The sequence below is a fragment of the Osmerus mordax genome, chromosome 14 (assembly GCF_038355195.1).
Source record: "Osmerus mordax isolate fOsmMor3 chromosome 14, fOsmMor3.pri, whole genome shotgun sequence".
Taxonomy (NCBI): domain Eukaryota; kingdom Metazoa; phylum Chordata; class Actinopteri; order Osmeriformes; family Osmeridae; genus Osmerus; species Osmerus mordax.
The window spans coordinates 3,904,150-4,012,981 of record NC_090063.1 but is presented as its reverse complement, the minus strand read 5'-3'; the positions used below and the strand labels follow the sequence as shown (position 1 = coordinate 4,012,981).

At 46.3% G+C, this 108,832-nt stretch overlaps 4 protein-coding genes across 7 annotated transcripts; 2 read left to right on the top strand and 2 right to left on the bottom strand.

Moving 5' to 3' along the window:
• Nucleotides 1-39,091: 39,091 nt before the first annotated feature.
• Nucleotides 39,092-82,940, bottom strand: arhgef28a (Rho guanine nucleotide exchange factor (GEF) 28a). Its single transcript, XM_067251011.1, has 37 exons — nucleotides 82,865-82,940; nucleotides 80,086-80,140; nucleotides 72,647-72,794; nucleotides 72,052-72,447; nucleotides 68,742-68,928; nucleotides 68,258-68,447; nucleotides 67,509-67,605; nucleotides 65,892-65,935; nucleotides 65,612-65,675; nucleotides 63,079-63,158; nucleotides 60,972-61,270; nucleotides 60,551-60,746; nucleotides 60,275-60,410; nucleotides 59,432-59,518; nucleotides 58,604-58,646; nucleotides 57,255-57,356; nucleotides 56,278-56,401; nucleotides 55,232-55,373; nucleotides 54,983-55,038; nucleotides 54,717-54,777; nucleotides 54,467-54,602; nucleotides 54,184-54,296; nucleotides 53,915-54,055; nucleotides 53,534-53,784; nucleotides 53,084-53,209; nucleotides 52,721-52,838; nucleotides 52,142-52,396; nucleotides 51,632-51,708; nucleotides 51,099-51,277; nucleotides 50,624-50,715; nucleotides 50,259-50,444; nucleotides 49,737-49,981; nucleotides 48,468-48,515; nucleotides 46,716-47,228; nucleotides 44,686-44,980; nucleotides 40,748-41,207; nucleotides 39,092-40,717 (listed from the first exon to the last, which is right to left on the bottom strand). Exons 2-36 carry the CDS (start codon nucleotides 80,116-80,118, stop codon nucleotides 41,032-41,034), a joined length of 5,436 nt encoding a protein of 1,811 aa, XP_067107112.1. The 5' UTR covers nucleotides 80,119-80,140; nucleotides 82,865-82,940; the 3' UTR covers nucleotides 39,092-40,717; nucleotides 40,748-41,031.
• Nucleotides 82,941-87,832: 4,892 nt separating this feature from the next.
• On the top strand, nucleotides 87,833-93,683 carry ankra2 (ankyrin repeat, family A (RFXANK-like), 2). 4 transcript variants are annotated; one of them, XM_067250150.1, is made up of 10 exons: nucleotides 87,847-87,920; nucleotides 88,247-88,324; nucleotides 88,399-88,668; nucleotides 89,076-89,234; nucleotides 89,675-89,740; nucleotides 89,879-89,976; nucleotides 90,836-90,961; nucleotides 91,164-91,230; nucleotides 91,336-91,416; nucleotides 93,100-93,683. In XM_067250150.1, the coding sequence occupies exons 3-10, from the start codon at nucleotides 88,434-88,436 to the stop codon at nucleotides 93,153-93,155; spliced, it is 888 nt and encodes a 295-aa protein (XP_067106251.1). In that variant the 5' UTR covers nucleotides 87,847-87,920; nucleotides 88,247-88,324; nucleotides 88,399-88,433; the 3' UTR covers nucleotides 93,156-93,683. The 4 variants fall into 4 exon arrangements, with proteins under 4 accessions (XP_067106249.1, XP_067106251.1, XP_067106250.1 ...); XM_067250148.1 differs by having other exon boundaries at nucleotides 87,833-87,920; nucleotides 88,247-88,668; XM_067250149.1 differs by lacking the exon at nucleotides 88,247-88,324 and having other exon boundaries at nucleotides 87,857-87,920.
• Nucleotides 93,684-93,903: 220 nt separating this feature from the next.
• Nucleotides 93,904-98,610, bottom strand: btf3 (basic transcription factor 3). The gene is made up of 6 exons (XM_067250040.1): nucleotides 98,491-98,610; nucleotides 97,435-97,503; nucleotides 97,086-97,199; nucleotides 96,789-96,990; nucleotides 95,265-95,321; nucleotides 93,904-94,331 (listed from the first exon to the last, which is right to left on the bottom strand). The coding sequence occupies exons 2-6, from the start codon at nucleotides 97,501-97,503 to the stop codon at nucleotides 94,285-94,287; spliced, it is 489 nt and encodes a 162-aa protein (XP_067106141.1). The 5' UTR covers nucleotides 98,491-98,610; the 3' UTR covers nucleotides 93,904-94,284.
• A 3,798-nt stretch (nucleotides 98,611-102,408) lies between these two features.
• Nucleotides 102,409-104,069, top strand: foxd1 (forkhead box D1). Its single transcript, XM_067250728.1, has one exon. It carries the CDS (start codon nucleotides 102,520-102,522, stop codon nucleotides 103,543-103,545), a length of 1,026 nt encoding a protein of 341 aa, XP_067106829.1. The 5' UTR covers nucleotides 102,409-102,519; the 3' UTR covers nucleotides 103,546-104,069.
• The last annotated feature ends 4,763 nt before the right edge of the window (nucleotides 104,070-108,832 follow it).

The window sequence follows — 108,832 nt, the reverse complement described above, 5'->3', positions numbered from 1 at the left end:
CCTTTGAGTATGTGTTTATATGTGTATGCATGTGTACAGTGTGTCTATGTATGAATGTCAAAGTGTACATGTACAATATGAGTATGTGTGTGTATGTGTATGCATTTCTACCACTGTTGGTAGAAACGTGTCACTATGTCGCTATCCCATGACATGCATATCTTTCCAGATTGCAAAACTATCTTGCACATCCATCATTCAAGTATTTGCCTCCTCACTTGTCCCTTCATGAATCTAGGTCAGTGCGGCCATTGAAAAGCCAAAGCTTGTAAACCAGTGCCTGACAGCCAGGTAGATAGTGACATTTGCTTGTGAATTTCCATACTGGGCGCTGGATGAAAATATGTGGGTAACCTTTGGTTTTAACCCTGAGGTGAATCGTTTGCATTCCCAATTTACACTGTAGAGATCCTGGTATGTGAGTTGGTGAAAATAATACATTGAAAAGAGAGATAGAGGGGGGTAGGGGGGGAGCAGAGAGACTAGAAGCTCCAAACTTTCAAAATAAACAAATACACCCACAGCAATTTCCTTGGAAATCTAATCGTTTCCGTTCGATGACTCATCGGCAGCTGGATGCAAATGATACACAGGTCAAGAAAGCCTTGACCTGGAAGGGTTTCACATCCTGGTGTGTATTCCTGTCAGTTCAAGCTAGCTTGAAATCAATGAGCCTCTAACACGTCCTCAGAATGTCCTGTGGTGTTTAACACAGAAGAGAGGAGAGAACACAAGAGTAGAGTGGAGGAGAGGTGAGGATACACAGGTGGATAATGTCTGTCTGGACATGGTAGTGTAGAGAATTGAGCCGGCCTGAGAGAATTGAACAAGCTGGACCACCCAGTTCACACACACGCAAATAACCCACTCAGTAAGCATCATTACACTCACTGTGCTCAAAGTAACCAAAATTGACAAACATGTTCCTACGTGCATGAAAAATGCAGGACCTCTGGGAGGGATTAGCATTTAACAAACATGAAAGCACATTCTGGATCCAGCTGATACACATCCACATGGGCTACTCCATGTTTTCATCCCACATTTACTCATATACATACTAATGGGGTGACCTACTGAGAAGATTTCCTATCTACATATACATCTCTGGAAAAAAATTAAGAGACCGCTGCACCTTTTTCTTTCATTATTAAAAAAGTTGAGAAGGACAGTTTTGAGTGAGGAACAGACGGGTAAAATTTGCAATGGCCCTCAAAGTTGTCTAACCTTTTTTTTATGAAAGAAAAAGGGTTTTTCCAGAGCTGTATGTAGATAGGTGTGATGAGGCCTAGTAGAGAGAGAGAGAGAGAGAGAGAGAGAGAGAGAGGAGAGAGAGAGAGAGAGAGATGAGAGAGAGACGAGAGAGAGAGAGAGAGAGAGAGAGAGAGAGAGAGAGAGAGAGAGAGAAGAATGGAGAAAGAGAGAGGGTCAGAGAGATCGAGAAAAAGGGAAATAGAGGGAGAGAGAGTGGCAGAAAGCAAGACATGTTCATTCAAGGTCACGGCTCATGAATATTAAACAGTGTCCTTTGTGGCCCATAGCAGGAGAGACAGCGGAAAATGCAAATGGTTGCCTGACAGAGATCTTGACTCTTATCCGCCTATTCCTCCACCCCTATCACCTGAGTGGGTTTGAGAAAAGCATGGTTCTACTTTGGCCAAAGAACACTCTCCGTCTGTGAGAGGAGAGAGATTTTCTATCTATCGATCTATCGGCAGACAGATAGATCGTTCCGAAACGGTCCACGGAGGTTTTCAGGATTCATTTCTGTACACACTGCCATGATCTTGTATTTATATTTTCCCCTTCCCACCCCTCTCAATGTTGAAAGGTAGGTGACCTCTCATCGGACCTTTGACCCCTTGCGCCCCTATAGCCTGCTGGTGCATAGCGGTTGATCTGCAGCAGTTCACTTGGAGCATTTAGCTTGTAGCAGCTAGCTGGGCATGTCGGTGTTCCCCTGCCTGCTCCTCTTCATCTCCAACTCCTCGGCTTAGAGCACGATAACGAACTAGATGGAATTCCTCAACTGCTCTCTCCGTGTCGTAATGTTTCCTGCTACAAGTTCAACCATGCCTTGGGTACGTGTCCCTCCCTAACCCCCCCCCCCCCCCCCCCCCCTCCACACACACATAAACATACAGATAGCATTCCTGACAGTAAGGGCTTAGATGCCATCTCCCTGCTCAACAAACGCTACCTCAAACACAGCCGGCTCCCCTTGAGAAGATTCTCCTGGAGGAGAGAGAGAGGACCTGAGGTGATTAGATTCCTCTGCACAGTACACCAGTAGAATTGAGTGAGATGCAATGGGATGAATATGTTCCCCTCACAGATAGCAGTTAGCAGTGGGATCCAATTTCATCCAAACTGGAGGAAACATAGCCTTGCACAGCCTCTATGGGTTCTTGTGATGATAAAGGATGCGCTGAGCAATGGGAGACTAGGGTTTGCGAGGGGCTGAATTGAACTTGTCCTGTGATGTTTGGCAATGCAACAATGTGGATGAGATATTTACTTCATCTGTCTCCCTCTCTGCCTCTCTTGCTATTGCCTACAGCAAGGTTCATCACCTGCCAAGGCTCCCACAGAGGAGCAGAGACAAATGGAAAACTAAAACATACTAGAGGCGTAAATGTGTGAGAGAGAGAGAGAGAGAGAGAGAGAGAGAGAAAGAGAAGAGAGAGAGAGAGAGAGAGAGAGAGAGAGAGAGAGAGAGAGAGAGAGAGAGAGAGAGAGAGAGAGAGAGAGAGAGAGAGGAAGGGGCAGAAGAAAGAGGAGTCGAGAGGCCTCTCTCTGACGCAGAGGCAGGGCAGGTTCCTGGGTTGAGACATTCAGTAGTGGTGGACTTCACACAAGGCTCTAGTGTTGGGGGGCAGGCCCAGGGTACAGCCCAGCTGTCTGTCCAGGCACTGTGAGATAAGCTTGAACCTCCTCCCTCCACCATGACCCCCCCCCCAGCTGTCAAGGCCTGGAGAAACGGCCAATTCACACACAGGACATTGGGCCAGTGTTCAAGGCCTGGGGGCAAGATTGATGGGAGACAAACACTCATACATAAATACACACAGGCACATGTGTGCAAGGGGACATACACTCACAGGCGCGCGCACACACACACACACCAAAAAAAATAAACCATTAGGTGCCCTAACATCATTTCTTACCAATAGGCCTCTGTGTACACTATGGTGTAATCTAGCAAGATAAGCTCCAATGCAAAACCACACACTTCTTATCATAACAGTCATCACCCAATACCTCATTGTATAATTGTGCTGGGCTGTTTTCCTCTCAGATTTGAAGATTTGAACATTGACTCTTTTACAAAGTCTGTCCACTGATTTAAGAATGAAAAAAACGAAGCTTTAAGATAAAGGGATTAATTTTATCAGCCATCTGAACATCCGCATTGAAAATCTGCCATGTGCTTTATCTGAGTTGTACAGGAAGCAGATCCAAAATCACACACACTCGCAGTCATGCCTGTACCACGCACATGCCTATACTACACACACACACACCATCATGCTTTCTCACACACACACACACTCACAAACCTGTCCACCTACTTTCAATACTGTCAAGTTGGGAAAATCGAACCCACAGGCATGTGCGGGTAATGTTGTCTCTCCGACCCCAACGCCATACATTTACATGCAGCCCTCTCTCCAAATACACTGACTTTTGAGGTATTCCACTCAATGCAAGAGCACCCATTTTCATGCACTCCACGTCCTTAGCTTTCCACATCAGCTCATCTCGCACCGCTGCATGACTCTCCCTGCATTTTGAGAACACTATTTGCATGTTTTTGCTGACGGTCTCCAAAGACACGTATGTTCTCCCCTCGTGAAATGACTTTGGTGTCACGCGGTTGGATGAATGACATGGTAATCACCACGTACAGATGACGGAGTGTCGTCCAATCTCACACCTTCCGGAACACGGGTGGGTGTGTAAATGCAGTGATTTTTGTGTGACAATCGAAGCCTGGAGATACTTGCTTAAACCATGACAAAATGCATTCTTCTTTCCGAGAGAATGCGGGCTTCCTGGCCTATCAGTATGCTGGAGGCAAACTGTGCATATAAACCAGGTGTGTGCGCGCGCTTATGCGCGGGTGTTTTTTTGTTGTTGGTGTGTGTGTTCTTCGACTGAAACATGTGTAAGCCCCTAACGTTATGGCCCAAGAATTCAACAGATGTTTCTGGAGTGCAAGCGCGGACAAGACGAGAGAATGCACAAAAGCTTATCGGCAGAAATGGTGGAAACTCCCCCTCACCCCTTAGGCGAGGCCATGGGCACAGCAGGGCAGGGAGGGTACCAGTAAACAAACACAAACACAATCTGTTCTGATTGTGCGTGGAAATGTTGGTGCCATGTCTGCGTTCATCTCTCTCCCCATTGCGCAGGGTTCCTTATCTCTCATCGGCACAAGGGAGAAGCCCGGGAGAGCAGACGGCCCTTTGAAATCCACCCAGCGTGTTTGTTTATGTCGAGCACTTTTGTGTTTCAGGGATTACATCGTTCCTTTTCTAGTTTCCACTCCCCCCCCCCCCGCCCCTCCTTCCGTCTCCCATCGCTCCATCCCTCCCTCCACCCATTCCTCCCCTCTCTCCCAATCCTCCCCTCCAGAAAGTGGAGGATGATTCTGTTTCGAATGCTAATCATTCAGTCCATTCTAAAACGCTCTTTCTCTGCCTTGTGGTTGGGGATAAGGGGAAGTTAACACAACAATTACTTGGCTTGCAAGGAAAACGTGTGGAAAGTGTGGAGAGAACGCCTGGTGTATCTGACTGGGGCTTGATATATATACGTTACAGATGTTCCTGTAGGACTGCCTACTGAAGCTAAGGCATAACAATACCATACAATACAACGCATGTGCATTTTGACAGCAAGAGGGTGAAGCGGATGACTCAAACTCAAGTAAAAATGACTCTAAAGAGGCATTAACAGGTCTCAGTGATTCTATGGTATCTAATTAGAGGCATTGTAGGGGTTTCTTATGTCAACGCTAAGAACGTTCAAAGATTGTCAAGTGGTTTGTATTAATCCTTTGATTTCCTCCCAGTTCAGCGGCCTAACGACTGCGGTCCTGAGCTGACAGTGATAACTGCTGTTCCCTGATCGACCGGAGGGGTCACTAGTGGGCAGCCCAAAGCCAGAGGTCATTAAAAGCTTACTGGATACGGTCCACAGAAATACAGTCTAGATTGGCCACTTCAACCTATAACGACCCCCATGACTGTAATTCCCCATGTACATCCAGGGTCATAAATATACCCTCCTCCATCTCAGTTCATCTCCCTTCCCATCATTACTCCCAACTAGCATGGGGTATATGCTATCGCAGCCCAGTGGAGAGGAAGAGAGATAATGATAAGTCTCAGTTAGCGTCTACAGCCTGGGTCTGTTGGCGTCTTACAGGACTCACTGAGTTAGGCTATTTGGGATAACGAGGATTAACTCCATGTGAGCTGTGTGGGTGGGTGTGTTTGTGAGGGGTGGGTGGGTGGGCGATGGGTCACGACCAAGCCAGACGACCAGCTCTCATTAATGCGTAGCGTGGCAGCTAACTGACCAGCGACCACCGCAAGGCTAATGGGTTAGCAGCATTTGGAGTTAGCATGGCTAACTGACGAGTTAACACACCCAGGGCTAATGGACCATTTAGACTCAATGCTGGCTGCGAGGCAATTGTGCCTCGAATCAGAAACGCATTAACAGACATTAATTTAAGAACCTGGAGAAAGGATATTGCTTATTGGCCTGATAAGGATGGGCAGTTGGATGCATACGTGCTTATAAAGTATAAGCCGTTAACATTTCATAACATTCAGGTGGGGACATCACAATGAATCTATGCTCCACTCGACTGACCAGACTCATCTTCCTGCTAATTGATCTGTGAAATGATTAGCGTTCAGGCACAACCTTGAGCTGGGGATCAGAGCATTCCCTTGAACATCATTAATGTGGAGGGGGCCTATGAATATGTATTAATTCATGCATATACAGAACACCTTAGAATACACATACTCACAAGTGAGATTCAAGGTAATGTGGTCCAAGATAGAAGACAGTGATGGAAGATAATTAAGAGCCTGTCTTAGAATATACATTTTACTGTGTCATACAAAAAGAGAGAGAGATACTACATGCTATCAATAGCATGTGCAATAGGCTGTACTACTGACAGTTGAATTGAAACTGGCAACTCGTATCTCATGATCTAATATTTATATTTTGAGTCATTCCGTAGTCTGTTTTTCCATCTTGAAAAATAAACATTTCCTTGCTTGTAAAATTCCCCCCTTTTGCAGTATGTTGATGTCACAAAACAAGAATGTCATTGTGAAGTCATGTCATTCCGAATCATTCCGATCTGGAATCTCCCCGGAAAAAAAAAGTTGTGAAAGTTGTCCTGGGATACCATCATAACTTGGTCAATCAATCAATTTTGTTCGGAGAGTGTGTCGTTGAGTCACACTATATTTAGAATTATTCATTTACAATGTTTGGAAACAATCTCAAATCTGATGGTTCCATTGCAGCTCTGTGAGTCTTTGTCTTCTGTCTTTACTTTGGGATTTCCTTCATCTGCTTCTGCTCTTCAATGACTCAGTGTTTATGGAGACAAACATTTCTGCCAGTTCCCAGTGGTGTTTTCACCGAGACAGAACTTCCTCATCCATCTTGTGCTGTTTTGTCTAAACTAACTCCCAGCCAAGACACATATGGTAGCTGCTCCAGGCTGTAACACAGGCAGGAAGCCTGACAGTATACTGTCTCAATATTGCACAACTCCACAACTTGTTCTCCTTGTTACAATATTCTCAAGTCAACACAACAATAAAACACATCTTGCCTTTACTGCTGTACCTTGATGTTACTACTGGACGTTGTAATAAAGACTAGAGGTTTGTGAAGCGTATCTTGGCAATGGATCTGTGCATCAAACTAGGCAAATGTACATAAGAGCCCATTGCATTAACCCTCTGAGCTAAAGCTCAGTCCCCAAGTCTTGGGAACAACCCCATTCATCACCAAATCCCCTCTTCTACTCTGCTCTGCCATGTGTTTTGGATGTTTCTGGTTCTATCCTTGTGGCGCAGGTGTATGAGGACATGCCCTTGAGGAGGGAGACAGGAGCAGTGCATTTCTCTTTGCTGTGGGCAGACAGACCCTCAGATAGCTGGAGCTCTGCAAATGTCACAGGGCTGCAAGAGCCAAGATAGGAAATGGACTGGCCCAAACATCTCACACGCTCTTTGTTATGTAGAAACAACGAAAAACATTCTCATCAATGTGACCAGATCTATATGATCTAATGCAGACCCAGTGAGGATGACTTTACGTTTTATTTATTTATTTTATCTTTGGAATGTCTTTCCCAAACACAGATTGTTCTGAAGCTCAAAAATGTCAAGATCATCGCTTTGTTTGTTTTTTTATCATCTGCACACTTTGATCTCTCTCAACTGCTGGAAACTTAATGAAAAACGTACGAATCCTTGAAAATGCCATTCTCCATATGAACTTGTTTTATAGTCAGTGTTGCATATGCAATTCTCAAAACAAGCCATAACTTTTCCAAACTAAGTTGCAACAAAGACGGCGCTTTCTGAAAACAAATTACCATCCTCCCTTGTGTAATCAAAAGCAAACATTCCACTTCTTCAATCCCCTTGATATTTCACTATTGAGCTGTTGGCAGATTTTTCCAATTCTTTTTTTCCCTTCCTTTCTTTAATTCTGCCGAATTAGATGTCAAGGCTTCTATAATGGCCCCCTGGAGGCAAGGAATTATGAGAGTCAGAGAGAGAGAGAGAGAGAGAGAGACAGAGTCAGAGAGAGAGAGAGAGAGAGAGAGAGAGAGACAGAGACAGAGAGAGAGAGAGAGAGAGAGACAGAGTCAGAGAGAGAGAGAGTGAGGTAATTACCATCCCGGCCCTGGGCCACCACCAAAAGCACATTACCGACTTCAAAACCCAGAGCAGGGAAAGGCAAACACAGGGGGCACAAATACCCAGCGTGGTGGGAGTGACCCCAGCTCCCTCCACGCACACCTCCCCACTCAACCCCCCCGTGAGCTGCTGGGTTTACCCAGGAACAGCGTTCAAGCAGAGTGCTTTTTTAAAAGCTGCTTCTTGTTTCTGCTCCCTTGATCACTGTTGCTGATGGATGCAAATGGCTCATGTTGACTGCACTGCGGTTTAGAAGGAGATGGGTCGGGGACGTTTTCATTTGACCCCAGATCCCACTAGCTAGCCGTGATGTAGTCCTTCTATGGAACCTACAGATGTTTCACACATGAGTGCCGTTCGCGACACGGTGTAGTAAGCTACAGTACAGTAGTGATTTTTTTTACTGTCTTTTCCCAGCGACTTGGCCATTGGCGTTGTAACAGCCAGGGGTTAACTGTGAGCAGGTTTAATAGTGGAGGGTTAGGGTTAGGGAGGAAGTCGTTAGCGGCGTGCAGTGTTAGCTACAATACGGAAACGCCTTTTAGTCTGGAACCTTTCAGTATCCAAGGGACATTATCAGCTGACGCAGACTGAATTGCCTTTGGATGTAATTGGGTAGAATTGGATAGATACAACCAACTAACTAAACCTTGACTTAATTATTAACGAGACATTTACACTAATAGCCAGGGCCCCAGAGAAGAGGACCTTTTTGACCTGCGTCACATACACTGCTCGTCTATAGGCTATTATTGTAACAAGGCTGCACACGTGAATGCCAACTGTCAGTCATTAAATCACGTATAGTTCCCAGTTATGGTAACAACAACTCATAGTCGCTAACATCATCAATTAACTAAGCTCATAAAAGGAACCACAACACTCAACTGAAACATGCACACAACATTAATAAAACATGAATATCTAGCACCCACAATCCCTTGCGCCAACAGCGTCAATGGAACAAACTACGCCCCCTTGGGTCGCTACAGTATTATACCTGCACAATATCTGATCAACATTTGTGATTGGCCTGACAACATTCTAGTCTGAGGGGAAGTCGATTTGAATGGAAGGGTGGCCAGACCTATCTTCGCAAATAAAACATGGGCTCGCAGACTCATCAGGTTCCCAGACTAGTGTTTTCTAGCATGATGCTATAAGATCAGGCAGCAGCACAACTGTAATAGAAAACTCCCGCAGTCCAAAACAACCACATGAAGCGTGGAACTGAACTTGGAAAGCATTGTTTCAGACAGTTAGCTACTGACATATAACTTTGATTACTTCTGAATAGTGTATGTTCTCCCTCGTAAAAACTTAGACACAGGAGGAATACTGGGATATATAATACAGGAAGCTTTAATAGTTGAACTTGGCAAGATACTGCCGACTATATGCAAGGCTCAGCTATTTCTACAGTTGAAAAATTCTTCAATAAACCAAAGGTGCTCTCGTCTTTTTGACAAATTCAGTTGAATTTGTATTTGACGTCAAGAAAGTTTTCCAAAAGTATCTCAATGCCTCATCTGTATTGTTTAGTCTTGCATCAATCCAGCTATGCAACCATTAAGACGTGATTAGGATGGATAGCTCACAGAAAGGCATTCATCAGAATGAGATGAGATGATCTCAGAGAGTTCTCCGCTGGATCTACCTCTCACTCTATCTCTGTCTCGCTAGGGTTGAAGGATCTATAAACAATGCAAACGTGACCATTACTGATAATCCGATGATGAATCCATCATATTCTTACCCGGTGATTAACTGGAGATTAATATGTCAAACCCACCAAGTTGCACATGAAAAATGAAGGTGATTGATTAAGAACCCCAGTTTGAACACCCCACCTCTTCTCCCCACCCCTCTCAAACACTCTCTCTCACCTCTATCAGTGTCTCTCTATCTCTATCTCTCCAACTCGTTTCACCCCCCTCCCTTTCTTTCTTTCTTTCTTTCTTTCTCTCCCTCTCTCTCTCTCTTAGTGAGATTGGGAGCTGTTCCAGTTCCACCTCGCTGATTTCGTTTTCATTAGCCTGAAATTGGAGCAGGAACTGTGGGTGGCAGAATCTGTCAGGCCCTTGTCAACCCCACCTGACCCAGCTTACCCACCAAGCCCGTAAAAGCCCCACCGCAGTTGGGGAGACCACCACACCAACCCCCCACCCAAGCCCACCACAGACTGGTGCATTGCTCTCTCTCGCTGGTTGAAAGCGTTATAATCCACTGGTAGAACTCCAGGAAATACTGGGAGCCCATGCAGTAAGTATCCCCCCTACTCCTCCTCCTCCCCCTCCTCTCTCTCCTCCTCCTTCCTCTCATCCTGCCACTGTTTGTTCAGCTCCTACTCAACTTCTCATTTCATTTCATTTCCCGGCTCTACCTCTTCCTCCTGCTGCTCCTCCACCTTCTTCACCTCGTCATCTTCCTCCTCCTTCTCCTCCTCCTCATATGCCAGACTTGACAGGAGCTGGGCTCTCCATGTCTACCCTTATCAGAGACCTCCACTGGAGGTTAAACAAACTGGAACCAATGCATTTTAGGGGGAGAAAATAGAGAGGCAGGCAAAGAGGAGGTAGAAATAGAGCAGATGTATGATAACAGAAGTTGGGTAAGGAAAACAAGTCGGGAGGTGGAGTATTTATTTTATTTACACCATATTAAAAGAGACGAAGGGGGAAGTAGTTTGACAGGAAGCGATATGGCCTCATTTTCATGGTGGACATGTACAGATTAAAAAGGTGAGACAGTCAGATTGCCAATGTTGACACTTCAAGAACGCCAGCAAAACTCAATATGCACCGGATGACATTCATTATACGCTACGGAAGATTTGCCAAATGGTATTTTAATGAAAAACTGCCAATCAAATTGAGTCCTTCCAGTCTTTTCTGTACTATTATCCATGTCACATATGTATAGTAATACGGTCTTTAATTAGCTGGAATACATCTGGAGTTGGCAAACGTCGACGCTGGAAAACACAGACAAGGATTCTCTTGTTTCAAAAGCAGCAGAACACATGTGGGATATTCTGGATGCTTCTAAATTAAACATTCAGGAAGAATAGGCTCAGGTCCCCCCGTCTGTGTGATCTCACATCAATAAACTGCTTTTAAGCATGACCTCTCTCTACTGGAGGGGGTCAGAGACCAGGGCGACCAGTTTGTTGTCTTTCCCACATCGCGTTCCCACCCATTAACGTGTGAACGCTGTCCTCATTGTTTATGTTGGAAAGATTCTTATTGGCCAATGGACAGGAAGTAGACATGTGTGGGGATGTTTTGACTTATTATTTACTTATTATTAAGTCAATAATTGCAATAGAAATAGAAAAGACTGTAAGTGTGTGGTGCACGTGAATGACGATAGGAGTCCATTCTATTTGGGGATTTCATCATGGTGTGACCTAAAGTCCTAACAAAGACCGAAATATAATAGCGTTGAACATCAATTCTCAAATCCTTACATTGGTTCCCAGTGAAGAGAATTGATTTTAAAGTACTGCTGCGCACCTGTAAATCATTTGTTTGGGGCCAAAATACATCACTGAAACACTTTTCAAATATGAACCCTCCAGACCCCTCAGGTCATGTGTTAACTGTAAATCAAAACATGGACAAGCAGGATTTAGCTACTATGCAACAAATTGCTGGAATAAACTTCCAGAAGATTTGAGACTTGCTCCAACATTGACTACCTTTAAAATCTGGATTAAAAACGTTCATGTTCACCATTGCTTTTGGCTATATTCCAAACTTTGCACTTTAAATTTAAATATCTTAATTATAGGGTATTTTATATAGATTTTTTTTGTTTTTGTGTGAAGTACATTGAGTCTGCCTCGTGTATGAAATGTGCTATATAAATAAAGTGCCTTGACTTGATTTCTTTTGTCTTCGATTTTTGCCAACCGCTGAAGGACATATGGCCAAAGACACAAACACCCAGCAGCCAGCACACAAACATCAGGCCCACACCACAAACACCAGGCCCAACCCACAGACACCAGGCCCACACCACAAACACCAGGCCCAACCCACAAACACCAGGCCCAACCCACAGATACCAGAGCCAGCCCACAGACACCAGAGCCAGCCCAGAGACACAGGCCCAGCCCACAGACACCAGAGCCAGCCCAGAGACACAGGCCCAGCCCACAGACACCAGAGCCAGCCCAGAGACACAGGCCCAGCCCACAGACACCAGAGCCAGCCCAGAGACACAGGCCCAGCCCACAGACACCAGAGCCAGCCCAGAGACACAGGCCCAGCCCACAGACACCAGAGCCAGCCCACAGACACCAGAGCCAGACCACAGACACCAGCCCAAGACCAAAGACACCAGTCTTAGAACAGATTATAGTTTAGTGACAGAACTTCAGAAACAAATTCAATACTGTGAACAAGACCCCAAACACAGACGCAACCCAGGGCCAAGACCCCAACAACAGGCCGAGTCCCAGGCCACAGCTCAGGCTGTGATCCCCACGCCTCCTGTTGGTTTATCAACTGACTAAGTGCCAAACAACACCTCATTTAAATGCAGTGAGTTTATGTTCCCTCGCTGGCACTCAGTAATTCAATGTCTCATTAGAAATCACATTCCACCTTCTGCTGGTGCCAGTCAGCTAAATCATCCGCTGAGTGGCGGGAGGTGGGAGGGGGAGGGGGAGGGGGAGGGGGAGGGGGGGTGATAGGTTTGAATTGAGATCTCATCACTACGTTGCATATTGAGTCGTAAAGCGTTTCATTGCTTTGGCGTTTGCAATTCATAAACAATGATGCTTCCTCTTTCAGCGTCGTTTTTGCTGACACTGTCAGAAGGCTGATGGGACCCAACATCGAACGTCTCCTTAGAATGATAAATATGATCACTGTGTGTGTGCGTGCGCTTGTGTGTGTGCTCACACAACCTCTTCCTCCACGGACAGTCTCTGTACACGCAAACATGGACTGGCCCAAGCGCAAACTAAACTCCCTGTGTACTTCCCCCCCCTTCCCAACACCAGCCCCCCCAGCCCACTCCATTACACCCCGGCCCCAAACAACACCACGTTGCCATAGCAACCGAGTAAACACCAGGGGCCCTGGGCTAGTGTTGTGTCCAGCTGACCAAGGCTTTTCATCGCCCCAGAGGGGGAAACACCCATGTTGACGTATTGGGGCCGTCAGGTCACACTCATCCTCTAATGACAGAGTAAACCCTCTCTGAACCGCCCAGTCACATGACATCGGCCCTCGTTGTAGATCCAGACCCTGTCTTGAACTATCTTGTTTACCAGAAGTGTGTGTGTGTGTGTGTGTGTGTGTGTGAAAGGTGTCAAACCTCCCAGAGCGTTGACACTACGCAGCTGTGCAGGCCAAACACAAACAGTCCATGAAGGAAACGCTGAGAACGCTGACTTACAACCATGAGAGAAGGAGAAGTGGACACCAAGACCCCAGTAAAACACTTTCCAGAGCATTCCACTTCTCCTGCCAAGGAGAGGAGGTCTTGCGAGAACCTTCTTGGTTTCACACTGTGAAACCTGTTGGCTTTGTGTTCCCTTCACACTCGTTTGTGTGTGTGTGTGTGTGTGTGTGTAAACATACAGCAGTTGTGTGTGTCTACGAGTGGTACAAGGCCATTATCATCTTCCTGTCACTCGCTTTGGGAAGGAGCTCAGGAATGGAGAACCCTGGTGTGGTATTTCTCCAGGTGACGTTGGACCAACACGAGATGTTCACCACAGAGGAAAGAGAAGAGGTGTTGTGTTCTGTGAGGACACAGGGTCAGGGGTGTGCGTGTGTGTGTGTGTCTGGTCTGTGGGAGTGTGTGTTTCTTCAGTGGTTACCTGGGGCATAGAAGTTCAGTCTCTTCATTTCAACACTGTACGGTTTTCCATTCTGTCCAAATACACAATCACCACTCCCCTACACACCAGCAGTGTGTCGACACTGTGGGCTACATTACTGAATGCAATCTAAGTGTTATTGAGTATACAGTTTCATATTTGTGACGGATCGCGTTGTTGAGAGGCCTATTTTGTGTTGCGGCGGAGGGATATTAATCATGATTAAAGGCAGTTTAAATGCTTTCCCTATGCGGCGGAGAGATTTAGCCTCCCTGGTGGACATACTGTATATTACTGGAGGGAGCTGCTGTTGCTGTTCTACATAATGACGCACTTACTCAATGCGCAGTGTGGGGACACTGTATCACTGCAAGCTGTTAGGTTGAAAATGTTGCAAACCCTGCTCAAAGGCACACACACACACACACACACACCACACACACACAGACACACACACACAGGTTCACATACTCACACAAATACTTGTACACTTCAGTACACATACACACACACACACCAGTAGAATTAACAGTATCACACACATACATCTGGGACACAATTCAAATTCCCGTTAAATTCTCTCCTGTGTGAAATAGCAGATTGATGGTACACACTCTTTCTGCTACTGAACTGAAGGCTCACACAGAGAATTTTTAACCACGAGAGCACACACAGAAGCACGGTTTAATGAGGTTATCCCAAAACACACACATACACAGCACACATATGCACACACACACAGGCAAACACAAAGTCGTTTTAATGAGAAGATGGCAAGGGAACAGCTTCAAAGTGACAGATCAATGGAGTTCAGCGCAAATTCGTAAGGGGTGTTTGCATATGTCAGTACATTGGCTCCAGTTAAGTCAATAAGGCACAAGAGATTTCACATAGACACACATCCCCACACAGACCATACACACACACATACAAACACACACACACACAAACACACACGGAAACATGAAAGCAAAATTTGATTCAAACCCCATCAGCAGATGCAACAGCAATTCCATCACTTATGGTTAGGGGAAGAACGGCTTGTTTGTGCAGAAATGTAATTACATCAACTTGAAAGGCCTCATCAATCTGTCTCATCTAACCCAAGCAGCACTCGGAGGTTAAGGTTTACCAAGTCGTTATTCAGCGTTTTTGAAACCGAGCCACTTTCATGACTGTAAAAGTTGAGACGTGTGTGAGCGATGCACACGTGCCGAGACCCTCGGAGGAGGGGCCACGCTGCGCTGCTCATCGCCGCTCCATCTGCCAGGAGAAGCCAAACACTGGAGTGATGGAGGGAGGAGAGGAGGAAGAGAAGCAAAAAGAGCGATGACACGTGAGCTCAGCACCGACAAAGCGGTAGAGAGAGAGAGACAGAGAGACACAGAGATAGACAGACTGAGAGAGAGAGAGAGAGAGAGAGAGAGAGAGAGAGAGAGAGAGAGAGAGAGAGAGAGAGAGAGAGAGAGAGAGAGAGAGACAGAAAGAGACCGAGAGAGACCAAGAGAGACAGAGAGAGAGACAGAGAGAGAGATAGAGAGACACAGAGAGAGACAGAGAGAGAGAGACAGAGAGAGAGAGACACAGAGAGACACAGAGAGACACAGAGAGAAAGATATAAGAAGAGGGCCTTCTCAGCTGTGACATTGGTGAAGGTCAGTATTTAATGAGCTCAGAACTGTTGAACTGAGAAGAAACCTTTCCCAGCTGTGAGACACTGTTATGAACCACAACAACAACCAACATAGCTGACCTTCTCATACTGCAGACTGGAGGTCACACACCAGGGTTGACAGGCTGGGGGTCAGGGGTTAGGGAACAAGGGTCAAAAACACTCCCGTGGAATATTCGGGGCTGATATAAATAGACCCCATGACACCTGACACCATGGAAAATCCTGACGTTTCCCAACCAAAACGCTTTCACGTCTGAATGTAAGATGCACTACTTGCAGGACTTGCAAACGCTGACGTACGAGGTTCTTGTGAACTGTGTTTGTGGGTGCGGGAGCAGCTCAGGACAGGGAGCGCGATGTGTTTGGGATGAAACCCTGTCATGAACGCATTAGACAAATGCGTTTCAGTGAGACCACATGTTCACCACAATCTCCATGACATTACTCCACTCTGACTGGGTCGTCGATGTAGTCGCCGTCTGGGGGAAATAACACCAGGCCTAATTTGTCTGAAGTGCTCAATTCAGTCTAACAGTGGAACTGTGTTTTTCCTTAATTGATATTCCAGGCCAGTCCTCTCTGTTTCTCTCTGTGCTCTGTGTGTGTGTGTGTGTATGTCCGTGAGCCACGTTTGATCTGCCTAGTGCAGGGTAATTGCCGACCAGAGAGTGGGTTGGTTCGTGACACAAACCCATAACCTAGCGGCCAGTTATTTCCGCATTAACCCATGTCTCCAAGCCCCGCCTACCCCATCACCCGCACGCCGGCCCCGCAATCCATCATGCTCTACAGGATCATGCTACCCCCCCCATCCCCCCAATCCAGTCATCCAACTCACCTTACTTTACCCTCCTTACTCCTGTGAATCCATCACCAACTGACAACTGAAATTAGTCAAATTTTTCCATAAATAGCCATTCACATTAAGGGGTTGCTGGATGGCAGTGGACCCCTTGCGAGAGTGTGTGTGTGGGTGGGTGGGAGGGGGGGGGGGTGGGGTGGAAGGAGGGACTGGGTGATGAATGGGTGTTGTGTGCCCACCCCCCTCCCTGCCCTCCTTTAGGGGCTCCCCCAGGTCACAGGGATCCAAAGACCCTGTTTAACATTGCCTGCTTCCAGAAATGCTAAGCTGCGGTGTGCTTCCTACTCTGGGTTGGGACTGAAAAAGGAGGAGGGGGGAGGAGGAAAGGAAGGGAAGGGGGGAGGAGAGGATGACACACAGGGTCACGCAGCCCTCTGAGTCAGGCAGAAGTTTGGACTCATCCCGCTCGAAACATTCATCACGCCGTTTGATTCGTGAATTCTGTTTAATCTCCGTATGTAATAAGCGTGGGGAATGATAACAAAAAAAAGTTTGCCATTGGGTTGAGAGACAACACATGGGGTGCTGATAACAACAGTGATGGAGATGATGGGAAATGTAGTTTAATGAGACCCAGAAATGAAGAGATGCCCTTGCAGGTACTGTATCAACCTTACCTGTCAGACTGAGGCAGGCTGGCCAATGTGACCGAGCCCTCTCTTCTTCTCTCTTTTGAAGGTCGGGTGGCGGGAGCGGGGGGGGGGGGGGGGGGGCATTATACTACAGACCATAATAGTTAAGGAGGACTGTGTTGTATAAAGGACAATATGTCTCCAAGGTCAGCCTTCAGATGGAGAGAACTCTTCCTCCTCTCCTCCTTCTCTTATCATCTCTTCCTTTTATAGCTATCCTTGGCAGCATCTTTGTAGGGCACAACATTATCTATCTATCTATCCATCCATCCATCCATCCATCCATCCATCCATCCCACTCTCCTCTCCCTCAGCCTGAAATGTTCCATCCCACCGTCCTCTCTCTCCTTTTGTCTGCCTCACACAGCCCCCTCTCTAACTTTACACCCCCCCACCGCCCTCCCCAGTTTGACTGATAATCTGTCACAATCTTTAGTGGAGCCTTATCAAAATCAAATGAAGCCTGCCTCTCACACACCTTCCCCAGCCCAGTCATTCCCTGCGGGGGCAGAGAGAGGGCCTCCGAGCTCTCGATCCATCTTCAAGTTTAGAAGCGAAGTGAATAGTTATGACATCAACTTTGAGCTTGATTCATCTGCTGTAAGGAAGAAATGCGATGATGTCACTCCATATCCCCACGGTTGACATCAGAGGCTAGGCAAACACGGATGATATCATAAGTCAGTCTCTGTGTGTCCATCTGGCCTCTGATTGTTTATAGATATATTGGGTCATGGATATACTGTATATAAAATATATGCCTTGATGTTGTGTTATGATGTTGAATTCATGAGAAATCTTTTACTGCTGTGAATCATCTGCTTCTGATACGCCCATGTTTACTGGAACAATGATTATGGACGCACAGGCGAAATGTATTCTAAAAGGTCTTACTGTAAAAACAACATGACATCATAAAATGTGGTTTAAATTATTCACATTTTTCATAACAACTGCGTTGACTGGCCATGGGCCGTAAGCAAACACAACAAACGTTATGCTTCACTTCAAAGCCCAGACGTTGCAATATAATTGCAAGCAAAATATCTAATAAGGCCTATAAGCGTCCTTACTGGATTTTTTTTTTACGAGCTGACTAGCCTGCAAAGCTGTTAAGACAGCGCTGGGGAGAGAATTTATATTGTTATTACAGTGGAAACTTAAATTCAAGGCGTTTCATAACCTTCATTTAGAAATCCCATTCCCTGTTGGAAATATCCTGCCAGTTTTATTAGCTGCCACCAGTGGCACTCATGATAAATATAGAGACCCAGAGTTCAGCCTATTAGGGCAGGTTATACAAAAAACAAGATGGACACTCGTTCTAGAGCTGTGGTCAGCGGAGACGAAACCGCCAGCAGAATGAAGGTGTCAGAAGTTAATATAGCAGGAGAATTACTAAGATAAATCTCTCATCCGCATTAGAGAAGCGAAGCAGAGAGGATAATAGGTTGGGAGGCCATGAAGAGGTGGGGGAGGTTTGAATGGCTGGAAGACTGGGAGTTCGAATCCTATAGGCTGGAAGATACTGTAGAATCTTATCGGCTGGGAGGTTGGGGGGGGTTAGAATGATGTAGGCTGGGAGGTTGGGGGGGGTTAGAATGATGTAGGCTGGGAGGTTGGGGGCTGACGTCTTCTAGGTCTCGAGGCCGGGAGTCAGAATCTTCTTTTCATGGGGAGCAGAAGAGGACCCAAACACGGGCGAAAGCAGACGGACAGGATCCAAAAACGACCATGTGGGAGTCAGGTGGCTGAGCGGTGAGGGAATCGGGCTAGTAATCCGAAGGTTGCCAGTTCGATTCCCGGTCATGCCAACTGACGTTGTGTCCTTGGGCAAGGCACTTCACCCTGATTGCCTCGGGGAATGTCCCTGTATTCACTGTAAGTCGCTCTGGATAAGAGCGTCTGCTAAATGACTAAATGTAAAATGTATCCAGCGGGAAGACCGGGCATCTGGGGGACGGAACGAGTCTGGAGGACAACCCAGGAGGCGGGGCCAACGGTGCAGAGGAGCGGAGGCTGGGAGGCTGGGAGGCTGGGAGTTTGACAGTCTCACCTCTATCCCTGAGCATCGAGAGCGGCTGAAGGTGGGTGAGATGCAGGTCTCTCAGATGGACATGGAGGACACAGGAGATGGTTGGGACTGAGAGACTGAGGTTGGGAGGATAGCTTTCTGATGACTGTGTGTGGTACAGAGGTGCTTGGCTATAAACAGCTCTAACAATGGCTTCAGCTCAGCGAGTTAACACGGTGATCCCAAATCACCCCATCAGGCAATATTCCATGCAATTTTCCATGTGACCATGTTTCTGGGAGTTTCCATGCTGTATGGTTTTCTCACTCCAAGTCTAATCTAGCATATTTGCAAATAATTTGCCTCAAATTTCTACAGGAGCTGAGCCCTCTAGGAACACGATTGGATAGCCCTGCTATCGGATGATGATCTCTATAGGCTCCAAGCAATTCCCCATAAACTGTACAGTCGACAGTCACAACCTTTTCCATATAAAACACCATCTCCAAATCTGTATGTGGTCTGTGTATAACAGGACCAAAACTGGGGTGGCTGGATATAAAGCGAGGGTCTATTCTTAACCTGGCTGGTGGTTTGGGAACAGTGTTGCTGTGTATCTGTCCACCCACACATCATGAGAGGCAGATTCACAGATCCTGATGTGTGTATGGAACTGGAGGATGGACACAGTCTGCATACTGCCACAGGTCATGTAGATAAGGTCAACACAACAAGGCGAGGGATCTGTTTAACGCTCTTTCGTGGCCACGGTTCCCTGAAATAAGGATACTTCAAAAATTCCATATCATTCTCAATAAGAGAACGTTTCAAATCCCATCACACACAAGTTGTGATTGCAGTGTACGATAGGTTTGCTGACAGTGTATGTGTGTTATTGTTTGCGTCTTCTGAATCCTCATACCTTCCTCCTCTAAGAAGGCAAACTCGTACGTGTGCAACGCACAGTATTTTTCTTTGTTCCTCCCACATCTAGGCTCTCTCAGTCACACACCCTAGTATACATAGGCCCAAACAGAACACACACACACACAGGCAGAGTGTGTTCTGTCCCTGTACCGACTCAGACATGTGTGGGTGGTTATTGTTGTTTGAAGTAGCTCATTTGAATAGACAGCTCCTGGCTGTGTTTTCGGGCACATGCCTTTTCACTCGCATCATCGAGTGATACAATAACAGCTTCTTTTTTTTATAGAGCTAGTCTGACTGGGAAAGAGATGATGTTAAAAGCAAACCGCTCCTCCTTGCTTAATAGTTAATGAGAATACTTATCTCCAACAGAAGACAACAACAATCAAACCAAATGAACGTTCACTAATTACCCTTGCATGTGACCTCTCCTCTTACCGTGGTGCTGTTTCCGATCTGCTGTGTGTTGTCCTTGAACTAAGAGGATCTTGAATGGTCACAGAGGGAATTGCACAATTGAACAACAAAGTGCACCGGAAGAAGCACTTACAGTCAATTGTCTTCAGTAATACCTGCAGATTGATCTTTTTGTATTTTAGATCCTGCCGTACCACTGTCTTGTAAGAGACGACACCAACGAATGTTTTATTGTTGCACTGCAGTTGAGATTGTTGTTGTGCTGTGCCTGGTGGCTGAGTTGTGGGTACTTCGCTCAATGCCTGGTAAACACAGCGATCCTTGACTCTGACCACCGAAATACTGTTATCTGTTCTCTTTTAGCTATGCACTTCTGCTCCTTTATTTTCTACTGTGCATTCTACATGCACTATTTATACTTCGCTTTGGGTAAATGAGTCAAATGTTAATGTACTGTTAATGTACTGTTAATGTACTGTTAATGTACTGTTAATGTGAATCGAAACATCCCAACATGTGAGATTCCATTTCTGAGACTAGGTGCTGATACATTTTCTTTTTTGACACGATTCCTAGAAAATCTTGCAAAGTCTCTTATCTTCTTTCAGTAAAACCAGTTTCAAGCCGCAAATGATGATAGCCTGCGGGAAACCTTCATCCCGGTGGTAGCTTTGCGATGGGGTCATGAGAATGAGAGTGGCGGCCTGTCAGTTGGCTTCACAGAACCGTGTGTCCCGGGGCAAATCTCGAGCGTTCCTTGGAACATTCAAGAACGCTGGAAGCACGAGAGAGTTTCAGGTTCACCTAGTTGGTACACAGCATATCAGGTCACGGTACAGAGAGCAGGATACAAACCTTGGAGAGGGGGGCGACGGGGGATGAGGAGAAGGAGAGGAGGAGCAGGAGAGAGGAAGAGGAGAGGGAGAAGGAGAAAGGGTCAAGAACGGGAAGAGGGGAAGGAGGAGGAGGAGGAGGAAGGAAGCAGTGATGAGGAAGATGGAGGCGAAGAGGATGAAGGGGAATAGGAGGAGGAGGAGACATATCAAAGCTTTGAATCGCTTATCAACAGGATCCCATGACCTGACACTGCGGCACTGATCCTCGGCTTCATCTAAGGACAGCGGTTCATCACATGAGAATTCTGGGAGTTGCTGTTGGGTTACATCAGGGCAAAAGTCGCATACCTGCTCATTTCTCACGGGCGCACATCCAAGGGGGCTGCGTTCCATTTCAGAAACACTGACACCTCGTCTGTGCCCTTGTTCCCTCTGAGTTCTGGAACGGAACTCATCCCAGGTGTACAGCCCAGCCAGCCAGTCAGGTTGCTCTTCTTCTTCTTCTGTGCCCCCAGGTTTGGAACAAGCCGGCACCCTCACAGGAAAACGGCTCTGATTGGCTGTGATTGGGTCATGCGGGAGAACTGTTTGTGATCTTTTATGCAGCGCCTCTCGGATTGTAATGATGAGGGGGGATGAGGAGAGAAAGAAAAGAAGAGAGGGTTGAAAGAACAGCAGAAGGGTTTTGTCCTATTATTTCATCTGGGGCCCTGACGGCATACAGGCTCTCTGGAGGTTCGCTTCTGTCTGATCGGGGGAGGAGATCAGAGAGATTCTGCCGTGTTTTACTGGGCCGCCGGGGTAATGCTACTGAGCCGCACAGATCAGCGCAGAGCAGAGCACTGCTCTAGCTGAAACACACACACATATGTAATCACACATCTCTGCCTGCTTGATTGTGAGCCTGTGTGTGTGTGTGTGTGTGTGTGTGTGTGTGTGTGTGTGTGTGTAGGCCTAGCGGGAGCAGCTCTGAAGCACCCATGATGGTGTGCCAGACCCCTGACCTGAAGCAGCCTGCAGTGTGCGGAGTTGTTCATTTGCCACTGTTAGATTACAGGGCTGGGCGGAGCCTCCCTGAAGCGAGCTGCTCTAATATTCGCAGAGGGAACGCTAATGACAGGCATGGGAATACATGACCTTTCTCCCTGTCAAAGGTGCTATATGGAGCCAAACTAGTCACTTGGTTGAAATTCTTTCGAAACGAGGACGGACAGATGTAGACACGCATGCGCTCACTCGCACACACACACACACACACACACACACAGACTAGCTTACTGGATTGACATAGTGACTTTGACAAGATGGACAAAAGCATATATGTAAACACACACTCCCTCTGTTTCACACACACACACACACACACACACACACACACAGACAGACAATCAAGGTTAGCCAAGGACTGACTGCTATCTGATTGTGCCGTGCTATTTCTCCATCCCCTCCCTTGATTTAAAGCTTGTGAAATGGGCATGCAGTCCCCCGCGAGAGGAGGCACGCTAATAAAGTTACCCTCATATCTCATCTCAACGCCAGCCTCGGAAAATGGAATGGATTTATCTATAAATTAGTGACTTATGGATCCTACGTGAGTCATCACCTGGACTTGGGACTCGAGCATCTCCATCTCCACGCCTCCGGAGAACGCCACGGTAACCAAGTGAACACGCGCGCTCCGATCAATCTCGTTAGAACCATTTTCATTTTCAAATGTCAAATTGAAGTCGTTGGTATTCATGAATAATCGGAGAATCCCAAATTATAAGGAGACAATTTGATTTCACTCATAGATAGCAGACTGTTTGGTAAGGAAGGTCGAGTGAGTTTGTATTGAAACAAAGCAGAGTTGTAACCTAAAAAGTTGTGGTGAGCTGTCAGACATTTCAATAATAATATTTCAAGGGGCTGACACTTACTTATTTCTCGGTGGGAAACTTGCATTCCTTAACTATTGGCCTGGGCTATATCAGGATCTGATTGACAGAGTTTAAGACCTTCTTTCTCCCAGTCAGTCCTCCCCCAGTTCCACCATCGTAAAGTACAGCGAGACTATCCTGTCCATCTCGACAGCCTCGTTAAAATGGAGGAAAAGGCCAAAAGATAACTATAAATTTGAAACGATCAACCTGTTTGTCTCTGTCCGCAGTGATAGGCCTGGAGATGCTTCATCTGGCGTGTTTCAGACAGAAAACCATCTTCAAAGGAGAAAAGAAAAAAAAACACCAGTCAGAAGTCAGTTTACACACTTTTTATGTAAACTCGATCAACAGCGCAGGGTTTTGTTTTTCAAAATGTTCTCTTCCTTCAGAGTACATGTTCTGCGAGCAACAGTGTGAGTGAGTTATTCTTGCCGTAATGAAGACAAGATGACAGGGAGAGGAAGGGAGAGGAGGGATAGAATGGGGGGGGGGGGTGATCCCTGCTTCCGATTACTTAGGTGACACTCTTTACCTCTGGAACGAGAGAAGGAAGAGGGTAAGAGAAAGAGAGAGAGTCCTGTCCAATCTCTGGAGCTGAGGAAGGTATGGGGGGGAAGAAAGAGAGAGAGAGAGAGAGATAGAGAAAAGATAAAGACAGAGAGGGAGGGAGAAAGAGAGAGATGTGAGTCTGGCAGGTCTAACCTCATACTGCCGGAGGGGGGAAAGTCTGTCTCTGCACGGCTAAATTGGCTGTCACTGCATTCACTACCACCCCCCCCACCCCCCCCTCAAAACCCAGGCGACAGGCCCGATCATATTTCACCCGTAATATGAACCAGGGGAAGGAGAGAGAGAGAAAAAAAATGCAATTACTGCTCCCTTTTCATATGTCATGTCTGTCATGTATGAAAGTGAAAACAAAGAGCAGCTCTTGTTATAATGTCCCCGTCCCCCCCCCCCCCTTACCTCAAACTCATTTTCCAGCTCCACTATAAGAGACTTGCAGTCTCACATTACAAGCCGCCACAGTGGATGATCTGAGGCGCTCTATATTATCGGCTATTACCTGCTGCTCTCTGAGCCGCAATAAAAAGGAGCTCCGCACCCCACCCCCCCCACCCCCCCCCCCACCCCCAAGACCCGCGGGGGGGGGGGGGGGGGGGGGTCACAGTGGCCCAAAGCTCCATGCGCTTCTTCCACTCTGGTCTCTATATCTCTCTTTCCCTTACCTTGGTTCTCGGTTATTATTGCAGCTATGCACTGCGACACTTCCTCATCCTCCTCTTCCTCGTCCTTCTCCTCTTCTCCTCCTCCACCTTCTCCCCTCGCTCCTTCCCCACCTCCTCCTCCATCTTCTCCTTCTCCTCCTCGTCCTCTCCTCACCCAGTGACCGCTAGCGTCCCACCAGCCGTTACACTCAACACTCCCCACAACACTCTGCAGGCATTATCACGTCAGGTGGCGAACGACAAAACAGCTCAGTCCAGTCGCCGGGTAATTTACGTGCAATCAGCCAATCATCCAGCTGTATGACACGGCAAAACAGATCAATCATGGAGGCACCCTCAGCCCCTGTGACCTGTGTGGTGATAACAACCTCCTCTTATCCCGAAATGTGTGTCTTGTGTTTGATGCGGGCAGCCCGATTGATTGACAGGCGGCAGGGATAACGGGGAGGGAGTCTTGGCCCCTTGTCTGCCCTGCTCTCCTCGTTAGCCACGTCGCTATGACACCGCGGCGGTGATCAATTGCTTTTCATTCTGGCAGGCCCTGCTATGATTTACACACCCACAGCGCACGGCGCACATCCACACACAAACACACAGAGGAGAACCGGACAGCTGCGGCGATTTGGAATGTTATCAACAGGGGTGTGAAGGATGTTTGCTTGTGTGTGTGTGGGTGTGTGTGTGTGTGTGTGTGTGGGGGAGGGGGTCAAGACTAGATTGCAGAGCATACAGCTTGAAGAACATCTCCCCTTTCAAGGACTCAGGTACTGACGGTCTCTCCCTTCAGACCTGAGAAACCCAGATGTCATTCCTCCAATGTGACTTTTATTGGTGTGAGACAAAGAGAGAGAGAGAGAGAGAGAGAGAGAGAGAGAGAGAGAGGGGAGAGAGAGAACAAGAGTGAGAGAGAAAACGTCTCCCTCTGTTACAGGCATGATGTATGACAGACAACCGCACTTACTGCATGCCCTCATTACCCATGATGCCACATCATTAGCATATGACCCTGCCCCTCCATGCTGGCCCCCCAGCATGGAGTCATGAGTAACCAGGTGACAAGTTGTAATTAAAAAAAAGCTCCCCTCCTTCCTTTTCATTCGCCTGGCAGCCCGGCACTATCGCTGAGGTCATCAGCACAATACGCCTGTGTGTTAATGAAGAGGAGAGAGACAGAAACTGTCAGTCAGCCATTCCAGAATAATTATTGTGTGTGTGTGTGTGTGTGTGTGTGTGTGTGTGTGTGTGTGTATGTGTCTTTCCATTTGCCTGCACTTCTACCCGCCTGACGGCCTGACTACCTGGCTCTTTGTCCGTTGTATGTCCGGTCCTCCCTCCATCTATCCCTCCGTCCAGCCATCCATCTTCAAGCATCGGAGTGCATTACTCCATCATCCAGACAGATCTACTCAACAGTGGACACGCCAAGGACACGGCGCAGCCAATCGGGACGGAGGACCCCGGACCCCATCCGGCCGTCATTCTGTCGTGGACGTGATTGAGATGTGATTCACGACTGCCTGCACCTGTCAACACACACACACACACACACACTTTGTATGTGTGAGAACGTGCTTGGGTGTTGTGACAAGGCAGCGGAGACCGGGCCTGTGAAGGCGTTTATTCAATCGCCTATAAGGCCCAAACCATACACCTCCCCTGTGCTGCCCCTCTCCGTCCTCTTAACCCTCGTGCTGCCTTCGGGTCACATGACCCAAAGGTTCATAACGAACCATCGTTGTGTTTACCCAATTTTACCCAATACAAAAACAAATAAAAATAATTTTCTTTTAACCATTCCAATGTGGGGGGTCTGAGACAGCCCGACAGTTAAAAGAAAATGCTTCACTTTGTTTTTGTATGAGGTCAATTTGTCGCAATACGACGGTGGGTCACAATGACTGATGGGTCAGAATGACCCGAAGATAACACAAGGGTTAAGCACCCCTGATAAGGAATCCCTGTCAGGTGTGCTCCCTCCAGCTGCTGCTCGTCTGCCAGTCTCCCCACAGTGCATGCTTGTTTGTATACTTGTGTGCTTAGTTTACCGAACGCAAAAGCGTGTTCGCCACACGAACACGCGCGGCGCAGCTCTCCAAAAGGCTCACCTTCGAGTGACAATCGCCAAGAGACGTGCCGTTCGTCTGGGAAACCCACCTCACCGTGTCTACAGGACAGCCTGCATCTACATGTGGCTCGTCAATACGAGATAGGACTCCACAAGTCAATCGCTGAGGATTACATTTACGTTTACATTTAGTCATTTAGCAGACGCTCTTATCCAGAGCGACTTACAGTAAGTACAGAGACATTCCACCGAGGCAAGTAGGGTGAAGTGCCTTGCCCAAGGACACAACGTCATTTGGCACGGCCAGGAATCGAACCAGTGACCTTGTGATTACTAGCCCGATTCCCTAACCGCTCAGCCACCTGACTCCCCATTATGCACGAGCCTGGCAGTTGCAAAAGTATTCCAGTCGATGTTTACCGTTTTAGAAACTTGACGAGAGCAGTCGAACAGCCACACGATAAAACCAACCGCTCGGCTCTCCCTTAACCAACAGGGAGCCCTCGGGTTATGAACATTTAATCCTCTCATGAAACGATTTCAGCAGCTTGCAAGCAGCTCATCAAAGTTTGTGTTTAAATGTTATTGTGTGCGGGATTCCAGAGAGTGTTAAATGTTTGAGTTTTTTTTCCCCTTGTTAAATATCACAGAGTGAACACTGCTGGTTGAGTCATGCTGTGGGCTTACACTGGGAAGGAGCCTGTAGACTGTCGACCTCTACCGCAGAAACGCACACACACACACACACACTCACTCACAAACATGCAGATACACGTGCACACGTAGGCCCACCACACACAAGCACACCCACACAAACTCCTGACAGCTACTGTACTCTGAGTCATTCGCTATCGCACCTCCTGACAGCTTACACAAACCTTTTGCTGTCAGGCCTGCATCACCCTCTGTAGCCTTTACAATAGCCCAAACATCCACAAACTGAACACAACATTTGAATAGAATAGAACAGGCCAGGTCAACGGTGAATGTAACTTAAAAAGATATCCTCCCCTTCACTTACGGTGCAAGTTCTTATGTAAATGTCGGAACAGGCAATTAGGAGGACTCCTGTTCTCTTCCCAAGGACCCGAGCACAGAACAGGCAGCTCCATGGCAGGCCTGTAATTGCCACATCGTGTCTGAATTTGCACTTCACTGCCTTAGCGGAGTCTATAATTAAAATTCATCAGGGCGCAGTGGTTGATGGTGTGTCGTGTGTCAGAGGAAAATGTTTGTGTGTGGATGAGACTCTGGGATACCCCTCACCGCAAACACACACATACAGGGGGGGGAGGGGGGGGGTGATGACTCTGTCGACCCATTCTAATGAGATCACAGAGAAGTGAGAATCAAGATGCCTGAGACACAGTTCAAATCCTTTAATCATCTGTTTCATTGTTTTTGACACACCACCACCACCACACACTCTGGTCACACACACACGCGCGCGTGCGCACACACACACACACACACCCTGTTTAACAATAATGAGTGGAGCACATGCCTCCAGGTCTGTTCTCCAACTAAATGTGAGAACATCTTGCTCCTTGAGTTAGCCCTAACCTCAGTTTCTACACAACTGTTGTCCGTCACACACACCCTCAATGATAAAACTGTTTTCGAACTGACTTTAAATCCAAATGACAGTCGCGAGGTATGGGTTGCGTCTCACAAAGCGAGGAACACGGCTTTAGGGAAAGCTTCATTGCAACCCCAAAAAACTATTCTAATTTTGTCCTTGAGTTTCAGCCTACTAGGATCGCATTGTTCCCTGTGTTCCCTGTGTACAGTACTTGCATGCCAGTTCAGGGATTCAACATACAGAAACACACGAGGCCACGAGACAAACACACCCCTACTCGCACACACAACACCCCCACACCTCCCCTAGCAGTAGCAACACCAGCCTCAACCCTCTCTCTGGCCAGAGGGGCTGTTTTGACTCCAATGACTCCACGTTGATTCAAAGTCGTGAACAAACTGCTTGTTGGCAGACGATGATTGCTCTCTTTGTTTCCGCGTGCGGGCGGGGAGGTCCACCGCTGGCTCCGCTGTCCTCAGGCCCGGGCAGATGGCCCACGCCAAGAACCCTGAACCAGCCTCCACTCACAATGCCCGAGTCACCGAGTTGTGAAGCTGACAGACTTTCATCTTCTCCATTCGCCGAGCAACTTTTTTTTCTTTCTTTGTTTTCTTTTTTGGGGGGCCCAATGTTTATTTTGGCAACCCACCTGTTAGGACACAAAGCTACTCATTATAAATTCAGACACTTATCTTGTTCTCTCTTTCTCTGTCTCTTTGTCTCTCTCTTTCTCTGCCTGTCTTCGTGTCTCTGTTTTAGTACCTCCAGATCTCTCAACAGAAGCTGTGTTTTGTTTTGATTCGAGGATGCAGGCTGCAGTCAACGTCTGTTGGGAGTCCACAGAAACCTTCAAACAGCAGGATGGGATCCATTGTGTATTAATAGAAGCTACAGTACATTTTGTCATTTTTTACATTTAGTCACAGTAGCAAACAAACATGGAAGACGATCAAATCTCGTTCCAAACCCAGGAGGAGCAGAGGAGCAGAATGTGAAGCAGAAGATGGAGTGGATGGAGATAAGTGGGATTATGGATTATGTGTAAATGATTCTCTAGTCAGGGTAAATACATTGGCATTCCATGTATTATCCCTGTGGCGCTTTCACGCCAATCAATAACGTCTCCCTCCTTCTCTCGCTCTCTTTCTCTCTCTCTTTCTGTCTGATGCCGTCTCTGTCTCTCTCTCTTTATCTGTCTCTCTCTCTCCCTCACTATCTAGAGCAGAAGCCAGTATGTGTCACCAGTATCGATCACTACGAATGGCTAATGAAGCACTGTGAGTTGCTTATTCATGACCCAAGGCCTGTACAAGAGTCCACTGTGATGGATGGCCCACAGTGCTTCACTCTCAAATTCATCAAAACACCCCTGTCCCACTGCATGCAAATCCACTGTGGCAGTTAGATACTATTGTTAGATAGCCAACGCGAAGTAGCTCAGAGTGACATCACGATGTGAGGTGTTTTTTTGCAGGTTGCGGTGCTCCTGTCTTTGTCTCCCGGGCAATCACATAATATCATATCTTTTCCTTTTTTATATCCTCCTTCAATCTTTTTAATGGGAGCAAATCCTTTCAACTTGTGCCCTGGCTTGCTGGCTGACAGGAGTTATGAATACATCTGCTGTGAGTGCGGGTGAGTGCGTGTGTGTGCGTGTGTGTGTCAGGGCAGGGCACATTCTTCTGAGGTTGGTAGCAATGGGAGCAGCATGTAGTAACTTCCCAGGAGAAGACAACTTCAAAGACTTCAAAGATTTGAAACGGCGGCATCGATATCAAACCTCGCGAGGATCTTTCACCAATCCTAGGATCAAAATCGGACTGTCCAATACTCCAGAAGAACCCTTGTACTTCCTTGTGCTTTGCAGCAAAGTGATGCTGTTTCTCCTCCAGAGTACTACAACCACAGACACGATTTAATTTCAGCATAATGCTGTTTAACCCTTGTGCTGCCTTCGGGTCACATGACCCGAAGGTTCACAACGAACCATCGTCGTGTTGCGACAACTTTACCCAATACAAAAACAAATAAAAAGCATTTTCTTTTAACCATCGCGATGTGGGGGGTCTGAGACAGCCCAACGGTTAATAGAAAATGCTTCACTTTGTTTTTGTATTACATTTACATTTAGTCATTTAGCAGACGCTCTTATCCAGAGCGACTTACAGTAAGTACAGGGACATTCTCCCCGAGGCAAGCAGGGTGAAGTGCCTTGCCCAAGGACACAACGTCATTTTGCACGGGCGGGGAATCGAACTGGCAACCTTCAGATTAATAGCCCGCTTCCCTAACCGCTCAGCCACCTGACTCCAGCAGTAAAGTTGTCGCAATACGACGGTGGGTCACAATGACTGATGGGTCAGAATGACCCGAAGATAACACAATGGTTAAGCTCCATGCTGTGGGTCTACAACCATAGAAGAAGTAGAACTACAGTATAAATCAGTTTAATATCCATAGAACTAAACACAGAGATCAGTTGAACCACAGAAGAATGCTGTTTCTTCTTCATGAAACTAACAGCAGAAGAAGACGTGGTAACACGCATGGAATTCCTGGAGGAGTCGTTTGAATTACAAATGAGAATTACCAAAGTGTTAGCAATACAAAAAGAGATATGATAGGAAAACAGCCATTAACACAGCTCATTTGGGCTAATTCAATGCCTACAGTATAATCCTCATTAGAGGAGCCCGCTTAATGAGGCATGAAGATCATTTACTGCTTGCTGTTTGATTAAGTGTCAATGAAGAGAAGATGTGAAGAATATTGAGTGGGGGATAAGAGATTTAGCTGGAGATGAATGGCAGGGTCAGCTTTAGATGAGCCATGATGTCTGCATGTTTGAATAGCTCAGAGGTGGAGGTATGTACTGTTGCTATGTACAGGTGGGGCAGACTGAAGGAGTTTGTGTGTGTGAGGACATGGGGGGAGAATGGAAAGAGAGGGAATATTCTGGTGTGAAAACCAACAATTTCCTGTACCAAATTATGGCTTGAGGCAAGAAATCCAGACACACACAGGTAGAGCTGTCCTAGTTGCATAACAGTGCTGGTCTATGAATAAGAGACAGGGTGTCACTCGTAGCACCAGTACTGGAAATAAGGACCAGGTTCTTACAAGAACACAATGGAACCCGGTTCTCCATGTTTGTGTGTGATAAACACTGATATACTCTCATGAAAGATGCCAGGATTGATAATACACAAGGAACACAGACTGTCAGACTCAATGTCATTATTCTTACTTCTACTCCACATCTTTCCGTTTGGTACGTGTTGTTCTCATCGAGGTTCAAAACTGACGAAGATGCATTTGTCACTGCAGCTCTACATCCCATAAAGTTCACACAGGTCGCATGGCAACCTGGCGCGAGCACATCCTTCAGCGGTATACACAACTTTGAAAGAGGGGGACTGCTTTCATCCTAAGTGTTGTCGATTTGTTTGAAAAAGTGCTTGCACATGAAAGCCAGTGTGCAAAACGAACAAAGGAGATGGGAGAAACGCATGACTGGGAGTACGAAATGCAAAACAAAACAACATTGTTCAGACTCTCTCAGGGAGAATACAATGTGTGTGGGAGTGCTTTTAAGTCACTGTGCAGGGTGCTGCAGCTGAAACGTTACCTCCATACGAGGAGGAAAGCTATCCTGGGAGTCAGGTGGCTGAGCTGTGAGGGAGTCGGGCTAGTAATCTGAAGGTTGCCAGTTCGATTCCCGGTCATGCCAACTGACGTTGTGTCCTTGGGCAAGGCACTTCACCCTACTTGCCTCGGGGGAATGTCCCTGTACTTACTGTAAGTCGCTCTGGATAAGAGCGTCTGCTAAATGACTAAATGTAAATGTAAATCCTAGCAACGGGGTGGTTACCAGGTGGCGTGTACGTTCTCGTGCGTTCATGCGTGTGTGTGTGTGTGCGTGTGGGTGTGAGTGCGGGCGTGTGGTTAGGGCTGACCTTTAGGATTGAGGATATTAAACTTGAGTAGCCTTTCGTTTCCAAGGAAGGGTCATTCAGACACGGACACCGAATGCACCGTGCAGAGCCGTCTTTTGACTGTCTGGTAGTTGTCCACCACCAGCCTGTCATTAAAGCAGTTAGAGTATTGAGTACGAGGGCTGAGAGCTGTAATCATCTCTTCTCTTTTGTACGCAGGAGGATGGAAGTGTGTACTCCAAACGGCTTCGGCTCACGGGGTTAACACACAGTTCCTGTTGATAGGACCCACTTGTGAGATTGCGAGGGCAGGGCCCGTGATCGGCCCAAAGAACACCCTTGAGGACACCTACGGTCCCAAAGGAAACCTCACACACACACGAGACACACGTTTGGTTGTGACGCAGATCCCATTACAGGAACGTGTCAATGCACACCCAGACAACTCCCTTTAAACTACCTGGAAAACACTCACATTCTTAGAATCATCCCTGGATAACACATGCTGGCGCAGACTCATGTCATACTGTATTTGTCCCTAAGCCCCACCTCATCCAACACACACAATCACACACACACACACACACACCTGCACATTCCTCCTTTACCTCCATCCAACACGAACACACACAACACGCACACTTATATATTCAGCTGTTAATCAAACTTCACCAAACACGCCGGGACACACACACAAGAGCGCACACACACACACTGATTGGGAAGGACAAAGTGTTCAAATGAGGGCTTATTAGATGGGCTGGTAAGTGAGTCAGGGTAACGTGTGTTTACTGGTGACTATTAGCTTGCTGTCACACTGTAGGATCATAGGAACAGCATCCACCCTACTCTCTCTCTGTTACACACACACTGTTGTGGAAATGGAGCCACATCGTGCCTTTTCTATAAACGGATCCATGAGGTAAGTGCTAAGGCTCAAACGGCAAATTCAACATTGTCAGGTATTCTTTTGTTTGTACACAGTACACGGAGGTGACGTTTTTCCTGTTTTTGTCCTGAAGTCTCTTTGTCACAAGTTATCATTTACATTTAGTCATTTAGCAGACGCTCTTATCCAGAGCGACTTACAGTAAGTACAGGGACATTCCCCCGAGGCAAGTAGGGTGAAGTGCCTTGCCCAAGGACACAACGTCATTTTGCACGGCCGGGAATCGAACTGGCAACCTTCTGATTAATAGCCCGATTCCCTCACCGCTTAGCCATCTGACTCCCTATACTCCTTATCACAAACACATCAGTCGTAACAGCGGTCTGCTTTTCATCATCAGACTGCACAACAGGGGTCAACAAAGTTCAGCCCCACGAGGAGAGAGTCAAAGTAGTAAGTAACTGCAAGTAGTTGTAACAACATCAATCTGTCATCAGAGCAACATTTTTCACCCGTCAAAATGATACTTTGGACTTATACAGCAATATATCAAATAGCCATTACAACACACACACACATTCACTCACACACACACAAAAACACGAGCACACTTGCGCACACACACAAAAACAAAGGCATACACATTCACACACAGAGTACACAGATGTACGTTGTTTTTATATAGGACAAACTAAATTATTCCCCTAGGTTTAAGGGCAAACTGAACAGTGTGTTAATATTAACCAAATATGCTGGAATTGCAGTTATTTGAGTCTATGATAAGTCTAAGAGTCGAATATATTGAATTGCTAGTTAATTAAATCAATTACAAGGCAAACATCTTACAAAATTAAAGGTTTGAATCTTAATGACTAGCGATGCGATGGTAGGTTACAAAACGAGGTGTGAGACCCATAAAACAGAGACTCTGTCCAGCAGCTCCAGTCTGTAGCATGTGAGAGGTGGGGGCAGGAGGGCACACACACACACACACAGGCACATTTTTTGTCACACACACAATCACAAAGTCAAACACACACACACACAAAACTGAGACACGCTAACACCATCACATGGATGTCACATCCCACATGTGCTAACAGGTCTACTTGCAGCCCATCTCCACACAGGCTAAAGAGCCATCTCATCTCCATTCACAGCCACCAATCCGCCAATTAAAAGAGCTATCTAAAGAGTAGCCCTCTGTGCTGACACAAGCACACCCACACACATGTGCTCAGATCTCATTTCTTTTGCTTTTGTGAGCGGATTTAAAGTGCCTTGACCTTGCAGCAGCCGGCGGTCTCATGTTAATTCATATCGCTCTCACACGCACGCACGCACGCACACACACAACAATGAATATCCCTTCAATTCCTTTCTATGCATTTAGAATATAAAATGACCTAAGGTATTTCTCCAGCTGGCCTTTTAGCTTTATTTTTCTAAATTGTCCATTCTTTACACACACAGACACACACACATATTATATATACATACATGCACAAATGCACATACACACACAAAGAAGGTAGCCTACTCTATTTACTGGGAAGAGCCCAGGTCAACACAGACAATACATTGTATTAAAAATATATATACTATGTATATTTGTCTAAATTTTTTAATGGTATTTGACATTTTCTATTAATCATGACAAAGTTATCTTTAAGTTAACTTTCTTAAAAATATATTTGACAGATTATACAGATTAAAATCAAAGTAAGGAGCCTGGCTTGAAAATTAAAGAAGTAGAAACTATATTTGTGTAAAAAGATGTAAGCAGTGAAAGTAAAAAGTTATTAGAAAAAAATAGTGAAGTACTGATACCAGAAAAACCTACTTAAGTACAGTAACAAAGTATTTGTACTTTGTTACTTGTTAAAGTAGAGGGACAGGCAGTAACAAAGTATTTGTACTTTGTTACTTTCCATCTCTGGGAAAAAGTGAGGCGAGGGGAGGTGGAGAGAAAGAGCGGAGATTGAGAGGGAGAAGAAGAAGAAATAGAGAGAGAGAGAGGAAGGAGAGAAATAAAGAAGGGCGAGAGAGAGAGATACGGAAATGGAGACAGAGAATGAGCAGGATAGGGAGAGAGGGCAGAGGAAAGGAAGTGAACGGCTATCCTCTTTGAGGCTTCACAGCATGTCAGACTAATTGACAAGGTGACGGGACGGGCTCTGGAGGATCAGAGGCACTCAGGGCCCAATGATCTTTTAGGGGGAGGGTGGTGGAGGGTATGAAGGGGGGGGGGAGGCGAGGGGGTGGGATTGACAATGGGGAAGGAAAGGTGACGGAGAGAGAGATTTAAGGGGAAGGAGGAGGCTGAACTAGGGAGGGGCGGCTGGAACAACGGGCAGGGGAGGGAGGAGGGCGAGAGAGGGGGAAGGAGGGGGAGGGAGGGGAACGAGGAGAGGTTTAAGAAGAATGGGCAGGGGAGGGAGAGATGAGGAGAGCACCGAGGCTTGAAGGACAGGAGGAGAGGGTTGGAAGGGCAGGGGAGCACACTGTTGGTGGATAGAGAAGCCGAGTAGATAGAGCAAAGCGAAGGTAGGGCGGGGAGGTAGGAGAGAGATGTACGGGTGTTAACTCAGAAATGAACCCGACAGGTATAACCAACCAGCTGTCCTTGGGGCTTGTTTGGGGCCTTGAAAGCCAAGGTGACATGCTGTCAACCATTTCACACACATCTTTTCAAATGGGAATGAAAAGAAGAACATACCGGTAATTGTTTTTGAAGGTTAATCTTTCGTAGCAAAAACGACGCATGGGAACACGCTATGACGCATCAGCACGCGAATGCGCACGCAAATCCTCTCAGATCCTCGAAGATCCTCTCGTCCATCTCTCTGTCTCTCGAAATGTAACTGTTTAACTCCTTCTGTTTATCTCTGGCTCTCTCTCTTTCTCCTCTGTGTACGACAATAATTCAGTTGAACCATGGATTTACTGATTGCATTTAACATTTGACAACTTAAAATAGTTTGTAGAGTCAACGTAGCGAGCCTGTCCATTCACGTGATTCTGTGATGCGGGCCTCTTTCTCTCTCTTTCTCTCTCTCTCTCTCTCTCGCTCTTTCTCCTTCCCTAATCTGTGTGTCAGGCCTGTCACCTGTCATCCAGTCAGAGAGAGGGCGAAGTGCCTTGCCCAAGGACACAACGTCATTTGGCAGAGCCAGGAATCGAACCGGTAACCTTCAGATTACTAGCCCGACTCCCTAACCGCTCAGCCACCTGACTCCCTATCAAGTCAACTTCTCTCTGACGCACAACACAGGACTTCCCTGCGGCAGGGCTAAGAGGGGATACTGACATAAAAGAGACTTTAAGAAGCAGTAGGGAGAGCGAGATAGAAGGGTGAGAGAGAGAGGGAGAGCGGGGGCGAGAGAAGGAGAGAAATATTGGGGAGAAAGAGTATGCGAGATGGAGGAAAAAAGAGGGGGGGGGGCGGGAAGAGGGAGAGAAAGAGGGCGGGATGTCTCCAAGAGATGCTGATAGTTACATAATAAGTCTGTGACATGACATGCCTTTGCTCTGAGACGTTTGTACTTTGTGACATCAAAGCGAGCTAATGTGTGTATCATTAGGGTCTGTTTATAGATCAACAGGCATCCTTCACACAGATGTGGGTGTGTGTCCCTTTCAAGGGTCAGGATCAGAGAGGTGGGTGTTGCCCACTTGTCAGAAGTAACAAGATTCTGATAAAGGTATAAACTCATTTTAGAAAAGATCTGTACTCTTTTCAATCCGTCAGCAGAAATGTACTATTAATCATTTTTATAGATATATTATGTCATGTATTTTGTAATATATGTATTTCTAATATCACGTGGGTTCTAATTTGGGGTTGGACCATCCAGTTACCATCCCGCCCTACAGGACCACTCCAGGACCAGAAGAGGTCTTGATGATGGCTTCAGGATCTCCAGAAGTTTCTCTCAACACAACAACTGAGAAGACATAGTATATAGAGGAAATTTCCGCAACAGCAACATCTTGTGTTCTCAATAGCTGCCATTTTAAAGTACAATGGATTCATCATGACAGGGTCAAAGACCTTTGGAGAGCTTCTCCATTAGAAAGTTGAGGTAAAGTTTGTTGGTTCTGTAAAGCTCAGTGTCCCTGACCCCCAAACCCAGCCTCAACATTCTTCATCCAAACAGCCCAATCCCCAAAGAAAAAAAGAGTTTGTGAAAGTAATAAAAGTGAAAGATAAACTCGAGGAGGCAAAAAGTAGTTACAGTACACCGAAAGTAGCTCTTTCCGTTCCACAGAGCTAGTGTTTGTGGCGATACACATTTCAGATATACTGGGGTGAGTCTGTCATCATATTTCAGCAGGATGGAAATCCAATAACTTGTATATATGCGGTATATTGTTGAGGTTTCTCATAAAAGAACTGCGTTTTAATGGCTGTTATTTATATTTGGGTCGGACAGGTTTATTTTGCACCCCCACAGAAATCATTACCGTTCCTCCTGGGGACGGAAGGACGAAGGGTGGAGAGAGGACGAGAAGGGGTGTAAGGAGGACGAGAGGTACGAGGAGTGGAGGGAGAGAGGGGCGGTGGTGGAAGGAAGAGTTGAGATGGGAGGAGGGAGGGGGGGGTAGGGCGGGTGGGGCAGGATGGAGGGTGAGAGGGATGGGGAGTAGAGGGAGGGAGGGAGGGGCGAGAATAGAGCATCCCTCTAGTGTATGAGTCAGCGCTATTATTTCTTCTCTTTATGGTTATCCCTCTGTGTCTCTCTGTAACCTTCCGAGAGGTCATTAAAGCTGAAAGAGAAAGAGTCGTATGAGACAGAAAGAGAGAAAAAGAGAGAGAGAGAGAGAAAAGGAGAGAAGTTAACCAGGAGAACATTGCCCTTGTGCTTTCTTTTTTACAAGATTCAACAACCATGAAGTTGAAGTTGTCAGCCATTGCACAGGGGTGGGTGAGGAGAGATCAAAAACAAGCAGTAGCTACAGTATTTTTTCTCCCATTGGGTAACAGCACAGACATTTCTAGAAAGCTTACTCATCGTCCGAGACGATCAATATCCACACCTACTGTACAGTGTACCTCCAACGAGAACCTAGAAAACAATAACCCTTTCACCCTTTTCATCAATGAGGTAATATCTGTCTGTGTAGACAGTGATTCAGATGTTGTATACTGTACAGCTCAGTACATTGGGTCTCACCAGTAATTAAGTCACATAGTGTTCCTGTGCTTTGTATGAAGTGGTGTGTGTGGGGTGTGTGTCAGTGCCTCATGGAAAACCAATCTGTATTAACACCCTAATGCTAATACAGTGAGACACCAACACATACACACACCCACATCTGTTCCCCTTTTCACCGCTGTTGCCAGACCCACAGCACCACGGCAGGTTGCATTGGTAATGCCCAAAAGCCGGTCCCTTTGTGAGTCGCAATAAAAACACTGCAACGTTTGAACTTCATGCAACCATTCGGTCAAAAAACATTCTACAAAAGCTACAGACACACACACACACAACCGTGCACCCACGTGGACGGACACACACACACACACAGAGGAAGCAGAGGCTAATCTCTGTGTGAACGTTGGAGGACGGTTCAGGGAACGGAGGGAATTAGACGTTAATGGGCTACCTGGAGTACAGAGGCAGATCAAAGAACAGACTGAACAAGCTCATCAAGGTCAGACCAGACATGTCCTCCTCTCTACCTCCTCTCTCTCTCGGGAGATGAAACTGAGGGAGGGAGAGGGAAAAGAGAGGCCGAGAGAGGGAAAGAAAGAGATTGGCGACAAAAGAGATATATATAGTACATCCAGTATATATACACTGTCGCTTGTTGGATGGAGCGTAAAGGAAAAGAGAGCGAGAGAGACGAGAAGAGGAGATCATCTTCAGGAGGCCAGCTCTGCTAGACAGCTGCCATGGAGTATGTTACCCACCCGCCGCCCTCAACAGAATGTCTCCCAAACATCCATTAAGAGGGAGAGAAAGAGAGGGAGAGAAAGAGAGGGAGAGAAAGAGAGGGAGAGAAAGGGAGGGAGAGAAAGAGAGGGGAAAAAATACAGCAAGCTAGAGAAAGGGAGAAGGAGAGACAAAGAAAAAAAGAGACGTCTGTGCTGCTCTAGGCTGACACTGCTCACTAACGGTTCAACAGATTGTGCGATGCCTTTTCTCCCCAAAGAGGAAGCATGAGACAAAGTGCTGAGGCAGCACAGAACGTGCCGGTAGACATCAACGGCAGAAGGTTCAAACCCGGAGCGAGAACCTTGGAATGAGATGAATACCATTTTAGTGTTTACAATCATGTTTTAATGCATGATATATTGACGCAAAGATACAGGTGATCCATGTACAACACAGCCCAAGAGAACACGGTGAAACAATAACATTAAAAAACACTCACAATAAATAGAAACATGACAAAAGGCACTGAAATATACGCATGAATTCACTTGACTATCACATCAACTAAACTGACATTCACATCTAAATAAACACACTTGTATTTCTAAGCTTGTTAACCAAGGACAGCAAATTAACCAATCCTACACAAATGTACAGTTTCTACCAATTGAGAAATTTGGTTATCTACCATGGTGGTTGGTGACAGTGTAGAACTATCTAGTTACACCTTAACCTGACTAAAGCAAAGCAAACTTTACAGGCAATGCTCACAAGGGAACATAACACCACAGTTATATTTTATCCGACATGAATATTTAAGTGCAATATTTTAGATACAACCTTAATTAGGCGCAGTGCTGGGGGACGGGTAGCACTGTTACAGTTATCCATCTCCCGCTAACAACCTGCCACCTAGCAACAGTATCCACTCTCATCAACATCCCATAATAAATGCAGCCGAAGTATGTGCTCGGAAATATATGTGCCCAAATAAAAGTGAATGAGAACATCCGCCGGACAGTCTGTGTCAGAAGGAGCTCATTTTGTCGTATTTGGTACGCTCGTTTAAAACGAACTCTTTAAATATTCATAAATTACAACCTTTTTACTTTCCAAAGGGCAGTGCCATAGATTCTAAACTCCAAAAGTACACGTACTGTACAGTATGCGACGTAGAGAAGTTTGTCCGGTCATCCTGCAGTCTCCTCTTCACCATGGTTCACTATGTGGTTTATTCTAGAACATCAGTGATCCTGGAGAGTAGCGATACAGATAACACTGACAGATTGCTGCGGTCTCAGAATCCCCCCCCCCCAAAAAAAAATAAAATAATTATCTCCCTCCAACGAAACAAAGTCCTTCAGATGGAAACAAATGATGGTGTGAGCTGGGCCGAGTTGGGGCGGGGTAGCGGTGGGGTGGGGGGGCGGAGGAGGACGCGCCCTCCTGACCGGAGCCCCTCACCTCATCCCTCATCGCTAATGTGTTTGCCGCGTCCCTCTCGCCTTGTAAATAGAGCTTGTCTGATGAATGGGCGGCCAGGGGTTTATTCTCCCGCCAGACCATCAGCCAGGGGCGGAGGGGGGAGCGGGAAGAGAGACCGGAGGGCCAGACCAGGCAGAGAGACCACAGAGAGATCGTAGCACGCCAGGCAGGGAGGGAGACCCGGGAGAGAGCAGAGAGAGTTGGGGGGGGGGGGAGTCTGGAGAAAGACAAACAGGGAAAGTGACCAGAGAGAGGCAGGCAGGGACAGAAGCTGGAGAGACCGGCAAGGAGAGAGACTGGAGATGGGGGAGAGAGGGAGAGAGAGAGTGGAGAGACAGGAGGAGGACGGGGTAATGAGAGGCATATCGGAGAAAGGAGTGAGAGCGAGAGAGAGAGGGAAGGAAGGAAAGGAAATGAATGGGAAACAATAAGAGGCTGGGGAGAATGGAGCAACCTGATTCTGTCACCAGAGGCCTCGGGCACCCAGCCACCCTGTCAGTCCTGAGGTGAGCCTCTCCATCTCTCTCTCCCTCCACCTCTCTTCCCTTCCCTCGCTCTCCCCAAACACACACACACACACACACACACACACACACACACACACACACAACCGCACTCAAACCCACGTACATAATGACAGCCTGTCTGGTCTAGAGGTATCACACTGGGAGAGGAGAGAGTCTGTTGAATGCCTGCAGATGACGTGATCAGAGATAACCGCAGGGGTCTAGCCCCTGTCCTCCATCAACCTGGGTGATGCATGGTCTCACGTCAAATAACGTTTTTGTAAATTGAATCGATTCTTAGCCTCCAGGCCTCACTTCCTGGTTTTTGGGACTAAGTTAAACCCCCCAGTCACTGCCTACACAATCAGAGGTAAACAATGTTTTCCTCAGCGCCGTCCTCTTCCCCACTCTCCGTCTCCATGGAGACTAGAGAGGTAAGGTCTAGCTGGGGGTTGCCGTCAGTCGGTGGTCCTGGAAAGTGGCCCACTCCTGTTGCCGTGGACGACCAGGCCTCCCTGACACATCTGTGTGTGTTTGCGTCTGTTTGAGAAACACAAAGGGGGAAAAAAGCACGCGTTGGGGACCGTTCAAGATCAAGCAGTCGAGAGTCACTAGCAGCAGTAATGGTTACCAATAACAGAGACATGATACTGTAACATAACTCAAAAGGAGGAAGGAGGTTAGCGACAGGGGAGGAGAAACACTAGACATATGGTCACCTACGATTGCCCACAGGTAGATAAACTGCAGTAATCTCATCTTTACAGCTTTCCCCGTTAACCTCAAAACGGACTAGTAATATTAACCACCTAAACTGCAGGCCACACACACACACACACACACACACACGCACGCACGCACACACACACACACACACACACACACACACACAAAGGGGAACAGTTCCTGGAGATCCATCATCTCTGCTCCATTTGAAAATGTCACTTTTGTCATCATTAGGACACAAGGAGGGGGAGAGGAGGGGTCTTAGAACAGGTGCATGGTCATAGCCTTGAAACGCAAGAGGAGTTGGCCTGGGAAACAGTGTGTGTACGTGTGTGTGTGAGTGTGTGTGTGTGTGTGTATGTATGTATGTGTGTGAGCATGCATGTGTGTGTGTGTGTGAGCGTGCGTGCGTGCGCGTGCGTGTTAGCGAGCGCGCGTGTTAGCGGAGAGCCCTGGGGTGGGCGGCGTCCAGCGTTAGGGCAGGTGTGCTGTCGCGGCCGGTGGTAATAGATGGCCGGCTTTATAAATCGGCCCATTGTGTGGCAGCAGGAATGTGTCTGTGTGTGATGCATTAGGCTGGCTTTGTTAGCTCGGCCCCGTTAGCCACACGCTAGCCTATTAGCTTTCAGTCAGGCCCCACACCGGGACTGTGATAGATGGGGTAGCGGTATCCTATCTCCCCTCTGGACAAAGACTCACTCACTCCCTGGCCTCCAACCAGGGGCTCACATAAACTTTAACGCTGAAGGTCATTCTATTGAGGACAAATAATAATAATAATGGAAAACTGTTTCAGCGAATATAAACAGATACTTAGCGAATGTAACATGAGGTGAATTATTATTTGGACCCAGGACTATTGCAGCGGAAGGGCTTAGTGTTTGTGCTGCGTTCCATTAATCTATTTAGAGTCTGAACTTCTAAACTGATCAGGATCTCTCCGTTCATCATTTTTCTTTCTACCGGGTAGTCTTCTTTGGTAGTCATCTCTTTAAGCCGCAATCCCCCCATTGCTACAGAGGGAATATGTGATTGCTTTCATCTGATCAAAAGTCGTCTCAGGAAAAGTTATTCAAACTTTTTTCTTTATTATCACTGCGCGGAAACACATTATGGAAATCCAATGAAAGAAGAGTGTGTGAGTGTGTGCATGTCCCCGTTAGAGTGCGTGCGTGCGAAAACGTGCGCTCCCCACATCTGCAAGCGGGAACCAGAAAGGCGCTTTGTTACCTGTGACTGTTGAAGATTAGCATTTCAAAGAGACTGTTCATACTTTCAGCCTTCCCTTCATTTCTCATGGTGATGCATTGGCTTCCTAGATGAACAGTTAGCACCACTGGAGTCACCTGATCCGGCAAGTGCAACGGTGAAAACACGGACTACCCCTCCGCCGGGAAACGGGAAGGCAACTCACAGAGGACTGTAAGGTACAGCAGGCCGCTAATACACAGGAGGACGGGGACTTCACGGAGGGGGGGATAATGTTCGGATGACATCGAGATGACGTCGACAGGAGGGGGGAACAGAACGGACGCATGGATGGATTGAAGGGGGAGGCGTATAGGTGACGGATGGAGGGATGAGTAGACGGATGGAGGGATGAGTAGACGGATGGACGCATGAGTAGACGGATGGAGGGATAGGGGAGACGTATAGACATTCAGCGGATGGGGCGTGGGGAAGGTGTCTCCTAAATGGATGGAGAGATGGAGAGACGGATGGATGGACAGACAGCTGGGAGCATAGGGGAGTCCTGTGAGTTTGGGAAGGTGTGTACAGGAGGGTGTGAGTCTGAATTGGAAGGCGACTGAAAGCCACGAAGAGACCTTTGGACCAAAATAGACGAGATACAGGCAGCTCCCTAGGAGCAGTGCATTGTGAGACGGATTTCAAGCGACCGGAGACAGGTGCGTTATGGGTAAATGTCCGGTTGAAGGCGACCCTAGCCTTGTGTCCGCCTTGTCTCGTTAAGCCTTGTGTAGACTTTAGTTTCGCCAGGGCTCAGGACAGGTCAATACCTTCAGAAAGGTTAACATCCTGATCGATGGCGAGCGATGGTCCAGCCTGCTGCATGCGGTACACAGCACAGCTTCAAAGTCCATGTATTGTACATGAATATAGTTTCCATAGTTACCATAGCATGCTGGATACAGCGGATTCCAGAGCATATCCCCGAGCGGACCTGGTTGATCCGAGGGTTTTAGAAGAGGGTCGACTCCGGATCAACCAGGTCCTGAGGCCTGGGCATTCGAAACGTGTGACGTGCCCAAACCAGAGCGACACCCGGGCAGACGCACGCAGATGAACATCTGAATGAACGTCGCTCATTCCGCGTCCCCTCTTCTCCCTCCCTCCCCCCTCGTCCATCCGTTTCTCCCTCCCGCGATGACAAGTCGTGCTGTAATGAGTTTTGTAATGATTTTCCCGATCAATGCTCCAATCAGTCAGCCGTCGGCGGCGAGATGTGATTCACGCGCTCTGGTCCTCCCCGCCGGTCGATAGATAGAGACCCCATTGATTTTGCTTTGCCTTGGCGTTAGGAGAGGGTAGGGGTGGGGATCACAGTGGCTTCTGGCATGGAGAGGCTGTGGTTGGGGTGGGGGGGTGGGGGGGGGGTGGTATTTGTCAGGAGACACTGATTAACTAGGAAAGAAAGACAGTCAAGGTTTCACATCGGAAATGGGGACAGCCTTGAGACAGATGGGCAGCGAGAGAGAGAGAGAGAGAGAGAGAGAGAGAGAGAGAGAGGAGCGAGAGAGGTAGTAAAGGGCACAGGTCATGTTTACATTCCTTCCCTGAGAGCATAACATATGAGATCATGCTGTGTGTGAGAGAGACAGAAGGAGAGAGATAGAGAGAGAGAGAGAGATAGAGAGAGACAGAAGGAGAGAGAGAGAGAGAGAGAGACAGAAGGAGAGAGAGAGAGAGAGACAGAAGGAGAGAGAGAGACAGAAGGAGAGAGAGAGAGAGAGAGACAGAAGGAGAGAGAGAGAGAGACAGAAGGAAAAGAAGATAAGGGTCTTTGAAATAAGTCGACAAAAGGTGTACAGTCTGTAAGGTGTACAGTATAGTACAGTACAGTACTGCCTGCCTTATGTTCAGAGTGGTTTCCCCTTTGAACTCCATGTCACACATCAGACTAGCCAGCGCCACTTACAGTAGGGTACAATATTATACATAACACCACCTGTTGGTGACAACATAAACCCCAAAAAGGGCGTAAATAAGGATATGGTGCAGCATAGTGATACGGATGGTTCAATTACACTAGATACACTGTGTGTCCTCTTACCATTGGGTGTCGACTCAGTCCCTGGTCCCGCTAGTGGGCTGTAGAGGTGTCCCGTGCCCCGTGCCCAGCCTGGGGGGTCTGTGTGGGGCTGCAGTGGCTTGGCCAAGGAGGGCTGCCTGTGGCCCGAGCGCGCCAGCAAGCTGTTGAGGCTGTTGTGGGCGCTGGCATCGTCAGCGTAGCCCCTGGCAACATGGCGGTGGCGGTTGTTGAGCGTGGCGCTGGCGAACGCAGCCTCGTTTACGAACACCGAGCCGTCGTCTAGGTTGCCGCCTGGCTGACCGGGAGGGGGGCAGTCCTGGGGGAGCAAAAAGAGATGCCATGACGACGTAAACAAAGCCGGAAACGGGACCACATGCACATCCGTGGTGAAATCCTTTCGGTGTTTTCGTTAACCTCGATGTTGGTTTCGCTGTGACGCGAAGTCGCTCACAAACCTCATTCCTTATCCACATAACACACAAAGGATCCTAATCTCAAAGTAGCTCAAGTGCCTTTTCATCACGACACAATACCATCATAACCTACCGGCCATCTTTTAACGATCTGTGTCACTCGGGCTGGGAGCTATGTCATGAGGGTCCCTGACCACCTCATCCATACATAATGTCCTAAGAGCGCTGCCACACGCAGTGCAGGTCTATGCAGGAAGGAAAAAGGATGTCTAGACCAGAGCAGCCGAAGAGGATGTTGGTGGAACAGATGAGCACAATGAAGAGTAATAGTATCGTCGAGTCTGGTCTCGCCTAGCCTAGCCTAGCCTGCTCTGACCAAGCTTGCTCTGGCCTGACTCATGGACTAAATGGGCGTATTAGCAACCAATTAGCCACAATGAACACCTCTTGAGCACATTGTAGACAATCAAGATAACACTGGTAATTAGAGAGAGAGAGAGACGGAGGAGATGGAGATAGATAGAGACAGATATTTACGAGAGGCGAGAGAAAAAGCGTCCGTCTCTGCTCACTCTATACCTGACTCACTCTTTGAAATGTCGTCTCTGGTTTAACCATGGCAGGGGAACACAACGAGCACGCACGCACACACACACACTCCCACACAAACTATCACCGCCATCGCTGAGGCACTGCCTCGTCTACACTGGTCACGACTGAAAAGCAAAAATTGTCATACCTGCCTCTGCATTGCGAAGCTACGTACATACAGCAGGGCAAGAAGCAAGAGGAGGGACCGTCAAATTCTAGACCTCGTATTCGTCAACCCTACCAACCGGCTGAACACACACACACACACTCTCCTGCTCTACACCCCCCCCTCCCCACTGCCTAGTACACGGCAAGGTAAAAGCTGGATTCATTTCACTATTGACGTTTCTGCCTTAGCGTCTCTCTCCCTCTGCCCGAAAGAGGCAAAGGGCAGGAGGAACACTGTTCTCTTTATCCTCCTCGCTCCCTCCCTCCCTCCCTGCCGCGGGGGACATTTCACCGTGCCGCTTTTCAAACAAAGTGTCGATTTGAATAATTAAAGTCCTTTTTGGAGACGATTGATTGGTTTTCCGCGGTGTGCGCGCCCCTGGTTTTAATTATTTTGTCGGTGCTTTTTATTCGCTGCAGTTTAATTATCATCAATCATTAAGTTGTTTATTAGCGAAGGGGAGCCGCCGAGCACGAAGACGAATGACGCTGAAATTGCTCTCATTATCGCGGGTCATATATCAAGGACTGGACTGCGCTGCTCTGTGTGACTGAGAAGGCCACCATAGCTCAGGCTTCTGGCGCTGGGTATGAGAGAAGGCGGCCTTCTCATTAGCGGGTGTACAGTACATCCAGGTCTGCTGTGCCCTTGGTCCACACATTCTCTCTCACACACACACACACACACAGCTTTAGGCAGGGAGGGTGTTCCGTTGGATATTCTGCTTTATGGGGTCCCTGTGGACATTACAGCAGCACACAATCACACGCACGTAGGCACACGCTCCACACTCTCTTAACCAACCCTCCACCTCCCCACAGACCAAAACACGGCCATGACCTTTTCTCCCCCCCACACACACACACACACACACACACCTGCAGGCCATCCAAGGGGATGACCATGACGGGCAGGCTCCTCTGCCGGCTGTGCCTCCAGCTCTGCAGCAGCTTCTGCTGGGTCTCCAGCCTCTCCCTCTCCCTCTCCACACTCCGTTGGCCTTCCCTCAGCCTCTCCAGGCTCTGCTGGTACTCCTCCAGCTGCTCCCGCAGCTCCTCCCTCTCCCGGCGCAGCCTCGCCGCCTCCAGGAGGCAGTGGCTCTCGCGCTCCTCCAGCCTGCTCTCCAGCTCCCCCTGCTGGCTGTGGCGCGCCTGGCACTCCCTCTCCCAGCGGAGGCGCTCCTGGCGGAGGCGGCCGTGGAGGCGGGCGGCGGCCGCCACCTCCTCGCGGCGCTTCTCCAGGTTGCGCTGCTTCTCCTGCTCCTGCAGGGCGCCGGCGCGGAGGCAGGGCGGGTGCGGCGCGGAGGCGGAGCTCCGGGGGGGCGAGCGTTGGGCCTCGCGGAGGAGGAGCCGCTGGACCTCGTAGCAGCTGTCCTGGATGGTCACGGCCGCCTGGGTGGAAGGGGTTTGAGGGCGCTTTTTTTAGCTCAAATTAACTTGTTGTAAAATTACAACGTCACCTTTAGCTCTTTAATCGCTATGAAAGACCAAATGTATCCAATAGCATTGCAAGGCAAGACAATAGGACCCATTGTACATAATGTATGTAAATGTGGTCTTATCGGCAAATGTGTTTTTTGGAGAGCTGAAGGTGATGTTGAAATTTTTTAATCGGGTCTTACAGGGTTAAAAAGGTGTGTTCCACTGGCTTTGTGGTGTTGGTGTGACTGACATCAAGGGCACCGAATGTATTGCATATTAGATGTATTTCATATTAGCTGCTACATTGAATTGAAGTTAGGACCGGGTAGGATTCAAACTGAGAGGACAGAGACCATACGGTTCAACCGTCTGTGGTTGCATGTGGTCCCAACAAGCGGCAGTTTTTAGTAAGGGGCATGTGAGTATTTGACTACAAAATGTGAGGGCAACATTGTGTTTTACTGCACAGGCACTAGACTTCAGAAAAGTGTGTTCAGAAAAACAAAACTACACCTACACACACATCTATCATAGAACGCTTTGCATGTGTGACTAGGTAGAGGAAGGAGGTATATTTTTATATGAAAATGGGTCACTGAACATGTGGTGAACGCGCACACACACACACACACATGTGCACAACCACACACACACACACACATCCAGGATATTAACCCAATCTCTATGAAACAACATCCTAGGCACAGTGAGATAAAAGCAAGCCCTTGGTCTCCCACTAAGAATAGGATAATTGGGTTCCTTCTCCGGCAACCTGCATCCTACAGCTTCAGACAATGGCGCTGATTGTTGGAAGCCTGTTTACAGAAGCTGCAGGCAGGCAGGCAGGCAGGCAGGCAGGCAGGCAGGCAGGCAGGCAGGCAGGCAGGCGCGCACACACTAAGCCTTCATCTGCGGAAACCTGAGCACGCCTCGAAAATAGGAAGTGTTTGTGCCTGCCAGGGGCTGAGAGGGGTTTGCGTGGAATTTAAATGAGAACTTGAGTGGTGGGTGACAATGGGAGCTGAGGATGTCTGGAGGGTTAGTGCATGCATGTGTGTGTGTGCATCCGTTTGTTGCTTGCCAGGTGTGTGTGTATACAATGTGTGGCCGTGTGTGTGTGTGTGTGTGTGTGTTGGTGCATGAAGCTTGAATTAGACTGAGGTAATTGTGATCTGTGGTGAGTCACCAAATATGGTGTGCTGGGCTTACCTGTAGACTGTACAGCAACTGAGTCAGGCTTTGAACACTTTGAGCAACCTGTTATTGAAGGACACACACATACACACCACCCATACACAAACACACACACACCAGGTAAACAGAATGAATCATCAACTTCCGTTTATCAAGAGCTCAGTTTCTGGTTTCACATAACTCCATTTAATACCACAGCAACCATCCCAGAATATCCTAGATATTCTGGCTCCTTCTTCAATCTACTTGACTATCAGAACATATAAAGTTAATTCCTTCTTGAGGCTGTGCCTCAAGAAGTCTCGGTGATAGAAACGTGTGTGTTCAGTGCTCTCTCCCCTCAAACAGAGCCTACTTCAGTCTATCGTGAATCTATTGGGGAGTCAGGTGGCTGAGTGGTTAGGAAATCGGGCTAGTAATCAGAAGGTTTCCGGTTCGATTCCTGGCCGTGCAAATTGACGTTGTGTCCTTGGGCAAGGCACTTCACCCTACTTGCCTCGGGGGAATGTCCCTGTACTTAATGTAAGTCGCTCTGGATAAGAGCGTCTGCTAAATGACTAAATGTAAATGTAATGTATTGTTCTGGTGAATATAAGCAATTGCGGAACTATAGCTCCCCCTACAGGCCATATGGTGTCACTACACACAACACACGGCAGACAGTCAAAACTACCTCGCTCACTCGCTCTCTCTCTCTCTTTCCTATCATGCTTCTTCACCTAACACGCGGCACCGAAAGCTGCGAACGATAGCACAAATGTAGCATGGGGGAAATTGGGGTATAACTCTCTATATCCATTTTTAATAACACGGCACCCTTGAGGATTAAATTGCCTCTAACTTCATTACGAGGCAATCAATAATTCACCACATTAAGACCGAAATGCAATTCTGATAGACGTAATGAATTATTCACACAACTAGTGGCGATGGGGCCACTGTGCCAGCAAGGCCATCTAGCGGAAAGAACACGGTTTGGGAAGTGAAGGCTCGTAAAAGTGAGGGGTAGTGAGAGGGAGCAAATGGTAACCGAACACAACATCGCCAGCCGATCTACCACGGATATAGATTCACAAACTCATCATCATAACACCACTAATTGTTTTATGAAAGAGGTGCCTTCACAACCGTAATTGCTCCTTCAGGGGCCTGTGATGACCTCCCGTTGGTGTCATAAAGCAGCAATTAAACAATAGCCGAGGCCATTTACATCAAAATGAAATGTTCTAAGGAATGGATAGACGGTTGTGCCGATCCGTATCCCAGATGGAGGGCCTTCTATACCTTGAGGTTGATGTTACCGGTGTCTGGCGTCTGGAGGTGGGTCAGAGACTGCAGGACCAGGGCTTCGGAATCTGTCCAGCCCACTTCCCTGACCTCGTGCTCCCCAGGCGAGGGCTCTGGGTCCGAGGAGGGCCCCAGGGGGGAGGATGGGCTGCTGCCCAGGGATAGGGGGTCTGTCTCTGGGTCCCTGACGGGGCTGGATGGGGAGCAGGTCCTGGAGGTCAGAGTGGCTCGCAGGTGCTCAGCTGGGGAACACAGACATAGAGTGGGTAAGATAGGGTGTGTGCGAGTGTGTGTGCATGTGTGTGTTAGCACACATGCACACACATGTTAGCGCTCCAACACACACACACACACACACACACATGTTAGCGTGTGTGTGCATGATAGGGCATGTGTGTGTCAGAAAACAAGGTGTAAGTGTGTTTGTGTATGGCATTTGACCCAATATGAGCATGCATGTGTGTGTGTGTGTTGGAGCATGTGTGTGTGCTTGAGAGGGCCTGTGTGTGTGTGTCTCACCCTCTCGGAGCGCGGCCGTCAGCAGCACTGCGGCCTGGGGCACCTCCTCTGAGTGGGGCTGCACCAGGAGGCGGGGCTTGGGATGTGGCTCCTCCCCCCTGGCGCTGAGGGCGGAGAGCTGGGCGTAGACCTGGAGCTTCTCCTCCAGGCTGGAGCAGATCTGCTGGTCCTGACTGCCTAGACTCTCTGGAGGTGTCACACACACACACACACGCACACACACACACACACACACACACACAGTGTGAGCAGACACATCGATACACTCTTATAGATACATACACATGCATGTACGTACATACAATCACAAACACACACAAGCAGACAAAGAGAAAGAGCAGGAGAATTGGAGCAGACGGCCTCACCCTGCAGCTTGGTGATCTTTTGGACACGGGCCTCGGCTGCTCGTTTCTCCTCCTCTGATTCGCTGGTGGTTTCCTCCTCTTCCTCTGGACAACTGAACACAACACACATGGGTAAACACTGTAGCCATCACCGTCTGCACACAGACAAACTTGATGCGCTTGCTTATCTACATCTTAACGCTAACAACGTGTCTCTCTCTCTCTCTCACTCACTCCATTTCTTTCTTTCTTTCTCCCTCTCCTGTAGCCTGCTCTCCGGTATGTCTAGCTCTACAACCCCCTCTTTTATTTTCTCTCCATCTCGCACAGCCACACCTCTATCGATCTCACACACACACACCTCCCTCTATCACTATCTGTCTCACACACACCTCTCTCAATCACTGTCTCACCCACACACACCTCTCCCTAGCTTTCTCCATCCCACCACACACACACACAACTCTCTCTCGCTCTCTGCGTCTCTCTCACACACCTCTCCACGGCCTCCCTGATGAGCCTCATCCAGGCGTTGCGCTCCTCCTTGGAGGAGGTGTGGACCTCGTACATCTCGGGCCCCGCCGTCGAGGCGCTGATCAGGAACATCCCCCGCTCCTCGTTGGCCACCTCGCGCACGATCAGCTTCTGCAGCGAGATCACCGGGGGCTTCTGGTCCTGAGGGACACGGGGAGGGAAGGAAGGGGAGGCCGCGTGAGGTCGGCCATCTTGTTTTCGAGTCCTGCTGTGTTTACTTGTTAGTAGGATTGTTTTCCGTATTGTATTCTTTCACACTGTATGTGATTTAAATGTATATACAATGTATATACTGTATATAATTGATGGGCATTGATATAATGAAATATGGCCAGAATATATGGCATCTCAAAAGGTGGTCGTCATTTTACAAGCGGCCGTTATCATGCAGTACGACTAGTCTGTTGGAGCCATCGTTTACATTTTCTGTGCAGCTGAGAACTAAGCAGACAAAATGGTGAACGTGTTAACGGTGGTCCTTAACGGGAGGCGTACCACAGCAGCAAAGATGTACTTCTGGTCTTTCTCCTGTAGGAAGATGATTATGTCTGTGAGCAGAAGGGCCAGGACATCTGAAGAGAGGAGAGAGTGTGGGCGCGTGTGTGAGTTCAGACACCAAATACAGAATACGTTGGATAAAGTAGGTCTTGAAACTTTCATGTTTTTATTTCTTCTTCTTCGTTCGATTTTTTTCAGTTTGATGGCAGGTGACAACCAGGATTAAGGTGCGTTACTGCCAATGTTGAACACAAAGAAAGTCAAATGATTTAAGAGGCTCTGGGTTATTTACACGGTAGGGTCATATTCATATTTCGTGTTTTTATATTACGCTCATCTTCAATACTGGTATACCGCAACACCCCTACTTGAAAAACAAAAACTCAGTGAGGGAGTAGACAAATCAAACAGTGACATGTTTTTTTTTTTCTTCGACTTTAAAGTCCCTTTGAACAGTGAGTGACTGAGTGTGTGTGTGTGTGTGTGCAGTGAGGGTGCGTGGCGGACCTTTGAGCCGCCCCGTGGCGGTCTTCCACAGCAGCACCCCCTGGTGTCTGAGCGTGCGGCCTGGCCCTGGGATGTCCTGCCTGCGGAAGGTGGAGCCGTTCTTCAGCTTGGCCGAGCTGCGGTTCTCGATCCTGCCCAGCACGTCCTGCAGCCTCTGGTCCTGCTCGTACTCCCTGACCCGCAGGTCCACCGCAGCGATCACCTCCCGGATCCCAACCAGCGCCTGGGACAGGTCTGTGTGCTCCTCCGTGTCCTCTGACAGAGAGAGAGAGAGAGAGAGAGAGAGATAGAGAGATAGAGGGAGAGGGAGAGAGAGAGAGAGGGGGGGGGGGAGAGAGGGAGAGGGAGAGAGAGAGAGGGGGGGAGAGAGAGAGAGAGAGAGAGAGAGAGAGAGAGAGAGAGAGAGAGAGAGAGAGAGAGAGAGAGAGAGAGAGAGAGAGAGAGAGAGAGAGAGAGAGAGAGAGAGGGGGATCATACAGATCAGCATTTTTATCAAGAAAACAAAAGGCAGAAAGCCAGTTTTCCCAGGCCTGTCTTTCTCCCTGGGGACAGCAGGGGGCAGCAGAGAGGCAGACTCACCCTGGGTGTACTGCAGTATGCGCTCCAGCAGCACTGGGTACTTTGTGATTCGCTGGGTGACCAGCAGGATGCATTCTGGGATTTCTCTCCTCCGGGCCAGAGAATTGATACTTTGTTGCTGGAAATAGTAAAGGGTTAAGGGTTGAGGTTAGGATCAAGGGTTGGTGTTAGGGTCAAGGGTTGGGTCTGGGTTAAGCTCAGTCTTACACAGTAGCCATAATATGATGCTATTTGGGATTATTTTCATTAGCAACCGCTAGCTTAAGTCTGTGGGGAGTGGAGCGTCATAAATCGTCGGAAGATGATGTGAAGGTTCCAGAAGGATGTCAGGTGTGTTCTAGAGGGGGGGAGGGGGGGGCACACCTTGATGAAGAGCTGAAAGCGTTTGTTCTGCTGCTGGAGCTCTTTGAAGAAGCTGACCGCCTCGTTGTGGTGGCTGCAGAACTCTCCGTACACCTGCTTCATCCTCTCTGCGTTCTCCTCGGAAAACTGCGTGGGAGCAAAGCCACCAGACGCAAGTTTAACTCCGGTATCTAAATCTTTTTTTATATACTGTATTTCCACAGTTGATGCTTTTGTTTACTGATAATTAAAAAAAAAAGCAGTCATTTCTTTATTACTGTTTGTAGTAGTTTGCTTTGTATTCTGGCCATTGTTGAAAAAAGGACAACATTAAAGAGGTCACATCCCAACAACAAAGGTCTCAAATATATTGTTGTCGTGGCCTGACTAGTCAAAATAATAATTGACGCTCGTTTATTTGACATCAATTATTACTGTTATTCCGAGAATATTTCGAGAAACTCCTCCCACCTGTTGCAGCAGGACGTCTCCTATGTGCTGGATGAGGTAGTTGCCATGGCCATGGGGGTGGGCGGAGTTACACCGGCGTTCCCTCATGGCGCTGAAGAACCCGTGGTGGAGGAGGAGGAGCTCGTCCAAGCAGGGGAAGACCCGCCCCACGGCCTCGGCGTCCAGCAGCACCTCCTCTCTCATGCCCCGCCGGAACACCTCCGCCATGACGCACAGCGTCTGCAGGTGGTGCAACTCTGTCTGCATCAGCTCTGAGAGGCGTCAACACACACACACACACACACTGTGAGCTTTCACGAGTGACTGACGGCACACATGCCGTCTAGAAACGGGCTGACTTCGTTCCCCTCCGCTCGCTCGCTGGCTTAGCTCCCCTCTCACCGTAGATGACGTCCTGTCTCTTCACAACGCGCTTGTCCTGCTTCTTGCAGAACTTGTGCTCCACCGTCAGGCTCCACGACTCGGCCTCGTAGTCCAGAGCATCTGCCGCCAGGTCGCTTTGGAGACAGGCGTCCACACAGTCTACAGAGGAAGGGGGGGTACAGACATCTCGCATGACTAATAACCTTTTTTTTCTCCTTTGTCTTTTTACACTCTAAATTGTATTCCTGGCGTAGTTTGGCCCCTCCGGGCTTCCGTCCCTGCTGTACCTTCTCCGAGGGAGGAGTCAGTGGAGGTGGAGGATTCTGTGGCCTGCAGCAGCTCCTCTGATTGGCCAGACATCCTCCAGCTATCGTTCTCCATCTCAGGGCTCTCGCTGAGCCTGTTGAGACGATACAAGATACCATCACCCTCACCATCATCCTAAAACTCATCGTCACCCTCCTCACGAGCCCTAAAACGAATCTAGAGACAACTTTGTTACTTTGTCACTTTTCTAAAAGGGACCCGTCAACCGCGCTCCACGTCGAATAGCAGGAGGAGCGGACTGACCTGTCGGCGGCGCTCCTGGACAGGGGGCTGGGCAGAGAGCCTGGTGAGAGGGCGGGCTCCCGTCGCTCCTTAGGTGTCACGACGGACACGGAGGCAGACATGGCAGACGGCGACAGGCTCTCTCTCACCGTGAAGTCTGAGGAGAGGAGGGGCGGCGGTCATGCTTCAGGGGACAACAACAACAACAACAACAACAGCAGCAGCTGCGACGCACGGCAGGGGGACCTTGGAAGCGCGTCACGTGACTCACTCTGCGGGAGGGAGGAGGTCCTGCTCTTCGCCGTGGTCACCGCGTACTTGTCGTGGAGTTTCTGCGGGGCGGAGGGAGGGAGGGAGGGAGAAGGAAAGAGAGAGAGATACAGAACACTGTGACTTTCAGGAACCAACATGTGCAACACTGCTGTTGGAGCAGTCAACATGGATATTATCCGAGATGTTTTCACTCGCACGGCTGCCATTCATATGCACACACAAACACACACACACACACCCATATGTGGGTCAGAAGGGACTTGCCTTCAGACATGGCGGGGCCGACTCCTTGCAGCCCTTGTGAACCAGAACAGTGCAGCCTAATAGGGACACAGGTGCACAGTGCACACTTAGTGGGCATCAGTGGAAAATCCGAGCGACACAACCCCAAATTCTATTACATACCAAGTATTCTACCCCTGCGTTTCAATCTTGTTACACGGATGATCGACACATACACATCAGGCGGCGATAAAGATGGTGTTGCCACCCCGGCACAGCGGTGTTACTCACTGGCGCAGTGGAGCAGGTCCTTCCCCGACGCGGGCTTGTCGCACACAAGGCAGACCGTGGGGCCCGCGCAGGAGCCCGAGGAGAAGCGGTGGCCATTCAGCTGCCTGTCCTTCCCCTCTCTCTCCTTCTCCTTCCCCTTCCCCTTGGAAAACCAGGCCAGAGACATGACGGGGGGAAACATAGTAGGCAGCAGCGCGCGCTTCACACAGAGAAACGGCCCGGGCGCGGAGGGCGTGAATGCGGAGACAGCCGACACTCCCGTCCCCGAGTGGACAAGCGACCTCGTGAACAGCACAATGACTGATTCCACGCCTCTTTTTTTTTTTTTTTCTTCTACGTCTGTTAGGAAGTTCAGCGCTGAGGAAGTGGATGGGTGCGTCAACAGCTCACAGGGAGGGAGGGTGCGAGAGGGGGAAAGGACCGACGGGAGTTTCCAAACTCAGACCTGACTCATTCCCCTCCCGCGTTAATGATTAAAAGAGAGAGAGATTTTGACACAAGGACTCTCTGCTCGACCTTCTGGAAGATATTTTCTCCAAAACATTTCCTTGTTCTCCTTCCGGAAAAACAGAACAGGCCGATCTGGATCAAGGGGCACGGTTTCCTGGATGCCGTTTTCACTGTCGTCTGGACTATGGGAAGATCCTCCAATACATGGCCTCAGGTGCGGTCTGGGTCTAGAGGCTACGATCCCTGCTCCATGACTAACAGGATGTGGTGCTTTACGATGAGTTTTACAACACTTTACACAACACAATACAATAGGCACACCTATTGTATTGTGAGGGTCAGAGTGTGCGTGGCCGTGCGTGGACTTGGATCTCATACACTAGGAAAACAAACAAGCTTCTCGCGGTGTGTGTGTGTGCGCAGAGTCCGATGCCGTATTTACGTGTGTGCATGCGCACGTGCGTTCATCCTGTTCTTGGATGTCCTACTGAAACAAACACTGTGAGTGTCAGAGTGTTCCTGGTTTGCATATGCAAACACAGTTTTGAGGAAAGCGAAGGTACGTGTGTGTGCGTTGCGCTGGCGCGGGCGTTTACCTTGTTCTTGCTCCGCGTGCTCGACATGCGGCTCTTCAGGAAACTGAAGGTGCGGATCACTTTGTACTTCTCCGACTCCACTTTCGACGGGATGCTGTAGTTGTCCCACTCCTCCTCCTCGATCCTGCACATGCACACGCGTGTCAGGACGCACGCGCGTGTCAGGACGCGCGCGCGTGGCAGCGCCACAGTACGGCATGCACAAATCACATGCTACGCAGGTGGCAACGGTTAGACGTAAACATACACTGGGGACATTGGAAGACACAAAAGGAGTCCCACCGCCGTCAGACTGGCGGTTAAATCATTAGTCACACGTTTGCCCTCCGTAAGCGAGGCAGAAGCTCATGAGTAACTCGGGGAGTGCAAAGCTCAGGCACGATGCGTGTCGTCAACATGGCGGTTAGTTGGAAGTGCTGGTAGGGGGGGGTCACAGCCCACATGCAAACGTCGGCATCTCAGATCAAGACTGTCTGCTCGAGTCTAGACAGACACACCCGTCTCCCCGGTCGGGGTGCTGCTGGTCAGACACCCGAGGGAGTGCGGGGGGCAAACGACAGGGCCGGAGAGGACCAGTCCATAGGACCAGACAGTCCGGAAAGTTTGTTCTCAGTAGTGTTGTTGTGTGAAGATTAAACAATTACAGTCGGTTAGAGCGGGTGGACAGCAGGTTTAGTTAGACACGCACTTACACACACACACACACACACACACGTATGTCCTACATTCAGTGATCCGGTAGAAAGCCAATCATGGTTAATGAACATATACGATAGAGCGTCTACACTGGGAATCTCAAAGGGTTAATCGTGAGGAAGTGGTTTGTGTTGCATTGTGGGTAGTGGAGTTCAAAGGGAGTGATTAGACGTTTAAAGCCAAATAGGCATGGCTGGGGGGGGGGGACTCTAAGGGAAGTAGGTGGGCACCATGAGGGTTTTGGGGCGAACTCTGGATGCCAGGGGGCAGTGCCCACATACTCTTTGAGGAACTCTGAGAGGGTGAGGTGCTGGAGGGATTCTGCCAGCTCAACGCTGCCCTCATCGTCTGCCGACTGGGCACGCTTCCGAAACTTGATCTCCCTAAAGGAACACAGCACACACACACACACACACACCCTTGAATGTCCTGATGAGGAACGGCAGACACACAACTTTAGGATCAGACGCACAACACACACGTTACCTTTTGCAAGAGCACACGCAAAACCCAAACACACTTTAATATCGATGATGAGACCCACACACACACACACAAACCTGTGAAACAATACGACACACACACACACACACACACAAAAAAACATAAACACGCACACAAATTTCTCCCACACTCTCCGTGTCCCCCAGCAGGGGGTGCTGTTTCCGTGTGGAAAAGAGGCCCTGCCAGCAGATGAATGGAGGACAGGGCCAAGCAGCTGGCACGGTGCCTAAAAAGCTCTCAAACAACAGGAGCACTCTGAGGCAGGAAGTATAAAGGATGTGTTCTCTTTGTTCGTCCCCTGTCTTTCAGAGGGCAGTAAAATCCTACTGGCCTGTGTCTCAATGCAGCAGGGAACTCCAAACAAAACACGAAGCATTGTGTTCGGAATTTGTTTTGAACTGCGTATGTAAAACCAAAGCAACTGGGTTTTTTTTCTCCCCATTTTCCATTTGCACGTCTTTTATTGGATCGCGATTGATGATCACACATGCGCACACACACACACACACACACACACACACACACACACACACACACACACACACACACACACACACACACACACACACAGACACACGTAGGGGTCTTTTGAAGCAGGTATCGGTCTCCGTGCGTCACAACCGGGCTATTCCGAGCGACTGATCTGAAACCAGCCTTCAAGGCCTGACAGGGACAAAAGAAGTTTGATGAAGAGAGACAAGCGTGAACTTCAGAACAACGCAGAGCCCTCGCTCACCGAGCAACCAAGTTGCCATAGTGACCTCACTCCGCTCACAGACCAGAGACAATATCAATGGGAGAGTCTGTGACATCGTAAAGGTAGAGTAACCGCTTGTCACTCTGAGAGAGCAACATTAAAGACCAGGGGAGAGCAAAGGACCATAGGAGTCAGTAAAACAAGTGTTTACAGTATAAACAAAGGGTCAAATGACTAATTTTTCATGATAACTTTCCACAATGTGTGGAAAATACAAATGAGGTTTTCAAACGATACACTTGATTCATCGAGAAGGATTTGGAAGAATTCAAACGAATTCTGTACCTGTACTTGTTACAAATGGCAAATAAACTCAAAACTCGTGAAAGGGGAAACTGGTGTTGTCCACGTCAGCGAATGAATGAGTACCTTTTATCTTGTGGATGGTCAGTCAGACTGGAGGCTCTCTGTTCTGTGGACAGGAATAGAAAGATAAAACATCTACCACACGTGCTAGAACTCAACTATATTAACCTTTACACCAACACATACTCTTACCATCACATATGTATCAATTGTATTGTGATAAATTGAACATGGATTCTTTTTAGCATTAATCCCCCCCCCCCCCACACACACTTGGTTCTTTATTGAGCATCCTAGCTACAGTGTTTCCCCTACCATTATATTACCATTATTTTATTTACACAACGGCATGTCATTTCTGTCTCTACATGGTCGCCCCCCCCCCCCCCCCCCCCCCGCCCTCCAAAGCTGTAAACCATGGGGAAAGACTGAGCTAGTATCATCAGCCATTGCTATGTGAGGATTCTTATGACTAACTACACACTCTTCCTGGTTCTGAATTGGTTAGAGGATTTTCACATACAGCCCATACAGTCAATCAATGACACCGCAGACACACCACGAGGTGGAAACGAGAGCAATATTCCAGACAAGCAGACATATGATCGGTAGCTATGCCAGCCTTGGCAGAGGACCGTGCATGACCACAGAGGAGCCCTCTGTGCCAGCCTCACCACCAGGCCACCCAGAGCAACCATGCTGTCTGTCCCTGTTTGATGACATCACTGCCGACACCCACACACGTCTCTGCTTGATGACACCCGCATGGAAGGCCGCAATAGGGTTGCCCTGCGATTAGACGGAGACAGCCAAGCCAGCGCATGCAAGAGGTCAACACACACACACGCCATGCACGGTCTCGGCAGCTGAGGGCTAAGGTGAAGTACTTACTACCAGGGTGGAGCAGAGACAGAGATTTAGACAGAGAGAGGGCCTGCAGGAGAGATCTGCTGTGGTAGAGGTTGTGGAACACGCCATCTACAAGGCAGAGTGGACACAGAGCTCACTACAACTGGCACTCCCAGACTCCCCTCCTTTCCGTCCTCGGGATAAGAGCTGATCTGACTTGACCGGATGCGTGTCAGCTGGGTCGAGGAGCACGGGCCTCGGAACTATCCACCCAGATAGAGATCAGGGATTACCTCAAGGGAGGAGGAGGGTTGGGTACATTGGGCAAGCAAGGTCCCTGCTGCGGTGGTGACACAGCACCGACAGTCCAGTTCAGTCAACACCTGATAGATTTACACTGGATTTGGAAGGTGTTGCTATTTTGCGTCGTCTTATCGGTCTGGTATACTTTGGGTTTTGATGAAAACCAAAAAGTATACCAGACGAATGCAAAATGATATCCATTGTGAACATATCAGGGTTAAGTGTATGTAGTATTAGTGACACAAAAGGTGTTGTAGTTAGTAACTTCATGAAAGCAGACTAAACTACAAGTCAAGATAAATGTTCACACTACCCCCCCCCACCTCCCCAATGGCCACCCCCCCAACCCCTGCCCCTGGTCGACTCACTCTCACGACGACAAACAAGTGAGAAACAGGAGCAGCCCTCACACAGTTCAAAACAAGCGTTTTCCCAGAGAAGTATTCTAATAATAAAAAACTAAACAAAACAAAAAACAGGTCAAAACAAATGAGACGTCGCAAAGGGAAACCCCCCCCCCCCCACGAGACTAAGTTAACAAAGCTGAGCACATTTTCCGACGGTCGTCATGCCGACGCTGACCTGAGCCGGGGTTGGCCGCTGGGTTGGAGGAGGAAGAGGCGGAGGCGTGGTCTCGGGTAAAGTGGGCGGGGCGCAGGCTGACCTTGGAGGAGGAGTAGGAGTAGGAGCGCAGGCGGAGCCCCGGGTCGACCGCGCCCTGGAACGACACACACACACACACACACACCCTCGTGTACTAGCCCTTCTAGAAAGCTCCGTTCGTACCCAAAGCTGTCTGTGAAGGGCTGAAAGACCTGGGGGAGGGGAGCTGCGTCGACGGGTCCCCTGACGGGTTACCTTGGAGGGAGCGGCCTGGCCTGCCGAGGAGGCGGAGTGCGAGCGCATGCAGGCCAGGTCGGGGGAGGGCTCCGCGGTGTCCCTCTCGTCCCCGCTGCTCCGAGGGTCCGAGGGGAGGAGCGAGAGGGGAGACGTCGGCCCCGGACCTTCACCCTCGCCGTCCTCACTGTCCACCTCCAGGGCGACCAGAGTGGGGCTGAAGGGAGACGAGGGAGAATGGAAAACGTCAACGCACGCTATGGATCCTTGGACACGCACGCGCACACACGCACGCACACACACACACACACACACACACTCTGAGAGGGCCAATACCTGTGGCACTTGATGTCAGTCGATCAGGGGATAAGCCCTGTTATTTTTGAACAAACCCTATAGATTTCAGTGACAGGGCAATGGACGAATAGGAAGAGACTTCTACCTGAGGTCACAGGGCTCCAAGGACGTGGCCTCCATTTGGTTGGTCAGGTCAGAGTGCGAGACGCGTTTGAGTCTGGCGAGGGCCTGGTCGGCGGGGGAGGAGGAGGGGAGGAGGGGGTGGGCGGACATCGGAGGGGCCAAGGGCTGGCCGTCATCTGATTGGAGGTCGGGAGGTGGCGGGGGCGTGTCTGTGGCCTGGAGGAGGGATTCGGCGTGCGCCGTGTCCCACGCACGGCTGTCTGTCCCAGAGCTGTCCCTGGTTACCCCGGCAACACTGTACATCCCATCCACATCGTTCCCCTGCAGTGGAAAAAGACAAATGCACAGACAGAGTGTAAGACAGAGAGACAGACAGACAGATGACGAAAGAACTACAGTTAGGTCCATAAATATTTGGACATTGACACAATTTATCATTTTGGCTCTGTATACCACCACAATGGATTTGAAATGAAACAATCAAGATGTGCTTTAAGTGCAGACTTTCAGCTTTAATTTCAGGGTATTTACATCCAAATCAGGTGAACGGTGTAGGAATTACAATTTACATTTTACGTTACGTTACATTTTAAGGGACCAAAAATAATTAGACAAACTAAACTAATTTATAATCATAAATCTAATTGTCACTTTTAATACTTGGTTGCAAATCCTTTGCAGTCAATGACAGCCTGAAGTCTGGAACCCATAGACATCACCAGACGCTGGGTTTCGTCCCTGGTGATGCTCTGCCAGGCCTCTACTGCAACTGTCTTCAGTTCCTGCTTGTTCTTGGGGCATTTTCCCTTCAGTTTTGTCTTTAGCAAGTGAAATGCATGCTCAATTGGATTTAGGTCAGGTGATTGACTTGGCCATTGCAGAACATTCCACTTCTTTGCCTTAAAAAACTCTTTGGTTGCTTTCGCAGTATGCTTCGGGTCATTGTCCATCTGCACTGTGAAGCGCCGTCCTATGAGTTCTGAAGCATTTGGCTGAATCTGAGCAGATAATATTGCCCGAAACACTTCAGAATTCATCCTACTGCTTTTGTCAGCAGTCACATCATCGATAAATACAAGGGAACCAGTTCCATTGGCAGCCATACATGCCCACGCCATAACACTACCTCCACCATGCTTCACTGATGAGGTGGTATGCTTTGGATCATGAGCAGTTCCTTCCCTTCTCCATACTCTTCTCTTCCCATCATTCTGGTACAAGTTGATCTTGGTCTTATCTGTCCATAGGATGTTGTTCCAGAACTGTACAGGCTCTTTTAGATGTTTTTTGGCAAACTCTAATCTTGTCTTCCTGTTTTTGAGACTCACCAATGGTTTACATCTTGTGGTGAACCCTCTGTATTTACTCTGGTGAAGTATTCTCTTAATTGTTGACTTTGACACAGATACGCCTACCTCCTGGAGAGTGTTCTTGATTTGGCCATCTGTTGTGAAGGGGTTTTTCTTCACCAGGGAAAGAATTCTTCTGTCATCCACCACAGTTGTTTTCCGTGGTCTTCCGGGTCTTTCGGTGTTGCTGAGCTCACCAGTGCGTTCTTTCTTTTTAAGAATGTACCAAACAGTTGATTTGGCCACACCTAATGTTTTTGCTATCTCTCTGATAGGTTTGTTTGGATTTTTCAGCCTAACGATGGCTTGCTTCACTGATGGTGACAGCTCTTTGGACTTCATGAGAGTCGAGAGTTGACAGCAACAGACTCCAAACACAAATACCATACTTGAAATGAACTCTAGACCTTTTATCTGCTCCTTGTCAATGAAATAACGAACTCCCATGAGGGAATAACATACACCTGGCCATGGAACAGCTGAGCAGCCAATTGTCCAATTACTTTTGGTCCCTTAAAAAGGAGGGGGCCACATATCAAATGTGTTATAATTCCTACACCGTTCACCTGATTTGGATGTAAATACCCTCAAATTAAAGCTGAAAGTCTGCACTTAAAGCACATCTTGATTGTTTCATTTCAAATCCATTGTGGTGGTATACAGAGCCAAAATGATGAAAATTGTGTCAATGTCCAAATATTTATGGACCTAACTGTATATTCGATGCGTTGAGGACAAATCTTTTTCAAGAGAAAACGCTGAAAGACACCGCCTTTGCACCTGAGTCATTGGCGCGCTGTCCAATCGGGCGCGACTCCTTCCGTTGGTCATAGACACAGCAGAGGCCGCCTGGCCCTTCACTGTAGAACACACACACACACAGTGTCAGAACGGTTCACCTCAGCTTTGTCCTCATCTGTCCTCGTTCTCCGTGTGCTCTTCTTGTGTGCCGTCAAGCAGGAATGTGTTTTCATTGGCTGAGTGATTTACTGCCAGAGCTGACGCAGGATGAAGCAAAGCCCCTTTTGATAAAGGCAGACTCACCCTGATGTCTGTCACATGCCAAGACCCAGAGGACCAGGAACACACACACAGAGAGAGAGAGAGAGAGAGAGAGAGAGAGAGAGAGAGAGAGAGAGAGAGACAGAGACAGAGAGAGAGAGAGAGAGGGGGGGGGGGAGAGAGACAGAGAGAGAGAGAGAGAGAGGGGGGGGTGGGAGAGAGAGACGTTCCCAGAAACGGAGATAAACATATGTAAAAAGGATTCACAGAGACAGCAAGAGAATACTATGAGAGAGGGGCCAGGGGCCGGACAGTTTGGGGGAGGGGGGGGGGGGTGAGGAAAGGGGAGAGGACGAGCGAGGGAGAGGACAGCAGGACACGTTGGAGAGAGAGACGGCAGACCACAGCTAACGATGCCAGATTGACAGATGCGAAAATGCAACGGACAGAGACTGACAACGCTAGACTGTACGCCAGGAAAAGAGATGAACGATTGCCAAACTCCAGATACAGAAGCATCACTCAAAAGAACGACAACAGTTCTGATGCAAGTCGCATGCCATGGTGAAGACGGAATGGTTCAAAACAACTTCAGTTATTAAATTCCCTAATGGAGCAGACCAAAAATATGACTACAACATTGTTCTGTTCAGATAAATACAATATTTGTGTGTAGGTAGGCATGCGCGTGTGTGTTTGTTTTGCGCGTGCGTGCGCTTAAATGGCAGGCTGTAGAAAACCTCCTTTACGACCTTTAAAGGTTTGTTGTCATAAAACCCTTCGTGGAGAGAGTCTGCACACACATCGTGATTAACCCTTGCCAGCTCAGCGTTGCAAAAAGCAACAAAGCCAGGTTGGGTGGGTTTAAATTTAGAGAGAGAGCTAACATCTGTCTCAATACAACATGATCCATGGATTGTTTTATTAACCTTAGAGTGCTATGAGACAATGTCACGCCAGCTCCAGTTCTAAACAGCTTGTACAGTGCAGAGGGTTCTGGTGTTCTGATGATCTAAACACCAGTATTTCCCATGCAGTGACATTAACAGGGTTGCCTTCGGGATAATCTCCAGGAGCCAGTCCCTGCTGGTTGGAAGTTTGTTTTGGTGAGCTTTCTTAGTCTGTCTTTGATGTCTGGGCTAGCCTAGCCTAGCTGGGCCACGCCCCGGCCTAATGTAGGGGAAATCCTGGGCATCACTCAGGCATTTCCTGTTCTCTGTTGCTAGCACAGCTAACACAGCTAAGGTGATACTGGAATACTCACTCTACTCAACACATCACAAGGGATCTCTGCCTTGGCCATCTTATCCCCTAACAAGCCTAATGCAGTCTGTTCTGTCGGTCCCTGTGTGTGTGTGTGTGTGTTGTGTGTAAACCTAGCAGGTTTACAGGCATCTGTCTGTCAGCAGTACCAGACTGTAGTTGCTGAGTTTACAACAAACTCTCCATTCATAGGGTTCTCCCCTGACAACGCACAGGAAATTAGCATCTCCTGTAACCACAGCAACCCCCCTAAACCTCCCCGCATTCTCCACCTCACATGTTCTTTTACTCTACTGGTAAACGAATGCGTGTGCGTGTGTGTGCGCGCGCGTGCTCGTGTCAGTAGCAATTCACCAGGTTACAGCGTGTGGTTCCTCCTAAATGTCAGCTTTTGTAAGCCTATGACATTTGAGCTTGTTAACATTCCTTCCTTCACTTCAATCACAGAAGGCCACTGTCCAACCCACAAACCGGGGGGGGGGGGGGGGGGTTATAGTACAGCAGGGCAAAGGGGGTGCATAGGGGGCGAGGGGGCATCTCCTGGTCGAGACCAGCCTGTCCCCATTCCTGCCTTTGTCCCAGTGACAGAGCAGATTCCTGCCGTTCACAGTCTGAGTCATTGTGAGGTTTTGGGGTTGGGAGGGGCGGCGACACAAACAAGCCCCCCTCTGAAAAGAGGTCCTGGGAGGACAAAACCTCCATTAGCCTCAAAGAGACGCGGTTCAACGCGGTCACAACACAATTGGGCAGTTGAAATGAAGGTGTGTTCCGGAAAGCCCTCTCGGTTGACGGCAGTTAATGCTGAGCATTTCAAAACTTAGACGAGGGTTATGCGGGGCGAATCAGCAAGAAGCTGGCAGACGACAGGCACATCCGAGTTGCAGTTCATGCTGTGAACAGCAGGGGGCAGCCCGAATAAAACATGCAACTGTGGTAGACATTGTCTCTACCTGAACCACGTACACTTCCACAGGTCTTCAGCATGACACATACATTACAGAGCAGGAGAGGAAGAGAGAAAGAAATAAAGAGAGAGAGAGATACTCACTCGTTATTGATGGCTGAAACTCCTCATCATCATCCAATGAGAGAACGAGCTCTTCTTCAAAAACCTGATTGGCCACAACAGAAATCACATGGCACAGATGCGAGTCAGCAGGTGGACAACACACCCAGGTACACACCATCTCTTTCTCTCTTGCCCTCTCTGTCTGTACACACACACACACACACACACACCCAACAGCACAAACTTCAACGTATACACACAGACACAAAGGCAGGACCGCCACATCTATCCCAGGGTGCTCCTGGGATTGTGTACTCACATTGTCCACAACGAGTTGGTCCACCTGGAGCTTCCCAGGCACATCTGAAAGCAGAGACACTGTGAGCTCGAAGACGACAGCCACGGGTTGACAGTGCCACAACACGCCTGACAGCCAGTGAGCTGTCAGTGAGCCGTCAGTGAGCCCACCACCAAAGCAGTAGGGCATCACATGGGGGGGAGGGGGGGGAGGGGGTTGATTTGTTGTAGAACAGATATAGCATGCTCAGTCCAGCCAGGACGGGGGGACGAGATCAATAGCAATGTACGCATCCTGTCTCCCCTGTTTACGTGTCGATATCAAGCCCATCGTCGCTATGGTAACCAAAACCAGGATTGGTTCAAACTGAAAACCGAGCGGTATATCTGGTGTGTTAGAGCGGCGTTGTGGTGAGAGTGCGTGCGTGCGTGTGTGTGCGTGTGTGTACTGTGGAGGTACACAAACACACAGAGCTCTTTGTGAGGGAGACTGATAGTTTGGGACGTACTCCCTTTCTCCTGGGAGGGATGTTTGCTTGTTAATGGCAAAGCTCCCACACAGAGGTACAATCACTGGATAAACACAAACACACCACCACATACACAACCATCCATGTAGGCAAACACATGACACAAGACGAGACATACAGAGTTAGAAAGTGAGCTAGTTAAAGAAACATAGGGAGACAGAGAGAGGGAGAGAGACAGAGACAGAGAGAGGGAGAGAGGAGAGAGAGAGAGAGAGAGAGAGAGAGAGAGAGAGAGAGAGAGAGAGAGAGAGAGAGAGAGAGAGAGAGAGAGAGAGAGAGAGAGAGGAATATAGATAAATATGGGCAGCACATAGGCCTCAGTGTATTCACAGACCCACAGTGTTTCAGACACCTCGAAAAGTCTGGAGTGTGAGTGTGTGTGTGTGTGTGTGTGTGTGTGTGTGTGTGTGTGTGTATGTGCGTGTGAGGACCTATAATCCCAGTCATATTAGGTCATACAGGATCTGGTCCATACACTCGTGTTGACTGAGGGAGGCCCACGGGACAGCAGTTTTCCCATGCAGACTATGGACACACATTCCACACACTCTTAACATCACAGGCTGTCTTCATCTTGGCTGGTTCGGAGAAGCCCGACTGAGTGTGTGTGCTCTGAGTGTCTGACACACACTCTTAATGCTTTTTCTTTTCTTTTTTGTTCCGTTTTTGGCCACACACCTACTCTCTTGTACGCGTACAGCTTGTGTGCTCTGTCTGGTTCATGTGGAGCACACACACACACACACGTGAAAGACGTGTGCTGGGCATGGTGTGGCCTGAGAGAGGGACAGATCTTCTCAGGCCAGTGCATCGTGGGTAAACAGCAGTGAGCCACCCTTTGTGTGCCTGAGGTAACTAGATCCTCATTAGGATCCTGGCTGGTGCACAAAGCTATTTGTGGACCAAGGTGGACCTGTATGGAACACTATGACCACCTCCAGTGGCTTCTCCAACTTCCTGTTTGAAATGGCTCATTAAGAACTCTTCCTTTTAAACTCGAAATGGATTTCAATTCGGAATTATTTTAATCTAAATTCTGAACTCAAAAAGTTTCAATTCCCCAAACTACGGCAAGTGATATGACTGCACGGTTTGAGAGGCCACCTCACCTGTATTACTGTTCTTGTCTTTGTCTCCCATTGTGCTGTGGAGGAGTTCCTCTCTGTCTCTGTGGTTCAGCTGAGCCTCACCTCTGAGCTCTGTGATCTGAAACACGGAGGGACAATACAGTGACCATTACTGAAACCAACAAGGATTCGTTTGACTGATGATGTCATTGATTCATTATTGACTCATTTGAAAATTCCCTTTTGGTTCAACTTGCTCATATCCTTTTTTAAATGACATTATGAAATGGATTAAATCCAGAAACAGCAGCGAGTCTTGTGAATAGGAATATTACACATTAGAGGTATTAAAAGTATAACATAAACCCCTCTCTTCTTATACAAATGTTTTTTCAGGGCAGCAACTTTAAACCTCTCCCAGAGTTCTAACAAAACTGTCATTGGTTGCAACTCAAGTTACAACATTATGTAACATATCTTCCGCACGGATCATAAAAATGTCATCATTTTCGCATTCCCTCTGATCATGTTTAAAGCGGGGAGTGTGTACAAACACGACAACCTGTAATTAACTCAAATTGACTTTTACAATGCATGTTCCTCATGCATGAACATGTTTAGAGACTGTTCACAACGGAATAATAAATGACTCCCACGAATACCTTTAGCTTAAGATACGTCTTCTGATGAATTATTGCATCAACCAAGGATTCCCATACTGTACGAGTCAGCCAACCTGTTGACATTCTACAAGCCCACTGACATCACCCATCAGACAGACCCCTGATCACCTGTCTGGTGATGTCCTGCTCCGTCAACCTGTCCCTGAGGAACTCCACACCATCCGGAGCGTTGCCCGCCACGACCCGCTGGGCCGTGAGGGTCAGGGAGTCCGACCTGGGACAGAACAGCAAGGCCCGGGAGCTGTCGGACCACACACAGCACACCCCAACGGGAGGGGCCGCCGTGGAGATAGGGGGGCTGCCGGACCGGGGGAAACAAAGAAAAGGGGGGGGGGGGGGGGTTGGTTTGGTTTGCTCTCTGTCCACTGCTGAAGCGGGAACAAACATAACGCCTCAGCACTTGGTATTAGATCCACACTCCTACACAGAATGCTAGAGATGTATTCTGGTTAGTCAGGACACAAGGAAGTTTTAGCTAGTCTAGCTTCTCGAATGATGACCTTGGTTGGTCAGAAACACTCTTTCACTCTCTGTAGCCTAATGGCTATATCGTCTTCTGTACGGGTTTGTGTTATGTATGGGTTAGACTCACGTGGCGAGTGCACGGAAAAGGGCGTGGTCTTCCCTTCTCTGGGCCAGCTGAAGGGGTGTGTCCCCCTCCCGATTGGGCAAGGTCAGTGCCCTCTGACCCCTGGGCTGTCGAATAAGGAAGCGGGAGAGATGGAGTAGCCCGAGTCGGACAGACAGATGGAGAAGGGTCTCTCTGGCCTGGAGGTCAGCTAGACAGGTAGTATAAAAAAGACAAAAGAGAAAAAGACAGAGAGGAAAAAAGAATGGAGAGAGAGAGCGAGAGAAAGAGAGAAAATGGCGAGAGTAAAATATTGAGCCTAAAACAACAGCATCATTTAACATTTAGATAGAAGTCCCCCAGATGAGAGGCTCCTTACTTTGATTGTTTCAAACTTAAATCATAGTGACTCGCTCTACCGTTGACTAATCACACCACACACACTGCTATTTACTTTCCATGTTAAACATCCTCTCCATAGATATAAGTTTACAGTCTTGGCAGTGTCTGGTGTGTATCTAACTGTACATGTTAAAACAAATCTATACTAATAACACACCAACTATTATTAATGATATGCAGCACACTATGGATGTACCGTATATGTGGCCCTTTGGCCATATGAACAATACCGTAGAAGGAGAACATGAATACCTGATAAATACCAAAGATACACACAGCTTTCTCATAGCTGGTGTTTATGCGGGGAGTGTTCTCCTCTTGCTAACGTAGACTATGACACACAAACACACACACACTAATGAGAACAGGTTGAGCGAGTTTGGTCCATGTGTTACAGAGGGGGCAGGTGGCTTCACCAGCATCCAGCGTCCACGCGGCCGGGCCTGGGTTAAGAAGCACACACTGGGTGACTCCAACACCAGAGCAGCACATGTTGGCCTTTCCATCAATTACTCCCCGAAGGGCTGAGAAAAAGGGATAGCGTTACCATGGTAATCCAGGATCTCAATTCCTGCTGGAGAAATGCTCTTTTTAGCTCTCCCTCTCTCCCTCTCTCCCTCTCTCCCTCTCTCCCCCTCCCTCCCTCCCTCCCTCCCTCCCCCTCTCCCTCCCCCTCTCCCTCTCCCTCTCCCTCTCCCTCTCCCTCTCCTCTCTCTCCTCTCTCTCTCTAATTGTCTCATTCACTCTGGTCCCTTCATCTCTTTCTTTTCTGTATCCTTACTTCTTGGTCACATTGTCTCTGTTACCTCCCTCCCTCTCTCCACTTTGTGATCGAGGCATACTTGCGTTGAAAGGCTCTGTCAGCCCCACAATGCCACTCGTAATTGTGACCCAGTTCGAATCACAACGTGGATGAGAACACAATCTTAACTGTGTCAGAGTTCAGCAGGGAGGAATTTTCGCTGACAAAACGTCCCGCAACATTAGATAAACCGAGTGTCGACCCGATCGTTTTCATCTCGGTTTGTGTCAGTGAACATGTCCAGTATCTCAACAGGGGGGGCAGCGGAGTTAAGAAAGCTGAGCTGGCTGTCCTCTGGTCACTAATGGGAGGTGACACCCAGGCACACAGACAATAGGACACCTCTACAGTGAGAATTTATTGTCGTGATTTAGCTCACACAATTGGTCCTGCCGCTTACGTAAGAAGCTTGGGGTTCACTTGACCTCTGCCGTCGCTAGAAGAAACTCTCCCCACCTGTGCCCCTCCTCTCCATGTGGCTGCTAGCCTCAGAAGGCAAAGCAATCCCTGTTGAACAGAACGTGTTTTCCAAAGCTGCGTGATGTACTTTCTGTGCTTGCAATTGTATGGCTGGAGTACCAGCCTCATCCGGCCTTCTGCCAGCTTGTTCTGTTTGGCAGGGAGGTGGCATTGTGCTGTGGTCCTGGTTTGTTGGTTGTCAGCAATTTCTTGCTGACTATTATCACCAATGCAATCACCACTGTGATCACAACAAGTAACCACCACAGTAACAACCTCTTTCATAGCCACTATTTGCAAATTTTGTGGGATCTTTTTGAGGGGCCATTTCTGAGTTTTGGGGGGAATTCATGGGAACATAGAAGAGATGCAGACATAAATAATTAATAATGGTTTCATTAAACAGGTTGTTTGCAATTAAACAAGTTTACATTATGAACACTCCACAACTAACATACTAATTCAAGATAATATTCTTGTATAACAGCAATACACTTGCTGTAATGTTGAAGAAGACTAGCAATACTAGCAAGCTAGCAAGGAAGAAACTAGATATATTATGCTAGGTATAAATATTATCAACAAATATATTCACCTCAGTCATAAAATCAATCCTTCAATAGTGAGAGTTTCTACAGAATTCCCATTAGATGGGGCTACTTTCACTAGGCTGTTAGCACTCAAATGACCTTTTTGTGTGTAAAAGGTCTAAATAAAAGTTTACTGTTGCAATGTTACAAATGTATTCAATATTAAGCTTGTACAATAACTGAAATAAAGGTGGCACAAAATCTCTCCAAAACAAACAACAACAAAAAATCTGAGAATTTTCAACCCCTTTGTAACCCTAAGCAACAATGGAGAAAAAAGTATTTTCACTGGAAAACATACACCAACCGTGGTAGCTGGTATGTGTAGGTGGCGGTACAGTGAGTAAGTGTTCCAGTAATTTTATTTGTGTGTGTTCAGGACGAGATGAAACCAAGTGAGACAGATGGGACCAGAAAACACCACTCAGAGTCTGAGCTGTGGGACTGAGCTCATCTTCCTGTCCATCACTAATGGCTGTAATTTCCACTCCTCTGACACACATGCACACATACATACACCTTTTGGAACACCTGCTCCTTTTACGATCACCCCTCGCTCGACTGGACACACGCGTCGGGTGACACAAACATGTAGCTAGATTTCAGGGAACTACCCCTAACTAAAGATATGACAATACTGGGACACACAAAACAAAGTTTCAACTTGTCTGCCATGCATAGCCAACATTCGACTGAATATTACAATTTACATTATATTTCTCTATCTAATCTGGGATAAAGCCTTTCAGACTATCTCCCTTGTCCACTAATAATTATAATCTATATGACTGATAGAGCTGAGTGGAAGATTTCGTTTTTTGAAGTGTCAAAAGGAATCAGAGGAGCCTGGTGAACCTGGAGCGACTCCAGATTCAGAGATTCAGATTCAGAGATTCAGATTCAGAGATTCAGATTCAGAGATTCAGTCCACGACGCACATCTTTAGCCTCCCTCAAAACAAATTAAAATGGAATCACATCCCGATCCGATTAAGCCTGAATATTGAGTGTCGACCTCTTGCCCGAACTGAGTTTGTGACTTAGAGCTGTTGTATTATGGGATGGGGAAGTTAGATGGTTACCTTCTCTTGGCTGGCTCCGCATGCTGCTCCACACTGGAGGATGATCCATGTTAGCCATGGCCAGGGTAATCCTCTCATCCATCTCCCTGAGCGCAACTTCATGCTCTGGGCTACATCCATCCACCACAGGCCCATCCTCCTGGTACCCCTGCCCAGGACAAGGTTCCCCCCCTGGGCCCCCAGTCCTGTCCTTGGCTCCACCCTCTTTGGAGATAATCCGCAGGACCTCCAGGTAGCTTTGGTGATTAAGATGGTCGCTATTGGTTACCAGGTACTCCACCACTTCCTGCACCGTATCATGGATGTATTTCAGAGAAGCTCTGCCTTCACATGGTTTGGCCAACCCTCTGGTGTGGCGGTAGGAGGACACAGAGACAGCCTCTGGGAGGTCGTGACCTTTAGAAGAACAGACCTGTCAGTCATGCCTGATTTGCACCGTTATTTCGTTTTCAAATAAACCTTGAATTCATAGGAAAGCAAAAGAAAGGAAAAGCGAAGGTCAAAGACCTTAGTCAGCGTTCTTAGTCAATGACTTTGGTCAACACTCCCCCTGAAACGATTCCTTATCCAAGGCGACCGAGCCCGAGGGACTCACCTGGAACCATGAAGCTCAGGGAGGCTCCGTCCTCTGTTCTCTTGGCCACGGTCACATGGGTGAGTCTGGAACCTTCTAGAACCACATAGAACTCTGCCTGTTCTTCTGCGTCCAGAACCTGCAATGTAACACGGGCCTCCACCTGGCCCTGAAGAGAGAGAGGAAGAGAAAGAGAAAGAGCGAGAGCGAGAAAGAAAGAAAGAAAGACAACAAGATAAATAACCTGAGTATCATACAGGCTTAGTCAACTACTATGCAGGGAGAGGTTTCAAGGAGGTCAACCAAGCCATCCATACAACCAACCCAACGCATACCTCAGTCACCTTATCAAGGCCGCCATTGAGAAGCTCCAGTCTCTCCACACAACACCAGAACAAAGTAGCTACATGTAAAAAAGAAACAGAACACTTTCCTGCTTGAGGGAATAAGGTGTGTCTGAAAGCCACCCCCTTTAAAAGGCCTTTTACTATTTCCAGTCTTTCTACAACCCTTCCTGTGCTTCCTGGATTGTAAGGGGCCCTTCAGACTTAATGGTGGAGAGAGGAGGGGGGGGGGGGGGGGGGGGGAGTAAAAGAAATAGAGCCCCACACTACCACCCCAAGGTCCTCCACTGTGGGAATGCCCCACTACACCTTTCTCAGTCCCCATTTTTCCGGCACCATCCGTTCATCTCTTCAGCCGACACTCAGGGATCGGCTTTTCTTTACTCGTACCTCTCTCGCCTCTGCCTTAATCCTGTTCCCCTCCCTTTTGACCCCTCTCTTTCCTTAGAACTCAGTTCCCCCCCCCTTCAAATGATCCTCCTCTTAATCCGTACACCGGTTCTTCTTTTTTCCCCCCCCAACAACCTTTCACTTTCTCTCTCCCTTTCCCCCCCGTGTCTTCCTCACCCGTCTCTTGATCACTCCTCCACCCTCTTTCCCTCCCTTCCTCCCTCCTTCACGTGAGGGATTTGGTTTCCCCCCCCCCCCCCCCCCACACACACAATTAGCGTGGCTGGAGGCCTCTAAAGACGAGAAGGGTGGGATAGAGATCACAGCAGCGACCTGATCCGTGCATGAAAGGCGGCCAATCGGACAGTGCTTGAAAAGTTGAGGAGAGACAGATGAAGGGAGGGAGGGATGGCGGGGAGGAGATAAGGATTGGGTCGAGGGCGAAGACAAGGAAGTGGGTGAGAGGGATGGCTTGACAGAAGGATGGAGGAAAGGAGTAGCGAAATGGCGAAGGGACGGCGATGGAAACAGGGACGAATGAAGGACTTGGAAAATGGAGACATGGAGGACGATGGAGGGCTGTAGGGATGGGACATCACAGTCAACCTCACTGTTCCTGCTATGAGTGATAAGTGGCAATGATTTAATGGGGCGAGTGACCCCCAAACAACATCATTAGAAGTGCTACAGGCCTCCAGTGGGCCTCGCTTTTGCCACAAGACTAATCACCAATCCTGAGGGAGCAGGGAAAGAACCGGGAGGCAATACAACAGCAGAGTACCGCATCCTACTGTACAAGAACAGGAAGAGATGAAAAAGGTGGTAGTGTTAACATGTCAATGAGTCTTTTAGTGCGAGAGAGCTAAGTGCGAGAGAAGGAAAACCCCCCCTTAGAGAAAGAAAAATTATTATTGAAAAAAACAGTAAAAAACATTTAGTCAACTTTCAGCAGTTACGCTATCAGAAGTCCGATGATTAACAGCCACTTAATCATCCATCTGGTCGTTAGGGAAGCAGGTAAAAGGAGAGTGAATGTCACAAGCTATCTCAGACAGCTAGAGAATAAACCACTCCAGATAAGACAGCAGAACCACCAACCTGGTCTAAGGGCGACAAACACCGGAGGCGATACTACAAGTCACAGGTGTAGCTGGTGAAGCCTGATGGGGGAGGAGGCCAGGAGGGGGTGGGGGGGGTGGGGGGGGGGGTTGGTGGTGGGGGGGGGGGGGTTGTGGTAAGGCATGCTTGTTTGTGTTTCGGAGTGAGCAGGTCACATGTCTGGCTGATTCATGGGTCTTGCTCCAGGGCTCCCTTCGCTTTATTATTTGACTTTGTGACTCTGCGACTGTGACGCAGTTGGATCGAGTGACATTTGAATAATTCACTTTGCGGTGAACTTCCCTGGGAAAGGTGTTAGGGTTGAAGAGCTATTCCCCGATGTGCTCATTATGGAACATGGTCTTCCATTCTGAGTCACAATGGACTGACTTCATGCTTATCTCTTTCTCATACCCTACAGCATATAGCTGTTGTGTTTAGCTCAAATAAATCTGAAAGTCTGTTGTTTCAAATTATACCAAAAAAGAAAGAGAGAGAGAGAGAGTGTGTGTGTGTGTGTGTGTCTGGGCTATCTGGTGTGATCTCCTGAGGGACCCAAACAGGTGACGTCATGGGAACCAAATCTACAGCAACAACAACAACAGGCTGAACAACAGTAGGTCCAATGAATTAGGTACAAGAGTGGTGTAGCCAAGAGAACGGCAAAACACAAAGAAGAATATTGAATATTCCAACAGTTCTTCTGTCCCTCTCTCTCTCTCTCCATCCCTAACCTTAATACAGTCCAATATTTTGTTATTCCCTTTGACTCTGTCTATTTCTCTGTCACTCCCTCTCTCTCTCTTTCTCACACACAAACTCTCTCCTACCTTCTCTCTCTCTCTCTCTCTCTGAGCACAACTTGAGCTCATTAAATCATGCATTAGAACTACTGGTCAGGTTTCTTTGTGCACTTTGAAGTTCAATCAAACTCTATAATCCTTCTAAGAAATAAAAACATGACTGCTACTGATGGTCCTTACTAAAAAAAGCTAATGGCTTTATACATGTGCTTTGATCAAAGATCACGTGGACAGATTTGATACAGTTTGCCCACCACTGACCAGGGTCTATAGGCACTGATAGAAAGCGAACACAACAACTTTCCTTTCATCTCACTTGAACGTTTGTTGGTCATTGTGAGAGTCACCTAAATTGGTCCCCTTATGTCTTTCGAGTATTCCCGAAGTGAAACACGTCACAAACATAGAAGAAGAAATACCTGTCTAAAAGCTCAGTGTACCGGAATAGAATTATTGTACATCTGAGCCTTCAGGGTGGTTGTGTGTGCATGTATGGATGTGTGTGTGTGTGCGTCAATGTGTGCGTGTGTGCACCAGTCTCTTCAGAGTCACATACCTCGTATTCAATTTAGTGCACTAATGGCACATTAATAAATTTATGAAAGACTGTCACTAAAACCTGCATCGCACCCATGCCTCTTTCACATCACAGAACACCGACTCTCAGCATAGATTCCTCTTACATAATAAGCTTAAAGCGAGACCTCAATTGACAGACAAGCTTAATGTATGTGTAAGTTCAACCTTTACACCGCATTTACGCCTCCGGACTGGTAATTTGAAGTTATCCCCACAGAGACCAAAGTATAGGCTATGAGCATTTGATCATGTTTGCTCACGTCAGCTCCCCAACTCTCTCAGGCTTATCTCGTAGATATAAAGAAATGACACACTGTGGTTTTACTACTCGTTTAACTTTGGTAAAGCCAGCACGGCAAATACGATTACCTTAGTTCTTGGACAACAAAAGATTTGAATCGTTAACCCACTCGGGCAAGATAAAAGGCGCCTTGTCAAGCTCCCAAGCAGTTCCCACTATCCCTATCAGTTCCACGCTGGCATCTGTTGGCCCTCTTGACTGGCGGCTACAGCTCAATCAAACCCATATTTGAATCATGTATATGTTCATCTATGATGTTTATTCCACAGGTAAATACAGATGTGCTTTTTCTGTTTTGGAAAAAACCTAGTTGTGCACCACTATGTGAGAATCTCCCTATCCACAGAGGGAGCACATCACGAATCAGAATTCGGTTTATTCGCCATGTATGTTATACAAACACGGAATTTACTGTGGCAGGGAGGTGCAAAACACTAAACTTATACAGATCTTAAATTAAGTAAAAGTACAAAAGTTTAATTATTTCTAAGAACTAAACAATCTAAGAATACAACAATTTAAATATAAAATAAAATATATATAAAAATTAGAGAACAAAGGTTGTGCTCTCGCCGAAGGCTTGAGCACACCCAATAAGAATAATGAGCAGCGTGAATGGTCAACATAGTGCAATCGGATACTGAGATAAAGTGGCTTATGCATACTGAATTGCCATTAGATGGACTTATAATAGTTAAATAAGTGAATGAATGTCAATGGGAGTCCTTGGCCTTGTTGAAGAGGCCAGTAGCAGATGGAAAGAAACTGTTCTTATGGCGTGAGGTATTGGTCCTGATGGACCGCAGCCTTCTGCCAGAGGGTAGTAGCTGGAACAGGGAGTGACCAGGGTGGGAGGGGTCGGCCACAATCTTCCTCGCACGCCTCAGGGTCCTCGAGGTGTGCAGGTCCTCCAGGGTAGACAGATTGCAGCCGATCACCTTCTCAGCAGTGCGGATGAGAAACTAGATAGAGCAGAGCATGAGACTAAGCTGTGAAGTACACTTGGACTTTCTGCTCAGCAATGGACAACTGATGGCATCATTTTCTCAAAACTTTATTGAGCAAGACGTTTGTACAAGACAAGGCACATTTAACCCGTCATAAAACAGACACCTTCTCAGCAGTGCAGATGATACGCTGCAGTCTGCTCTTGTCCTTGGCAGTGGCAGCAGCGTACCAGACGGTGATGGAAGAGGTGAGGATGGACTCAATGATGGCTGTGTAGAAGTGCACCATCATTGTCTTTGGCAGGTTGAATTTCTTTAGCTGCCGTAGGAAGTACATCCTCTGTTGTGCTTTTTTGGTGAGGGAGCTGATGTTCAGTTCCCACTTGAGGTCCTGGGAGAGGACTCCACAGTGTTGACTGGGGAGTCGCACAGGGTGATGGGGGTGAGTGGGGCTGTATTCTTCCTGAAGTCCACAACCATCTCCACTGTCTTAAGAGCATTGAGCTCCAAGTTGTTCTGGCTACACCAGGTCACCAAGTTGTCAGCCTCCCACCTATAGTCAGACTCATCCCCGTCAGAGATGAGCCCAATGAGGGTGGTGTCGTCCGCAAACTTCAGAAGTTTGACAAACGGATGACTTGGAGGTACAGCTGTTGGTGTACAGGGAGAAGAGCAGAGGGGAAAGGACGCAGCCCTGAGGAGATCCGGTGCTGATGGACCGGGAGTCAGAGACAGTGGGACGTTTGTAAAGAAATGCTTTAAAATGCAGCGAACGTTCAAGCATACCCCGGGACAATGTGTCAGACTTCTGCCATCTCTTAAAGCACGTCATAGCACTGATATGCAGCTTGACCTGTATAATAGGAATGTTTTTATTGTCTTCAAACAGCTTCAGACAGCTCACATTCCTTTCTTCTCACCCAAAACACAAACCAAAATACCATTCCAAACCCGGCAGAACATAAGGACACAATCTTCTAGCGAGTGATCTCTCAAAGCCAGACAAGAGTGGCACAAAGCCTGATAACCCCGTACATACACCTGGATAAACTGAGGCTGACACACACATTAGTGATTTCTCTAGGGATATGAGAGAGAGAGAGAGAGAGAGAGAGAGAGAGAGAGAGAGAGAGAGAGAGAGAGAGAGAGAGAGAGAGAGAGAGAGAGAGAGAGAGAGAGAGAGAGAGAGAGAGAGAGAGAGAGAGAGAGACTTGAGCTCATTCAAAAGAACTCAATAAATCATATTTCTTTTTTTCCCCCCGCACGGCTCAAACCACAAACCACCTCCTCAGACACAACCAATTACACACGGAGCGCTGGCTGCCGATACCCACCACTCAATACTACCATTTGTCAATTGTTCTGCGCCGCCATTTCTGATGCGAGCCAGACTGGGCCGTTTCTGCACAGGTCCTTCTTAAATCTTTTAACAGGCCGGTTACAATAACACTCTCTTACTCACACACACACACACACACACACACACACACATCCACTTCGCGGCGCATGCACACATACATGCATAAAGCCTGGCATTGAGGCCTGGACCTCATTGACGAGGGAGTGTGCTGAGTTGCTGTGTAGGGACCCCAGAGTGGCAGGGTGGGGCCAGTACTTTCCTCCCAGGTCAGCAGTAAAGTATATGTTCAGAGAGGTCTGTCATGGCACACATGCCTACACCAAGAAGGCTGCCAGAAACCAAACGAGGTGTTACATCTCACTGATCGCACATGAATATTAGAGGTTATTTATTGACTTGGTCTGTGCCTCATTCCCTATGGGAAACCCCATTGGTTGAAACCTTAATGACCTCTGGTTTTCCGAGAGGTTAACACAATCTAAACATGTATAGCTGTGGGTGTGTGCGCAAGACAATAAATATACCAACATAATTAGACCAAATGGTGGCTGCAGGCACAGACTCAAGAGGTCGGTTGAAGGTAAACAGTGTTGGAACCAAACACGACTTCAACAAAGAGGGAGAGCTAGGACCGTCCGTAAAGGCTTCAATCTATGACTTCGTAACTGACCCATTAAACACATGTGCGTGACTGTAGTGTGTAGTCACCTACGGTCGGCTCACTCTACGGACATTCTGAAACAACCTTGAAAGAACGGAGAGTAAATGTCTCCAGGACCCCCTCCAGAACCGATGACAGAGCTAAACAAACAGACACTCTCTCCTGCCTGCAGAAATCTGGCAAAGATTCAGTGGCCGGCCCACCCAGGCTCCAAGCCATGAGATGGAACACACACACCTATACAGTATCCACTCACATAGACAGAGACGCAGAGAAAGAGAAAGCAAGACACAAAGTCAATTCAAAAGAGTGAGAGAGAATCAAATACAAATGGCAAAGAGAAACTTAAAGAGCCATTTTGAACGAAATGGACATGATGCTCCAAAAACCACCACACTCTGATTCACTCTACAATAGGAAACATACAGTTTGGATTGACCCACTGAAGAAACATGACTTATTTGGTCCGGGCTTATATTCTCAGAGCCAATAAACAATAAATGGACCTTTCATTCCTGTAAACTCACTCTCTCTCTCTCCCTTTCTAGCTCCTATTACCGAAGTCCCCCCCCCCCCCCCCCCCCCCCCCACCCTCAACACACACACACACTCACTCACACATATAAGGGCAGATTCTGGCTGGGCAGGAGCACACCTTGCCATCTGGTGTGCAGGCGGTGGTGAGGGGGATCTGAGTGGTGGGGGGGAGAGGGTCCCAGGGGACAACACACAGCAGGATACAGTTTCACCTGAGCCCCCCTCCCTCCCACACACACACACACACACACAAGGACAGCCAGTCAAGAAGCTGTAGAAAGAAATGGGGGGGGGGGGGGATGGTAGAGAGGGAGTGAGAGAAAAGATGAAGTAGATGAAGTTGAGATGTAAAAGACGGAAGAAAGATGGGAGACACACACACACACACCCACACACAAGAGCAAGGACAACTTTTCTGAATGGGGAGAGGTCATACTTACATACAGAGGCGCCTCTCTGCGGTCCAGCTCCATCCTCTGTGCATCTGATGGAATTCTGGGAAGAAAACAACAGCCACATACTAAGTTATTACACAATAGTACTTTCTGCAGAGTAACTTCTCTGTGAACCTGCCCAGCAATAACGCTACCAAGCACGGGGATGTCCTCTTCTGACATTGGGCATCCAAGCCACTGATATTACATCTGACCTGCTATACTCTCATAGTCAAGGAAAACGGGCAGAATCACAAGGCTCTACGTGTGACCCCGTCTAATCCTCTCTTCTCTCCACAGTATTTGGGTACACAGTGTCTTAACATGAAAGACCATCATCCTTGTAATATTCTTCTCTGGCATTCATTTAGTTTCCATGAGAAACTCGAGAAAGCTGATGGTTATCTGAGAAATCAAGACTTGTAAACTACTTTGAGTGTGCCTGTGTCTGTGTGTGTGTGCGTGTGTGTGTGTGTATCTGTGTCTGTGTGTGTATCGCCAGCGACAGGAAACAGCCATGACTGTCTGAGTCCTGCTGCTGTAACTGTAGAGAGCCACGAAGTGCACACACACCTGATCGGCTGTGACCTCACCCAGGTCTGTGAATACTGCATGGACAGCCCCACATAGCAGGGCTCAGTCTAGTCTCTGACGGCGAGAAAGCCAACACTCAGAAACTCCCGTCACCATGACAGGTTGGCACCTCTGGCCTGTCGATTTGATCTGATCATTTAGGTTGGAATAGGCTAGAATCCAGAACATGAGCTACCCTCCTCCTTAACTTAGCTGTTTTGATTATTCTTACTGCAAATGTGTGTGTGTTCAATAAATCTACTGTTTGTGTGACTTGAGTATATATTTTAGTGTGGAATGATCTGGAACAAGGCTACACTATATCCAGCATCTGCTGATGTGCTTCCCAAATTTGCATGTTTATTTTCCTATGAGGAGCAGGGTTGAAGTCCAAACCTTTACACTCTCCCAACATTACAACCCCAATATAGGCTGAAGCCATTAGCAGTTAGGTCCCAGGGGTTTAGACCCCTGCATCCACAACTAAAATGTTTATGTCGACCAGGATGAGCAGGATATGTCTTCAGCATGTTTCTGAGACACAAGGTAAAACAAAAATGTGACGGTTCTAAGGAAATACAAGGACGTGATCCGAGTTGATAGACCTGGGAGCTTTTCAATGGTTGAGCTAGCGAACGAGCTAGCTAGCCGTTTGGCATGTTCAAAAGGCAGTCAACACAAGTCTAAGGTGTGTGTGAGGGAGGGAGCAAAGAAGAATATGAGTCTCGTTTCACTGCTCCATAAGTGAAGCCTAGCCATAGATCAAAGGGTATGACGTGACAAGCTCCTGTCGGTTTGACATCCAGTATGTGTCGAGTCACTTAGGTGTAGAGACCTGACCCCTGACCTTCTCCAGTGTCTACGTCAGAAAAAATTAACTTGGCCACTGGCCAAAGACTCAAGGACACAGGTCGATGAGAGAAGCTGAAGCACAGAAGCATGCACACACACACACACATCTTAAACATACACAAACAGAAGGGGAAAAAACACAATTAAAACCAGAGGAGGAGATCACCCCTGACATATCTACCCATTTGGTCATGTGCCCAAAATATTTTCAGCCTCGAAATGTGTCCAAGTTCTCTTTTCTTGAGGTCCTTGGAGGTCACCTGTGAATAATCCTATTCCTCTCACATGGCCTAACTCACTTCAGTCACCCACAACTGGCAAGGCTTCACAACTGGCACAAGGAGGCAATGTACGTGGCGATGTACTTTTCTTTCAGGCAAATCTCAAGGACAAGGGTGCGGTGCCTGTCAGATATCCTCAGGAACACCCAGCTGAAATGTTCAGCCTAGCGTCGAAGGCTGATTTACTGCTCCTGAGAAAGTGATGCTTGGGTGGAATGACAACCATCCAAAGGAGCTGCCAAGAGCAGTGCAGCGCTGCGACGTCTCATTCTCGGAAAAACCAAAACCATTTCAAATCCAGATACCTGAGCAGCAGGTGAATCTTGTACGACAATAGACACAGGCACGCCTCTTCAGACGTGCCAAGCATGTTCGGATGCGAAGAATAGTATGGAAACAGCGTGCTCTATGAAGCACTGCATGCTCATCTTTGAGAAGCGGATTTGTTTCTCATATCGGCTTATCAATTTGTAGCTAACCCAAAAGCATACTCGAGCAATTCATTTCAATACATGAGAGAATGAGATTCTCACTGTGCATTTCACACCTGAAGGGATTATGATGAATCCTCGTTATGCCCACCCTTCCTCTTTGTCCAAAAGGACTAAACTTCTGGGACTAGGCCACTAACAGGATATCAAGTCTCATACAAGGAAGTGAGTGAGCTCTCAGATAATAAGCACACTGGCTTATCAACGACCCTCACTAGTTTCAATCATTGATCCTTATCGTGGACCAACGGAAAAATGACATTTATTGAACAATTGAAAATTCACTAACACTAGCCAGCACTATCATAAGAGTAGGTTACAATTGTTAAACAATACTTCGATATTTATCTATCTGAAAACAGTGTTAACGCCTGTAACTTTTTTCAGTGCTCATACAAGGCTTTTGAGTGTTTGAGCAGAACAATAATTCAGGTGTATTATTCATGAAATCAAGAGACGTTAGGATAGGCTACATTAAAATATTCAACACGAGATTCAAAACAAGCATAAGGCCTACGGGATCACACACAAGGAGAAAAGGTTGTTTTAAACTATGCTCAAAGCATGGCAACAAGTGTTTGACGTTACCTGTAGTCGGCGCGCACTGATGTGAAAGCTGCAAGTGACGTGCTGCACACAAAATAAACTGCAATACTTTCCACTGTTCGTTTCCTCTAAATGACTGATGGTTTTGGATCGCACATATTCGCCATAAGATAGCTGTCAAGTCACTATGCCTTTTGTTTTCAGCTCCGTCCGTCCTTAGATGTGATGAGAGGCAGACTGAGCTTGAAATGTGTAACGGCTGCCGCTCCGCTTCTGCTCTGCTCTTGTCGAGCCCCGCCTCTCGCTTGAGCGGTGGCAGAGCAGAGGTCTCCCTCGCGGAGGGACAATAACATCGTCACGTGTCCACGAACTGGTATAGATACGAAGTTTTTTGTGTGTAAAATATCTGGTTGACATGAGCCTTCAGAGGAGAGGTCAAATATTTAGTTCATCAATCATGTCTCGTAGCATTTGGAAGTACAGTTTTAGTTAGATTGTATTTGATCAGGCTACCTACTTTCAACGTCACGTCTGTTCGTCTACCTATACTATAACACTACACAGTAGCCCTCTGTCCAGAGAGCTTTAGAGAGGAAATGGCAGAGACCAAATGTAGTGACCCACCCTTCCTGCCTCATACCCACTAACTCTGAAAGTGAGCAAATAAACAGAGCACGTCTTTAGTTTGCAGACATAGAGTAATCATGCATCATGGTAGTTAAACAGCCTGGTCCCACTGAAGCAAACCCTAACCCTGCAGCAAGCCACCACTGAGCATGGCGTGGAACACACACATTGCCCCTGCAATGTCTGCTATATGAATGAAGAAATATGTGAAATGTAGGCCGGAGGAGGGGGCTTGGGCAGCTCCAGGATGACTGGACTTAGTTCACAAGGTAGCAGGTGAGTCTGAGAGAGTGACGCCATCTACAGGCTCAGAACACAACAAACATCTCCCATCTCATACATTGAAATTAGGCTATATTGCCATCATGTGGTCAATATTGTACATTACATCTGAAACATGACATGAATAAAAGACACATTGTAAGTGTTTGTACTACCTCAATGGTTTATATGGGACAGACAAGAGGAACAAAAAGCAGTAATATGTCTACGCTATGTGGTCTTTGACTGTACAGTGAATATGCATGACCAAACCAAACTGTGCATTTTCACCTTACAGTCGTAACACGATGACTTGTGAGATGCCCCCCCAAAACAATTGTATGAACTCACAGAGCAAACATTTGAAAATATTTTCAATGTGCTTATATAAGGCCCTGCCTCCTAATGAGAGAAGTCAACACACACACACACACAGGGCTGAATCCTGTAGATGGCGTGAGCAGCATGAGCCACGGACGCAGTGATGCGGAGGGCCTTATCACGGAGAGAAGGCTCCCATGCTCCTGGAAACAAGGCTACTGAGACCGAGAGTTGCGTGTGATCTTGACATAGATATTAGGAGTGAGGAGATTTGCTCAGTGCAAATGACCTGGAAGCGTTTTATTCTCCAGACCCCCTGGTGCCTCCACTGCGGCAGGGAGAGGCCGCAACCCTTGACCTCCTCATTAGAGACTCTGAAAACAAACAAACAAACAACTAAAGCACAATAACAACTGCACAATGGGAGCCTTCTGGGGACATAAAGGCCTCTCTCGATGCCTAGCTCGGCTGTGTTGTGTGAGATCACGTCATGGCCCACGGTCTTCCACGGCCAGACAGCAGGAGGCAGAGCCGCAAGCACGGGAGGCACAATGGACCCAGGCTCCATGAGCGGTCCCTGTTGGTATCCCTGGCACCCGGGCTCCGGAGCCGACTGTTGGGGGTTTATGGACTGGAAGAACCAGCAGTACCATCCAGGAGTCTCCCACGTTAGCCCACATTCAGCCTTTTGTTGCCCATCCTTCAACAACCCTCTCCAGTCCAACACCCCCCCCCACACACACACACACACACACATACATACACACACATACACACACCAATATCACCACCCCTCACTGTTCAAAGGCCCGGGTCAACCAAGGCTGCAGGGATTTGAGGTGCACTTGATTTACCATTGCTAGGGCAATTACATCAATGGACAAGACCCAGGTCTGGTGCTGTCTCTGACCCTTCCTGACTTGGCAGCGAGACATTTTCCTCCAGTCTACCTTCCTATTGTTTCTGCAAAAACACAGTTGCCCTCCAAGAACAACAGCTTACGAGGTGAGCCACTCTGAATTGACCATGAGATCTCCTTTTAATCTCTGCAAAAACATTTGGCATCCTGCTCAAAACAGGTGCTTGAGATGGCATGCTGCTGCCCAGGGCCGGCCCTAGGGTTTTGGGGGCCCTAAACAAAAATAGTGTATGGGCCCTTTTGATTAGCAATTATTTGAATGTTTTTTATGTTTTTTGGGGTGAGGGGCCCCGAACCAATCGTGGGGCCCAAAACAAATGTTTTAGTTTGTTTATTGGGTCGGGCCGGCCCTGCTGCTGCCTGAACGGCGGTATACAGCCTACATTCTAATCACAGCAATCTAGTTACCTATGCTATCTTTTTGGAAAGGGACGTTAATTTTCCAACATAAAAAAAATCAACATCGCATAAATGTCTTGTAGGTCAGAATACCAACAGACCTGCAAAACATTCCCCTCACAGATTTGACAAAGGTTTTTGGGATTAGTCAAGAAACAGGTTAGCTTGCTGTATGCTTGATGGTTACCTTTTTCTAAGAAGCCTAAGAACCATTAGTCATGGAGGTCACATGTTTGCTTAACCTCCTGCGAGCTGTCACCTACTTTGGTTATGAAGTACTGCTTTACAACTCTGCATTAGCCGGAGGGTAGCCTGGTCCAAATGTGAGGCAAGGCTTGCAACATGAAAGGACAATTATGTTTTTTTTTGTTGGTGTTGGCAGAAATCAGATTAATCCCAGCAAACAGGCTGCTTATGCCAACATCAGAGATTACAGGACTAATGAACTGCATAAATAGTCAAGGGACTCAAAACATCTATCCAACAAAGCCTAATCATGTAGTTAGGAAATCGCTACTTGGCAGCTTGGTAGACATATGTCGATAAGCCTCACACAGTCACCTCAAAATAAACAAACACTGGAAGCCGAGGGGGGAAATCAAGCAATAGATTTTAATCTATAAAATCTACCAACAGTTACAACACATTTCATCACATAAGGTTCTGCATCATAGCCACAGGTTCAAGTACACCTACAATGCCCTCCATGTTTGGGACAAATATATATTTTTTCTGGATTTGGACAGTTTTAGGTTTTATTAAAGAGTATTTTCATACATTTTGATAGAAATTACAACACCATTTATACCCAGGGCTCCCCATTTCAGGGTCCCACAATGTTTGGGACACAGCAATATTATGTTCATGAAAGTAGTCATGAGTATTATACTGTTGCAAATCTTTTGCGTGAAATGACTGCTTGAAGTGTGTGACTCATACATCATCAGATGCTCAGTATCCTCTCTGGTGATGCTCTGCCAGACCTGTGGCTTCCTTAACTTTCATTGGTACAAATCTGTTTTTCATGATGACAAACAGCAACAACACACTCCAGAGGTCATCAATGACCTGGAATGAAGATGCAATGCTGAAAGCTATCTTATACCTGCAACGTATAAGCGCACCTGACTAGTCACAAACACCTGCAAATCCACTTGTTCCAAACATTATGGTTCCTTGAAATGGGGTGGGGACACCGAATAAAAGGTGTTGCAATTTCTACATGTTGAAATCTAATTGTATGAAAACACCACTTGTGAGTTGTTTGATTACCAATTTAAAACTGTGGAAGAAAGAGGAAAGTCAAAGTATTTGTCCAAAACATTATGGAGGGCACCATATCTATAGCCTAAAGCATGTGACATTCTCATGCTATGTATGAAGCTTTTGACTTTCAAACTTAAACACTATTAAGTTTCAGGGAGCATAATACCCTGAGAAATGTGTTTGAGGACTATGAAGAGCTCTGTCGTTCAGGTTTTCTGTTGTCAAACTGTTCACTGTGTCTCACTATGTTGCAACCATAAATGGAAACATAAATTTTCAACTAAAAAACTGAAAATAAAAAGAAACTATCGATTGTTAAAAAGTCCAGAAATTATGATGGGTCAGGATTATAACAATACATTTTATTTGATGAATAGGGTTTTTAGGATGCCATAAATTGGTTTGCACCATGAGTCGAAAGGTCTGGCCCCAAGCTCCTTAATCTGGAAAATATTCTGTAAAAACAAACAGAAAAAAATAATTATAATAAAAACAAAACTGAAAAAAAGCACACAAAATGTTTTATGCTTCTTAGATCCCTCTATAAAAGGACTTGACAGATGATTAAGAAATATTTGCCATATCCCCCTAAATCAGATTAGCATGTTGCAACTTTGACCAGTGAGGGAGAAACCCCTTCAACAATGAGTGATTCCAGATTATTCATGCAGAAGAAAACGTTTCAGAAAGAGGCATGGTGGTCAGATGGATGGACTTTGCAGCCATGAACAGCAGGCCTGTATAGGGTCTGAATGGACTTGAAGTCTTGACTTGAAGTCTTGACTGAGGTCTTGACTTGAGGTCTTGACTTGAAGTCTTGACTTGAAGTCAAGTGAAGTGTTCCTGTTTTACCTACCACAGATCTTTCCCCAGTACAGGCTACACTGTTCCCAGTATGGGCTACACACTCTACTAAAACTACATGTTATTGAAAATGTATTGAATCGTACGTTTTAACGGAATTTTATAATGTTATAACATTGATATTGTTTAATAATGAGCTGCGTTTCCCATAGCATGACACAAGTAACATTATACAGTTATGAGTTATATTACAGTTATGGCGATAACAAACAAAAAATAGGTGACTATGCAGTCAATGAAGGCTTTTGACGTCTATGTAAATAATTGTGATAGATCAGCAATAAGAATCAGTTTAAAATGTATTGTTCACCATCCGTCCCAAAAATATTGGACGGATGCACGTATTGCGCAATGCGCATGCGTTTAATAGTACTACAGTCAAAACAAGACGACTCAACAAATCTGTGCACAACAACCCACAGTAAAGGTCCTACAATATGAGTTGAGTATGAAATTATTATTTACTATATACAGGTGATTTATAATTATGGTCTTGAGTAGTGGTCATTGAAAATGTAGTCACAAAATATTGGTTTATTGGTGACAGTCAGTGGCTAACGTAGTCTAGCTAAGCTAAGCTAAGGCGTTAGCTCTAGCAAGCTAGCGGGAGATGTTGCTGCTTGCAATGTGTTAACGTTAGCTATCTGTTTGATAATGTCTGCTTTGCAGTGTTCTGGTCTAACTACAATACGTGTTAACTGACTGATATAAGAAATTAAATCTAGATCTGTTTGCATGCTAACAGAAGTGTATGTCTTCTAACCTAGGCGTGCATTGACAACACACAACTCAAGCTAAAGGATAGTCATCTGATGAGTAAACGGAGTAACCAGGCCACAGACAGAGTACGTTTAAAAAACTAAAAAACAAAACACCGTTCCTCTTGTGTGGCCAGTCATGGATACGGTCTCTGGCCCAGACAGGACTGCTGAGTGCCCTCTCGTCTCAGAGGAAATGGAGTGCGTGATGCCTGACATTACCACCATTAAGACCGAGCACCCTGGGGCTTCGGACACAGACGACACCGGCGGTGCCCAGAACGTCGCCATGGGAATCAAGTTCATCCTCCCCAACCGCTTCGACATGAACGTGTGCTCGCGTTTCGTCAAGTCGCTCAACGAGGAGGATAGCAAAAACATCCAAGACCAGGTTAACTCAGATCTGGAAGTGGCTTCTGTTCTGTTTAAAGGTAAGGTACCAACTTAAAGCCGGTTCATCTTTGAATTGTAGCCGCTGTGTTTGTCGGTGCTTCCTGTCCTAAATACGCAAATAATATTATGACGCTCTTTGTTAGTACTTCATCTTTGTCTCTAACAGTGACTGTCTAACGACCAAGGAACCTTGCTCCATGTCACTTGTTTTAGGTAAAGAGGAGAGAAGAAACTTAAATACCCCGAAAGTAATTCGGACACAGACAATATCTGCTTTTAAAATACAAAAGCAGGCTGTCACCTATACAAGTGCACGCATACACACACGATACCTACAGCACATGCACAGACTGCCATCAACCAACTAATTGCACACTGCCCATGTGATGGTCAGTCCGTTTAAACAGTAGGAAGTGACTAACCTAAAGCTTTTTTTCTGTTTCAGCTGAGTGCAACATTCAGACCTCTCCTTCTCCAGGGATTCAGGTGCGCCATGTTTACACCCCCTCCACCACCAAGCACTTCTCCCCCATCAAACAGTCCACCACGCTCACTAACAAGCACCGTGGTAACGAAGTCTCCTCCACTCCTCTGCTGGTGCACTGTAAGTACGTGAGCGGACACCTCAAGGCAAACATGAATCTCTGTTATGACATGATGTGAGATTGTAGAGCATGATTAAACCCAGATGGTCTCGAGGCTGTTTGTAGTGCAGTTGAACATTCCTAGGCCCTGTTCTGATTGTCTAGAAATGTCCCCTTCCTCCCCTAAGGGAAAATTGCCCGAATGGACATAATCGCATGGTAAAGCTGTATAGAGAAGCATGCTTTCACCTATCCATGTTGGATCAGAGGAGCAGGTTTTAGAAAGGAGTGGAGGATGGGAGAACACTTTTGTGCGTAAAATTGTAACCAAACCCTTCGGTTGTCCTACCGTAGCTGTTTAGCAAGATCCCTCAGGTCTGCCTTGAATCTAAAACTAGTATTAGAATGAACGCTGCCTTCAAAGGTGCACCCATATAGAGTCTTTTTATCTTTCTCCTAGCCTTGTCCATCCACCAGCTGGCTGCCCAGGGGGAAATGGTGTTCCTGGCAAGCAGGATAGAACAAGGTGATCATCTTCTCTGGGTGCTGCTCAAATGACCATTGGATGTTAGGTCATTGCTTGTTAAGCATATACTGAAGTTGTGTGTGTGTGTGTGTGTGTGTGTGTGTGTGTGTGTGTGTGTGTGTGTGTGTGTGTGTGTAGAGACTGTGATCAACCTGCAGGATGAGGAGGGTTTCACTCCTCTGATGTGGGCTGCAGCACATGGTCAGATTGCCGTGGTGGAGTTCCTGCTACAGAATGTAAGAACAGCTACACACACAAAACAGTCCCCAGCCATGGTATAGGAATACACATCTAACCTTTCTTATAGGGGCTTCACTAAAATTAGGGAGTCAGATGGCTGAAGGGAGTCAGATGGCTGAGCGGTGAAGGAGTCGGCCTAGTAATCTGAAGGTTGCCAGTTCGATTCCCAGCCGTGCCAAATGACGTTGTGTCCTTGGGCAAGGCACTTCACCCTACTTGCTTCGGGCGGAATGTCCCTGTACTTGTAAATCGCTCTGGATAAATGACTAAATGTAAATGTCAACTTGACACATGTAGTAAAAACTCTTAACTATGCTCTAGAAGTTATGTTGACTTTGATGTTGTCCGTAAGGTTGACAGGGTTGTAAAAATGCAGTCAATGTATTTCAATGCCATTGAATGCCATAAACAAATACGATAAGACATGTTTAATAGTTTTAATTTTTATAATGAATTAATTAAATATAGGAATAGTGACAGAGCAAGCTCATAGATTATGCATTTATGGATGGAGAGAAATGATGAACATAGACAACTACTGTGGTCAGTTTTCATGTCAACACCACATGAAGCAGATAACAAATATCAAAAGTAAATAAATCGCAGTGACAGTGGAGCCACTAAAAATACAATTTTACAACAAAAAGAATATTACAATAGAAAGTGAACAAACCATTTACAAGAAATAAACTCAATAGATTGGCTGTATTTCAACCTGTAGTTATGTTTGCTCGCCCTCAGTGTTCTAATCGCTCAAAATGACGGACTGCGTTCTGATTTTTCAGTCATAAAATAATTATAAAAGACTTATGCTATGGATATGGCTCAGTTTGAATGCTACCGTTGTTTATCCAGGGAGCTGACCCGAACCTTTTGGCCAAAGGCAGGGAGAGTGCCCTGTCCCTGGCCTGCAGTAAAGGATACACTGACATAGTTAAGATGCTCATCGACTGTGGGGTCGACGTCAATGAGTACGACTGGGTGAGTCGTTCGATTCCATACGATTGTTTTCCTTCAGGTCGACGGTGCACCGCACACGCAGTAAACGGACCCCGCGTAACGTTTCAAGGAATTTGAATGAGATTGTATCGGCGTGTGTGAAAGGCCAACGTGTTGCATTGGCGAGCCAGCGTGCTCCCCCGCACGGTCCGCCTTGTTGTGACGCAGCGTTTGTAACTCACAGAACGGAGGCGCCCCCATCTTGTATGCCGTCCACGGGAATCATGTACGCTGCGTGGAAATCCTTCTAGGTGAGGCCATTCGGATCTTTCCCCCGACACACACACACACACACGCCCACCCCCACACACACAGAGACAAGCAACAGTCATCTCTTTGATGTTTCCCGTGCTCAGAGAGCGGAGCCGATCCCACCATGGAGTCCGACTCGGGCTTCAACGCCATGGACATGGCGGTGGCCATGGGCCATCGGAATGGTACGAGGACACCTTGTAGATCTTCATGTCCTTCACTCTGCTGCTCTTATTTACATGATCAACTACAACCCCATTTCCAAAAAGGTTGGGACGTTGTGTAAAATAAAATAAAAAACAGAATAAAATGATTTCCAAATCTCATAAACCCGTTATGTTATTCACAACAGAACATAGAAAAAATGACAAATGTTTAAACTGATGAAATGTACCATTTTATGGAAAAAATAAGGTCATTTTGAATGTGATGTCAGCAACATGTCTCAAAAAAGTTGGGACAAGGACATGTTCACCACTGTGTAGCATCCCCTCCTCTTTTAACAACAGTCTGTATCTGTCTGGGAACTGAGGAGACCAGTTGCTGGAGTTATGGGAGAGGAATGTTGTCCCTTTTGTGTCTGATACAGGATTCTTGCTGTTCAACGGTCCTGGGTCTTCTTTGTCATATTTTGTTTCATGATCCACCAAATGTTTTTAACTGGTGAAAGGTCTGGACTGCAGGCAGGCCAGTTCAGCACCCGGACTCTTCTACTACGAAGCCATGCAATTGTAACAGATGCAGGATGTGACTTAACATTGTCTTCCTAAAATATGCAAGTCCTTCTCTGAAAAATATGTTGCCTGGATGCAAGCAAATGTTGCTCTAAAACCTGTATACGTTGCCTTTCCAGATGTGCAAGCTGCCCATTCTATAGTCATTAATGCATCCCCACACCATCAGAAATGCAGGCTTTTGAACTGAGCGCTGATAACAAGCCGGTTGGTCCCTCTCCTCTTTAGTCCGGAGGACGCAGCGTCGCAAGGTTTCCAAAAATAATTTCAATTTGTGTGACCACAGAACAGTTTCCCACTTTGCCTCAGTCCTTTTTAAATGAGCTTTAGCCCAGGGAAAATGGCAGTGTTTCTGGATCATGTTCCCATATGGCTTCTTTTTTGCATGATAGAGCTTTAACCTGCATGTGTGGATGGCACGGCAAACTGTGTTCACAGACAATGAGTTCTGGAGGTGTTTCTGAGCCCATGCAAGGATTTCCATTACAGAATCATGCCTGCTTTTATGCAGTGCCGCCTGAGTGCCTGAAGATCACAGGCATGCAGAAGTTATTTTCCCCCTTGTCCCTTACACATAGAGATTCCTCCAGATTCTCAAAATAATTGTATTATATTATGTACTGTAGATTATATATTCAAAGCAATTGTACGTTGAGGAACATTATTCTGAAAGGGTTCCACATTATGTAGATGCAGGTTTTCGTAGATTGGTGCAACTCTGCTCATCTTTACTTCTGAGAGACTCTGCCTCTCTAAGATACTTTTTATACCCAATCATGTTGCTGACCTGTTTGCAATAAACCTAGTTAGTTGCAAAATGTTCCTCCAGCTGTTTATTTTTAGTAGCACTTTCTTTTTCCAGCCTTTTATTGCCCCCGTCCCAACTTTTTTGAGAGCTGTTGCAAATTCCAAATGACCATATTTTTTCCTTCAAATGTTTTATTCCCTAAATTTAAGTATTAGATGTTTTCAACGATCTATTGTGAATGACATGACTTTCTGAGATTTGCAAATCATTGCATTCTATTTTGATTTCCATTTTACACAGTGTCCCAACCTTTTTGGAATTGGGGTTGTACTAGTTAGAATATAAAATGAACGTAAAACAAGAAAACCTTTCTCTTCTCTGTTCAGTTCAACAGGTAATGGAGGCCCACTTACTGAAGCTGCTGATGGGAATAAGAGAGTAAGAGTGGCTTGTCCTCGAGCACAGGGAGATACTGGTGTCTCCACAAGGCATCACTGGTATTCTGGATGGATGCCAACACATTGGGGGTTCGGGCCCTGGACAATCCTGTAATGACTCAACAGCACTGCTGGCTTATCTAACCTCATGCTTTGATGGTTTTGATGAAGCTTGTGACAATGTGAATATTTATGGATTTCTAAAACAAGGATAAACACCCGAGACATGTAGCTTAAGATATTTTCCGAAACCCTATTGTCAATTTTTGTTTCTTGAAATGCCAACTTCGGGCTGAATATCATCATGAAAGAGCTGATGGGAATCAGTCCAAAGCTACACGTTTGTGAAATTAGTTGACCGACAACGTTCTCAGACCATGGAAAGTGCTGTGTGTGAATTCATTTTGTGTTTGCATTAAAAACCTTTTTTTTTTTTTTTTTACTACAATATCTGAAGTGTATTGTATAATTGTGGTGCTACTTATTGTAAATTATAATAGATTCATTTAATAAATAAATGAAACTGTCTTCAACTTAGTGCTGTTTGAGACGTGCTTTGTGGAGGAATCAGTCTTTTCATATTGTCAAGATTTGACAAGTTACAGACGCAAACATTGATACTTTGATACTACAGATGCAAACATTGATAAGTTTTTACTTAGGATCTATTCCTTGATAGAATATATTCCTTTATTTAAACACTGGTCCTTTGATTTCAACACTTTATTCCTTAGATTTCAACACTTCATCCCCGAGATTTCAACACTTTATTCCTTAGATTTCAACACATACAGTTTTGCTTTGCCAATCGTCTGTTGAAATAAGAGAAAGATACAAGTTCTAAAACCTTTAGGCAATAGAAAGTGTTTATTTCGGATACTGTGGGTATCAGCCAGGCTTCAGACAACAAACAGTTTGGTAACGGACTGAGTTCATCCCTTAGAAATGGACACCTCACATGGGTACAACCTTTCTATGACCTGGACATGGACAACCCCTGAGCACCAAAGATCATTTGGCAAGAAAAGGTATATAAATAGAAATATATTTATATTTAAAATATATATTTAAATAGAAAATATATTCTGCCCCATCACCCAGTCAAGTGTTAATCCTCTTCCAACAACCCGTCCTTTAGATTGCCTCCTCCTTGGAAGCCTCATCAAAATTCTCCACCAGCTCTGAAATGAAAAGAGATTTGACAGTGAGGTGACTCGAGTCAGGCAGGCGGGTTCATGAGAAACCAGAGCCAGGTATAATTTCTCCCCTGACCGATCCCCATTTCATCTCTCTCTCTCCTCTGAGGGTGAGCGGTGCTCGCTAAGAAACTGAGGACCCCACTGAACTGCCAAAAAGCAGCTGTGAAAATCCTGGCAGTTGGGATCAAAAAGAGGGCCCTAATTGCTCAATGAAATTTGATAAATCTACCCTGTCCATATTTGGCTCAGAGGGGGTTATGGGTTCAAATGGAAACAATTCAGAGGTTTGAATATAATTGGGGGGGGGGGTAAAAATGACAAAAGAATGCAAGTACAAAAATAACATGATGGCATAGGCTGTTAACCCTGTGTCATCAGGGTTTCGACTGGCCGCCCTCGCGGAGAGTGGACGTAATCATTTGTTACGTTTTAAAGAACTTGGGTTACAGGAAAAGGAGAGCCCTGGGACAGGCAGATGGAATTGTAATGGCAACCTCATGTGTTTGGCCCCGTTCTCCCCGTTCTCCTCACAAAGAAAAGCAAACGGGCCTTTCAGAACTCATAAACAACGAACAAAAGTTTCAAACGCTAAACGCTTCGTTCACACCACCCACTACAGTCGCTGAAGTACTCCCTCCCCCCCCCCCTTCTTAGAATGACCCCTTCCACTTCCCAAAAGAAAGCAAACCTGTCTTGGTTACATTATCTGAGAGAAAATACGAACCCAGATGTAAGTTATTCAACAGTCACACAAACTTGCGAAAGGGTATAAACTACCACAATATGAAATAACATCAGAGGAGAAAGTCAGAGAGCAACTGGCCTGTACTATAAGAAAACAAATGACAATTAAAGATGCTGCTGGAACTGGACTGAACCATCATTATAGAAACAATTTCTTCCACCATGACTCACCTGGAACATCATCATCCTCTTCCTCCACTGTGGCAATCGATGCTTTGCTATCTCCGGCTGCAAAGACAGCGATACTTCAGTTAGCAGCCAATCAAAGAGTGATAGAAGCTTGTGCATCACTCAGCCAAGCTCTCCATCAATAATGCCTTCATGTGCCAATGCACATGTCAAACTTTACAGTGGGCAAGTCAGGGGCGATTCTAGGATCAGACCTTTAGGGGTGCTCAGCCCCCATTGAGAATGTGATATGAATACAGTGAAGTGCTAAACCCCCTTGCTGATAACAGGCATGCAAACAGGTCAGGGGTGAAAAAGGTGATAAGGATACGAAGGACCCCCTCATGGTCCCCCGGAAGAAAATGTATTACATTTTAAAGTTAAACGCATGAATCTGGTGCACTTTGAGAGCAAAATTAAGAGGTTAAATCTATGTAGAATCTGTGCTCTGTATAGCATACATAAAATAAAAACAATTAAACAAACGGGATTACCTGTGTTGAACTACTTTAAAAAGCAAAAGTCAAAGGCATCACTTACTGTAAAGCTAACACACATCCAATAGACATCATTTTAAATATTGTATTAAAATTGTTTCTACTACATAACTAATAAATCCCTAATTTCACTGGATAACAATTAATACATTTGTATTAACCCCTCTAAAATCGCCACTGTGTATGTTTTAAAATCATGACATGAAGGTGGAAAACTGTACTGCAATAAAACAGAAAAGGTTACATAAGGCGGGTTAACTTCAAGTTCCATTAGAATTGATTTAAAAATATATATATTTATGATTCTCTGGTACAAGTTTCTGTCTTAAATGGCCCATCACTGGTCCAGTTAGTTTGAATCTATGTTCTATAGCTGAGTGTATTTAGAACATTTCAATTTGTGTAGTATATTGTCTACTTGAAAGAAGTATAAATGATCAATATTGGAGGTTTAAGTGCTCAGGCCTCATTTAGTTTGTGTGTTCTCACAAATCACCGGAAACCTGTTTGAGTGCCTATGTGGAATCCATCTTCCTTCCATCCACAACACCTTAACTCTTTGTGCTGCCTTCGGGTCAAATGACCCAAAGGTTCATAACGAACCATCGTTGTGTTTACCCAATTTTACCCAATACAAAAACAAATACAAATAATTTTCGCAATGTGGGGGGTCTGAGAAAGCCCAATGGTTAAAAGAAAATGCTTCACTTTGTTTTTGTATGCAGTAAAGTTGTCACAATACGACGGTGGGTCACAATGACTGATGGGTCAGAATGACCCGAAGATAACACAAGGGTTAAAACAGGACTCAGAGACTCAACAATCACCAAGCTAGCCGTACAATGTTGCTGCTGTGATATCCTGGCTACTGTTAAGCAAAACAGTCAAACGTATTACACGTCGGTGTCCATAAGCCAAAGCCAGTCCAAGGCCGGTCCAAGGCTCACAGTAGTAGTCCCTCAACTTTGTCCAAACCCTCTTCTATTCAACCTAGGGTCTCCTTTGATGAAGCCTACTCCAGTACACGTACCCTGTTTGGGAAGGGATTCTGCCAGTCTCCTGAGACTGGTCAGGCTGTCAGCTCCCAGCTGGTTCAGGATGCTGGGTAGCATCTCTGTCAGCTGCTTGTTCTCCGCGTGGCCAGTGATGGTGAAGGTGTTGGCTGCTAGAGAGGCCTGCACTTTGGGGTTGTTGAAGTGGATTACCATCCCCTGGTTTGTGAACATGTTCACCTGCCAAAAGGAGGATTATAAAAAGATATTGCCCACAGACAGACGTATTTACAAAGTAATGGCAAGAGTGACATGTTGGAGGTGCCATAACCTACCTCTTCAATACCAGATATGTTGTTGACTCCGAGTTTCTTAAGGGAGAACTGAAGTTTCTTGTCATCTGCAGAAGCTGTTCTGTGTATGACCTTCTTCTTTCTGCGAGCACTGCCCTAAGACAGTGACAGGAACAAACATGCTTGAACAAGGGTTCTCCTGGGGCAGGAATACAGACAAGGAATGTAATTACTGACTGTTCACAATGCAACATACAAATAATCTCTGTTCAGTACACCTATAAAACATATTTGTGTCAATACTGCATGAACCAGTAAAGACTGATACATTACTGACAGATGTATAGACTGTAAAAGGTATTTTATACCAAAGTTAAGGAAACAGTCTTACCTTGCCCCCAATGCGGACTTGTGCCTGAAGTTTGGCAAGTTTTTCTTGATTCATTATAGTTTCTTTCATCTGAAACAAAAATGTCAAATGGCGGTTGGAAGCACAGTACTCCTTTCATTAAGTAATTACAACCCATATATAAAGTAACAGTAGTTTCTGTAACTGTGATGGTGTAGTTTCAAATTTGTGAAGGGCTTTCAAACAACACATTCAAAGTAAACTAAATGTCCATCCGTTAACTGTCGGGCAGGGCGGAGTAGCCTATGCCTGCTGGGCGATAAGCGGTCTGATAACAGCTAGACAGTCTCACATATGTTTAGGACGCCTATGTGACATAGGCGTCCTAAACATCACCAGCTATAGTGAATGGGCTCAGTTCAGCCTTAGCTAACCCTAGCTAATTCAGTGATCACAAGCTAGCGTTGCATGCCAGTTAGCAACCCAATCCAAACGGGTTCTGTCCGAACAGAAAAATGTGGGTATGGCAATCGACCTAGTTTACCTTTGCTGATACGAGAAGTACACAATTAAATACAAAAAACACATATTAAATAGTTAGCTAGCTAACATACTAGCTGAGTAACAGCTAACTACAGTACACCTTGTGAGTTCAGATAGCATTTAAAAACAGAAGGACCAGCCATGGCTATGGAGTTACTATAACGTATACTATATATCCTACGTTATAATACATTATAACGTAAAACTAGCATCGTTTAGTTCACGACACAGCAACATGCTGACGACGACGACTGAACATTTGGCTTTGGACATTTAGCTACTTACAGTAGTACAGTTGCAATAATAATTAATTTAATTTCTATTGGATACGGCCAACCTATACTTAAAAAATGCTCGCAGTGCTATTATTGGTAGCTACTGTTGATAATGCATAACTGTGTGTTGCTAATATCAAGTCAAAGTTAGTGCTGAAATTAAACTCAAAGTTTCAGCTAATAATTGAGGGCCTGTCACCCTGACACTTCCATTTCCAGAACTCAACGTTTACAACAATTCAGGATCTTCTACCATCGGGCGGACAAGGATTTTGTTTACCTTGTATTGCTGGAGCAGGGAAGAACAAACACTGCTGGGAAAAATATATTTTGGAACTCCTCACTGATCTACACATAGACTTAAGGAAAGAACTCGCGGGGAACAAGATGGAGCGAGAGTGGGGGAAGTGACGTGCAGTGTGCCACCGAATGAACCTTTTTTTCTGAATAGTTGAACTGTCATTGTATTTTTATATACATTATTGCAAAAAATGCATAAAATAACAATAAATAAATAAAAATCCATTACCATTCTTAGGGCGCCTACTTATGCCTGGTCTACGGTAGCTAGCCAGGCAAGTGAAAGTCACCGCAGTGAGAATGATTAGTTAATCATCTCAAATCATTTGATTTGTCAGTATTATTCTACATCACAGGCTGTTTATATAAACTTAATTAGCTACACAGCCTATTTAATTATCTACATATAGAAGTGACGATTCCTATCACTTCACTAGTTTAACTGGACATCAATGTTTCAAAGCCCAAATTTCTGAATATGACCACTAGCCGGCTCATGCAAAAAAGAGGCGCATGCAAACACCCACACCCACTTAGAGAGAGATAAACGCACGCTCAGGGGCTCATCCTTGCAGCAAAGTAAATCCGCACGCATACAATATCGTATACCGGTATTTTCTTGTCTTTTATGCATGTGATACAGTGTAATCCCACGCCTTAAGTCCCCTGAGACGAATTGTTTTGGTGACATTCATGGGATTTGTCAGAGCGAGAAGCAGGGAGGCAACAATTGCGTTCAGCAGCTAAGTGCTTTCTTGGTACCCCGTGGCACGGAAACACACTTCGATCGCAGAAGGAAATTTAGAAACACTTTAGAAGTGGTTAACCACACATGAAAGATCTGCTTTTAGTGTCAGCTCAAAAATTCACCCTCATTTAGCTCCAGAGGGCCTTTTGTCAAACAAATAAATCATTTGTGGGAATTACCGATTAATAATAGGTAAATAGCTAAATGATAGGCTATATAATTCGATAGGCTGTAAGATGAAATCATAGTCTTTCACAAATGGCTGATATATATTTCCAAATGTACATGAAGGGGGCTAACACAAGTATGTGGCCCTAATCTGCATTAGGCCTACACGTGGTTTAAAAAAATGTAGGCTAAACTATGCCACAATTGCATTAATTGTTTTGACTATTCACATATTTGATAAATATCAAATAAACTTAAACTAGGCTAAATGTATAGCCTAATTCTACGCTACTGAATAAACAAGGCCAGTAGGCCTATCTCCGGTAACCAAACGACAAGTCACAATTGCAGGTAGGGTGATAACAAATAAAATAATACATTCATCATTTTCATTTGAAAAAGTAATTCGCTGTTGTAAAGTGCACCAGGATCTCATTATTTATTGAGAAGGTGAATAAATAGTATGGCAAATGTGGCAAACAATGCAACACCTAACAAATGTCATATTAAATGCATTTTTGTTCCTGTAGACTATTGGTTTATTTTTCTTAATGTCAAGTAGTTATTATTTCAAAATGTTTCAGATACATTTTGCCGTCATTATAATATCGTAGAATAGGCCTATAGAAAACAGTCCCTATACCTGTTGAAGGTACAGGCTAACTGTATAGGAACAGTCCATATCCAGACCTATTATACAGACAGACAATGGCGTGGCTTCATAACGTGGCCCGTATAGCATAATGTGATGATTTTAAGAAACAACAGCCTCCCTCACACATGTCCCAAACTTTTCTAAAGTTCTGGGATAGTGCCCTGTCTATAACGTTCTAGACGCTAGGTGGCGCCCGTCAGACGAAAACGTTTCAGAATGTGTCCAAGGTAGGCTACACAATCATATTGACCCACAGAAAGATAAGCAGATCTTTTAGTTTATTACCTTTAAACTGCCCAATGATTGGGTTCCAACATATTGACAAAATTCTTAGTATTTAAAGGCCATTTTTCCTCCATCGTAAGTGACATGTGGGCTGAGAAAGCAACTCAAAGTAGGCTCTTCTGGTAATATAATTTGCAACTTTTTCCCACATAAAATGCACTTACAAAATGATGTATACATTTAAGATGAAAATTAACTGTAATTTTATACAATTTCTTATTATGAATGCACTTTCTCTTTTACTTGAACATATTTCTCAACATTTCCATAAATTCCAAAGTGCGACAGAAATTACTATAAATTTGCGCCATTGTAATTAAGTCTCATTCCATTTATACATGATGTACTACTTATCGTATTTAGGAGATAATGAAATACGTATTCTGACAGCTATATGTTTGTGCAGAGTTTGGCAAATCTAGGTCAAAAACAAACTACGAAAGCACACTTTTGATAGGCTATAAAGTTTCAATTCAATTAGAAGTCTATACAACCCAAATGTCACCACGGATCCCCGGTCACCGGTTAAGGCTAAAACCGCAAGGGTACGGGTTCAAATCCAGCCCAAGTGTTTCCTGCATGTCCTTCTCTCTCTCTCTCTCTCTCTCTCTCTCTCTCTCTCTCTCTCTCTCTCTCTCTCTCTCTCTCTCTCTCTCTCTCTCCATTTTCTGTCATTCTTCACTATTTATATCCAGATAAAGTGCAAATGCCCTAAATTAAGAATATTCAATTTCCCAATAAGTGAACCTACCTAATAGCCTGTATTAAATATAAAGATATTTCTCTGTGGATTTAAAATATACAAAATGTTGACATTTGAAAAAAATACATCCTGTTTAAAAGCTAAAATAGGCTATACCAGTAGACCTTTGTGAGGTAGGCTAATAACATCCATTGTCAGGATTTACCAATACCATTTCCATTAAGAAATGAAATAGGATGACTTCTGAAAAATTTGTTTATATCATGTGTTTGTTTGGTTGAATTGAAGGCCTATACCTGAATGATAAAATAAAGGAGAGTGCTATGCGTGAAACGCGTGAGCACAGCAGATAGGCAAGTTTTTAAGGTCGGCACTCTCTTTTGAAATCTCTGTCACGCAATCAGGTTGTAGCTTCCACTGCTTAATCCTGCCAATTTGATGCCATTAAAAGTAGCCACACATATTTTTAACAAAGTAACCATGTTAAAACACTTTAGGACTGTCATATAACATAAACATCCTAAACAGCAGACTTATTGGTACAAAACATAAAATACTCAACGCAATAAAGTCTGCATAGCAGTGGCCCTTATTTCTCGAGCTCGCATGCTCTGCTTGACCCGTGACTGATGCGAGTTAACAGCTGACTCTTTTCCATTACAAATTGCTCGCGGATAATCTAGATAACTACCGGATCACGCAAACTATGAAGCTTGGATGTTCTTGGAAGTATCTCGAATCAAACTCACCTAATAAACGCACATCGTTGAATTTGATTTTAAGATGTAATTAGATGACGTATCCTATTTTATTATGAATATGAATAAGACAATAACAGTCTAGGCTGCTTTGTAGTTTGAGCTCAAATGTAAAATAAAAGTCCGCATTTCGGCTACGTTAAAGCCCGCTATCACACTAAATTACGATCTTAAAGGGATGGGTCCTACCATAAGCTTTGTTCTGACGGATTCTTTTTATCCTCTGGCCTATTTAAAGTAGCCCATCCATTACTGAGTCAAAAACTGAAATGGAACGGGAGGTTCAGATTAGCCATGTGTGCACACAAAATGACCACTAAAAAGAGTAAAGGCTTTACCAAAACTTTTTAAATCGTCCACAGTTCTTTTTCAAAGACCGTTTCTGTATATTTTTTTCGTTTCTTCATTTATGCCATGGTGACGTCCTGTGGCCATGTGATCAGAGCGCTGGTATAAAGGACGAGGGAAGATCCGCCCTCTTTATGATTCAGGTTTGGCCTTTTCCAGGTCCCGTGCGCACTCTAGACTAAGGCATCCGGATGATGTGTTATCCACAAAAATAACGGAAACCTATGGAAGTGGCGAGAATAACGGGACAGCATCTCTCTCCACCGGCGCGCTCCTTTCATTCCCTCATATGAGAATCTCATCCTCTCCGCCGTAGCTTCTGGGAGCGCAAGCAGCCGTGAGTCATGACTCTGAGTTCCGAGATGTCGGATGCCTCCATCCTTTCGGAAGAGACCGACATAGACGTGGTCGGCGAAGGAGAGGAAGGGGACAGCCAGACGCGCTCCTACGTAGATGAGGTGGCCCAGATGCACGACGACATCCTCCTGGATGGCTCCCCGCCATGCATGGACAATGCTTCTTCCCGGGATTCCTACAAACCAGCGAGTAAGAACACACTTGTGAAGCCCCCCTACTCCTACATTGCCTTAATCACCATGTCCATCCTTCAAAGCCCAAAAAAGAGACTCACCCTCAGCGAGATCTGCGACTTTATCAGCAACCGTTTCCCGTACTACAGGGAAAAGTTCCCAGCTTGGCAAAACTCCATCAGGCACAACTTGTCCCTGAATGACTGTTTCGTGAAGATACCGAGGGAGCCTGGGAATCCCGGTAAGGGCAACTACTGGACCTTAGACCCGGAATCGGCTGATATGTTTGACAATGGCAGCTTTCTGAGAAGACGGAAACGCTTCAAGCGCCAGCAGACGCAGGATTTGCTTCGGGAGCACAACAGTTTTCTCCCCGCCGCTGCATACGGCTATGGACCCTACGGCTGCGGCTACGGTATCCAGCTGCAGTCATACCACACACACTCGGCGCTCTTTGCGTTTCAGCAGCAGCAGCAGTCCAGGCATTCTCACACGGGAACCATTATCCCTGCACCTTCTTTGATGCCTACTTCCACAGACTTGGCCAGGACCCGGTTTTACCCTCAGCTCAGTCCCAGCTTGTCCTCCCCCATACAGACTTCAGCGAAGTCCATCTCGCCTGTCCAACGGTCTCCCTTCTCCATAGAGAGCATCATTGGGGGGTCGTTAAGCCCCGCGCACACTCACTGTGCCTCGCGGACTTCTCCTGTTGTTCCAATGTTATCGTCCTCACTTGCGCCACATTCGCCCAACCTTCCACCGAGCGTGCACCAAGGAACTGTTTTACACACAGTCGAGAACTTTCCCAACAGAATTGTGAACGGCACTAGTGGCTGTTAAATTCCTTAACTTCAAAGTTTTCGACAGGCACAAACCCGCCCCTCTTTGAAGGTAGGATTATTTTTGTATGTTCATTTGATAACACGCAGCTGAATGACGGACATAAACACTATTCGTGCCTATATTCATGCTGTAAAAGGTAGTTGGGCCTATATTTATGTTATAATTTTTAGTGTGAATTAAATCTTTTCACGAACTTTTCATTTTCATGAAGTGATTCGTTTAAGTCACTGTGTAGGGTGTCTCAGGATGACTTCTGAACAGTTTATAATGGTCACGTGTCTAAAACAATGTATTTTGTGTCAAACACACCCATGTTTTTAGTTTGACAAATTGAGACATTTGAACTGTTTTGGTTGATTTTTTGGTTCTGCTTTGTTTTGAAAAGACACAATGAGAGAGAAATTCATTTATACAGTATGCAGTGTGTGTTTCTTTCAATAATAAACATTGTACATTCGTTGGCAAGTATTGTATAATCGGAGTGTGATATTTTTACACGATTTGTTTTTCAATAAGAATAAATATCGTTTTGCAAAAATGAAAGATGGTTTTGAATTAACTTATTAAAATATTTATTCCAAGTTAGCAATAGCCTACCGACCTGCATTAAGTTTGGTATTGTGCAAATAGCTATAGGGCCATATATAGCCTATTTTTAATACAACTTTCCACTTTAAATGTCCTGCATAGACGTTAGCCTGTAAATGATTGTTTATGAAGTTCATTTGATTTATCTACTTTTAAATAACTAACTAAAAGGAATAGGCCTAATAGGTTACATATAATAACAGCTAATAACACTACTAGAGCTTAACAAGAATAGTTTATTATACTATATTAAAACTAATAGCCTACTGATTGTGGAATGTTCAAAAATAGTGGTACAACTCTACCATAGCGTACAATGGGCTATTTCAAATGGTTACCAAATTGCCATATTGTATACAATATGTACAATTAAAAATTAACATGAAATACTATCCTTAAACTCTGTGTAAGCCTGTGTGTGTGTCTTTCATAAACAACATCTATCTATTCAGTAAACTATGCAGCCTATTCACTTCGCATTATGCTCCCTTTTGTTGCTATAAAAACAGCATTACACAAACACACGATGAACACAGTGATAAACCTCGGGTCCATGTCAATTTGCCCTTTCCCACATTCATCCTCGTAATTACAAATTGCTGGACAGCTCGGTGTCGTGACAGAAACTGTATTTTGCTACCTTCAGATTAGTGATTATCGGTGCTGATTCAAGACAGATGTCCCTGCTTTGAAAACAGTCGTTCTTGTCCGTTTTTTATGAGGTCATTGCCTATTTGTCACCGCCATATATTGTCCAGCGCGACTACTACTTCCCAGCGCCCAAATTAGGTACAAGCTACACGGCTAACGCCTTACAAGGTATTATAATCTTATGATTAGATGCACATCACGAGCCAAACGGTCATTAGGAGACGTGAGTATAATAGTCGTAGGCCTATTGTAGGCTACAGCTCATAAATTGCGTCTTCGAAGTATTATGATGACCTTGTAATTGGTATAGGCCCAGGCTATTTTGGTCCACCTATAAGAAGCATGTGTCATTCTCTGATGAGAAGGCAGGATTACTGGATCATCATTCGTGTTTTGGTCTTAGGCTAGTGCTGACGTAAAGTTGACCTACAAATGTCTTTCTCAAAATAGACTATGACAATATCGATAATTATGTCTGGGCTACTTTCAGACAACGTCCAATGATATAGGCTACTGGTCAAGGGAATACCAGTCCCTAGATGATTGGACAGGTTTCCGTGACAATTAATAGGCCTACGCATCCACGTCAACTACGGTCACAGCATGCGTGCTGCTCTGATTCAGCGGAGATGCGTGTAGTAAGCTAAAAACCCATCAGCGCTCAGAGACAGTTCACTAGGCCACAGGAGGACAGCTCTTGCGTGATGATGTAACACGCAACCAAAGAGAGCTTTCTCCGACTGCAGTCACACACGAACTCAGGTCGCGACCCGCAACCAAGGTCACACAGGGCCGTTTTTTTTGTTCGTTTTTTTAAGGGAGTAAGCGGAATATATATAGCCTAATTGTAATAAAATACAGAAGCCTTATAGATTCTGAGACATAGCACTAGGTTATAGAGCCTATATCCATATTCGGCAGGTATCTGCAATACAGTCACTGACGTACAAATGAGAGTAAAAAAGATATTGCCAAAAGTCAAGTCTGTTCAGTAAGTCCATATTTTTCGAAGACCATGTTTAGCTGTGTAGAGTAGACCTATCCCTGAAAAGCGTAGGCGAATGGCTTTCGCGAGGCTTTCGGATACAGAATAGTAGACAAATAGCTACTGTTTAAAAGTTTAAACAACGTTTAAAAAACACAAGACTTGTGTGGAATAATGTTCCAGCTTTAATAGCTATTTATTGTTTCATACGAACTGCATTTAGGCTAGTCTATTCAACACACACAACGCACACGCACACGCACACACACACACACACACACACACACACACACACACACACACAGAGAGAGAGAGACTGTTACTGACATACCTATATGCAGAAAATTCCAGTAGGCCTACTCCTTTTGGACCTATAAAATCTTCTATCGAATCAGATCAACTCTGATTAAGACGACTTCATCGAGATTGAAAGACATGCATTTGGGTGCAGCCGGTTGCCTGTTTGACATTGTGGCAAAGTAGCCTTCAACCTCATTATTTTCTCATCAAAGGTTCAATTCGGCCAGGCCTACAGCCGTTGGCTGAACAGCCTATGTTGTGTTACTGATGATGCATCAACTTCATTGGTTATGCTACTTGATCTCATTTCGTAACCTACCTTTTTGGGGTAAAAATGTTCCGCATATCTCCACGATTTTGACAATGCGTGAATGGACTGGAGCTTCAGGTAGGCTATTGTTTGTAGGGTAACCTATTCTGGATGTAGGCTAACATGTTTAGGGCTACCACATTTTTTGGAAATGTGGGGAAACAGGCAAAAATACAGTCTGCCAATTTAAGTTGGCCTAAATTAAAAAATGTAAAACCCTTGGCTACTGCTTTTGCTTATTTTTGTTTGCTATGATCTGGCATATTTGCATTTTGCATTTCCCCTTCCCAAATAAAAAATATCCCTAAACGTAGCGTATTTCTTTGTCATTTTGATTTTGATTACAATAAATAAATAAATAAATAGGATAGGTTACATAAATAAATTATAACAATATAAACATGGCGGCGCTCTGGTGACTAAAGTAGGCTAAGCATAGTAAAAAAGAATTGTGGATGGTGCATCCCCAAATCTTCCACAACAGAACCAAAGAATATGGAAACATTTCAGTGCTTCTTTGACAGAGCTGAGAAAACCAGAGGCGCTCCAACGGTTGATAAACGGTTTGTCCAAAACGTCACCTAACATGTGGGTATCACGTTCCATGAGCGTGGCTGAAGCTCCAAGCTCTGCTGTATATCGACGATGGGTCATAGGTCAGGAAGAGCAGGGCTCAACTAATACACTCACCCCATAAAAACAAGTTAACAGTGCAAGTCAATTGGTGCATAATAACATCTGAAAAAAATGCAAGATATTACATTTAAAATGTTTTTTTTATTTACACATTCATTTAATAAGCCTACTGATTGACACAGAAACCATTTTAAAACGAAATTACGTTCTACAGGTTGATAGAAGTAAAAGTAAATTATTTAGCTAAAAGCCATAATTATAAAGGTAAAGAAATAACTATTTAATTTAAAGGGATATTGCAGAATTTCAATAGAAGTATGAGGTGTAGCATCAGTGCAAAGATGAATTTGGAGATTACATTTGATCTTGTGTTTAACACTGTGACCTAAATTAACAAAATAACAATAATATTTGTGATAATAATTAAACAAATCAACATTCAGCAGAATATACCCAACACAGTGTGCTGAAAGCTTTCCCTACTCTCATAGATATGTGTGCATTTACGTGTCTGTTTCTCCCATTCTAAATTTGGGAACAGGCTTGGAAAAAAAGATTCTAATACATTTTGAATCATGAAAAAACATTTAAAATGTTGATAGTTTTCCTTTTTATTCCTCCGGTATTATACAGTTTATGATCTTTGGGGTAAATGTATGACAAGTGAGCTCATATCATGAATACATTTCATTACAGTAATGTGCTTTAGTTTTTAAACGATGACATTTTTATTATTTCAATAGAAAAAAATATAATATAGATTTATTTTCTAGACTTCAATAGATCAGCAGATTAAAAATGGATTTAGTAGAGATGTTTCTTCTCTCTTTTTTTCCTCCAGGAGTTATACATAACTCTCTAAGTTGTATACTTAAAGTGAAAGTTCCCCTCGCTCTTGATACGTAATTCTGCGAACATTTAGAAGTTGGAACCCGTTCCTCTTTCCTGTGTCAGCATCGTTGAGTTTTATCATTGTTTTGATCAGAGCTTTTATTTAAATCATTTGTTCAAAAGTCACAGAAATAAAACAGATCCTTTGTAGGAAAATAAAACTATCATTTGAAGTCCTAAACACATGCTGTTAATCTTTTTTTTTAATGCATCTCAATATTTGCTCAAAATCCAAGCATAATAAAATTATGCTTGTGTCTCCTACACTTGTTGACAGTGTCTCACCTTTTTCAGCAATTCGGGGAAGCAGAAGAGATGGGTATGCGCACAGGGAGCGAGGGAGAGAAGGAGACAGATAGGAGAGGGAGGAGCAACAAAGAAAACATGGTGGGAGAGGAGAGAGAAGTACAGAGACTGCAGGCCTCCCAGGGAGGTGTAGAAGCCCTCCATCTGCTATTCAGTGGATGGAACACTCGCTACACTTATCCCCTCTCTTTAAAAAGAGCTCCGCTTTCCGCCCCATTAAAAAAGTTTGGGAACTAAACGTCGCTCCTGAATAGAAGCCTAATTAGAGAGGTGCCCAGATTTGCAAGGGCCCCAGTTACACAAGAGAAGCTATGGATGTGGATGGATTTTGCCTTTTCCCTTTTGTTATGGCAATCTTTTTTCTCTTTCTCTCTCTCTCTCTCTGTCTCCTTCTTAATGCCCACCCCCCTCTCTCTTTCTTCATGTTATGTGTAGAAAGCAGGGACCCATAGCTACATCTAAACAGATCTTTCATCACACAAACGTTTTGGTCTAGCAGTCTTATCCAGATGGACTATGATAATATGAATGGTGTCAGTCTCATTGGAGCCACAGGACACAACCAATGCCCTCTTACGAGGTCACTGTAGTGTAACACATTGGTTTTGGTAAAGTTT

What these genes read in the sequence shown, in the direction of transcription:
- arhgef28a (XM_067251011.1), bottom strand. Translation starts at nt 80,118, where the DNA reads ATGGAGCTGGACCGCAGAGAGGCGCCTCTGTAT. An exon ending in GTTTCAGCCATCAATAACGA is followed by an intron (nt 63,159 to 65,611) that starts GTGAGTATCTCT and finishes TGTGTTCTACAG; the next exon opens with TGAAGGGCCAGGCGGCCTCT. An exon ending in AAAGATCACCAAGCTGCAGG is followed by an intron (nt 50,445 to 50,623) that starts GTGAGGCCGTCT and finishes TGACACCTCCAG; the next exon opens with AGAGTCTAGGCAGTCAGGAC.
- ankra2 (XM_067250147.1), top strand. An exon ending in TGGAGTTCCTGCTACAGAAT is followed by an intron (nt 89,977 to 90,835) that starts GTAAGAACAGCT and finishes TTGTTTATCCAG; the next exon opens with GGAGCTGACCCGAACCTTTT. An exon ending in ACGTCAATGAGTACGACTGG is followed by an intron (nt 90,962 to 91,163) that starts GTGAGTCGTTCG and finishes TGTAACTCACAG; the next exon opens with AACGGAGGCGCCCCCATCTT.
- btf3 (XM_067250040.1), bottom strand. Translation starts at nt 97,503, where the DNA reads ATGAAAGAAACTATAATGAATCAAGAAAAACTTGCCAAACTTCAGGCA. An exon ending in ACATATCTGGTATTGAAGAG is followed by an intron (nt 96,991 to 97,085) that starts GTAGGTTATGGC and finishes TCCTTTTGGCAG; the next exon opens with GTGAACATGTTCACAAACCA. An exon ending in AGAATCCCTTCCCAAACAGG is followed by an intron (nt 95,322 to 96,788) that starts GTACGTGTACTG and finishes CTGTCTTTGCAG; the next exon opens with CCGGAGATAGCAAAGCATCG.
- foxd1 (XM_067250728.1), top strand. Translation starts at nt 102,520, where the DNA reads ATGACTCTGAGTTCCGAGATGTCGGATGCCTCCATCCTTTCGGAAGAG.